Source organism: Adiantum capillus-veneris, chromosome 14 (assembly GCF_014529385.1).
Source record: "Adiantum capillus-veneris isolate H3 chromosome 14, ASM1452938v2, whole genome shotgun sequence".
Taxonomy (NCBI): domain Eukaryota; kingdom Viridiplantae; phylum Streptophyta; class Polypodiopsida; order Polypodiales; family Pteridaceae; genus Adiantum; species Adiantum capillus-veneris.
In genome coordinates, this window is record NC_140944.1 from 28,526,190 (window position 1) to 28,670,368 (window position 144,179).

Consider the following 144,179-nt stretch of genomic DNA (forward strand, 5'->3'; position numbering starts at 1 on the left):
GAATTCCAAAGAGATGATGAAGTTTTGTGTTTTGGAACAAAAGGTCAATGAAGCTATGTGGACAATTAGAAGAACCCCTCTCAGCAGTCATGTGACATGCAGTGAGCTCAGAATTTTGATTTGGGATCATTTCGGCCTCCGTTTCCACTACAGGCAATACTGCACTAGCTATTTCGTCATTTTGTGCAGAATTTCTGTCAGTGCCGTTTTCTGCATAACAGGTGCCTTATAGTCTTCTACGATTTGTGCTATTTAGCACAGGTTGTTCCCGCTCCGTTTCTCCTAGTTTCGGGCAGTTTTCACATCAGGTGCATCATTTACCATGGCTGACAACAACAACACAGATGTGTTCAAGATGTTTGCTGCTGCTGAGGACAGGTTGGATGGGGACAACTACCCCATGTGGGCTTATATGATGCAACATGTTCTTGTGTCAAAGGGTGTCTGTAACATTGTGCAGGGCATTGATGTACGTCCTCGTTCTGAGGATGTTGCAGGTCTTGCTGCAAGGATTGCAGCTGATAGAGTTGTTTTGCCTACGACAGAACAAGCTCGTTGGGATGTTAAGGATGCGCAGGCTCATGCATTGATTGCGTTGTCTGTGAAGCGCACCATTGTTCCTCACATCTGTTCAGCAAAATCTGCAAAACAGGCTTGGGATATTCTAGCAAGTCTTTATGCAAGCCGCAATGAGGCTAAAATTGCTTTGCTACGTAAAGAGCTGGAGTCGAAGATATGCATGAGGAAGATGATATGGACACTTTCCTTGCTAGTGTCAAGGATATCAATGAGCAACTTATTTCTGCAGGTGAAGTTATTTCAGACAGTTTCCTTGTGCAGACTGTTCTTGATGCCTTACCAGATTCTTACCAGACTTTTGCTAGTACTTGGAGACTTATGACCCAAGGAAATCCAGAAGTTGTCAAGTTTGATGCATTATGCACATTGTTGTTGCAAGAGTCACTTTCCAAAAAAAACTGTACTAGACAGCATGAAGTTGAACAGGCTTTTATTGCTTCTCAAAGAAAGGGTGGTAACAGCAATGCAGCCACTTCTTATGGTTCCGCTGCGAGTGGAAAAAATTATGTTTCTAATGCTTCTGCTGGCAGCAATTCGTCTAGAAATTCTGGTGACAAGGGCAAAAAGAAGATGCGTTGCCATTATTGTAAATCTGATGATCACTTGATCAAGTCGTGTCCTAAGTTGAAGGCCAAAGAGGCTAAGAAGAAAGAGGGGGGTTCCACTGCAAATGCTGGTTCCACTACAAATGCAGCCATTGTTGAGTCTTCTATGAAAGGAGACTCTAATGCTGGTGTTGATGCAGAATGGGCTTTTAGCGCAGAGTGCACTTACAATCCTGTTGTCCATGATGCATGCTTATGAGTTGCTACAGATTCACATGTGTGGTATTTCGACAGTGGTTCTACAAAGCACATTACCTCACATCGTGAACTGTTTACCTCTCTCGAGTCTGTCCCTCATGGGAATTTAGTCACTTGTGCCAACAATGCCTCTTATCCAGTTTAGGGAGTTGGAAAGATTGTGCTCCCTGCCGCTAATGGCAGTTCCTTCACACTTGTTGATGCACTTTATGTACCTGGGATCAAGAAGAATCTCTTGTCTGTATCCGCACTTGCTAGACTTGGACTTGTAGTCAAATTTGTGGATAGCAGATGTACAGTTCATCATCTCAGTTTTGGTGATGGAATTTTTGCATCTGGCCTTTTGTGTCGTGGGCTGTATAAGCTCACTTTGTATGACAAGTGTGGACAAAATTTTGTAAATGTTGTTGCAGATTCAAGGGCTATTTCAGATGCAAAACTTTGGCATGCACGTTTTGGTCATCTGAATTTTGCTAGTTTTCTGTGTTTGCAGAAATCTGATATGGTTGCTTCTTTGCCGCCTCTTGAAGCACCTGTCAAACATGTTTGTGAAGGCTGTATTTTGGGTAAGATGCAGCGTTCTAAGTTTCCAAAGGATGGTTCAGTTCGGGCCACATGCAGGTTGCAGCTTGTACATAGTGATGTTTGTGGGCCCATGCAAACTCCATCCTTGGGCAATTACCTGTACTTTGTGACTTTCATTGATGATTACTCCAGGCATGCATGGGTATTTCCGCTTAAAGCGAAGTCCGAAGTTTTTATGTGCTTCAAACAATTTCTGGCTATGGCTGAAAATGTCTCGAAATGTACTATGGGCACCCTCCGTTCCGATCGAGGGGGGGAGTATATGTCTCATGAATTTAATGCATTTCTGGCTAATCGTGGGATAAAACACGAATGTACAGTGCCTTATACACCTCAGCAAAATGGTGTTGCTGAGAGGAAAAACAGGTCACTGACGGAAATGGCACGATGTATGGTCAAAAGTCAAGCTTTTCCACATTCTTTTTGGCTTGAGGCCATCATGTGTGCCACTTATGTACTTAACACTAGAATGGTAACATGACACTTTTATGTCCTTGGACACTTTTGTGTCCTGTTATGTGACCATTTTGCTTGAATTATTTGAAGAGTATGAGAATGGATTTCTAGGTGCTATATATCCACAAAGTTGCCTTATGAGCTGAAAAAAACGTAGAATTTTTTTTGGAGTATCGATCTCACCATTAACCTTACTCTTGCACAACATTTTTGAACCTAAACTGTGTGAAAAAACGGGTCCTGTTTTTGGCTTTTTTTCAATTTTTGGCAACTATACCACTCTAAACTTCATGTTTGTGAGGTTTAGATGGCTAGAGGTTAGGCCTTCATAGTTATCAACATGTTTTGATGCTTTTAGGGAGAGTTAAGTGTTAAAATTGAAAATTATGACCAATTTACAAGAATTGCATAATCCTGTTTTTTGGCCAAAATTAGCACTTTTATGATTTTTTTGGGGGCTTTCTTTATATCCAAATTCAATTTTGATTGTGTAAGTGTAATATGTAACATAAATCGATCTTCCTTGAGTTTTGGGGGACCTCATATGCTATATAGCATAGTATATGATGATTGTTGAGTTTTTTGATTGTTGAAGAATACGATACAGTTTAGAGTAGCAAGTATAACTTTCTCAATATTGCTAGTTTATTAGGCCAATTGTGTGTATTTTGTAGGTAGTAACCATATCTAATCATAGACTACAAACTTAGCTAGATATTGAGTAGTTTCTATGGGTTTCTAGAGGTCATAATGTTAAACCCAGTTTTTTCATGTTTGCTGTATTTAGCACTTTATCATTGCCCCTAAGGTTCCAATTGTAAGAGATCCATTATCCTTTTGACATGCTCCATGGCTCCTTTTGAATCCAAAGGCCCAAAGGTAACTAAGAAAACATGTATATAGTATCTGTATTGAGCGTGACTATAGAAACTTTGATGATAGGTCCGCAGAATTGCAAAAATGCAACTTTTTTGTACCTATTTTTTTTGCCCAAAAAAAATTTAGTGAGGTAAAATCCCCACTCTTATTTATATGCAATCAACCGTAAGAAATTGCTCTTTTGGGAAAAATGCACTGGTCCATCAACTTTGGAGGCTTGTAGTGACCAAGGGATGAGAAAAATTACAAGTTTCTCATTTTTTCCATATGTAGTAGTTATTGAACTATAAGCTCATGAAAGGATTTTTCAAAATGAGTGGATCTAATATGGTTTTGGAAAATTTTCCCAAAATCCTGAAAGGACACTTTTATGTCCTGTTAGGTTACCATTCTAGTGTTAACAGGTGTCCTACGAAAGCTTTGCAGTCTATTACTCCATATGAAGCATGGCATGATAGAAAGCCTTCTATTGAGCACATGCGTGTTTTTGGCTGTTTGGCATATGCTTTGGTGCCACAAACACAACGCAAAAAATTGGATGATAAGGCTGTCAAATGTATTTTTGTTGGTTATAGTGCTGAAAGCAAAGGTTACAGGTTGTATCATCCGCAAACAAAACGTATTCTGGTTTCACGGGATGTAGTGTTTGTGGAAGATTCTGTTCAGCCCTTGCTGTCATGTACTAGAGAGAGTAATGTAAGCTCACAGGACATTTATGACACTTTGTTGCCTCTTTTCAGTGGTGGAAATACGAATGTAAGTTCCAATGAGGCAACTGTACAGCCTATGCGGGTTTCTGAAAATGTTTTAGATCAGCCTATTACTGATGCAGATGTACATGATGTACTTGATGAGGAAAGGGCTGAAAATGAGCAGGCTAGAGGTATGCTCATTCGGTTCCTCGTAATAAGAAATTTGAGGTGTATTATTTGTTCCTGGTGATGCTTCGTAAGGTTGAGCATACCTAATCATGGCCGTATTTTCCTGTGGTAATGGAGGTTGTTGACCCAACACAGGTTGAGGTCTGTCTACTCCTGCTACCATACCCATATGCTTTGAAGTTATCAACAAGATATAACGCTTCCCTTGTAACCTGTTCAAATGTGCTACAGGCTTTCAAGTGAAGGTCCTTTTTCAAGGCTTCGTTTCTAAATCCTTCAATGAAGAGCACAAACAATCTCTTGTCATGCGGTAATTCTCTCCTTGGGCACCTCTCAATGTATTGCTTGAATCTCAAGGATGCTTCCTTCACTTTTTGTTATCCTTTTGTTTAAAAGCATATATCTGTGATACAATATTATGCTTTATACCCCGTTTTGAGAATTCTTCCTGAACTCCCATAATACATGTTCAATATTCGGACAAGTTTCAGGGTTCAAAGGTTGAAACCATGTTAAGGACATCCCTTCCAAGGTCAGCCCGAATCCCTCATATTGAGTATGGAAATCAGTGATCTGCTCTGCTCTTAAGACTTGCTTGAAGAGCAACACATGGGCATATGGATCCCCTGATCCGCTATACTTCTTTGGCATGCACTTCTCTACCTAGGATGGCCTCATCCTTCTATGGTCTGCGACCAATCTCAATGCTCCCGCGTCTCGACTTAATCGTTCTCGTCAATCATGGATATCGTGGGTTGCTCTTGGTGGCTCCTCTGCCACGAATCTACTACTAGGAGGCAAATGTGATGGTGCGGCTGCAAATGTTGGACCTATTGTGGTTTGTGTAGAGATAGGAACCGCACTACCCCGATTCATAGCCATTAATTCTCTGGAACGTAATGTTCCCATGGGGCTTGGCATAGAATATTGAGGTCGACTGAGAGAATCAGCTACATGAGTCCTCTCTCCACCTGTTGCCATCGAGTCTGGCATGACATTTGTAGGTGCTGGTCTAAGTGGGCTTGGAGTGACATAATACTGATGGAGTGGTCCCCCAAAGTACGTATATCCTTCCAACTCCTTTTTATTGATTGTTGTGTATCGTCTTCCATATTTGTTGTATGCGGCGATTTTTGTTTCTGATCCCTCTGTGTAGGTGAAGACATAAAGTCTTTTCCGCTCTGTCAACTCTCCGACGTAGGGTTCCTCGCATCTATAATAGAGGTCTTGCTCTCCATTATTATACTTGTATAACCCCAAGTAGACGTTGTCTGTGTTGACTCTCAAAGTTTCGTTTTATCGCCTTAACCTCGCATTAGGGAAGCTCATTGTTGGTGCTTTCTCCTCAGGTTCCTAATCTACTTTGGCTTTCATGCCCATCAATCCCCACCTGTCCACAATGTTAGGATTCAGGATTACCAAGTACATGATACCTTCGTCATCTAGGTACTTATCTCCGCTATAGCTCACAGGCACTAAGTCCTTGAACTCACTTGGTCTATCTTCTATTTTCACACAGTAGCATTCCATACCATCTTTGTAGATCTTGGCACCTTGCTTGTTGTCATACTGATACTTGATGAACAATAGCTTCATTGTGGCCGAAGGGTTTGATGGTCCTGCTGCCATGTTTTCTCTTTCGTTCAAGTTTAAATGTCCCAAGTGTTGCGTGAAATACTCGTAAGATCTCTCTGAAGAAGTATCAAAAATAATTTCTTCAAGGATCGGCTCTAACGGTCGTACTACACCTTGGTTTACACTCTCCTCCACTGATAAAACACTTACTTGATCCACTAAATTTCGGTGTTGGTTGTTGATTTGTTTTCCCGATCTCATAAACATGAAGAAAGTGGAATTTACCGATTGAATCCAAACCTCTTACCTGGATATGGAGTGATCTTCCAACTCTCACGACTGCATGGATTGTTACTTGATCGGTCACTGCAAATGAATACACTTGATAGCTATGAGATCACTGTATCATTCCAATTGTCAGCAGATTCAACAACTTCAACACAATTTTGCTTGCTGATTATTGACAGTATGTCCAATTTGGGTTTTGACAACTCCTGATATCTTAAATAGTCTAGGTCTATGAACAGGCCACTGAATGAGTCAAATCTGGCATAGAGGTACATCGATCGCGATCGTAGTACAGTGCCCAAATTTGATGAAACTTCACCAGCTTGTTCACTAGGCTATTTTAAGGCTACCCACCAAATACATTTGTATTCAAACCCCAAAAAGTCAAGCTTTTACCAGTTCTTTGTTTGAAGTTCCTCATTTTCCAATTTTATCAGGTTTGATTGATTTTGATGTTTGATTTGGGATTTGAGAGATACCTAGGCTTGTCCTATGCACAGGCTATCCCTCTGCATGGTTTCTTCCCAGTTTTGATGTGTTTTGGTCTACTGAAAGTCAATTTCTATGCCAGTTTAGCAGTTTTTGACTTGGATCTGTATTCAGTGATTTTGACCAGTTTTTGTGGTTTTTGACCCTAGGTCCTTTAGACTTTTATGTTTGTATACCCTTGAAGAGTCTACTCATCAAATCTGGTAAAAATTTGAGGTCTAGGTACATCGATCGCGATCGTAGTTCTGAGCCCAAATTCAACCAAATTTGGCATGCTTGTAGACACTGATGTTTTAAGGCTATCCCCCAAGTCTTTTTGCATTTGGATCACCAAAAGTCAAGATTTTACAGTTTCTAGGTCTGTCATGCTAGTTTTACCCAAGTGGCCTGATTTTTGATGATTTTGGGTGTGGTTGCTCTAGACAAACTTGTTTAGAATCTTATAAGGAAGGCACATGTCAAATCTTGTACAATTCTGACACTGAGGTACACCGATCACGATCATAGTACCAGAGCCAAATCTGATGAAATTTAGTCTGCTCCCTCTGTCAAGTGTTTTACCGTGTTCTGTGCTACCACTTTGTGATTTGAATCAATATCAACCCTGTTTGGTCAGATTTTCTAAATTTCTGAGTCTTATGGCCTTTTTGCCAAAGTTATGGTTTCCTGGATTCTCGACTCTAACTTTTGCCCCAAATCTGACTGGAATGCAAATTACTTATCCTACTCCTAAGTACAAAAATGAAAGAACATAAAGAAAAGAATCAAACAAAACAAACAAGATGGATTTTGGGTGAGATTTCAGTACTCAATCGAATTAGAGAAATTGAAGAGCAAAAATGCTTTGAACCCTCTCACTCACAGCTCCCTAAATCTCCTAAGAGAGGATCTAGCCGGTCCACTGACTCTAGACTCCACTAAACTCTAAACCCTTGTCTAGCAGCCTAACTGAGGTGTAAAATGGATTTGTGGATTGATCTTCTTTTAAGGAAGCTAACTGCGCACTCGATCACTCATCACCTAAGATGCGTTCCCCGGTAGCGGTGCCAATGTTTGTGGGTCGCCGCGACGGATGTCCATAGCATAGCTCTCATGCATCAACATAAAATATCAATACAAGGGAAGCGACCAGGATGAGGCATGGAAACTCACTAGGGTGTCATTCCTAATGAAGTGAATTTTATGAGATGCAACTACTAACTCTGCAAGCAAATCATACGCACTAAATCCAAGCAATCTACCTATGTCCTTCTACATAGCTCTACAATCATCACGCCCGTTTACCATGCAAATCATGTCGGATTCGCATGAAACTTGAAGGGGAGCTACAGGGGACTATTTAGAATCTATCCTATCACTCTCACAGCATTCTGGAGAGGTACAAAGATCACGATCGTTCATCCCAAAGTCAGCAAAAACAGTGAACAGGTGATCCCAAAGGGTCGTTTTAGGGTCCCTGAAGCCTCTCTTAGGGTCAAAACAACATAAAATACGCGTTTAAACACTAAAAACAACGATTTAAAGTCTCAAACTCGTAGTTGAACACCTACACCGAATCTTGAATTATTACACTTGATTGGAAGAGCAAAGTAAGAGGAACACAATGCAATAAACGAATCTAAATTCGGATTACCGTAGCCACAATAGAGAAGATTACAAGTTGGAGCAAGATAGAGCTCTCAAACGTACGCTGTCTTCTTCACATAAAAGAGGATTATGTTGAAACTTACAAAGATGACCTTTATAGTTTAGGTCTTTACAAATGGTTTGTCCGGCCAAAAAGTCCTAAACTTCTAAATGGATTTCCACTACACAAGTTCTCTCGGTAAAATAATCAAAAATTTCTTTACAAGTTCTCGGCTTAGAGAAGCTCTTTTACAAAAGGATGAGATTTCTGCAAAAATGTAGATTCCCTGAAAACTGTGACTCTTTCTCTGGAGACCATTGCTTCGTCCGCCAAACAGCCAAAAACATACATGTGCTCAATAGATGGCTTTCTATCATGCCATGCTTCATATGGAGTCATAGACTGCAACGCTTTTGTAGGACACTTGTTGAGTACATAAGTGGCACACATGACATCCTCAAGCCAAACGAATGTGGTAAAGCTTGACTCTTGACCATACATCGTGCCATTTCCATAAGAGACCTATTTTTCCTCTCAGCAACACCATTTGTTGAGGCATATACGGCAGTTTATATTGGTGTTTTATCCCACGACTAGCCAGAAATGCATTAAGTTCATGAGACATATACTCCCCCCTCAATCGGAATGGAGGGTGCCCATAGTACATTTCGAGACATTTCATCCATAGGAAGAAATTGGTTGAAGCACATAAACACTTTGGGCTTAGCTTTCAATGGATATATCCATGCATGCCTAGAGTACTCATCAATGAAAGTCACGAAGTACAAGTAATTTCCCAAGGATGGAGTTTGCATAGGCCCACAAACATCACTATGCACAAGCTGCAATCTGCATGTAGCACGAACTGACCCATCCTTTGAAAACTTCACACACTGAATTTTACCCAAAATAAATCCTTCACAAACATTTTTGCTAGGTGCTTCAAGAGGCGAAAAAGAAGCAACCATATCATATTTTTGCAAACGTAGCAAACTGACAAAATTCAGATGCCCAAAACGTGCATGCCACAGTTTTGCATCTGAAACAGCCCTTGAATTTGCAAAAAAAAAATCCACACTTGTCTTACAAAGTGACCTTATACAACCCACGACACCAAATTGATATCATGAAATTTATATCTGTCATCCACAAATTCGACTACGAGACCAAGTCTAGCAAGTGCAGATATAGACAAAAGGTTCTGTTTGATCCCAGGTACATACAGTGCATCAACAAGTGTGAAACAATTGCCATTTAAAGTAGTAAGCACAATCTTTCCAACTCCTTGAACGGGATAAGAGGCATTGTTGGCACAAGTCATCGTATTCCCATGAGGGACAGACTCAATAGAGGTAAACAAATCACGATGTGAGGTAATGCGCTTTGTAGCACCACTATCAAAATGCCACACATGTGAATCTACAGCAACTGACATACATGCATCATGGACAATAGGATCATAAGTGCACTCTGCACTAAATGACCATTCTGCATCAACATGAGCATCACAATCTCCTTTGATAGAAGACTATACAATCATTGCACTTGTATTGGACCTTGTAGTATATCTAGCCTCTTTCTTCTTAGCCTCTTTTGCCTTCAATTTTGGACAATGCTTGATCAAGTGATCATTAGCTTTACAATAATGGCAATGCATCTTCTTTTTTCCCTTATCACCAGAATTGCCAGACGAAGTGCTACCAGCAGAAACATTAAGAACGGAAGTTTTTCCATTCACAGCAAAATTGTAAGGACATGGGTCCTATGGGCAAGGCCACCGGCATGGCCGGACAATGTGTACGCTAAGAAGAGGCTATAAGATAGCACGGTTGGGTGGAGACTAGCACACGCATTACCACCGCCCTTTCACTGGTATCCGAGCTATTTTTGGGAGGAGGCTAAAAGAGGCTTGCATGTGCGTGTGACGCCCTGCTTCTCTCCCACACTCTGCAGACAGCGACGCCCCCGCTGTGCAGCAAAAAGAAGACAGGCATAATTTTCTGTGCGAGCAATGCATAGACAAACAGCGACAGTGACAGCCGACCGCGATCGCTCCACCTAGGCCCTCCACAACAGGAGACCAAGGAAAACTCGACCGACAACTCGACAACATCGAGGTTCCGAAGGCTTCCGCTGGCGTCGTTGGCTGCACGCATAGGAAGGCCTGCTTAACCCTTGCATAAAGGAGGGTTGAACCCACCCCATGAGGGTAAGAGGCCAACACTTTACCATCAAGCTATTGATCATTGTTGTGTATAACAAGGAAAGATAGTCTACTTCTGTTGAAAGGAAAACTAGAAGGAAAGGGGAAGCTTCAAACTTCAAGGAAGTAGCTTTACCCTTCCTTTTCACTTCATGGAGGAAGGCAAGTTTTCCTCCAAAAATTCTTTTTTCCTCAAGGAGGTAGCTTCAAAGTGAAGAAAATCCTTCACAAAAACGACGAGTTTTTGTGAAGAATCATCAAAGGTGTTCTTACAAGGAACGACAAGTGAAGCGCTCAAATTTCTACAGGGCGAGGTTCGCATGCAACACAAATCGTGGAGCATACAAAACACAAAGACTTCAATTTCTTAAGGTACAAATTGTCGTTTCTTTTTCTCTCTTTGCATTAGTGTGTGTTTGCCATGGCCAGTGAGGATATCCCACCTACACACACGTTTGATTTTGAGCACGTAGATCAAAATCAGAGCACCATGGGTGCTGCTGACACTATTATGCATGATGATGATGATCTAGGAGATCATGGGCTTGTACATATGGCTTCTTTCAGGACTTTGGAACATTGCCAAAGCGTACTTGAAAGAAACCTCTTTGCACTCAATGCAAATGTTACCAATCTTACAGAGTTACTTGTGAAATTTATGAATTCACAGACAACTCAAGGAGCCACAAGTGGCACGGTTCAAGGGAACCAAGCTCGCATGACTCAAGGAGTCCAAGAGACAAGTGCTGCAGAAGATGCAGAAGGTAGCAATGTACTAGTTAAAAATATCACCATTCCTGAGTCTCACGGGGAAGAGCGTGATCACAACAAGGATGCGGTCAATACGTTCTTACACAAATGGAGTGATATTCATAGATTGAGACACACCCTGGATATAAAGACGTCTGTGGAAACAAGTCTATCTCTTAAAGGCAAGGCCTATAAGTGGTGGATGACATTTCCAATAGATGCTCGTCCTCTGTCTTGGGTTGCGTTTCAAGCTCCATTCTCCAAAGAGTTTTTGGACTGCAATGAAGAAGATAAGAATTGGTTAGCATGGAATGCATGCCGCATGTCTAGACTCTCTCTCACACAGTACCTTTCAAATTATCAGGAAATCATATTAAAACTAGAAGGTCTAGGTGAATTCCAAAAGATACGGGGTTTTAATAGGGGTCTTGACAAAGACTATCGTCTTCATGTCAAGACCCAACATCCAAAAACTTTAGAAGAAGCCATTAGTCATGCACAAAGATATGATGATGACCAAGAGAGGAAAGGAAATGTTCCCTACTCTAAGAATACTTTTGCTAAGAGCAATGTGGCTAAGAGCCAATGGCGAGGTAGATCTCCCACACGTTCCAAGAGGAATAAGAGACAATCTACCTCTCCACGCCCACAAGAGGCTAAGAAGCCTAAGCAATCATGAGATACTCCGCATGGGTCTCTCAGTACTGCTGATTTTGAGCGTGCAAAGAAACACAACTTGTGTTTTAGATGTCTTTCGGACCAACATAACAAGAAAGATTGTCCTCTTTTGCAAGGCAAAGAAAAGGCCATGCACACGGTGCAACACCTCACATTAGATTCATCTCTTAAATATTGCGTTGTAGAGGTTCTTCATATGGAAGAAAAGCACAAGTGTTGTGTGCCTGCTTCAATGTGGCAGTCCACCTTTGGCCCCCATGATTTGATTCGCATGCATGGCACTATTCATGGACAACGTGTTCGTATTTTAGTGAATGATGGTGCAACTCATAACTTCTTGAACTATAATCTAGTCAAGAAATTGAAGCTTACACAGACTCCCTGCTCTCACAAGTATGTAGTGGAGCAGATGTCTGGGAATGATAAAGAAGTATGGGACACGGTAGTTCAAGGGGTTGAGCTTATTGTTCAAGATCATATGATGACCCTTGACTTCCAAGTTATGAACATGGAATGTGTTGATGTAGTTTTAGGACGGGAGTGGCTACATGGTTTAGGAAACACATTGCACACTAGTTATGAACACAACTACTTATCCTTTATGACCAATGGTAAACATGTGCTTTTGCTTGGTGAGAAAAATATACCATCTGCACCTCTTATATGTACAGCCGAGCTTTCTATTTTGCAGAAAGCAAATTTAATAGATGAATTCTTTTTGTGTTACTGTTTGTCTCCAAGTCTTGTGAATTCTCAAGAGCAAAGTGTGGTGAATTCTAGTAATGGTATGCAAAGTGCAATGAATTCTACTGATAAACAAAGTGTTAACAAATCTTATTTGAGTGTCACGATAGTTCAAGTGCTGGTCATCCAGGTATCCGTAAGACGTATGCCTTAGTTCGACGGTAATTTTATTGGCCTGGCTTACATCATGATGTTCAAGAGTACGTACTAAACTGCCAACAGTGCCAAGTTAATAAGGCAGAGCGCCTCAAGGTAGGTGGCCTTTTAATCCTTTAGAGATTCCACAAGGTAAGTGGGAGAATATCTTTATGGATTTTGTAGTAGGACTACCTACTACAAATCGTGGCCATGATGCCATTTGGGTAATTGTAGACCATCTCACAAAGATGGGTCGATTCATTCCCACTAAGACTATGGTTAGGACACCGAAATTAGCATGGCTATTTGTAGAGCATATATATAAACTCTATGGTCTTCTAGCTAGTATCATTAGTGACAGAGATCGAAAGTTCGATAATCACTTCTGGAGAGCTGTGTTCCAAAAGTTGGAAACTTAAACTTAATCTAAGTACGGCTGATCATCCAGAAACGGATGGTCAAAGAGAAAGAGTTAATCAAGTGCTAGAGGATATGCTACGAGCATACGTTAGCAAGAAGCAAACCAATTGGAAAAACTACTTATCCATATTGGAATTTTCTTATAATAGTTCAAACCATGTGACTCCAGGGTTTAGTCCATTTATGCTTTTGTATAGATTTCAACCTAGATCACCCGTTACGGTGGGGTTGGCTAAGAAGAAGATACAACAAGCGAAGGATTTTCTCCAAGATCATTTTGACATGCTTCGAGTTGCTCGACAGAATGTTAAGCAAGCTCAAGATCGATATAATACGTACACAAATGAGCATAGACATCTTGCTACTTTCGAAGAAGGAGACAAGGTTTTCCTCAAAGTTCCAGAGCATTCAGAAAGTCTGAAGACGGGAAAAGTTGCTAAAATTTCACCACGCTATTGTGGACCATTTACCATTCTCAAACGTATAGGTCAAGTGGCCTATAAGTTAGCTCTTCCGGAGCACTCACGAGTTCATCCTGTTTTTCATGTTAGCCGTTTACGAAAACAGCTAGGACAAAATGATAATCTCATTGACACAGGTGTGTTGGTTGACCTTATCGCACCGCCAATAATTTCTCATGAGCCCGAAAAGATTTTGGATTCTCATGAGCTTCGCACCAGACATCATGTCAGACAACAGGTGTTGGTAAAATGGCTAGATAGACCCGAAGAAGGTTCTACATGGGAGAATGTCTCCGCACTTAAGAAACGTTTTCCTACGTTTGTTTTCGAGGACGAAAATGATTCTCAAAGGGGGGGGGGGGTAATGTAAGGACATGGGTCGTATGGGCAAGGCCATCGACACGGCCGGACAGTGTGTACGCTAGCGGGAGGCTATAAGATAGAACGGTTGGGTGGAGACTAGCACACGCATTACCACCGCCCTTTCAAGAACCATAAGAAGTGGTTACATTGTTGTTCCCTCCTTTTCTTTGAGCTACTATAAAAGCCTATTCACATGCACACTACCTAGTCCTATTTTTTCTGGAAAGTGACTCTTGCAACAATAATGTGCATAATGGATAAAACTTGACAACTTCAGGATTTCCTTGGGTCATAATTCTCCAAGTACTAGTAAAAGTCTGGTAAGAATATAGAAAAGCATCAAGAAGAGTCAGCACAAGTGAACTATCAGAAATGACTTCTCCTATAGAAATTAGTTGCTCATTATATCCTTGACACCAACAAGGAAAGTGTCCATTTCTCATGCATAATCTTTTATTCTAGCTCTTTACACAGCAAAGCAATTTTAGCCTCATTACGGCTTGCATAAAGACCTGCTAGAATATCCCAAGCCTGCTTTGTAGATTTTGCTGAACGGGAGTGAGGAGTGATAGAGCGCTTCACAGACAATGCAATCAATGCATGAGCATGCACATCTCTTACATCCCAATGATCCTGCTTAGTCGTAGGACAAACAGCTCTGACAGCAGCAACCTTGGCAGCAAAACCTGGAGCATCCTCAACATCGCCTACATCCACAATACCAGGACATACATCAATGCCCTGCACAATGTTCCAAAATTTCTTTGATACAAGTACATGTTGCATCATGTAAGCCCACATAGGGTAATTGTCCCCATCTAATCTGTCCTCAACAGCAAACATCTTGAACACATCTGTGTTGTTGTCAGCCATAGAAAATGCCTGCACCTGATGTGAAAACTGCCCAAAATGAGTAGAGACTAAGTGAGACCAGCACATTCTATATAGCACAACCCGCAATAGACTATATGGGACCTGTTATACAGTAATTGGCATTGACAAAAATTTTGCACAAAATGATGCAATTGCCTGTGCGGACCTGGCTGTAGCGAAAATAGAGGTCGAAATGAGATTCTTAGCAGACCGAGCTCTATGAGCCGTCCCAAATTTTTTGTCGACATGTTGACACTCGCCAAAGCTTGTTGAAATCTGAGAAAACAAGCAGGGATGCTCTGGCAACATTGGTGACTAAGCCTAGGAGGACGTGACCTACTCTGATACCAATTGTTGGAATTAGGGTTCCAGGGAAATGCACACAGCTTGGAGAAGATGAAGGAAGCTCAAGGCACACAACAGAGATTGTATAACTTAGTGTGCAATAGAAAGATAGATAGCCTTAGTGTGATGGGCGTATATACAATGCACGGGGGGAAAAACTTCCTAAAGAGGGCGAAAATGCCTTGGCGGTCCTAGTGTGTTCACACACATCACTACCACATGTATATGGTAACACTTTTCCTACTCCTTAGTGGGGAGTGGTTTGTATGGGACCTCGACCCTCGTGCTTTCCATATGAATTTGGCTAGCTTGCTCTGATTGAAGGCTTATATCAATGGGGAGGGGCTCCATGTGGATCAAATTGGTAGGCATTGGGTTTGTATTTTTGGTCTTCCTATTGTTGAGTTTCTTGTTGTTTTCCTTGCCTTGCCTACTCCTCTTGCTCATAGATGTAGTCCATCATTTCTATAACAATATCTTCTCATGTTTTATCAAAGCGTTCTTCTTCCATAGTGATTGTAGTGGGTTGTTGGTGATCCATTCTTCTTTTTTTTCTTAATTTTTTGGTGGAGGCACTTAGGTTGATTCTGAGTCTTCATTTGTTTAGGATTCTCCCCTTTTTCTTCTTCTATTGTTGGTATCTTTGATGTTTGGCATGTCTATTCTTTGATCTTGACCCTCATCATGTCTGACAAACTTTGGGCCTTCACTTCTTTTCTAAGACTTTTTGTATCTCTTCTCCTTTGAACCGCTTACCTTTGTTTTTTCTTTCTTCTTCCTCTACCTTAATCTTTCTCTCTTACTCATCCTTGGCCCTCTTCTCTCTTTGCTCCACTCTCTTGGTGTATGCGGATGCTGGCTTTATTTCTTGTGTAGTGGGATATAACTATTGGAGCTCTATCTTTTCTTCATTAGTAATTAATCCTAATGACTAAGAGCTAGTGGCCCCTTCATCCCTAATATACTCTGGTTGTGTTTTTTTCTTTGCTCTTGTGGTCCTTGCTAATGTAGAAGGTGCCACTACCTTCTTTGCCTTGGGTTGATGCACTTTTTCTACCCATTCATTTGAAGTTGGGGCGTCCTCTAGTGAATCTCTTTCTCCGACAAGATAAGTTTCTATCTTTGTCAAAACCTTGGCTCCCCCTAGGTGTGGGATGCCAGACTGCTTTGCCCATTGCTTCTTTATGGTTGCTACTACTAGCCACTCAAATCCTTATTTAGCTAGGTCAACAGGAACGTGTCAGTCTTGTGGTACTAGCTTGTGCAGAGTTGATGCTAAATTTTTTGTTTGGCCTAGTATATCTGGTGTGTCTATCAAAGTATAGATGTTGATGCAAAAATCTCAATAGCTGCTATGTCCTCCTTTCTTTGATGTCATTAGAGCACCTAGATGAGTGGAGATTGAGAGCCTATTTACACCAAGAGGTAGCAAAGAAGCGTCAAAAGAAAAAAGATCAAAGAAGGCTAAAACCTATGAATTTGAGGGTGGGAAATTAGCTCTGTTATATGATGCACATCATGAGTTATTCCCCGGGAAATTGAGCCATGTGTGGTCTGGTCCTTATCTTATTGTGAAGGTCTTTCCTAGGAACAAGTCCCAACTTGCAGAAATGAATGGGACATGGTTTTCCACGAAAACCAATTTTGATAAACTTAAACCTTATTGGATGTGATCTTGTTCCTTGTTGTAGATGATAGTGGCAAGTCTTCTCTTTGGTCTCTCTACTTTGATGGAGCATGTCGCGGCAAGGAGAAGTTTGGAACTTGTGGTATTGTCATATATCCACCAAAAGGGGATGCTATTATATTGGGAATTATTTGGGAGATCATTTGAGTAATAATATTGCAGAGTATCAAGAACTTTTGATTGGTTTGAGAGCACTACTTCTTTTGGGAGTAGCAGATGTTCATATCTAAAGAGATTTACAGCTTGTGGTACACCAGTTTCATGGCCATGCCTGCACCCTTCACCCTTTGATGCACTACTATAGCCTTTTAGCTCGTGACCTCTTCACTCGTTTTATCTCTTCCACCCTTAACTTTTCTCCTTGTCGAGAGAACTGTGTTGCTGATTCCCTTGCTTTGATGACCCTATCTAGATCTTTAACCCAAATTTTTGATAGTTCCTTGGTGACAGCCTCGTCCATCCATGATGACCCTTAGGATATGTTTCAAAATTATAAATGCTTAGGTATCCATGATGACCCTTAGGATACTCTCTCCCTTTCTCAATTTTTAGTAGAGAGAGAGAGAGAGAGAGAGAGAGAGAGAGAGAGAGAGAGAGAGAGAGAGAGAGAGAGAGAGAGAGAGAGAGAGAGAGAAGTTCTCTCAGTGCCGAGTCTAAAAGGAAGAGAGAGAACTTGAGAGAGTGCATTAAAGCAGAAAGTGAGAGTGAGAGAGATAGTGAGGTTGCATTCAAACTGAATGGGATAGAGTGGCTCACCATCAAACAATGAGAGGTGTTCTCCTGCTTGTTCTTAATTTTGCTGATTTCAAGTGTCATTACAAAGACGGACACCAAAGCCGCAAACCGCACAAACGATGGTGTGACGACGATATCAAAGCAAAGATTTCCTACCTCTAGCTATTTGCACACCTCATGCACTATTGCTTTCATATAGCCACTCATAGCAAACTTCCATCAAAATTTGTAATTTATCAAAAATATTGAAGCTTTGTAAAATTCAACCTTCGAGGGTTGTAAGAATCCCTCTGAGCCTCGCCATCAAGTTTTGACTTTTGAGGCAACAGCTTCTTCAAGCTAATTTTTCTCTATCTTGCTACATTTTGATATGAAAACAAAGCAATCATTTGTAAAAGCGACTTGCACTCATATATAATAATGCAAACACAAATTTGTGCCTATTCCCATTGTGCCGGTTCTTAAGCATTCTCTACATCATTTTGTTATCAATCATCACCATATTTGTGCTCGTGCCGTGTTTGTCATTTGCAAGTGTTGTCTATACTCCAACCACTCCAGAGCTACTTGGCTGCAAACATCTAGCATACTATATTTTCTCTAGGTTCCCTCCATCTTTCTCATTGGGCTTTGGGGGTTTCTATTACATTTCCTATACTATCTTTGTTGGGTATCTGGGGTGGTCTTTGGGTCTTTGTCCTCTTTGCCTTGCTCGTCTAGATATTTACCAAACACCTAACCATGCTAGAAGTTTAGATGCGGCTATTGTAGCTACATCAAACTCCTCAATAGGTATTCTTGTTACATCCTTGTAGCTATGGTCTTTTAGGTTTATCTTGGTTGTGGCTTCCATGTTTCTCAGGTATATGTGGTCATACCCCCAGTCATGGACCATTTTTAATTGTATCATGAATGCTCTTTTAAGTATGATGTTATAGTTCTTCATCTCGCCAAAATAGAAAATGGAAAATGTATGTTCATATATAATTCCACAAGAGGTGACAATTACTTTCTGTAGATGCCCTAGGAGTTTCTCCGTATATCCATTTGCAAGCTGGAGTTTCATTCGTATTGCTCTTAAAGGAGGTTTTTGCCATTTTTTCCACGTTTCTTTTGTAGCAATGTCTACATGAGATCCACTATCAAGAATTACCATGGTGGTAACACTTTGAATTCTACAAGAAGAGTCATGTTGCCATCTTTTCCTTCTGTTGGAATTAGGGTTGCAGAGAAACACACACAGCTTGGAGAAGACGAAGGAAGCTCAAGGAACACAATAGAGAGTATATTACTTAGTGTGCAATGGAAATATAGACAGCCCTAGAGTGATGGGCGTATATACAATGCACGGGGGGAAAAACCTCCTAAAGAGGGAAAAAATGCCCTAGCGGTCCTAGTGTACACATCACTACCACATGTATATGGTAACAAATCCCCCCTGGAGTGATGTGGTGAACGAGAGCTGGCACATGAGTAAAGGGAAGTGCCATGCCCTGAGGACATGATAAGTCCACAAAGGGGAGTAAGCCCAAAGCTTTGTGGAAAGCTTCAAGCTTCTCACGAAACAATGCCTTTGTGAAAAGATATGCAAGGTTGTCCTGTGTTAGCACATAAGTCAAGCTGATCTGAGAGCCTCTCCCTGACATAGTGTTAATGCACCTCAATGTGCTTTGTGCGAGCATGAAAAATTGGGTTCCATGCAACTGCCAATGCGCTCTGAGTGTCAGTGTAGATAGTGTTGGCAGTATCATGTCCAACACCCAAATAATCCATAAGGCGCCTGAGCCATACACACTCAACCGTAGCTATGAAGACTGCCCTGTACTCAGCCTCACAACTTGAAGTGGCCATAGTAGGTTGCTTCTTGCTCAACCATGATATACATGAACTCCCAAGCATGAAACAAAGACCACTTGTGGACACTCGCGTGTCAAAACAACCAGCCCAATCTGAGTCCAAAAAAGAATGTAAGTCTGGCGGCAATGATCTCCCCTTGGGATAAAACAAGCCAAGATGTAAAGTGCCACTAAGGTAGCGGAAAATCCTCTTGACAGCCTGCCAATGCTTAGACCCTGGGCATTGAACTTGAACCACAGATGTACGCAGACGAAGCTATCAACCGTGGGGAAATAACGAGGGTATGCCACCACCAACATATGTAGCACAACCTTCGAGGGATCAATATTTGGTGGACGAAAGAATGCTAATGTTCATTGCAAACCAGAACTACAAACCAAGAGGATATCCGAATAGGGCGGGACAACCTATGGGACCACCTCCTCAAAATCGACCACCAATTGGACCGTGCTGTAATTGTGGAAGTTCAGATCATTGGGAGTGTAGTTGTCCTTTTAAAGGCGAAAGAGTGAAAAATTTTGGGTTTTGTGACGGGTGTGGTGTGAATCACATACTGCCAAATTGCCCAAGGAATCCGGACAACAAAGGAAAAGTAACTATGAATATTGTGGGGGTGTTACCAAGGGCAAGTAGTGGATCAGAAACCGAACGCATGATCCAAATCAATGCGGTAACCAGAGCCCAAGCCAAGGACTTAGAGAAAAACCAGCCATTGGAAGAAAAGGTCGAGTTGCCAATACCCACAGAAAACAAGAGTTTATCTGTGAGAACACAGCAAAAATCCTGGAAGGCGAAATGAGACAGAATGAAAACAAGAAGGATAAAAACTCAAATTGCCATGCAAAATGAGTACATGAAAAGAAAGAGCAACTGAAACAAGAGAGAGATAGTAAAACTGCTGAGGACAACAACAAGTCGAGGAAAGCATCCTCGGGGGGATCAGTCTTGGTTGAGAAAGTGCTAGAGCCTTTAGATGCTCTATTACAAGCATATGAAGCAAGGGTAAAAACAAACCAAACCTTAGAGCAGAGATGGTTGACTTATCCTCAACTAGAAGTGGAAACGAAGCGTTTGGAAATGTGTAAACACCTCATTGAAATAGCCCAGGCATTGATGGAACCTAATGCGATTAGAACCCTAGAACAAGAAGTGCTGATTCACAAAGAGCAATAAAAACTGAAGATCGATCGTCATTGGATCACCAAGTGGTGCCGAACACCACTGATGATGCTAAGTCAATGACTATAATGCTAGTTCCAAAAGTGGAAGAACCATGGCCACAACACTTATGGGAAACCATTAGAAACAAAAAGAACGGAAGCGCGACATTACAGTCTGCACCAATTCCTGAGGTTAACATGGACAACGAATTTTATCCGGGAGATATACAATCGCTGTATCGAGATGCAGGAATGAAGGTTTCGATGAAAAGCAAAGCTCAATCCCTGAAAACCCTGCCTTCATTTATAGGCGAACACGAGGCACAATCGGAGATAAGATTAGTTCCATCCCAGAAGAGAGCTATTCCACAAATGATTGACTCAAAAAGTCTTCAAGAGATGCTGTCAACACCTGTAACATGCACAATCACACTGTCAGAACTCTTGAGAGTCAAACCACACTTATGGGAAGACATGGGGAAACATTTGGAGAACAAAGGAATAAAGATTCCTCTTCAGACAAACCCTACAGTAGAAGAAAACAAACGAGAAGGTCAACCCAAATCCCAACTTGTGCCCATAAACAAGGTCGGAGATTACTGTGAAGCTGAGGAAGGTAATACAACCTTACCTGTCGAATATCAGGATATAAAGAAGATAGCTATCCTAGACCGTGGGGCGGGAGTTGTGATTGCTACAAAGCAAATCTGGGAGAAATGGGGCCGTCCAGCTCTCAGAAAGACGAGAATGAAACTGCAACTCGCAGATGGGCATGTAGAGAGACCATTGGGAGTCTTGTACCAAATAGTTGTAACTTCGTGTGGAATTGACTATGAGCACACCTTTGCCGTGGTAGATTTCGGAAAAACGAACAACTTTGACATTATTTTGCTGCGACCTTTTATGCGTCAACTCAAAATGATACAAGATTGGGGGTACGACCAAATTTACCTAAGGCATGAGGAGCTAATAACGAAAATCAACATGAAAGATCATAGCAAAAACACCTGTGAAAGAATTTTATTCAACCACCGTGTGAACGGAAAAGAAATACCTGCATGGTTACAAACGAAAGCACATGTCTGGATGTGTGGAGCATCTGATTGTGGAGACTTAATCAAAGAGGAATGTGTGTTGGAAAGGTCCGTAGAAGACGAGGCTTATCTCCCAGAACCATTCCCTCAACATTTATTTGAACCATTTGGGTGGACTCAAATATTGTCAACCTTGGATGTATGTGTTAACGAATGCACGTCCACAAAATTTTGTGACAATGAAGGATACGACCTAGTAACGTTGCAAATGGATAGTATCATCCTTGAGTCAGGATCAGATAGCGAGGAGCAAGAAGAACCACTACGTGAGACTCAGTGTAAAAGAATAGTTGATGAGATATATGTAGTGGAAGATAGGAATCGAACAGAGGAGGAATACACAGACTCAATAAGCGGTGACCTTCCATCACTGGGTGATGAAATCCAAGTGATAGATATGATGACGAAAGATCAAGTGGATCAGAGACGAATAGGAAGTATATGTCGAGATCGAACAGGTTTTACGAGTTTCCTAACCAAAAACCTAGTCAACAAGAGCGGTATAGATCAAAGAGAACAAGGAAATCAAGAGCAAATAAGCATAAACCCAGGCCTCTTGTCAATGACAAAACGGGATATCTAAGGCTTGTAAAAGCTGACGATTGTGTCAAAGACAAGGTCACTGGCCGGTTTATCAAAACTAAACCATGGGAAAACAACAAGAAGAAGAAGCGCGAAAAGCAAGTGACTGAGAGACATAGGGAGGGGAAAACAGCGTCTAGAATGACCAAAACATAGAGGAAAGCACATTACAATAAGCTCAAACAGACCCTCAAAGACATATGGACAATTGAAATGGAAACAAATGAGGACACAAATTCTGACAAGATGGATGTGCCGTCGCATTATAAGAAGTATACCATACAAGATAGAAAAATCATAGTGCAACAACCGATGAGGGAATTGAAGGAACCCGGTACATCATACGACGGTCTTGAAAACGCCAAACGAATAGATCTAGCAGAGTCAGGAGAAGATCCAAAACCTGCATATATTGCCACAGATCTTACTGAAGAAGAGGAAGATCTTTTGATAGCTGCACTTAAACAGTATAGAGATATGTTTGCATGGTCATATAAAGATCTTAAGGGGGTGGATCCAAGTATCTATCAACACACAATACCCCTTAAGAATGACGCTAAACCAAGTAGACAACGTCCTTATACTTACAATAAGACGTTTGCAAGGAAGATCAAGGAGGAGATAGATAAGCTGAGAGAGACAGAGTTTATTTACAAAATTGAGCACACTGACTGGGTTTCACCGATTGTGGTGGTTTTGAAGAAAAATGGAGGCAGAAGTGGCTGGACAAGAGGCCGCAGGATCTAACACATTACCACAATGCTCCTCAACACATCCAAATAGATCCTACCTTCTGTCCAGTCCCTCAAAGAAGGACATGGAAGGACTTTGCATCATGGAGAGGCTCGAAGAGACAGAGACTGAACTACCCAGTCTTGAAAGCGCAAAATCCTTCTATAGTAGCCTATGTAGTCAACACTCTCAATTCAACAATCACTTTGCTGTGGGATATCCCCGACGTAGCCTGTCAGATACTGGTAAAGATAGCCCGGATGATCGTCACCTGCATCCAGGTGTTCAAAGACACTGAAGGCGACGATCATCCGTGGAATCTGTTCTTAGAAGGGCATCGAGGAATTTGCTGGATTCACCACCGTGACATATCCTGATGGCAATGTACTCCAGACTCATGTACCTGCCGTCACATTACTTGCAGACATTTGAGGAGGCCTTCATCACAGGTTTTTTCGAAATTGACTCAAGAATCTTTCATCCTATGGCGAAGGATCTCAAGGCATGGTACATAGCATACCAGCACACATTAAGTGAAAACCCCTTCAGACAGCATCAAGAAGCCCTAGAGGCTGTACTCCGCACGCGAAGCTTTTCAGCAACTCTTGCCTCCTTGGAGCCCCATCAACGACCAAAGCTCTAAACATGCACGATGACGTGCAATGATAAGGAAGGGGGGAGTGTTTGGCGGATGAATCAATGGTCTCCAGAGAAAGAGTCACAGTTTTCAGGGAATCTAAATTTTTGCGGAAATCTCATCCTTTTGTAAAAGAGCTTCTCTAAGCCGAGAACTTGTAAAGAAATTTTTGATTATTTTTCCGAGAGCACTTGTATAGTGGAAATCCAGTTAGAAGTTTAGAACTTTTTGGCCGGACAAGCCATTTGTAAAGACCTAAACTATAAAGGTCACCTTTGTAAGTTTGAACATAATCCTCTTTTATGCGAAGAAGACAGCGTACGTTTGAGAGCTCTATCTTGCTCCAACTTGTAATCTTCGCTATTGTGGCTACTGTAATCCGAATTCAGATTCGTTTATTGCATTGTGTTCCTTTTACTTTGCTCTTTCATTCAAGTGTAATCATTCAAGATTCGGTGTAGGTGTTCAACTACGAGTTTGAGACCTTAAATCACTGTTTTGAGTGTTTAAACACGTATTTTATGTTTGTTGAAAGGACGCCCTTTCAACAACGTTTCCATAAAGATTCTATTAAAGATTCCTCAAAGATTTTGTAAAGATTCCACATGAAGATGGTGATGAAGTAATGAATATGAAGATGGATGCTGCGACATAAAGATACGAGTTCATGGACGTCATCGAATATCCCGTTATTATTATTTTGAGCCATTACGATCACTTTTGTAATGTTTACGGGAACCTCATATTTTAAATCGGCACTTGTATTTTGGCCGCAGATGCTTGTATAATGAGTAAAGCCAACTCAGTTTCTTGTAATTAAGCTCTGTAGAAGCCTAGGGACAATTCAGGTCATTTGGCCGAACATTAGGTTTGAAGGCTTTGTATATAAGCTGAAACCTAAGGCTTTGTAAGGGACACATTACGTTATCTCAATTAATATACAGTCGTGGGTTCTGCAGCACACGGTAGTGAGCTTCGCGCACACACACCGTCGCGCACACTAATCACATTGCAGATATGAGAGTAGGAGCGTGTTAGCATCGAGGAGCTCTCCGCGTGGACGCAAGCAATGCAAGCCGAGGACCACATCGGGAGCCCCCCTGCTACGAGCTATATTTGGTCATAAGTACCTCAAACGACATCCGATCTGAATGATCAACTAGTCGTTAGAATCAGGGCGAGAAGCTCTTCGTGTTGATGTCTTTGTAGATCAGTTTCCGACACTTTGGAAATTACTATTTTGAGTCTATCGTGATAGCGATTAGAGATCTTACAGTTATGGTTTTCAGGGTTTAGGTGTTTGGCCATATAGGATATGTCCTTGTGAGTCTTGCCCTCCGATTTCGAGTCATTCCGATATGATTTGAGACTGTCGAGCTTGTAGTGTTTCGTAGGATGCGTTGTCTGTTTCTTTGCTTTATGGTAGTGTTGTGGTAGGATTAGTGACTGTAGAGTGTTGTTCCTGTCTAGCTCAGGGTTGACAACCCAGAGATTGCCTCCATGCCCTAGTCGGGTCAGCTATGTCCTCAGATTGACAGTTTGTTGGTCTGTGTTCTCGCTGTGCTCCATCGTCCGTCGCGGCGTACCCGCTAACATTGACGCCATTGCCGGGGACGAAGCGCCTAAACTAGTGTAGACTGCATCACTCATATTTGATAGTATAGCGTTTATCTAGAGTTTTCTAGAGTGTTGTCACCATTTGCCTTCTTAGTGGGAAGTCAGAGAGCGGATCTCTTGACTGAGGGATAGCCAGGGAGCCTACGTTTCACCGAGGTGGTCCACCATGAGGTTGAGGTATGGTTATATATATATATATATTTGTGTTTAGATTAGGTTTTATGGTTTGTATGTTTGGTTGTGACTTATGGTTGTGAAGAACTTGAAAAAGAAAAAAAAACACAAAGAAAAACGCAAAAGGTAAGCAGGAGGCTGTTTGCTTGCTAGAAAGAAAAAACAACCATTTAACCATCCAAAGTAGGACTTTAGGTAGTGTAGGACATCTGATGTTGATCTAGAGCAATTTTGACATGAAAATGTGCTTGAAAACACAAAAGGCGGAATTGTGTTGATTATGATAAAAGTGCTCTAAAATGGTCGTTTGAAAGCTGATTTGAGTGCTTGTTTTTGCATTGGAGACCTTAAGGTAGGGGGAAAACACAGATTTGGTCCAATCCAAAACAAAAAAAAAAACTCTAAGAAACCCAAAAAACAAAAATCTGAAACCAAATTTGCAATTTTCAAAAAAGTTTGACCTCAAGACCTTGTTTTGCATATGCTCTAGAGCTTGTATGTGAAATTTCAAAGCATTTGCATCAGTGCTTGTGCATCTAAGTGGGAATTTGCTTTTTCTGAGTGTAAGGAAGTGAACTGTGAAATGCTTGAATCCAAAGGAAAAGAAGTCCAAATTGAATGAAACTTTGGGGATAGGCTTCTAAGGGCATTGGGAACCAAACTGTCAAAAAACAGAAAAAAAATCACTTCCCAGTGGGTCTCTGCTTAGTCTATCGCGATAGACTGGTGAATTGGAGATAGACTCACAAACAGGTAAAACCCCTCATACCACAGGTAAAACACATCAATACAAGACTGCTCCCAAAAATTGAGTGTACTTGAACACCTGCTTGACCACTAAACCTCAAGTCTGGTGTTTAGAGTCTAAGTTCAGAGACAAATTGGTTAAAGGGACTTGACCAAATTTCCAAACCTTGTGAAAATTGGTATACATGATCTACAAAGGGTAGGGCCCACACATCTGTGAAGAGAAAATTTGAAAAAAATGTCATTTTAGCATACTTGGTGAGTCTATCGCGATAGACTAGAACCCAGTGATAGAAACTGAATTTTTCAAAAACCTGTGTGGCATAGCTTGGAAAGGTGCTATCAAGGACACATAAAAATTTTGAAGTCATTTGGACATCAGAAAGTGGGTCTAAGACCATTTGAGAGGATTCAACTTGTAGAAAACACCAGATCTGGTCTAACTGACAAAGTAAAAATCCAAACTACTTGAAAATTGGCAGGAGGACTAAGGAGAGGTGTTGGAACACAGTGGTATAGTCAAAGTTCAAGTTTGACCTATAAAAGGGGTACTTGCTCAGTCGTGATAGACTCAAAACAGGGCCAAAGAAACTGAATTTTTCAAAACTGAGTTTGGCCAAAGTGGAAATTGATGAGCAAGGTGTACAGAGCATAGGGAACACAGTGGTGAAGAGAAATCTGGGAAATTTGCAAAACTTAAGAATCTACTAAGTCTATCGCGATAGACTGGGGCTTTTTCACAGAAATTGAAATTTTTGAAAACTGGCCTTAGGGCCTTGTTCTACATATTGTTGTGAGCCTATGATTAAAATTTGAGTAAATTTGGACTATTGTAAGTGCATCTAAGAGGATTACTTCATAAGATCAGAAAAGAGACTGTTGTTTGATGCGAGTTACAAAGGAAAAGTATTCCAAATTTCTTGAAACTTGGTGAATAGTATCTCAAGAGAAGGGGAACTCAAATATGTGAAAACAATTGAAAAATTGTATCCCAGTAACACTCTGGTGAGTCTATCACGATAGACTCAGGAATTCACAATAGAAAAATCAAAATTCAAATTTGACTTCATATTTGGGTTCAGAAGGCCCATTATACCCTGTACACAAAGTTTGAGTGCATTTGGACATCTGCAAGGGGTACTTGGTGAGCCTATCGCGATAGACAAGTCAGGAAAAAATTTTGAGAAATTTTTTTGAAACCAAGTATACCACTGGGTTTATCATTGCCTAAGGAGTGCACACGCCAATTTTGAGCTCAAACTGACCACTTGCAAAAACATCAGATAGAGTAACTTTCCAAATTACATCTCACTGTTTTGGTCATAACTTTCACATACGGACTCCGATTCCAAAACTTTTTTTATCAAAACGTAGCTTGAGAGTAGCACTACAGATCTTAGAGTAAATTGACCAAAATGGTTGCCTCAAAATGCATCCGGAAGTCAGGGGTGTCTAAAACCGACAATTTGAGAGAATTGTGAGAAAACGCTCACGGTTTTGGACATAGTTTTGGATTTTCCCTGACCAAAACACTTGAACACACTGAAAGAGGAATTACTACAACAAGCTAGAGCTATTAAGCCTAGAAGTCATGTCTACATCAGAATCAGACTCATCTTATACAAGCACATGGATTGCAGGGATAGATGAGCACCTGCCCAGAATAGATCTTCCAAACCTATAGTACATAAAGACCAATTTTGTGGAGAGAGTTTGGACGTATAACCATGAAAGTGAAGGACTATATAGGTATATTAATGGAAATCAATTCAGCCTTTACAATTGCTTAGAGCCTTACCTAGATGAGCTGACAGAATACAAGCTCTTATATGCCTATACATACGAGGTCGACCGACAATGGATATCTTTATTTGTTGACAAGTATGGACGAGAATATAGAGCTGTAGAAAGCACAAATCCGCAAACCAAATTAGAGATGAGTGGATATTTGGTCAATGAAGGACCTCAGATACATCCACCAAACACAGGAACCTCTAAGAGAATTCCAAAGAGGGGACCACCACCTGGATTTCCTCCTAGAGCGATAACGAGAGATGAAACGATACCAGAGAGGAGTATGGTTCCATACTTTGCACCCCAAAGTATAAGACCATCTCAGCTAAGAAAATGGGTAAATAGAAAGTAAAATGGCATAGGAGACCCATACGCCCATGTCTCAGCTTTCAAGAAAGTCCTACGAGCAGAACGAGTAGAGGACTTCCACATGCAATATGAGGGTTTTGGACTTACATTGGAGGACAATGCACAAGCATGGTTTGAACTATTGAACCGGAGAGAGTTCACAACCATTGAGAAAATGTTGGATGAATTTGTTCAAGAATTCACCAAAAGGGCATAAAACATAACACCCTTCCTAAGATTCAAGAATTTAAACAAGGTGAAACAGAAACATTGCGACATGCAATACTGCGTTTCAAGCAATATGTTGCTAGATGTCCTACCCAAGAGTTACCCACGTCAGAACTTCAGATCCTATGCTTCATCAGAGGGCTTAGGAATGAGAATCTCCAAAAGGACCTATACATGAAAAGATACCAACCTTGGAAGAGGTGACCAAAGCAGCAATTGACCTAGTTGACAATTGCAAATTCTATGACGATGGTCAGAAGAAGATGAATGATGCGAGTGAGAAAAAGAAAACCTTTGATCTTGAGGATCAAAGAGGGAATCTAGGACAAAACCAAGTAAATGTTGAGAAGCAAATCATAGAGAATGTGATGCAACGTATCAACCACTCTGACAGAGTACCAGCCTATAGAGTTCCTCAAAGAGGAAGGTGCATGACATGTGGAGGGGACCATCCGACGCAACATTTTCCTGACTATAGACCTAAGACTCCACCAGGGTTTGAGCATGTTATGTCTCAACCGCCCAGATATCATCCTGTAGCAGAACAAGTGTTCTTAAGTGAAAGACCCATAGCTGCTAGAAATGCATATGTGAGTCATGAGCTTCAAATAGAAAGAAATGTGGTAGATCAAAGGCCACTTCAAGGTCAATATCAAGTATTGCCACAACAACCAAGACGTCCATGTGACAGAGGTGGTAGTAGTGATCACTTGATTAAGGATTTTCCACACCATGATATCATAATAAATGTATATTGTAATGAGTGTGCAGTCACACATATGATTTTGGATTGTCCTAAGAATCCAAGAAAGAAAGGTAAAATGCAACCACATGTTACCTTTCCTTCAACTAGCAATCAGAGAAAGAACGAGCCACAACAAAAGGAGAGACGACAACAACAATAGAGCAAACAATTGCAAAAGAACAGGTGCTTAAACAACAAGAATATGAAAGTAAGCAAGTTGCTCCAGTAAACGTTGTCACAAGAGCACAAGCAAAAGTGCAAGAGCAGAAGCCTACAGATGGAGAGACTAGTAAGAGTGCCAAAAGCCGTAGAAACTCTAGACGAGCAAGAAGGACTAGAATGAAAGCGAGACTAGAAAGGGATAAAGGAGAAGAAAAGGCTGTTACAGCTGAGTTGGAAACAACTCAAGAGAAATAGACACAGCAAAGGGAAGTTGAAACCCTTAAACCAGCTGAAGCACCCAAGAGTGCTAGTTCAGGAGGATCTGTCCTAGTGGACAAAGTGAATGAGCCTTTAGACGCAATTTTACAGCCTTATGAGGCTAGATTGGCAAATAGACAGACCTTAGAACAAAGATGGATGACCCATCCTTATCCTGAACTAGAGAAGCAGAGGCTAGAAATTTGTAAGTAGCTCATTAAAACTGCTCAAGCATTGCTAGAACCACCTCCACCAGAATTGAAGGATAGGATAGTCACCCCAGTGCACAAAGATGAGAGCATTAAAGTAGACGAATTGCCTAGAGAAGAGGTAGATCATAGGGAAGAACCACTGCCAAGGTTACAAGACTCGAGGGTAGTCCAAAATACAACATATGAATCAATGAGGGATTTCCCACCCTATGTTCCTATAGTTGAGGAGCAGTGGCCAGAGGAGTTATGGAAGGCTGTCCGAGATGCCCAAAAAAGAGAGGAGAATGCTGGACCAGCACCATTTCCTGAAATCACATTAGATAGACCACAAATGAGTGTTGATGCGAGGTCATATCATGGTGACGTAGGATCGATAGCCTCTGAAGACAGTAGACGTGCATCGTTAAGAACTTTGCCAGAGTACATGGGAGATTTTGAGGCAAAGTCTGAGATTGTGAGAGTTCCATCACAGAGGCTAGGAGGGACAAACGAATTGGACACAAAAATTTTGAATGACTTGCTATCCACGCCAGTGAGGTGCACAATTACGCTGGAAAAACTTTTGAAGATCAGGCCAAGTATGTGGACGGATATAGGAAGATGCTTGGAAAAAACTGGGATCAAAAGCCCGTTAAGGTTCTTGGAAAAAGAGCTAGATGAGATCGAGAAGCCTAGATCAAATGTAAGACCGGTACCTCTGAACAAAGTAGGAGAGTACTGTGAAGGAGAAGATGGTAATGCCACTTTGCCTGTCGAGTACAATGGGATTGAAACAAAAGCTATACTTGACAGTGGAGCAGGAATTGCCATAGCAACAAAACGAATATGGGAGAAATGGGGTAGGCTCGCCTTTAGAACAACCAGAATAAAATTACAGTTAGTTGATGGGCATGTGGAAAGACCCATGGGATTGCTAGAAGCGATAGTGGTGTCTTCTTGTGGTATAGAGTATGCGCATACTTTTACCATAGTTGACTTTGGCAAGAAAAATAACTATGAAATCATCCTTGGAAGACCATTCATGAGGCAACTCAAGATGGTACAAGATTGGGGTTATGATTATCTATACTTGAGACATGTTGAAACCACAACACGTGTAAATATGCGAAATCATAGTTACCAAGATGTAACTAGAACTCCTGTGGAAGATTTTGATTCTACAACACAAAGTGGATCAATAGACCATCCGTGGATGGGCAAAAAGAAATAAATCTGGATGTGCGGAGCATCGGAGTGTAGTGACTTTGGGAGAAATGAGAATTCCTTAGAGAGGGTCTTCGAAGATGATGCTTACATAAGAGAACCTTTTCCGGAAGAGGCGTTAGAACCGCTAGAGTGGACTCAAATATTGGCTACTTTGGATGTCTGTGTTAATGAGACCACACCAACAAAATTTTGTGATGAGAATGGGTATGACGTATTCCCCTACTACATGCTAAGGGTTATGTGTGAGACAGATGAAGAATCTGAGTATGAGTTCGAAACAGGGTTATCAGCTATGGGGATAGCACAAAACCAGATACCTAGCCCGAATACTATTCATATAGAAATAGGTGCTCTTTGCGATCAGTGTGCGATAACACACTTGATTACAAACTGTCCAACTCGAATGCATAGTACAAAGGAGGAGCCGCAAGTCAACAAAGAAAACTTGCAGGAAGAAGGGCTAAGATCCAAAGAATATGCTTGAGGTCCAGCGCCTACAAACGAGCAATATGAAGACTTGGAATCAATCAAAGAAGAGGTGCAGCAAGTGACAGGAAGTTCAGACACTATTGGTGACATTTCAACAGCTGAAGTCGAGGAAGAAGAGCCTATGACTCTACAGGAACCAAATGCTGGTTTTGTCTCTCCAAAAGACACATCAGAGGAAATGGTGGTCAAGCAGGAGCTAGAACACACAGATGAACTCACAAGTGTGAACAATGAAGAAGAAGACGACAAGGAGTCCAGGCCAAAGATTGCTCAAGTCACTCAAGAGAACACAGGCAATCTAGTACCAAAGAAGATCAACTTTTTGCTAAGTGCACAAGACGGAGTCAAGATGAATTTTATGGAAGAAATTGATACAAATTCCATGACTAATGTCATGTCATATGGCATGTGGTTACTTCTAGGTAAGCGAAAGCTTTATGATATTCAGATAAAGGTAAATCTCTCACCTGAAGTAGATGTTATAAGTATGGGGATTGCAGAAGCTACTCTCCAACTACACTCACAAAATGTCAAAGAAAAATTCTTGGTGGTAGATTCTCGACAAATGGGAACACACTTGATTTTGTCCAATCCATGGGCACAAGTCTTTGAAGACGAGCCTGAATCTTCAACAATGGTCATCACGACAAGCTATCAAGTGGCAACAGAGGTCAAGCCTACAACAGTTCAAAGATTCTTGGCCATTGGAAAAGGCAAAGCTAAAGTAAGCCCACAGTCTCTAGCCCATCCAATGCAAGTGCAAGACAAAGCCTCTACATCAAAAGCCAAACCATCAACAAAACAATGGAAACCCAAGCAAAAAGTCTATCAACCGAAGTTTCCATCTCCCGAAAGTCTCGAAAGGAAGTCAAAACCGGTCAACCAAGTGCTAGTAACCAAAGCACAGATTAAAGTTAATGATCCAATTTGGATACAATCACAGGAAAAACCTCAACAAGCAAAGGTAACAGGATGGATCACATCAAGCGAGTCAATTATTGCCCAAGGCTACAAGAAAGGAAATTTAGATGTTTGGGTCAACAAGCCCAAGATAACAGCCTGGTGATATCCATCCCATGCCAGCCACTCAGTTAGGAATCAACAAAGCCATCAACGTCAATCACATAACTCAAACAAGAGAAAGGACAGGTACAAAAAGCAAAAGAGAAGGTCTTCCACTGGACAAACCATATGACAAGTCTGGGTAATGAAATCAGAATTCTACCAGACTACCCAACAAAGTCAAGTGAAGATCACCTCCAAGCAAGTCCAAAGATTCATTCCAATCGAGTTACTCAAAGCACAAGGATTCTATGAGGGTAACTTTCAAATCTGGTTACCTAAGGTAGTAGATTATCAAGGAATCACCCAGGAAATGCAAGAAACATCAAGAAATCAAGAGCAGCCACCCGATACACCCAAGATTACTACAACCTATAGATGGATCCCTCGTCATCAATTACTACAAGAGCACGGCTTTTACAAAAGTAACAGCCATATTTGGAAATTAAAGGCAAGGTACCATCAAGTCAAAGAAGAAACAAGGCAAGTGGCAAAGGACATCACACGAGGCCCAAGAACAATGTGGTTTCCAAAATCCGCGATTGAGGCTCAACAACAAGAAAGATACACAACTCCTTTACAGCCTCTTAACAACAAAAAGAAAGCAACGGTGAATGCGAAGGTCACAGTTTTGAAGAGCACTATCTGGAAGAAGAAGACTTCATCAACCATTGCTTCAACATCAATACCTGCCTCATCAAGCGACCACAATTTTCTACCAAGGAATGAAGAGCAGATATATGCCAATGTATTGGACAACATGGCATCTCAAACAGAAACTAACGAGAAAGGCCTAAACATCAAAAGCATATGGAATTGGATTTCAGGCCGCGATCAGGTAAGTCCAAGTCGCCATTAAACTTACAAGTCATAAGAGTCTAGAGTCGGGCAGCTAAGCCACTAAATGAGCGAAGTGTCAGACCCAAGCTTCCAGTTAATATTTTTCTGTGGTCTATGAGTCTAGCTAATAGGTATAAGCTCAAGCTGGAGAGTTGAGCATACATAAATTCATGTCACTCATGCTGGAAGAGGTGAGCATGAAAGTCAAATTCCATATAATATATAAGGTGGAGAAGGCAGAGTAGTCCCAAAAAAAAAAAAAAAAACACTCACGCACTTGACACAGTGAGGAAGAGTGGAGAAACCTCGACAGCAAAAATCCTTCTTGTGAGTAGTGAAAGCTTTTGAAGCACTCATGCTATATGTTTTTCTCGCTACACTAACTCCATGAAGAACCCATCAATACTCTTATTTCGCACCGCATCTTGTTTAACATGCATAACTATGTGCAAGCATATAGATGTCCCATCATTGGACATATGCATTAGGCACTCTTTTTTGTTCCACCTATACACTTACACAAACAAATGACGATGACCAAGCGGAAACAGGTTTTATAAGCCTTTGCTCAACAACAATGACTCTGACTTCAAGCTACTAACACTTATCCATGTATATCAAGCCCATACTAGTAGCCATATGGCCATATGTACTTTAACTCAGCATAACTCTATAACATCAGAACCTAAGTACATATAGACTTGCATTTAATGATGACTAAAGACATTTTTTCCCACTGGGTTTTTCCCTTTAGTCTTATCCAGGTATCCAAGACCTTCATTTTGTATATACGCTATATTTTACTTTTACTCTTTTATTTTTTATAACAAAAAAAACAAGAAGAACCAAGATATCCCCACACTACTAATTGCAAATCTACTGACAAGTCAAAAGGGAGAGGCCAAAAAACAGCTTGACAAAGCTTCAAGTCAACTTACAGGTACGACTGCAAGATAACAACCACAGGAAAAGAAAATTAGAGCTACAATGACAACGACCTGTTGCACCAACAAGTTGATACAACCTCATGCAATTCAAGGTACAACAACCAATCGGATGGGGCGGAGTTCCATGCTTCAGATACACTTCAGGTACAAATTAAAGGCATCTTTAACATCACGCAAAGCAACCAACTACAGAAGAGGCTGCCACAACAACATAAATCAACACCAAGACATCAAGAACTCGTCAAGGCCAGCAAAGACATAGGGTCTTGTTGGGGACGACAAGAATTCAGAGGGGGAGAGTGTTGAAAGGACACCCTTTCAACAACGTTTCCATAAAGATTCCATTAAAGATTCCTCAAAGATTCTGTAAAGATTCCACATGAAGATGGTGATGAAGTAATGAAGATGAAGATGGATGATGCAACATAAAGATACGAGTTCATGGACGTCATCGAATATCCCGTTATTATTATTTTGAGCCATTACGGTCACTTTTGTAATGTTTACGGGAACCTCATATTTTAAATTGGTACTTGTATTTTGGCCGCAGATGCTTGTATAATGACTAAAGCCAACTCAGTTTCTTCTAATTAAGCTCTGTAGAAGCCTAGGGACAATTCAGGTCATTTGGCCGGACATTAGGTTTGAAGGCTTTGTATATAAGCTGAAACCTAAGGCTTTGTAAGGGACACATTACGTTATCTCCATTAATATACAGTCGTGAGTTCTGCAGCACACGGTAGTGAGCTTCACGCACACACACCGTCGCGCACACTAATCACATTGCAGATATGAGAGTAGGAGCGTGTTAGCATCGAGGAGCTCTCCGCGTCGACGCAAGCAATGCAAGCCGAGGACCACATCGCGAGCCCGCCTTCTACGAGCTATATTTGGTCGTAAGTACCTCAAACGACATCCGATCTGAATGATCAAGTAGTCGTTAGAATCAGGGCGAGAAGCTCTTCGTGTTGATGTCTTTGTAGATCAGTTTAGGACACTTTGGAAATTAATGTTTTGAGTCTATCGCGATAGCAATTAGAGGTCTATCGCGATAGACTCAAAACATTAATTTCCAAAGTGTCCGAAACTGATCTACAAAGACATCAACACGAAGAGCTTCTTGCCCTGATTCTAACTTCTACTTGATCATTCAGATCGGATGTCGTTTGAGGTACTTACGACCAAATGTAGCTCGTAGCAGGCGGGCTCGCGATGTGGTCCTCAGTTTGCATTGCTTGCGTCGACGCGGAGAGCTCCTCGATGCTAACACGCTCCTACTCTCATATCTGCAATGTGATTAGTGTGCGCGACGGTGTGTGTGCGTGAAGCTCACTACCGTGTGCTGCAGAACTCACGACTGTATATTAATGGAGATAACGTAATGTGTCCCTTACAAAGCCTTAGGTTTCAGCTTATATACAAAGCCTTCAAACCTATTGTCCGGCCAAATGACCTGAATTGTCCCTAGGCTTCTACAGAGCTTAATTAGAAGAAACTGAGTTGGCTTTAGTCATTATACAAGCATCTACGGCCAAAATACAAGTGCCGATTTAAAATATAAGGTTCTCGTAAACATTACAAAAGTGACCGTAATGGCTCAAAATAATAATAACGGGATATTCAATGACGTCCATGAACTCGTATCTTTATGTTGCAGCATCCATCTTCATCTTCATTACTTTATCACCATCTTCATGTGGAATCTTTACAGAATCTTTGAGGAATCTTTAATGGAATCTTTATGGAAAAGATTTTGAAAGGGCGTCCTTTCAACAATGTTGTTTTGACCCTAAGAAAGGCTTCAAGGACCCTAAAACGACCCTTTGGGATCACCTGTTCACTGTTTTTGCTGACTTTGGGATGAACGATCGCGATCTTTGCACCTCTCCAGAATGCTGTTTCAATGATAGGATAGATTCTAAATAGTCCCCTGTAGCTCCCCTTCAAGTTTCGTGCGAATCTGACATGATTTGCATGGTAAACAAGTGTGATGACTGTAGAGCTGTGTAGAAGGACATAGGCAGATTGCTTGGCTTTAGTGAGTATGATTTGCTTGCAGAGTTAGTAGTTGCATCTCATCAAATTCACTTCATTAGGAATGACACCCTAGTGAGTTTCCATGCCTCATCCTGGTCGCTTCCCTTGTATTGATATTTTATGTTGATGCGTGAGAGCTATTCTATGGACGTCCGTCGCGGCGACCCGCAAACATTGGCTGTTTGGCTTATGGTTTAGTGCCACAAGAACGCAACACAAAAATTGGATGATAAGGCTATCAAATATATTTTGCTGGTTATAGTGCTGAAAGCAAAGTTTATAGGTTGTACCATCCGCAAACAAAGCGCATTTTGGTCTCATGTGATGTTGTGTTTGTGGAAGATTTTGTTCAGCCTTTGCTATCATGTACTAGAGATAGTAATGTAAGCTCATAGGACATTTATGATAGTTTATTGCCTCTTTTCAGTGGTGGAAGCTCAAATGTAAATTCAAATGAGGCAAATGTACAGCCTATGGGGGTTTCTAAAAATGTTACAAATCAGCCTATTACTGATGCAGATGTACATGATGTACTTGATGAGGAAACGGCTAAAAATGAGTAGGCTAGAGGTATGTCTAAATGGCTAGTGCACACTTTGCATGATAGTAAATTGGATGCACCTTTGTCTAGGCGTACTCATTCAGGTTCTCGCCATGCCTCTTATGCATCAGATTGTTATGCTTTGGCTGTGTCTAGCTTATGTGATATAGAGGAACCTCTATTATTTATGAAGCACAAAATTCAAAAAATTGGATGGTTGCCATGCAATCAAAATATGATGCACTTGTAGAAAATGACACATGGACTTAATGTGATTCAACTCCTGGAAAAAAGGCCATTGGTACAAAGTGGGTTTACAAGTTGGAACGCAAGCCGGATGGTGAGGTTGATAGCCATAAGGCTTGACTTGTTGCAAAAGGCTATGCGCAACAGAAAGGCATAGATTATGAAGAAACTTTTTCTCCCACTTGTTGTATGACTACTGGTCGTTTTCTATGTGCATTGGCAGCTCAATTTGGTTGGGATGTACATCAATCCGATATTGTTACTGCTTTCTTGAATGGTGACACTTTTGAGGAAGTCTATGTAACGCAGCCTCGCGGTTTTGTCAAGAAAGGACGAGAGGAAAAAGTGTGCAGATGTAAGAAGGCTTTGTATGGCTTGAAGCAATCTCCTCGTTCTTATTATAAATAAGTTGACACTCATTTGGTCAAATGAGGCTTGCATAACAGTCCAACACAAAGCACATTGTATGTCAAGCGTGAGGGCGATGCACTTCTCATTGTTGTTCTTTATGTGGATGATTTGTTGATCACTGGTCCCAATGAGGCACATATTGCTGAATTTAAGGCTGATTTGAATACTTTCAAGATGAAATATTTGGGCTGTTGCATCTTTACTTGGATATACAGTTTAAACAATGTGATGGTGGTATTTCCTTGTGTCAGAAAAGTTACATAGAGACATTGCTATGTAAGTTTGGACTTAAGGTATTGCCACTCCCATGGAAACAGATTTGAAGATGAGTCTACATGATGCTGGTGGTCCTGCTGATGTCACTCTTTACCAAACTGTGGATGCCTCATTTATGTGTGCAACACGAGGACGGATATTCAATTTGTAGTCGCATAGGTCAGCAGATTTATGCATAGCCCAAGGTCTAAGCATTGGCAGGCAATCAAGAGGATTTTTCACTACTTGAGTGGCCCTTTGCATCTTGGCTTGTTTTATCCCAAGGGGGGGTCATTGCCGCAAGATTTACATTCTTTTTCGGACTCAGATTGGGCTGGTTGTTATGACATGCGAGTGTCCACAAGTGGTTTTTGTTTCATGCTTGGCAATTCATGTATTTCATGGTTGAGCAAGAAGCAACCTACTGTGACCACTTCCGGTTGTGAGGCTGAGTACAGGGCAGTCTTCACAGCTACGGTTGAGTGTGTATGGCTCAGATGCCTTATGGCTGATTTGGGTGTTGGATAAGACATTGCCAACATCATCTACACTGACAGTCATAGCGCATTGGCAGTTGTGAGGAACCCATTTTTTCATGCTTGCACAAAGCACATTGAGGTGCATTACCACTATGTGAGGGAGAGGCTCTCAGCAGGAGAGATCAGCTTGGTTTATGTGCCAACACAAGACAACCTTGCATATCTTTTGACAAAGGCATTGTATCATGATAAGTTCGAAGCTTTCCGCAACGCTTTGGGCTTGCTCCCCTTTGTGGACTGATCTTGTCCTCAGGGCACGGCACTTCCCTTTACTCTTTGTACGAGCTCTCATTCACCGCATCACTCCCAGGGGGGATTTGCTACCATATACATGTGGCAGTGATGTGTGTGAACAAAATAGGACAACCGGGGAATTTTTTCCCTCTTTAGGAAGTTTTTTCCTCGTGCATTGTTTATATGCCCATCACTCTAGGGCTATCCATCTTTCTATTGCACACTATGTTATACAGTCTCTATTGGGTGCCTTGAGCTTCCTTCGTCTTCTCCAAGTTGTGTACATTTCCTTGCAACCCTAATTCCAACACAAAGAAGATACTCAAAGATTTGTTAAAAGCTGGCTATAGTCTAGAAGAGGCCCAGGCTGTGGCAGACTTATCTATGTCCTTCATAAAAAGCCTAGCCCAGAGTCAAGGACACCCAAACAGGCTACAAATGATGATCAATCAAAGGGCTTGCAAAAAACACAAGAAAACCCCATGAAGACTGATCAAGAATAGGAAACAAAAAATGAACAGGTACACAAAGGAGTAAATAAGTCTAAAGGCTTGTTAAAAATACAAGAAAATCTTGGGATGGATGGTTTACCCATCTTATCAAAAGTTCAATAGCAACAGATTCTCCATGCAGGCTAAAATCCTTGCCCAGACACTCTCTTAAGGAAGCTCCACATGGACGTGGCCTTATGTAAGACCTTAACACAAGTGAGATAATTCACAATGTGATTTTTGGTTAGGGGATGTTGGAGAAACATGTTTTGCTTTGCAATGTTATGGCCAAAACATATGCCAAATTTGTTGCCCTTACAAAAGCACGTAAAGTTCTTGATGAGCTTCCTATCCAAAATGTCGTCTATTAGAGCACATTGATTGAAGGATATGCCCAACAAGGATTTGCCAAGAAAGTTGTGGGTTGGCTTCACCGTATGCGAAGGTAAATCCTATGCTTGTGCGTTGATTAAGATATGCCCAATAGGGCTTTGGAAAGGCAGTTGTGGGCTGTTTTAACCAGATGCAAATGGAAAGCATTTCTCCAAATGCAATAACCTATGATACACCTTGAAGGCATGTGGCTTTGCAAAAGACCTTTCTCCAAATTCATTCACCTATGCTTGCATCTGGAAGGCATCTAGCCTTATGAAAGACCTTACACATATGAGATAATTCACAACGAGATTGCTAGTCAAGGGCTGTTGGAGAAAGGTGTTGTGCTTTGCAACATTTTGGTCAAATATATACCCAATCTGATGCTCTTATGTAAGCACATAGAAGTTCTTGATGAGCTTCCTATCCAAAAATTTCATCTCTTTGAATTGCATGATATGCACAACATAAACTTGGGAAGGAATTTGTGGGATGCTTTAATCATATGTGAAGGGAAAGCCTTTCTCTAAATGCAACTATGCTTGAACCTTTATTGTAGCCTAGTAGGGATTTGGAAAGGAAGTTGTAGGCTATAATGCAATCACCTATTCTTGCCCCTTGAAGGCATGTGGCCTTGCACCAGAACTTTCTCCAAATGCATTCACCTATCCTTGCACGCGGAAGGCTCGTGCTTTTACCCAGGACCTTCACATGGGTGTGAGAATTCACAATGAGATTGGTCACAAGCTATTCGGAGAAAGATGCCGTGCTTGGAGGTGCTTTGATTAATATGATGGCAATAAAAAATGCACAAAAAGTTCTTGATGGACATCTCTCTGAGACGTCATTCTTGGAGCACATTGGTTCGAGAATGGTTGTAGAAAGGAAGCTTTGGACTATTTGAACCGTATGCAAAGTTGAGTATTTTTTTCTAGAAATAGTCTCTTGTAGTACTCTTACAAACAAATGTGCTAGGACTTTCTTCAAATGCAGTTACCTATTGTTTATATGGAAGGCATGTATGAGATTGTTGGTCACAAGCTGTTAGAAAAAGATGTCATGCTTGGAGGTGCCTTGACTAATGTGTATGCCAATCACAAAAGAACAAAAAAATCTTGATTGGAATCCTCTTTGGGATATCGTGTCTTGGATCATGTTCATTGCAAGATATGCCCAACATGGCTGAGACAAGGAAGCTCTAGGCTGGTTTAACCACATGCAAAGAGAGGGCCATTTTGCAAATGAAATTACCTATGCTTGTACTTGGAAGGCATCGTTCTTGGTGGTGCTATGGTCATTATGTATGTTGAATGTGGTGCCTTCACAAAAGTGTCCCTTTGAGCGTGTTGATTGCAAGATATGACCAACATGGTCGTGTCAAGGAAGCTCTGTGTTGCACCGGTATGTGAAGGAAGGGCCTCTCTCCCAATGCAAGCACCTTGAGGACCTGTGGTTACTCAAGTCAAGCATAGGGAAGAAAAGCATCATGAGGAGTCAATGCAATGAGTTTTAATTTTCTTCCTAGATCACAAGCTCGTGATCAGAAGAAGGATTTGTACCAAGTCAGTAGGATACACATTCAACTACATAATAATGGGTTATTTCAAGAAGATGCATAACTAGGGAGCACATTGTTCAGTGCGTATGACAAATGTGGTCCCCTTGCAAATGCACAAGAAGTTATTGATATGCTTAATCTCTGGAATTTTTTTACTTAGAATGCATTGATTACAGGATATTTCCACTATGGCTATGACAAGAAATCTCTAGGGGTGATTTAACCGTATGCGAAGGGAAGGCCTTTCCTTTCTCCAAATGCATTCACCTATGATTTCCTCTTGAAGGAAACTCACCTTATGCAAGATATTGAATAGGTGAGAGAATTCATGATGAGATTGTTGGTCACATTTGTTGGCAAAAAATGTCATGCTTGGTTGTGATTCGACAAGTCTATATGTATCCTAAATGTAGTGCCATCACAAAAGGTGAAATATTCGTGAGGGGTATCCTCTTTGGGATGTCGTCTCTTAGAGTGCGTTGATTGTAGGAGACGTGCAACATGGCTCTTGAAAGGAAGCTCTGCATTGTTTTAACCAAATGCAAAGTGAGCTTTTTGGCTAGAACAAGTCTCTTGTAGTGCTCCATAGGATAATATTCATAGCAAGGGCAAGCCGAGGAAGCTATTTTTGTGAGCTAAAATAACTATGGCCTTCCTTGCCTTAGCCATGTTGGGAATATCCTGCAATCACCTCTGCTTGCGAGCATTGATTGCAAGGATATACTAAGGTGATTTGGTCCATAAGTATCCTAAATGTAGTGCCGTCACAAAAGATGAAAGATTCTTGATGGGCATCCTCTTTGGGATGCCGTCTCTTAGAGTGTGTTGATTGTAGGAGATGTGCAACATGGCTCTCGAAAAGGAAACTCTGCACTGTTTTAACTGGATGCAAAGTTAGGTTTTTGGCTAGAAGAAGTCTCTTGGAGTGGTCCATAGGAGAATATTCCTAGCAAGGGAAGGCCGAGGAAGATGTTTTCGTGAGCTAAAACATCTATGGCCTTCCTTGCCTTAGCCATGTTGGGCATATCTTGCAATCATCTATGACTGCGAGCATTGATTGCAAGGATATACTAAGAGGAGGAGGCTATGAAGCATGTCACCAAGCTCAATGGGAAAGGTTCAATTTATAACATTTCATTGGTTTCGACAATAAACAAATGAGCGCCAAAATCAAAATTTACGTAAAAGTATTTCAATTCTTTACAGTATGAAAAAACAATGAAAAGAATACACTGAAATATGCATGCTACCATGGGAATGACACATTCCCTCGTATTAATTTTTTTGGGGAGGACGGTAAAAACTCCCTCGTGCAGGGAAACTTGCATGTCTTTCTTTTATTTTAAAAACATAATAAGGAAACAATATATATAATATTTTAAAAAATAATACATAGTATTATTTTACGTAAACTCTAACCTCCGTTAAGGTTCTTTTGCGAGGTATTAAAATCAAAATTGGAGCATCGAGATTGCGAGGGGAAAAATCATTGCATGGAAAAGCATGGCTCTCTCTCTCTCTCTCTCTCTCTCTCTCTCTCTCTCTCTCTCTCTCTCTCTCTCTCTCTCTCTCTGGGCGAGCTTGGGCTATGGACAAGATCTCTTGCAAGGAAGGGGGGAAGGCCATGGACATGGTCCCTTGATTACGTATAGCCGGCGAGGTCAAGGCTCGCAGGAAGCAACCCTTTTAAAGGGTCGACCAAGGGCCAGAGGCGTGCAAGCGATTGCTTACAGGGGAGAAGAAGAACTATAGGACATGCACCCTTTTTCACATTGTTGACATAAAAAAGAAGCACCATGCAGAGCCAACAAGTTTCCTTTCATGAAGGCTGTCGTGCAAAGTCTACAGAGGCTATACCGAAGGTTTTTCTTTATACAACGCCGCTGATCTGCAGCTCGTGATGCCTCCACCAAGCTTGAGTTCATAATTTTTTTTAGAAAAGAGGTTGGGTGCCCTCTTTTGGGCACCCTTCCTTGATAAGGGCTCTGCCTTGTGCAAAAATTGTGTGAAATAAGAAAGCGATAGGAGCCTCAATATCACCTATGATTAGGATGCCGTGCACGGCTTATGTAGAACTACAAAAAATTACAGAGCCATGCAAGGCATGGAAGCAACAACTTTCGAGAAGGACCAATAGGATTGGCAAAGGATCTCAAAACTTTCGAGTTTTGACGTGCACAAGCTTTCATGGCAAAGCAAGGCCATATGGGCTCCTCATGCATGTGAAGTCACGGTCTGGATCTTGGCACTACTTGTGGTGAAGGGCAAAACTTGAAGCTATGGTCAATTGTGGAACTATTGAAAGGATACTAAAGGTTAATTTTGGAACCTTTTATACTTTCATCTTTGAGTGCAAGTGGTTTGAAAATGTGTCTAGACGGCATGAGAATGGCCTCTGCATGGTGGACTCTTATGTGCATCACACACGGAGGTATGACAATTTAGTTTTGCCACACAATTGTGAACAGGTGAGTGACTACTTTCTTTACCCTCTCTTGCTTGTAACATTAATTATACCAATGTTACTCACTTTGAGCTTCTCTTCTCTAGGTCATCTATATCCCAATAACCCACCAACCAAAACTTTGGTTCATAGTTCTCGTAACACCTCGAAGGAGAAGCATTTTTTTCACTATTGAAGTGGAGACCGTATTCGACCCGCTACCACCTACTACTTTGGATGAGGGAGAGAGGAGAGACATCGATGATTCAAGTCCCACGGCCTCAAGTCTTAGCGAGGATGATTGTCATGATTGATGATGATATGATGATGATGATGGAGCATGATGAATTCAAATATGACGAGGCAAACACATCCACAAACGACTCTATTTCTCTCTTTATTGATTTAGGAGCCATGGGCTTAGAATTGGATGACGCTTCTTGTAGAGATATTTTGGAAGATGATTCATAAACATTTAGTATACTTTAAGTTGCGAAAATTTATTTTTGTGCCATCCATTTATCTCTCTCTCTAATTTTGTGAAGAATGCTAAATTAGGTTAATCAAGTAAGAGTGATTAATTTAATTGATAACAAAATATCTATAATTTTTTGAAACAATATTTATTTATGAAAAGAAAAAAATGCTTTGCATTTCTCTAAGAAGCATTGATATTATAAAGCGTTATGGATGCAAGTGGAGCTAGCGTTTTGTATTGTTCACATTGTTGCAAGATAGCGTTTAAAGAAACTAACATAGGTGATACCATATGGTAAAATGTGGGCACACTTCACTCTATCATCTCCACGCCTCGACAAAAGATGTCGTACATGTTTAGATTCTCATTTTGACAATGCTTGCTTTACATGGAGGCGCTGCATAACTTTAGCGCATGAAGAAACTAACATAGGTGCTACCATCTGGTAAAATGTGAGCACGCTTCACTCTAGAAATCCCCATATTTCAACAAAAGATGTCATCCATGTTTGAATTATCATCTCAACTTTAAGATGGAGCAAGATTTCCGTAGTTTCATGCTAGCTATTGTTTATGTTTAAATATTATTTTTCTCATATTATTGAAATTTTATTTAGTGTTCTTAAATTTGTCGTCACAAGAAAAGTACAGGGAAACACTAAACTTTGAATGTTTAAGTGAGTAATCTGGGTTATTGAAATTTTATATTGTGTTCTTTAATTTGTTTTCACAAGCAAAGAAGAGGAAAACACCAAAATTTGAATGTTTAAGCGCCTAATTTGGGTTTATAAGCAATAGACGTGGTAACATAAGAGGATATTATAGCGATAATAGATGCAATAATAAACACAGTAATAAACACAATTATTTGAAATACACCCTGCACCCCCCCCCCCCCCCCCCCCCCCCCCGCCCTCCTCTCTCTTCACTGTCTAGCCCATTTTGGACTCTCTCTCTACAAAACACGATAAAAGGCCATGGTAAACGTATTGAGATTTTCATAGTGATAGCAAGGAAGCTCTAGATACACCTCCTCTATTGGATGTTTTTATTTGCAAGAGATTCCCAACATGGTTGTGGCAAGGAAACAAAGTGCTATGCTCATTGTATTGAAAGTGTTGGCCTCTCTCCACCGGTTGTAGTGGGGCCATTTATGAAAATTGTCATGCATTGCGGCACTTTGATTGATATGTATACCAAATGTGTGGTGACGTCCCAAAAGCATGAGAACTACTTGATGGGCACTATCACATGTAAGAATGAGTTGATTGCAAAATATGTACGGCATGGTTGTGTTGGTCTCTCTCCACCATTTTGCCGGTGAATAATGTCATGAGTTGTAGTACTTTGGTCAATTTGCATGTCAAATGTGGGGCCGTTGTGAAATGACTAAAAGTTTTTGATGGGTATCCTCCCTGAAATGTTGTCACTAGGGACACATTGATTGCAGGCTATGCCCAACATGGCTATGGCAAGGAAGCTCTAGGCTCCTTCACCAATTTCAAAGGGCATGGTCTCTCTCCTGATGCAATCACTTTTGCTTATATCTTGAAGGCCACCTTTCACATGAGAAAGAGAATCCATGGTGAGATTTCTAGTCAAGGAGCATGGAAGAAAGATGTCTTGCATGGCAGTGCTTTGGTCGATATGTATGCCAAATGCTATTGCCCTCACAAAAGCACAAATGCTATTGCCCTCACAAAAGCACAAAAGGTCTTGGTGGGAATATTCTCTCTAATGCTAGATACACCCAGCATGGCAGGGAAAAAGGAAGTTGTGGGCTGTTTTCACCAACTTCAAAGGCAAGGTCTCTCTCCAGATCACTTTTGCTTTCATCTCAAAAGCCTCCTTCACAAGGGTAAGAGAATTCATGATGTTTTCACCTGATACAAAGGCAAAGCCTCCCCTCTCGGATTTAAAAAGTAGCTCCAGGGTCCATGGGTTGCTAAAATATTCTGTAAGTGTCATCGATTTTGAGTCCACATAGAAGTGATTTTTATAGTTACTGTTGGCTGCGAAGGGGAACTCTCCAAATGTAATCATCTACATTGGACTTACACAAGACAATGAAGAAAAAAGGCATGAAATTACCTATGCTTGCATCTTTAAGGCCTATGCCCTTCCACAAGTTGACATGGGTGAGAGTATAAATGCTCGATATATATGCCGAATATGGTGTCCTCACAAAAGCACCTAAGTTCTTGATGGGCTCCCTTTCTCGAATGTCTCTTGGAGCACGTTGATTGCAGGGTGTGCCCAACATGGATGTGGTAAGGAAGCTCTTAGTTCTTTTAGCCAAATGCACAACAAAGACCTCTCTATACATGCAAGCACCTTGAAAGCCTCATCCTTCCTAAGATGTTGACATGATTGAGAGAATTCATAGTGAGATTGCTAGTCATGGGGCTATTGGAGAAAGATGTTGTCTTGACAATGCTTCAGTCAATATGTATGCCAAATGTGGTGCCCTCATGAAAGCACCATAACTTTCTGTTGAGCAATGCGTCCAAAAAATCCAACTCCTGGAACACATTGATTGTAGGATATGCCCAACATGGTTGTGGCAATGAAGCTTGATGTTGTTGTTCACCCATGTCACCGGATGCAATGGAAAGCCCTTACACGAGACGTTGACATGGGTGAGAGAATTCACGATTAAATTACTAGCAAGGGCTGTTGGAGAAAGATGTTGTTCTTGGCAGTGCTTTGCTAAATATATCCAACATAGTTGTGGCAAGGAATCTTTCGACTGTTTTGATGAGTCGCGAAGGCCTCTTGCTCTAGATGCAAGCACCTTGAAAGACTATGCCCTTATGAAGCTGTTGACATGGGTGATAAGGAAATTGCTAGTCAAGGAGCACTATTGGAGAAAGATGTTCTTGGTAGAGCTTTGCTTGATATGTATGCCAAAGATGGTGCCCTTACAAAGTGGATGAGATTGAGTATATATTATGTTTACATTGATTGTGAAGCTATGATTTCTCTCTAGATACGGTTACCTATGCTTGGACTTTAACAAACTACTTATAGGGATGTCATCCTCTACAGGAGTAGAGACAACACGAGAGGTCAAAGGCAAGTCACATGTATCCACGAGGGACATCGGAACATGTGGTGAGTAAGCTCTACCACATGTTTCTCTTGAGCACTAGAATGCAATGAACGAACACACCGAAATTTTCATGCTACCGTGGACATGTTTCCTCATATTAAATAAAATTGGGAAGACATGTGCAAACTCCCCTATGCAAGGAAACTTGCATGTTTTCTTTTTATTTATAGCATAAAAATGGACCAATACATAATAAAAAATAATATAATCAAATATAATTAAAAACATCAAAGTACAAAAATGCTAATCCACTTTAAGATTGAATAAGAATCATTATAATTGCAATGTACCATTGGTAACACAATGATGGTTAGTGCAAGCTCTCTCTCTCTCTCTCTCTCTCTCTCTCTCTCCTTCACTCACCTCATATTGTTGAATAAGAATCATTATAATTGCAATGTACCATTGGTAACACAATGATGGTAAGTGCAAGCTCTCTCTCTCTCCTTCACTCACCTCACATTGTCATCTTTGTATCTACTCCTATGCATTATACACAACAATGCAATTAACGAAGCACTCTTGTTTTTGTGTGTGTGTGTGTGTGTGTGTGTGTGTGTGTGTGGGGGGGGGGGGGGGGGGGGGGGGGGGGGGGGGGGGGGGGGGAGAGAGAGAGAGAGAGAGAGAGAGAGAATGTTAACGTCGCAGGAAAGTATCCTAAGAGTCCTTTACGATCTATCCAACGAGGACATTTGAACTCAACACTTGTTATTCAAGAGGGAAATGGCATAACCAATTTACCACACTTGGGTGATAGAACCATTTTCTTCTTTTTATTAGGATACACACACACACACCCGAGAAAGAAGAGAATTTTAACGTCGTAGGAAACTATCCCAAAAGAGAGAGAGAGAGAGAGAGAGAGAGAGAGAGAGACCTTGAAAGAACATATACCTGCAGCTACGAGGAGCTGAGGAGGAAGATGACAACGGATACAAAGAGGAAGCCAAGGCATGAGTCGAAGGTGATCTGTGCATCGCTGCAGCGGTGGAGGTGCACAAACCCGATGTGGGCTCGCACGACATCGTAATCCACCATCAAATTCTGCTGCTGGAAATTGCCAATCACATTCCTGCCCCCTGTGCCCTCCCCTGCTGTGGCAAACGCCAAACAGTACAGATTCCGGTCCCCCTCTGTCCCCACTTGCAGCCACAAATTTCCGTCCGGCAACCTCACCTCTGTTGCACCCCCGTCAAATTGCAAATACATCTCCGGCACACGTGGCCATCCCTCTCCTCTCCCCACTGTATAGCATGTGTCGAAGCTCGGTAGCTCTGGTATGTCTATGGGTCTCACATCGCCCGATACTTGCGTGCGGATTGTTTCTTTGAAAACCTTGTATGCATGATCAATAAAGGATGTCAAGCTTGTCCCTGTGTCGATGATAGTCCCTCCATCACCTGTGTTTGGGTCGATGTCGAAGACTTGCAGCGGAATGTCGAGTAGCTTTTCGCCTATGCGGACGCCAGTGAGATTGACATAGTATGACTGCGCGTAGAAGTCACTTTTGTTGTTCAGCAAGAGCTTGACATACTGCATTGGAGGCAGGCCATTCTTGTCGATCTCTCTCACAAAAGATGGTTGCGCCTGATCGATTGCCCCTTTTGTGTTCTTTGAAGGAGGGTGGTAGTTTCCAAAAACGACAAATCCAACAGCATCAATATTGTGGCTCCTATCTGGCAGACAGTAAGCAAATTTCTGCATTCCTAGTTGTGAAATGATAGAATGAGTTCCCCTATTCAAGCCCATAAGCCCGGATGCATTGAAATCAGTCTCCACACCGGTATTTACTCTCCCGCATCCAAAAACAAACTTTGGAATCGCCACCGCACGCCCACTTGCCGATGGAATTGTCAGCGTATCAACAGAAAGCTCGCCATAGCTAACGCTGTTGTCTCCGTATGTGGCATTATAGATACATTCAGTTGAGTTCATGAATGAAGAGCTGTCATCTTTGTCTGCCACAGCAGATGAGAAAGCTCTTGACTTGGGGCAACCGATGGTGAGGCCTGACGTGTCATGACACCAGTTGGAATGGCATTGGAGTTTGCGATAGGTCTGGGATCTTGATGGGTTGAAGATGGGGTCCCGTATTTGAGAGCTGCATTCCAGGCAGGGCTCGCATTGGACCCATGTAATCTCGCTGCCGGTGTCGATGATCACAGCGATCTCGGAGGCTGGGGATCCAAGCTCCATAACTGCAAAGTACTGTCCAAAGGGCTCATGCAACGTGATGAGCTCGCTAGCAAAAGGGCCCTTCTCTGTCCCATCGCCAGGAGGCGCCGCCACTGCGAAAGAATATGAGTACGATCCAGGCCTGGATGTGGATGTGGTATTCGAAGACAAGCGTACAGGGATGGGTGTATAAGAGAGCGGAGATTGCGTTTGTCCTGATGTTGAAGGAGTAAATAGAATTGACGCACACGGGGGATGCAGGCTGCGACGGAGAGGTTTGGGGGAGCTATGGTGGACAACACGGGCGATGAGGTAAGGGGGCTGAGGAAGAGCAAGGTGTACAAAGAAGAGGAGGGGAAATAGGGGGAGGAAAAGAGGGGGCAAGCTGCAAATGGAGTGTAGGATGCGGCTGCTGCGAGGGGCGAAAGGGTGGCGCATGTGGGCAGCTAGAGAGGGGGAGGAGAGCAATTGAATGGAAGTGTGTGCCGGGGCTGGAAGGGCAATGCAGCTGCCATGGGCGGCTGCATTGCGTTTGATGATGATGATGATGATGATAATGAAAAAGCAGCGAAGAAGCCGCTTGTTCTGCACTTTCGGACCTTCATGGGACATGCCACGTGAATTGAGAGAGCAAAACCCTTTTAATCTACCTAACCACCTTCACGCCCCTTCAAACCTCAATTACCCTCCTTCAAATATATCCCGGTCTTTTTTCATAGGAAACTTACTTCACGTATCTACTAATCTACTATCTACTAACATAATATGACGGAAGGGAAAGCCTTTTACACGTGTCGCAATCTGCGACGTGAAAGCTAAAATCCAAAACAAAAACAAGCCCCTTTGCACGCGATAAAGAGGGAGAGAGGGAGAGAGAGACAGAGGTCGCCGAAGGCGGCTGATCGTGCTAGTGGAGGCATTGTATTGACGAAAGGACAATTTTCCAAAGGAAAAATGCAAAAGTTTCTTAAGCGTGCTTTCACACACAAGAAGTGCAACGATTTTATGATGTCACCCGTTTTCGATTGCTTCTGCAAAATGATGCTCTTGCAAGCTAACTCTTCCAAGATCACAATGTTGCACTTTCTCAAATGCTTGTTACATTAGCTTAATGAAGGTCCTTGCTTGGTTATTCATTATCCCTTTCCTTCTCTTTGTTACAAGGTCCTTGCTTGGTTACACTTTATTGCCTTTTTTTCTCTTTATTGACTAGTGATGAGGAGTTGTAAGCTTGAAAAGTTGCTAGTTCATCTCTTGGTGCTTCAAATTCATCTCAAGTAACCTTTGAGTCAGCATCACAAGTCCATTACAGTGGCAATTTGATATCTTGGTGCTTCAACTTCTCAAGTGACCTTTGACTGAGCATCACATATCCATTACAATGGCAATTTGATATCTTGGTGCTTCAACTTCTCTCAAGCGTGTCTGCCAAAGTATAGTGAGACATTGTTCTAGAGATTTGTCCTTAAAGACTGCAAGCCTAGTGCTACTTCTATGGTGACAGCTTCAACTTCTCTCAAGCGTGTCTGCCAAAGTATAGTGAGACATTGTTCTAGAGATTTGGCCTTAAAGATTGTAAGCCTAGTGCTACTTCTATGGTCACAGGTTCGAAGCTTAGTCTTCATGATGCTAGAGACTACTTTGGAGTTACTTGCTATCAATAGGCTATTGGTTGCCTAACTTATGTATGCATTACAAGGCGGTCTGTTGCAAATGACCAAATTTATGTGCAACCTAGGGTCTATGCATTTTTGCTACTTGACGTTTAATATGTACTCATTGCAGGTGAGCAAAATTATGCGTAGCCCAGGGTCTATGCATTGGAAGGCAGCTAAGTAGAGATTTTGCTAATTGAGTTGCACTATACATCTTGGGGATGTTTTATCCAAAGTGGGGATTGTTGCAACCAGATTTACAAGCTTTTTTAGACTCAGACTGGACTATTGCTATGACACATAAGTTTTCATTGGTGGTCTTTGTCATGGTCGAAAGATCATGCATATTTTTCTTGAGCAACTAGAAGCATGCTATAGTGGCAACTTCTAGTTGTGAGGCTGAGTATAGGGCTCGTATAGAGAAATTTCCATATCTAGTAAGTAGAGTTGGCTCAAACACATGCTAAGTGTGTTTGGCTCAAACGTACTTTGGCTGTTGGACAATAGTCCTACCGGCATGATCATCACTATTAGTCCGAGTTCTTCTGCAATTGCAAGAATCTCAATGTTCCATGTTCACACAAAGTGATCTCTCCATGTAGTTCCCTATTGGTCTTCTTACAAAGACTCCGTCTCATGAGAAGTTTGATGCTTTTTGCAAGGCTTTGGTATTACTCCCCTTTGGGGATTGATCACATAAGGTCTATAACTTCCATATACCACATCACTCTGTAGGAGGATTTGTTACTATATCATGGTCATGATGTGTGTGAACACCTTTAGGACCACCATGGCACTTTTTTCCCTCACTAGGGGATTTTTTTTTCACTAAGATTTTCTATATGCACATTACTCTAGGGTAATCTTTATCTTTTTATTAGCACACTCAATAATACCACTTCCTGTATTGATTAGTCTTAGTCACACTCATTGATTTCCAATTTCTTTAATTTGAAGAAATTTTAGCAGCATATTGGCATGAAATTGAAACTAGTCAAGTGCATCTATGCGTCCTTGAAGGTTCACGCCTCACTATAGCTAAAAATGGTCTATGTGTTCTTGATCGTCAAAGAGGTTTCGGAACACTCTAGACAAATCTAGGACCAAAATTAATCATATAGTGCCTAGAAATGATGCATCCCTGAATGCCCATGGGACTAAAAACTACCAACATTAGCCAATTATACACGTGTGTGCATGTGCCTCCAAATCCAATCAACTAATATGAAGATTGTAAAAATCAAGATAATGACTATCGAGTATCTTCACCCTCTAAGTGCTGAAAGGGTACATGAATTCTTCGTGAATGCCATTAAGTTTGTGCACACCTTTTTTGATAGTGGGTTTTCAGCACTTCCCCTCTCTTTTGCATTGTTCAAGGCCACTTTCCTCCTTTACCTACGTTTCTCTTCTATCTCGCTTCTTCTCTACCCATTTAGAAGTGATTTGAGATAGCATCCATGAATGGAAACCAAGCAACCTTGCTGTCCTTTTGCAAGGATCAAATCTATAGAAATCTTCAATAGCTTCGATCCGGTCACAAGCAATGACTAGCTTCCTCCATCAACATTAGTAGCTGGGTTCTCTTGCAAACAAGGAAGAGAGAAAAATGAGAATGATTTCCTTCATTGTTCTAAAGTATGCATCTAGAAGTTTCAATAGGCATCAAGGAAGTGCTTATACAACATTCATATATGCATGCATTATAAGCTTTGTCTCTGAAGAACATTAGTAATTTTCTAGCAAACATGCCAAACTATGAGTGCCTCTTGCACCTAATACATGTGCTATATATTGTTGTTTATTTCATTTCTTAGAGATTATCTCTGGCTTATTATATTGGTAGCTATATATCCTTTTGACAATGAAAACTGGCAACTAGTGAATCGCATTATGGGGATTTTTAATACTTTCCATGCCTTCATTGGTGACATTCTCTACAACACAAGTGCTAAGAGAGCACTACCAAAAGGAAAGTCTTCTTCTACCTTAATTATACAACGTCTCCACATTGTGCAAGGGTCGGCAGACTTTGCAATCCCCCCCTTCCCTCCAATGTTATTCCGGAGTGGCTAGTCTTGCCCTCTAAACATGAGTGTTTAAGACTGAAGCTTGAGGATTGGTGTATATTTCTGTTGTTCTTAATACTATCTACTCACAATTGTGAGTTTTGCACAAAAAAAAAAAGATTGAAGCTTTATCAAGGAATTCAAAAGTGTGTGTGGCCAATGTTGCAGTCATCAAGTGAGAGTAATTTTCTTCAAGCCTCTACATGTATTTTTTGACTTCTTTCAAGACAAGGAAGTGAGGAAGAAAATGACATTTGCAAGTCTAAAAATTGCTTGGATTTAGTAGATGAATCTGGGATGTTAGAGATTCTAATGGTCTTCTTTGTAAGATGGAGGCTAGTTTATGGTTTTCATGTGAATGTTAGTGTATTAAAACTTTCAATTCCTTGTACCATATGGGGTGACATTGGCTTAATAGTCAAATGGTAGTTTTTGATTAGGAGTTAGCAGATGATGCCAATACTCCACTCAGTATCCTGAGGTATGCTACAACAACTAGTTAGCTTAGTGTCAAAGGCAATGTCGCTCTCTCATGAGTCCAAGGGAATTTGGAAAATGAAGCCGACCTCAACATGCCCTCAATTTTTTTGTTCCAATGCAACATGCAAAAGGTTGTAAAACTTGAATTGTACCTTTCACTATCGAATTTGTATTTTTCTATTTTCTTCACTATCAACTATATGTTTCTCTCTCATCTATCTTTCCAATTACTTTTGTGGTGTAGATTCCTAGAAAAGGAGAAGAAGGTATTTTGTAGAGCTTCCAAAAATCACCTATAGCATGTGCATTCAAGAGGTATTATTTATAGCCCTCTACACATAGTCTTTACCATGAATCAAATGACCCCTTTTCCTTCACAAACAAACATGTATTGTGTTTTTTTCAAAATTCCATTTTTCAACCCCGATTATAAAAGTAATTCTATAACTATCTGAGCTTAACAAAACCCTCCTAATAAATTCATGTGCTGCACATACACATTTTGAAGTGGACCCATTGAGTATGAGGATGTCAACATTTTGCAACACACACATTAAACTACACAGTAGCACTAGTCTAAACATTTTCCATATCTTTGTATTCATCCCTCTTTTTTGTTGCCCACAAACATTAAAAAAAAGAGAAAAAACAACATTTTTTGAAAAGACAAATCTTGAATCTCAATTTCCATTCAAAATAAAAGTTTGAAACTGGTGGATACATGTCAAATTATGTGCAAAATTATTATGCAATTGAGTCACAAAGTGTTTTACAAAAATTAAGAAGGTGTGCCATGTGAGGGGCCTTTTGATGCTTGTGGGGGAGAGTGTGAGTATATGACAATGAGGGTGCATGATGTGTGGGAAGAGTAAAGAAAAGGGCTTAGCAAAATTACCGATCCATCTCTTTAGGGATTGTTATAATTTATTTATTTTTTATGTTGACTCCAAAGGAGATTGAGTAGAATAAGTACTAGGGACACTCAATCTAAGAAGTGATTACGGGAACAATGCATGAAACTGAACAGAATATAGGCCCAAATGATACATGTTTAATCAAAGAGGAAGCATAGCCAAGGGTAGCCACCTCAATCATGGGACCAAGGGTAGAAATGCAAAAACCACCTACAACAGGGAAATAATGGGTGACACTAGGACAAGGAGAGGTCAGCATGAGTCACATCTACTGAACAGCTGGTTTGAAGGTCTAACAGGAGAAACACCGGCTAGAAGAGAGAGAGCAATTGTTGCGCATAACCGTAGAGTAAGATTAACAGACTTTCAAAAATGTATAAAAAAATATTGCAGATGAGGAGATCCATATGACCATTTAGCGAGCTTCAGATAGGTTTTGAGAGCTGGAGCGCATAACCAACTTCCATGCTCAGTTTGAGGGATTTGGGATGACCTTAGAGGGAAAATCTTTAACCTGGTTTCAGACCATACCTCTTGGGTTGCTAACCGATTTACCAACTTTGGCAATGCAATTTGTTGTTGCCAAACAAAAACAAGGACAAAGTATCAAAGCTAGCGCGAGTCGAATGAGGCACAGATGTCCAGAGTTAGAGAGTCCAACCGAGGAAAGACTTGTCTCACTCTTATCAGAGGGGCTATTGAAAAAAGATAGGAAAGACTTGTCTCACTGTTTTCAGAAGGGCTATCGAAAAAAGATCTGCATGCTATTTTGTATAGCAAAAAACATATGACTTTGAAAGCGTGCAGTCTAGATGTGATCAACTTGAGTGGTAATTGTGAGATCTTCAATGAGGAAAGCAAAGGTAAAGATACACAGAGTGAGAGAACTACATCCATAGTACTAGCACAAGTAGGACCAGCTATTGCAGCTCCTGCCAATGCTATAGAGAACATGCTTAAACGCATGAACAATATGATGACCAACATGCAAAGGATGTTGATGAGAGGCCTGGGATAGGGACCAAATAAGGGACAACAAAGACAACTGAAATGGTGTGCCATCGAAGGAAAATGGACAAATCACGAGACAAATGAGTGCTATTACAAGCTTAAACATGATGGAAATGTCAATTACGTGCCAATGAGGCCACAAGGGCAACTCATGTATAGATACCCTCTAAATGTGGCACCAATGAAAAGATCACCGATGAATATGGAGAGATCACAACAAATATTGGGTCAACAACCACCACTGGGTGAAAGCATGTATAGGTGGCCTGGAAAGTAATGTCAAGGACATTGCTTTTTTGCGCTTAAAAGTGGGTGTTTTAAAAGTGCTTCAAATCTCAAAAAGAATATCACTCTCCTAAGGTACGTCAATTAAGTCTCCTAACATACCACAATTAATGAGACTAAATGTAATTTACTGCTGAACGCTGGATATTGTCCGCCTCTTCTTTCCCGCTACAACCTGTCTGAGCTTTCTCTCTGCTTTGAGTTTTCTTTGTCTCTGAGATCTCTCTTGGAGCTCTATCTAGCTCCTCTCTGTCTCTCTCTCACAGAGATCTTGCTGAGCTTTCTGTATCGCTCAGTCCCCCTCTCTCTCCTTCTTTCTCTCTCTAAGCATGGCTCCTCTTGTGTCTGAGCTCGCGCTCATCTCTCTCTCTCTCTCTCTCAGCACTCTTTTTCTCTCTCTCTCTCTCTCTCTCTCTCTCTCTCTCTCTCTCTCTCTCTCACACACACACACACACACACACACACACACACACACACACACACACACACACACACACAAACTCTATATCTATAGGTTCCTCTTCTACTTGATGATTCCTGAGGTATGTAAACACTTATTATGCTTTGTTAGTATCTTGCTAATTAGTGCAAGAAGTGCCATGTATTAATTAAAAGTATAGCGTGTAGTTATGATTTGTATTGTATTTCTTGTAGAGAAATCCTTTGAAAGTACGGCAACAATGGAGCACAGTGAAGAACTGTCTATCAGCTCATCGTCATTGAGTAGAGAAGCTCAACTTCAGCACAGAAAATTAATGAGGGAATATTGGGCTGCTCAGAAACGAAAGCAACGTAAGGCAACGGTCAACTTTGTGACCGAAAGCAATACGGGGGAGATGAATGAAAGAAAGAAACGAAGGATATGTCAATCTATGGTACAACACTTTGATACATTAACCGTGGGAATGGATGCAAGTGGTAGGAATGAAATCTTTGATGAACTTCTTCGACATCCTTGCTTCCTTACTATGCAGAGTAAATCCAAAGAGTTGGAAGCAATTATGTTGAGAAACATCCGCAACACTTTGAATCATGTGAAGGTCCCAAGATCTTCAGACGAGTTTTTTGTGAAGAAATCAGCAATGTTGATGTTGGTGAATGGTGGAAGCAAGGAGCAAAACACTGACATGAGCATACCGCAAGCTGCCAAGCTTATGGGGATCCACAAAAGAAACTTATATTCATCCAAACATCACTTAATAGTGTCAAGTGAATCTGGTGGTTCGTTCCCTGCATCTGCGTGTCATAGAGATGATGCACGGAGAACTCACATCACTCAAACTGTTAAAGACATACTCTTTCAATTTTGGACGGATGAGACGAGGGTGTCCCCCAACAAGAAAGATGTTTGCAGTAAGAGACTAGCTAGATGTTCATATGTAAAGCATCCAATCCACCTTCTTGAGGAGCCTCAGGTAATTGATATATTTTTTTAGCACTTTTTATTGGTGCTACAACTCATATTCCTGCTACAACATTATGTTTCTATACCACTTTTTATTGGTGCTACAACTCATTACTACCACAACATTATGTTTCTATACTTCTTTTTATTAGTGCTACAGCTTGTGTTGGTGTTTTGCACCACTTTCTAGTGGTGCTGCAACATTAAAAAGTGGTGAAACATTACTATACTGGTCTCTAATTGTATGTGAACCACTTCTAAAATTTGATCAATAGTTCTAAATGTTTTTGAAGCACTTTTACTTGTGTTTCCACACCACTTTTTAGTGTGTTTGAACCAGTTTTTAATGTTTTACAGCAGGTTTTAATGTTTAAGAAACAGTTTTTACTAGAAATGCACCAACGCTTCACCATAAACCCTACAAAGTGGTGTTCACCCACTAAAAAGTCTTGTTTACCCAATGCTAACAGACGTGTTTTACAAACTCGTAGGGGTGTTACAGGTGCAAACGTTTTTGGTGGTGCAGCTCACTTTTTCCAAGTGATGTAGCAGCTTTTAGTCATGGTGCAACAGTTATAGTAGTGCCATAGACTTTTTACTGCAGCTGCACGAATGGTGCCCACCACCTTATGATGGTAACCAAAACCATATTAGTGGAGTTTGAACACATTTTGTTAGTAAACACTTACAAGTGCTGTCACACCACAATGAAGCGGTGCACACAACACTTACACGTATAAAAACCACTTTCACGTGGTGTCTGACCGCATTCAAGTGGTGAGAAGCCACTTTCATGTGCTAAGTCACTACGTCGTCCATCACTCCATGCAAGTGGTGAGGCACCACTCCCAAGTGTTGTGACAGCACTTTAGAGTAGTAACTAAAACCTTGTCACTGCAATCAAGAGGAAAGTTCCCACTTTCGAGTGGCCAGACACCGCATTCAAGTGACCAGAAAACGCGTTAAAGTGGTGACTGCCCACTTTGAACTAGTTTCTCACCACTCTCAAGTGGTCATCAAGTGGTGAGACACCACTTTCATGTGCAAAGTCACTACGTTAGTCATCACTCCATGCAAGTGGTGAGACACCACTTTCAAGTGGCCAAACACCGCATTCCAATGACCAGAATCCGCGTTCAAGTGGTGACTGCCCACTTTGAACTAGTTTCTCACCATTCTCAAGTGGTCATCAAGTGGTGAGATACCACTTTCAAGTGGTAGCTTAAACCTTGTCACTACAATCAAGCGGCAAGATCCCACTTTCAAGTGGCCAAACACCGCATTCAAGTGGTGACTGCCCACTTTGAAGTATTTGCTCACTAATTTCAAGTGGTCGTCAAGTGGTGAGACACCACTTTCATGTGCTAAGTTACTACGTCAGTCATCACTCCATGCAAGTGATGAGGCACCACTCGCAAGTGGAAAGACACCACTTTCAAGTGGTAGCTAAAACCTTGTCACTGCAATCAAGCGGCAAGTTCCCGCTTTCAAGTGTTCGAAAACCGCATTCAAGTGACCAAAATCCGCGTTCAAAGAATCCGCGTTCAAGTGGTGACTGCCCACTTTGAGCTAGTCGCTCACCACTCTCAAGTGGTCATCAAGCACTTTTCACAAGAGCTCCTCCACTTCTAAGTTGTGTTGGACCACTATTTAGTTCTGATGCTAGTCTATCGCCTAGTATTTTGTCCCTCCCAGCTACTTTTTAAGTGCTAGATTTTAATTGGTGACTGGCCACTTTGAACTAGTCGCTCACCACTCTAAAGTGGTCATCAAACACTTTTCACAAGAGCTCCTCCACTTTCAAGTTGTGTTGGACTACTATCTAGTGCTAATGCTGGTTTGTCGCCTAGTATTTTGTCCCTCCCAGCTACTTTTTAACTGCTAGTTCTGAACTTCCCCAGAACTTTCATGTCCTTACTCACCACTTTTTAATCGTTGCCCACCATATTCAAGTAGTGCACACCATTTTTATTGGCGTTTCATCACCGTCAAGTGGTTTGAATTCACTTTTAAGTCGTGCCAAACCACTTTTTAGTTACGCTGAATGCGGTTTCTCACCACTATTAAGTTGTCCTCACACAACCTCTTAATATTCTACCTTTTTGTATGGTTACTAGTTTCTACACTAATTTGTATTTGTGGTGCATTATTTTCACAAGTAAAACAATACTACTGAATGTATCATTACTAGTTTTTAGTGGTGCACACCAGTTTTTAGTGATATAGAATCACTTTTTAATGTTTTGAAACAATTTAACCAGTTTTGAATGCTAAGTTTATTTTTAACATTTGTATACATGTATATTGCAGGTGGAGCTTTATTTAAGATTCAAGACAAAGTATGCAAATATTCAGATTTCGCAACGTTGCTTCGAGTCTATGAAAACGTTCTTTGTCCGAAAATTGAGGGACCGCTACACCTGCTGTTGTATTGTGCATGTACAAATGATTTTCCTTAAAGAGGCAGTAAATCACATGCGGACTCAAAGTTTTGATCTTCATGGTCTTGCTGCATGTGCAGCTGCCCTATATGCCTTCATCATGGTGAAGTTGTCAACCATGGATGTCTTGCATACAAAAATGCAAGTATGAGTACCACTTCGCTGTTGGAGTCTATACTCTGCCCTATACTTGCAGAACATAGTTTCCCTAGCTACCAATGCTTAATGGGAACATGCAATGCATGCGGTGTAGGTAATATTCAGATCTGTCCAAGAGAAGAAGTTGAGCAGAGTAAGCAAGTATCTGTGAGGTTTTTTGAAAATATAGTGGGTGCTACTGGATTAAACAATGAAGCTAGAAAGAGCACTGTGAAAGACATTGTCCACAAGAAAATGCTGCCTAGAGAACTTTTGCGAGTGTACCAAGACCACTTGAAGAAGTATGTCACTCACAATTTTATATTTAGGTGGCAAGCACAACAAGCCACTGCTACCCCGTTTTGTTGTCATTTCCCCTTCCCCCTTCTCTTTCTCCTGCTCTAGTGTCTCTCCTTGGTGCCGGCAGTGTGGATGTGTGTGCCCCCCCCGGACCGACGGTGTTTTGTGTGAGAGAGTGAGATTGAGCAATTGTGTGTGTGTGTAAGGGTGGAGATCAACCGTGGCAGCAGGTGTGCATTGTGTGGTGGACTTTTGGAGTGTGTGAGTAGCCGGTGGTTTGCTAGTGTGAATTGTGTTTTTGAAGGTGTTTTCTGAGAGGATAGGGGTGTTGTGGATACCTTGAGCTATAAAGAGGCCTTTGTGTTTGTGCCGGGTATGTTCCCCCATTCCCCCTCTCCATCTTTTGGTGGCCCCATTAAGGAGCACACTGATTGCTCCCAGTTGATAAAAAGGAAGTGGTTTTTCACGTTGGAAGTCATGGTGTCAAGAAGCTATGGACTGATTTTCACAGGTGAGGAGAGCCTTGACAAGTGGATATCAGATTTCGAGTTGTATATGCTATTGTTGGGTATGCCGAACGAGGATAGCAAAATGCAGACATTTCCCTTGGTGATGCGTGGAAAAGCTAAAGTTTGGTATGAAGCTATGGAAGGTGAGCCAAGACAAGTGTGGCCGGCTCTACGAGCAAGGTTTGTTCACGATTTTTGCAAGGAGGCCTCCCTAGTCAAGATGGATGCGAAGCTAAAGGCGCTTAAACAAGATATAAGTGAAGAGTTCAATTTGTTTTTGGGTCATTTTTAAGAGTGTTAGGCAGAATTAGCGGCAGCCATGCAATTGGCTAATGGAGACTACTTTGAATTGGACAAATTCATGGTGTGTCTGCACCCTAAGGTGAGAGATAAAGTCCATTTTGAAAGCCCAGAAAACTACAATGGTGCGGTAGCAATTGCACGATCAAAGAGTATAAAGATAAAGAAGAAGATAGAGCAGGGCGTGTCGGGCTATGAGACGATGGCCCCCTTTCAATCGTAGAGTCCGAGGTAGGCTATGGCACGAAGAAAATCACGGAAATTGAGGTGTAGCTGTTGTGTAGCAAAATTGGGTACGTACAGTGCAGGATTTGTCATAGCAAATGCAAGAGTTGCAGCTAAGAGTTGCAAGGCCACTACCAGGTAGGTGTTACAACGGTGGAGAAGAGGGGCACTATGCACCTCATTGTCCTCAGCCACCAAGAGAGAGAGGAGGCATTTACCCGCTTTTTGGTAGAGGCCGAGGCCAAGGGCAGTTCAATGGTCCAAGAGAGCAAGCAGTGGAGAATTCTGTGCAGCCAGCTCCGCCAAATGGAGGTGAAGTCCCAAGGGTGAATATTATCAGGGTGGATAAGCAGGATATCAAAGTTTTGGCCAACAAGAGGGCAAGAGCTGAGAGAGAGACAAAAGCAGAGCATGAAACCAGAGCTCAAAAAGGCAAGGAGAAAGTGTACGAAGGTAGAGAGGAGCCTGAGCCTAGCAAAAGAAGGAGACGCTACAAAATCAAGCGAGCGGATTTCCAATTAGGACGTGCTATCCCTAGTACAACCTGGTAAGTGATGTTCAAAATCAAAAAGCAAACATTACTTTTGCTCAGCTGTTAGCTTTAAATCCAAAATTGAGGAGGCAGTGGTCTACGAGTGTTAGCATCAGGCTGACAAGAGCTAAGGGGAATGTGCAAGTGGTGCAGAACATGGCTCTGAGGGTAGGTAGCCCACTGATGTCCTTCCACTGGTGGATGCTGTTATAGAGAAAAGCATGCAGGTACAAGCCTACATAGATGGTGGAGTGCAGGTTTGTGTCTGTTTGAGAACAGATCAAACGGGCGCCCAACTGGCCGGACATTACATTTATAGTTTATTATTTTGCCAAGCTAGTGTAGTAATACTCTATGTAAATCCTGATTCCAGAGTAGTAGTCAATTCTCTGAGTTGTAATTCTGTCAATGACAATTGTAAAGGTACACGTGAACCGGCCACTGGCCATTTAGAAATCCCTAGGTATAAAGGTCAATAATTGTAATGTGAAAGGAGGCTTATCTTTAGAAGAAGAAGGGAGCTCAAAAAACGTAAGCTCAAGCTACGAGCTGCTCCAATTTGTAATCGACGCAACTAATGAATGGGTAATCAATTTTCAAATCCCAAAGTTGCATTGTGTTCCTCTCTCTTTGCTCTTTAATTTAAGTGTAAGCATTGTCAGTTTTGTTGTGGTTCATGACTACTCATCTATGAGCTATAATTACAGATTTGAGTGCTTAAATCACTGTTTTTAGTCGTTTTGACCATAGGAGAGTGTTCTTAACCATAGGACGACAATTCTGGATAGTTCTGTTGCAGTTTTCAGGACCTTTTTCATGATGGATCGTGATTTTGGTACTATGTTGGATTGCGACCAGACTTGCTAGGATAGTGCCCCTAGGTGTCCTAGACCTCCTCCTAATGTTTCATTGCATTTCGAGTCCGTTTAAGTGCCAAAATTGATGACCTAGAGCTGTGAGAAAGGACATAGGCAGATTTCCCTGATCATTGAGTGTTGGTTTTCTTGTAGAGTTGTTGTGTTTACTTGTTAAGGTTCACTTCGTGAGATGACGATCTCATAGAGTCTCCGTGTGTTGGAATTAGGGTTGCAGAGAAACACACACAACTTGGAGAAGACGAAGGAAGCTCAAGGCACACAATAGATAGATAGCCCTAGTGTGATGGGCGTATATACAATGCTCGGGGGAAAACACCTCCTAAAGAGGGAAAAGTGCCCCGGCTGTCCTAGTGTGTTCACACACATCACTACCATATGTATATGGTAAAAAATCCCCCCTGGAGTGATGCGGTGAACGAGAGCTGCGACATGAGTAAAGAGAAGTGCCATGCCCTGAGGACATGATCAGTCCACAAAGGGGAGTAAGCCCAAAGCTTTACAGAAAGCTTCAAGATTCTCCTGAGACAATGCCTTTGTGAAAAGATCTGCAAGGTTGTCATGTGTTGGCACATAAACCAAGTTGATCTCTCCTATTGAGAGCCTCTCCCTGACATAGTGGTAATGCACCTCAATGTGCTTTGTGCGAGCATGAAAAACTAGGTTCCTCACAACTGCCAATGCGCTCTAACTGTCAGTGTAGATAGTGTTGGCAGTGTCCTGTCCAACACCCAAATCAGCCATAAGGCGTCTGAGCCATACACACTCAACCGTACCTGTGAAGACTGCCATGTACTCAGCCTCACAACTCACAGTGGCCACAGTAGGTTTCTTCTTGCTCAACCATGATATACATGAACTACCAAGCATGAAACAAAAACCACTTGTGGACACTGGCGTGTCAAAACAACCAGCCCAATCTGAGTCCGAAAAAGCATGTAAGTCTGGCGGCAATGATCCCCCCTTGGGATAAAACAAGCCAAGATGTAAAGTGCCACTAAGGTAGAAAAAAATCCTCTTGATAGCCTACCAAAGGTTAGACCATGGTCTATGCATAAATCTGCTGACCTGTGAGACTGCAAACTGAATATCCGGCCTCCTGTTGCATACATAAATGAGGCAGCCAACAGCAGTTTGATAAAGAGTAACATCAGCAGGATCGCCAGCATCATGTAGACTCAACTTCAAACTTGTTTCCATGGGAGTGGCAATAGGTTTCCAATCCTCAAGTCCAAACTTACATAGCAATGTCTCTTTGTAAATTTTCTGACACAAGGCAATACCACCATTGCACTACTTAAACTGTATTCCCAAATAACGATGCAACAGCCCCAAATCTTTCATCTTGAAAGTAGCATTCAAATCAGCCTTAAATTCAGCAATATGTCTCTCATTTGGTCCAGTGATCAGATAATCATCGACATAAAGAACCACAATGAGAAGTACATCACCCTCACGCTTTACATACAATTTGCTTTTTGTTGGACTGTTACGAAAGCCTCGTTTGACCAAATGAGTGTCAGCTTTCTCATACCAAGCACGAGGAGATTGCTTCAACCCATACAAAGCCTTCTTACATCTGCACACATTGTCCTCTCGTCCTTTTATGACAAAACCACGAGGTTGCGTTACATAAACTTCCTCAAATATGTCAGCGTTCAAGAAAGCAGTAACAATGTCTGATTGATGTATATCCCAACCAAAATGAGCTGCCAATGCACATAGAAAACGCACAGTAGTCATACGACAAGTGGGAGAAAAAGTCTCTTCATAATCTATGCCTTTTTGTTGTGCAAAACCCTTTGCAACAAGTCGAGCCTTATGGAGATCGATCTCACCATACGGCTTGCGTTTCAACTTGTAAACCCACTTCGTACCAATGGCCTTTTTTCCAAGGGGAAAATCACATAAAGTCCATGTGTCATTTTCTATAAGTGCATCATATTCTAATTGCATGGCAGCCATCCAATTTTATAAATTCTGTGCTTCATCAAAAGACAGAGGCTCCTCAACATCATGTAGGCTAGACACAGCCAAAGCATAACAATCTGATGCATAAGATGCATGGCGAGATCCTGAACGAGTACGGCTAGACAAAGTTGCATCCAATTTACTATCACGCAAAGTGTGCACCAGCCATTTTGGCATACCTCTAGCCTGCTCATTTTTAGCCCTTTTCTCATCAAGTACATCATGTACATCTGCATCAGTAATAGGCTGATCTATAACATTTTTAGAAACCCCCATAGGCTGTACATTTACTTTATTGGAACTTACATTCGTATTTCCACCACCGAAAAGAGGCAACAAAGTGTCATAAATGTCCTGTGAGCTTACATTATTGTCTCTAGTACATGACAGCAAGGGCTGAACAGAATCTTCCACAAACACTACATCCCGTGAAACTAGAATACATTTTGTTTGCGGATGATACAACCTGTAACCTTTTCTTTCATCACTATAACCAACAAAAATACATTTGACAGCCTTATCATCCAATTTTTTGCGTTGTGTTTGTGGCACCAAAGCATATGCCAAACAGCCAAAAACACGCATGTGCTCAATAGAAGGCTTTCTATCATGCCATGCTTCATACAGAGTAATAGACTGCAAAGCTTTCGTAGGACACCTATTTAGTACATAAGTGGCACACATGATGGCCTCAAGCCAAAAAGAATGCGGCAAAGCTTGACTTTTGACCATACATCGTGTCATTTCCGTAAGTGACCTCTTTTTCCTCTCAACAACACCAATTTGTTGAGGTGTATAAGGCACTGTACATTGGTTTTTATCCCATGACTAGCCAAAAATGCATTGAATTCATGAGACATATACTCCCCCCCTCGATCGGAACGGAGGGTGCCCATAGTACATTTTGATACATTTTCAGCCATAGCCAGAAATTGTTTGAAGCACATAAAAACTTCGGACTTTGCTTTAAGCGGAAATACCCATACATGCCTGGAGTATTCATCAATGAAAGTCACGAAGTACAGGTGATTTCCCAACGACGGAGTTTGCATGGGCTCACAAACATCACTATGCACAAGCTGTAACTTGCACGTGTCCCTAACCGAACCATCCTTTGGAAACTTAGAATGGTGCATTTTACCCAAAATACAGCCTTCACAAACATGTTTGATAGGTGTTTCAAGAGGCGGCAAAGAAGCAACCATATCAAATTTCTGCAAACACAGCAGACTGGCAAAATTCAGATGACCAAAACGTGCATGCCAAATTTTTGCATCTGAAATAGCCCTTGAATCTGCAACAGCATTTGCAAAATTTTGTCCACACTTGTCTTACAAAGTGAGATTTTACAGCCCACGGCACAAAATTCCAGATACAACAATTTCATCACCAAAACTGAGATCATGAATTGTACATATGTCATCCACAAATTTGACTACAAGTCCAAGTCTAGCAAGTGCGGATACAGACAAGAGATTCTTCTTGATCCCAGGTATATAAAGTGCATTAACAAGTATGAAAGAACTACCATTAGCAGCAGTAAGCAGAATCTTTCCAACTCCCTGAACCGGATAAGAGGCATTGTTGGCACAAGTGACATAATTCCCATGAGGGACAGACTCGCGAGAGGTGAATAATTCACGATGTGAGGCAATGTGCTTTGTAGCACCACTGTCGAAATACCACACATGTGAATCTGCAGCAACAACTGACAAGCATGCATCATGGACAACAGGATTGTAAGTGCATTCTGTGCTAAAAGCCCATTCTGCATCAACATCAGCATTACAATCTCCTTTTATAGAAGACTCAACAATGGCTGCATTTGTAATGGAACCAACATTTGCAGTGGAACCACCCTCTTTCTTCTTAGCCTCTTTGGCCTTCAACTTAGGACGCGACTTGATCAAGTGATCATTAGCTTTACAATAATGGCAATTCTTTTTGCCCTTATCATCAGAATTGCCAGACGAAGTACTGCCAGCAGAAGCATTGGGAACATAAGTTTTGTCACTCGCAACAGAACCATAAGAAGTGGTTGCATTGTTGTTACTACCCTTTCTTTGAGAATCAATAAAATCCTGTTCAACTGCACGCTGTCTAGTCTTGTTTTCTCTGAAAAGTGACTCTTGCAACAGCAATATGCATAATGCATCAAACTTGACAACTTTTGGATTTCCTTGGGTCATAAGTCTCCAAGTACTAGCAAAAGTCTAGTAAGAATCTGGTAAGGCATCAAGAACAGTCTGCACAAGGGAATTGTCTGAAATGACTTCACCTGCAGAAGTAAGTTTCTCATTGATATCCTTGACACTAGCAAGGAAAGTGTCCATATCATCTTCCTCATGCATAATCTTTGACTCCAGCTCTTTACACAGCAAAGCAATTTTAGCCTCATTGCGGCTTGCATAAAGACTAGCCAATATATCCCAAGCCTGTTTTGCAGATTTTGCTGAACGAATGTGAGGAACAATGGTGCGCTTCACAGACAACGCAATCAATGCATGAGCCTGCGCATCCTTTACATCCCAACGAGATTGATCTGCCGTAGGCAAAACAACTCTAATAGCAGCAATTCTTGCAGCAAGACCTGCAACATCCTCAACATCGCCTGCATCCTTAGAACCAGGACGTACATCAATGCCCTGCACAATATTCTAGACGCCCTTTGACACAAGAACGTGTTGCATCATATAAGCCCAGATAGGGTAATTGTCCCCATCCAACCTGTCCCCATCACCAAACATCTTGAAGACATATGTGTTGTTGTCAGCCATGGTAAATGTTGCACCTGATGTGTTAACTACCCGAAAATAGGAGAAATGGAGCGGGAACAACACGTGCTATATAGCACAATCTGTAGAAGACTGTAAGGCACCTATTATGCAGAAAACAGCACTGACAAAAATTCTGCACAAAATGACGAAATAGCCTGTGCGGTACTGCTCGTCGTGGAAATGGAGGCCGAAATATATTATCGACCTGTGAATGCTCGCCAAATCTCATTGTAATTGGAGAAAGTGAGCAGGTGTGTGCTGAGCAGCTGGCGACTAAGCCCAAGAAGATGAAACCTGCTCTGATACCAATTGTTGGAATTAGGGTTGCAGAGAAACACACACAGCTTGGAGAAGACGAAGGAAGTTCAAGGCACACAATAGAGAGTGTGTTTCTTAGTGTGCCAGAAAGATAGATATCCCTAGACTGATGGGCGTATATACAATGCTCGGGGGGAAAAACCTCCTAAAGAGGGAAAAAATGCCCCTGTGGTCCTAGTGTGTTCACACACATCACTACCACATGTATATGGTAACACAGTGCCCCATTCGAGTCACTTTCCCTGAGTATTGACATTATGTTAGTGCCAGAAAGCTCTGCTGCTGTAGACGTCCGTCGCGGCGACCCGCTAACATTGGCGCCGTTGCCGAGGATACGATCCTTAGATAGTGAGTGACCTAGTGTGTATTTAGAGTGTTCTTTTTCTAAGATTTTCCTTCCATTCCATGTATACCTTAGCAGTGAAGCAGCTAGACATGGGGTTTAGTGCTTGGTAGAGTCTAGAAGTCGAGGACTTGCTAGATCTATTCTTGAGAGGTAAAGAGCATTGTGAGTGAGATAGCCAAAAGCATTTCATTCTTCGATTTTCTCTATGCTTTCAGAGTGCTGTTCCATTTTCCGTTCGACTTTATTTTGTATCGTTCAGTTTGTTTTTATTTCATGATTCATTTCAATACTTAGGAGTAGGGTAAGTTGAAACTACCACCATCAAACTTGGGCTAAAAGATTGAGGGAAAAAAGGGTGAAAACCATATTTTGGCAAAAATGACCATAACTCTGAAATTCTGAAAAGTTGATGATAGAGACCTCAAAATTGATCCAAATTCAAAAATTTGTGGATCAAAGGCATCAACATACTCTCTAGAACAAATCTGGAAAGTCTGGCAAGAATTTGTGGTCAAACATGGATCGCGATCCATGTACCCCAGAGACCATTTTTGGTGAAAAGTGACCAGTTACATTGGGCATTAATGGGGTACTGCTCTGATCAAGTTTGCTTGAAAGAAAAACTCAAAAATCACATTAGAATTGGCTCTTAGGGCAAAAACAGCAAAACAGACATTTTAGACACAAAATTGGGCAAATCTTGAGATTTTGGGAACCAAATTCAAAAAGGGGTGAGATTTGGCTTCTACAAAGCATAGAGAACCTGCATAACAAAATCCATGAAAAAATGCTATCAAACATGGATCACGATCCATGTACCTTTTTGACATTTGGGGCTAATATTTGACAAGTGCATCCCTGATATCATTTGGAACAAATTTGCCAAAAGGGACCATGTCAAAAAATTAAAAAAAGTTGGTCAAAATAGCCAAATACAGAAACTAGTCAAAAACCGCAGGGCAGACGGAAAAACTCACTTTTGATTAGAAAAAAGTTGGCCAAATTCAAAAATATTTGGGGAAGAGTATCACCATAACATGGACTACAAGTTGACCAAGTTTCATGTCAAAAAGTGGTGGAACATGGATCGCGATCCATGTACCTCATGAAAAAATTTTGAAATTTTTTTTGTTGAGATTTGAGTAGTAGGTAGCTAGTACTATTTGGAACAACTTTCCCAAAAGAACCATATGCAAAAAAGGTTGTAAAAAGTGGTCAAAAGAGCCAAAAATAGAACATTGATAAAACTGTCGCAACAGACTGTAGAAGTTAGTTTTGGTTGGGCAAAATTGATCCAAATTCAAAAATTCTTGGTGAGCAGTCTACAAACATCATAAGCTATCAGCACACCAAAAATTCAGATCCAAAAGTGGTGGAACATGGATCGTGATCCATGTACCCTTGAGAAATTTTTGGAAAAAATCTTTTCAAGCCTATAGCAGAGACCATTGTGAACAAAAGTATCCAAAGGAGTTTTGTCAAAAAAGTCCAAAAAAGTCATCAAAAGTTCCATAAACTGTTCAAGGTGAAAACTCTAAAACAGACCTGTGAATTGACTTTTGCCTGACCTAAACAAGTACAAATCACACAAAAACCATATAGCAGGAATCAGGAGACCAAGGACAATCAAGTTGTGTGCCAAGTTTCAGTGCAATCTGACACATAGGTACATGGATCGTGATCCATGTTCCTTTATCACAGACTGATACTATATTTTCACCATAGCTATAGGAGATCACAAGGAGTCTAGTGGTCTTTTCAAAAGTGAATTTGGATACCAAAAGCCCAGAACTGTCAAGCATTCTGACAAAGTGCTAGAACTGAGCTAACTTTCAATCCAAAGGTCCATTTTCAAAAAATTTGATACCATAGGATCTCCTAATCATGCTAAATCTGATGGTACCAAAAAAGGTAATTCGGGCTCCAAACATGGATCGCGATCCATGTACCCAAAGTGACAACTTGAATTGAAACTTTCCAGATCAGTAGTGCATACACAAGGAAACATATCCCCAAGTCTAGTTTTGGAAAAATTTGAGCAAATTTGGGTCAAAAGGGAGCAAAACAGGTGACAAACTGAAAACCGTTGTGCAGACCTAGTATTGGCCATTTGACCTATCAAACCAAGTCCAAATCCAAAAATATTTGAGATTTAGCTTGTGGACATAGTCAAGTACAAACCCCTAAGAGGACAAGTCCAGATGTGGTTGAACATGGATCGCGATCCATGTACCTCAACCTCAGAATTTGCTAAAAATTGCTATATAGCCTACTTATGACCTTGTCTACACACATTAAAAATTTGGAGAAAAAAATTGGACAGAGAACATGGATCGCGATCCATGTACCTCTCAGCATAGTGGGGGTATCTGACTTGGTGATCTTGTAGATATACTTGAGAACATCCCAAATCTCAAGTTTGAGCTAAAAATACCTTCTGAAGACCAAGATACAAGCCAAAGTTCCTGTGCACTGATCCTGGAACTGTTTTGAGTGCTATTTCAAGTGCAGTTCACTAAAAGTGCTCTAACTTTGGATAGACAACTCCAAACTGAGTCATGTACATCTAGGAAGAAAGCTTACGGGTAATAGCACAAAGCTTGGTTTTAGAGCTGCATTTTCCTAGGTTTCCTAAATCCAAACTTTTAGGGTACCCAAAACTAGTTTTCAAAGACCAAAAGAGTCACAAATTCCTGACTTTTGAGAGACCTTACCAGGGGCAAAAAGAGATAAGTTGCACTAAGCCAAGTTGGGCTTGTCAAGTACTATCTTGAGAAATTTGAGTGAGTCTTGACCATGACAAATCATCCACCACCAGGGTTCTCTACTCCACTCGGAGACATGAAAAACGCAAGAAATGCAGCAATGCCTTCAACAGAGGGATTGAGAGAATACATAGAGGAGGGGCATCCTCTGATCAAGAAACCAAACGTGAGATTCCTCAAAGCCAATGAATCTATGAGAGTGCTTACAGATTACACTTATGAAGGCTTGTATAGATTCACAAATGGGGATCCATATATCTTCTACAAGTGTGTAGAGCCCTACGCTAGAGAGTTGACCACCCTTAAGAACCTCTATGCATTCACATATACAGATGCCCATGGAGTGCAAGTTTTGATGGTAGACAAGTATGGAAGTGAGTACAAACTTGTTGATCCAATTGACCTAGAGAGATATACGTACAAGGGTACTCCAACCAAACATGATACCAGAGTACACATCAGAGAGGATTCCACCGGGACTCTCTCCAAGACGAGAGGTGACAGCGAGAGACGTCTTTCCAAGAGACCATGAACTGGTTAGATTGGTGACTGAACCACAACGATTAATACCATATCAAGTGGCTCGATGTGTCAAAACAAAGTACGATGCGACAAGAGACCCATATGCTCATCATGTCTCACTCTTCAAACAAGTTTTGAGAGCTGAACAGATTGCAAATTTTCATACTCATTATGAGGGATTTGGGTTGACATTAGAAGGAACAACCTTGAGTTGGTTCCAACCATTGAATAGAGATGATTTTCCCAACATATACAGGAGTTCTCGAAAAGGGGGATCAAACACAACACAGTGTCCCAAATCTACGCTTTCAAACAAAAAGCAAACGAAAGAGTGAAGGAAGCTTCGCTTTGCTTCACACAATACATCGACAGATGTCCTGTGGAGAGAGCTACCGCAAGATGAGAGATTATCAGTTCTCTTCATAGAGGGCTTAAGGAATGAAACTCTCAAAAAGGACCTACATTTAAAAGGATGCACAACATTTGACGAAGTGACTAGAGAAGCTCTTTATCTAGTTGACAATAGTAAGGCCTACGGAGAGGTGACTGAAGATACAGACAATGCGACTAGTAGTGCCTCATCTCCAAAGAGCAAATCAACAACAAATAGAGATGTTCAAACTCATTGGGAACCAATCATTGATCAAGTGGTCAAGGGAGTGATTAGAAGAATAAACCAAGGCTACGTACAAAACCTAATTGTACGACAACCTCAATTGAGGATATGCAATACTTGCGGAGGGGATCACCCCACTCCATGGTGTAACCCTTAGCCAAATCCACAACGTGTGCTAGGGCAAAAACCACCACTTCGGAATGATGGGAGAGTGATAGTCAACTACGCTCAACCAATGCATATGCCACAACCCGTGAAAAACCAGTACTCCATGAATATGAATACGCTCATGTTCATAGCCAATCATCAGGAGTATGGTTCAAAGAACATCCTCACAAGGCAAGAACAACCATTAGCTAGATCACCAGCTGTGAAACAAGAAGGTCCATGCTATGAGTGTGGAGGTGATCATTGGGCACAAAGTTGTCCAAACAAGGGTCCACAAATTGAATTATTTGTATTCTGTGAACGTTGTGGTATAGACCATCTATGCCAACACTGTGCTAAAAATCTAGACTACAAAGGGAAAGCAACAATGAATGTTGTAGGCGTAATGCCTTCTTCAAGCGGATCCGAGGTAGAACCCACCATTCCTTTAAACGTGATGACTTGAGCTCAAGCTCAAGAAGCTGCCAAAAAAAAATCAACCGAAAAATCCACATTGCTTGTTCAAACAGAATTTGAGAACAAATCGGTGAGAACCTTTGGAAGAAGATCATGGAAAGGCAGATGAGACAAAATGAAATTGAAGAGACTGAAGGAGAAAGCAGCTTTGGAAACTGAATTGAATCAAACAAGAGAGCAGCTTAGACAAGAGCAAGAAAGGAACAAAAACACAAAGGGACCTAAAGAGTCAAAGACTAACTCGGAAGGTTCAGTCTTAGTAGAAGAAGTCTTTGAACCTTTAGATGCAATTTTGAAGGCCTGTGAAGCTAGGCTAGAACCAAACCAAACCCAGGAGGATAGATGGTTGACATATCCTCATCTAGGGTATGAAAAAGAGAGGTTGCAAATGTGAAAGGAGCTCATCCAGAAGGCCCAAGCTCTTATGGAACCACATGTTTCAGATGCTCCAAAAAAAGAGGTGCTAATCCACGATAAAGTCCAAGAATTGGAGAGCCAGGGTATTGTAAACAGAGACCAGGAAGATCCGGGAGTTGAGGCACCTTTAGATACGAGAGAAGTAACCAATACCACAGATGGGGTGGGTTCACAAGCAGTAATGCCAATTCCGGAGGTAGAAGAACCGTGGCCACAATCCTTGTGGGAATCAATCAGAAACCAAAAAGATGGTAGTGCTACTTTACAGTCAGCACCTATCCCTGAGATAAACATGGATCATGAATTTTTCCCAAGAGATATACGATCTCTATACGGGGATGTCAGGTCTGTCGCTTCTGAAGAGAGTAAACCACGCTCTCTAAAGACTTTGCCATCTTTCATAGGAGAACTCGAAACAAAATCGGAGGTTAAAATGGTACCTTCTCAGTGGAAAGCCACACCAAAAATGATGGATACCAAGAGCTTGCATGAATTGATGTCTTCTCCTATACAATGTACACTTTATCTCTCAGAGCTACTAAAAATTAGGCCGCATCTATGGGGCCAAATGGGCAAACACCTGGAAAACATGGGGCTGAAAATCCCTTCACATGACCAACTTGCATATGAAAACATGGATGACACCTTGCCTAAGAAACCACAGACAAACCCAGTACCAGTAAAAAAGGTGGGTGACTACGGTGAAGGAGAAGAAGGAAACACCACCTTACCACTTGAGTACAAAGGCGTAAAGACGGTTGCTATATTAGATAGTGGGGCAAGATTTGCCATTGCAACCAAAGAAATATGAAAAAAAGGGGGAAAGCCTGCTCTTAGGAAAACTCAAATGAAACTGCAATTAGCGGATGGGTACACGGAGAACCAATTGGAATATTAGAACAAATCATTGTATCCTCGTGTGGTATCGAGTATGAGCACACCTTTGCCATAATGAATTTTGATAAGAGCAGCAACTTTGCTATCATATTGGGCAGACCATTCATGCATCATCTCAAAATGGTACAAGACTAGGGCTATGACTATATCTACTTGAGACACGAAGAGGTCATAACAAAAATGAGTGTCAAAGATCATAGTTATAGAGATGTGGTGCGAACCCCGGGGGAGGACTTAAACTCCACAACTGATTTGGAAAGCAAAGCACATATTTGGATGTACAGAGCTCCTGAGAGTGGAAGTCTTAGAAATTAAGATTGCATCCTAGAGCGTTCAGTAGAAGATGAGGCATATGTACCAAAACCATTTCCAGAGGAGTTATTTGAACCCTTTGGATTGGATCAAATACTGGCCACTCTTGATGTCTGCGTGAATGAGGTGACCTCGACTAAATTTTGCGATGAAGATGGATATAATATAACTCCCTTATTTGTAATAAAGGTGTTGAAGGAAGCTAATGAGGTTTGTGAGTGTGGAAGCAAAAAAATTGAGACAGATAGCTACATCATGGACCATGATGCCAAAGTGCAAACGAAGGAAGGAGAGCAACCACGAGAATATGTCATCATTGATATACCTGAAGAATCAATAAAAGCTGTTTCAAGGAAGTCGACTCCTAAAAAAGAGCAAATGAAAGCAGAATAAGGAAGAAAATTTACAGGCTCAACATTGAATGTTTAGAAAATGCAAGATCAAAAGAAGGACAAGGACAAAGAAGAAGATTGACTGTCTCCTACAACGATCAAATTCAGCATACGCAAAGAAACATGACTCAAAACCACATGTTCAGTTGTGATAGATCCAAAAGCGACAAAAAATCTAATGACTTATGGAACGTGGATCATGATGGGAAAGCCTCCAATCACTGAGATAGAGGAGATAGTAAACACAAGTTCAAAAATATTGACTCCTAGCTTTGGCATGGCAGAAGCCGTACTTAATTTGAGTACTGGGGAGTAAAAGGATACTTTCCACATAATAGACTCCCATCACATCAAGGAGAGTCTACTCTTGACAGAAAGCTGGAGGAACGTCTTCTTTCGACAACAATCAAAAGCCGCAACAACAATACCATTAAAAGCCCCAAAAGCACCTCAAGTCAATACAAAAAAAGAGCAACCAAACATATTAGAAAAAGGTAAAGCAAAGGTAAACACTGAAGTATATCAACCTCACAAGATGACTTTACCTTCAACGAGCTTCCATCAAATTTCCCATGAAGCCTCTACATCAAAAGCCACATCACCAACAATTCAATGGAAACCAAAGCAAAAAGTCTATCAACCAAAGTTTCCATCACAAAAAAGCATCCAAAAGAAGCCAAAGAATGTCACCCAGGTGTTGGTATCCAAAGAGCACATTAAAGTCAAAGACCCAGTTTGGATACATGAAGCACAAGTTCAGCCTCAACAACAAAAGGTGACAGGGTGGGTAGCATCAAACGAGTCAATCACTACTCAAGGCTACTTTGAAGGAAACATTAATGTTTGGGCCAAAAAGCCTAAACTAACAGCCTGGATGTTCTCACCTCAAGAAAGAAGTTCTATAAGATGCGAGCCAAGATATCAACGGAATACAAAAAACTCAAGCAAGCGAAAGAACAACAACAAAAGGCAGACAAAAAGACCTTCCAAGTGGACAACGCGAAAAGTATGGGCGCCTAAGTCAGACCTTAGCGAAGCTACGCAACACAAACATGTGAATCAGTGAATGATTTCAGTTAAGATACTCGAAGCACAAGGATTTTATAAAGATAACACTCAAATATGGTTACCAAAAAGTGTAGCTCAATCTGGAACAACCAAGAGAAATCATGCAGCACAAGCTTCTACCCAAAGGCAAGCAATGATAACCAATAGCCAACAAAAGCCAATTGCAAGCAAGACTGCTGCAATCTACAGATGGATACCTTGTCATCATCTACAGAATCAAGGCTTCTACAAAGGAAACAATCAGTTATGGCTACCGAAGTCTAGTGTCCATCAAGTCATCGAGCAAAAGGAGAAAATTCCCAAGACGGTCACACAAGGACTCAAAACAAGATGGGTTCCGAAATCGCTCGTCAAAACTCAATCTCAAAGAACCCACATACAAATTCAATCGCTTCTCATGGAAATTAACACAAAGGCTACATCAAGCCCTATCAGAGCTGAAGGACTTGTTCCTCAAAGCAGTGTGAACATACAACAAGCAAGTCAAGATCAATACAATGGAAAAGGCCTAAAATTTACAAAACTTATGGAATTGGGTTTCTGGCCTTGAACAGGTAAGTCCAAATCGCCATTAAAAATACATGGCATAAAAGTCAGAGTTGGGCAGTTGAGCCACTAAATGAGCAAGGCGTTAGTCCCAAACCTTCATGTAATATTCTCTGTGGTCTAAGCGTCTTAGTTATTCTATGTACTGCTCAAGCTGGAAGAGTTGATCATCATTATGTTGTGTCGCTCATGCTAGTATAGGTGAGCATAAGAGTCAAAGTCATTGTAGTATAGTGGTAAGTGAAGGCAGAAGTCCAAAAGACACTCACGCACTCAAAACAGTGAGGAATGAGTGGACAAGTTTCTACCTCGAAAACCCTTCTCGGAAACGTGGAAGCTATTGAGACATCCTTTGATGTCACATGTGCTACATTTGTTCCTTGAAGCACCCATCAACTCCATCTCTTACACTACATTCTTTTGTTTGACAAATTTTCATATGCATATAGAATGTCCCATAATTGACACTTGCATTAGGCACTCTTCCTTTGTTTCTCCCAAGCACTCACCTTGCATGACAGGTACTTCAAGTCCAAATGCTCAACTTCAATAAGAGCGTATATCAAAGGCACTTTATTCCCGCCTGGTTTTTTTCCTTTGGTCATCTAGGTTTTAAGACCCTAATTGAGACCGCATCATCGACTTGTTGTATATATTCCTTCTACATCAACAATAAGGAAATGGCTACCCAAATCAATCGACAATGACTTGGAGTGAAAATTGTAGTTCTTCGTATGCTTATCAAGAGCATCTTTAATCTTCAAGGGCGACAACAAAGCTCCATCAAAAAATGGCAAGTCAAAGAATGGCCTACAACGACAATCAATGACAAATTCCACAAAAGAGTCATCAACAACCATACGTAGCTCACATAGTGCTTAAACATTAGTGAACTATTGCAAACAACTCAAATAACAATGGACCTTGAAATAAAATCCATCATAAAGTCCACGCCACAAAGAGGATCAGTTCTACAAGATCAGACACATCAATATCCATCTTCACGGTGGCTAAGATTGGCAACAAAGAGAAGAATGCACAACAAGAAGAAAAGTTGCCTCAACAATCAAGCTCAAATCACGAATCAACAACACAACAGCTATGAATCACTCTAGGAAGGGGAGAGTGTCATCAACGATAAAGCACTTCCCACGTTGAAGACCAACCTTCAAGACAAAGTTGGCTGAAGACCAAGCTTCAAGACAAAGCTGAAGACAACCCTATGACAAGACTGCACAAGGTTGTGTCAAGGGATGACACAAATTAGGAAGGGGGGAATGTTTGAGGACAGATCAAACGAGCGCCCATTTGGGCGGACACCACATTTATAGTTTATTATTTTGCCGAGCTACTGGAGGAATCCCAATCCTCGAGTGAGTATTTCCGAGCGGACAAGAAACCGAGCGAGCATAAGCAAAGAAAAAGATTAGATCAAGATCTCAATAGTTACTCTATTGAGTATAGTGTAGCAAAGTAGCCATGTTGCATCTTAAATAGTGTCAAACAAAAGAGCCATACTCTTCCTTTAATGTGTTCACACACATTAAAATAGTCTCAAACAAAAGAGCCATACTCTTCCTTTAATGTGTTCACACACACATTGATACACAATCATATCTTGCTTCTGTACCATCTTGTTGAGCACATTCCAAAACTCTATTTGTGCAAACTTATTCTCCATGGTAAATTCACATGTTGCAATTGTCATAAGTTCGTGCACAAAAAGATCAAAAGATGGTAACTCAGATGCCACATGTCCATCATAATGTGTAGGTAGCTCTTGAACTTGAATGATATCGTTTGCTTTCTTGAATGCCATGTGTACATTGTGAAGGCATTGCATGTAGTATAACTACTTTGGAGGGACCATCGGACTATTACTAGTGTGTCCTTCATTCCAATGCCTTGTGTGCTTTCAATAGCAATGTGAACCTTCTAGAATTGACATTGGCCATGATTGAAAAGGAAGATTTGTTCCCCACTAGCAAGTTCAGTAGCCTTTATCTTCACCTACTCTCCCATTAGAGTTAATGGATGCAAATTGAATGCATTAGTTATTTCATAATGTTGTATCACAAAAGAGATAGAAAGTACATAGATGCTATCGTCAAACATAAGAACAATCTTGTGGCCACATTGTCATCCATAAATGGTAGCAGAGAGGGAGTCACAAAACCTTTTGCTGATTTGATACAAGTAAGAGAAAAGGAATCAAAACGGTGTGTGTGCATGTGTGTGTATGTGTGTGTGTGTGTGTGTGTGTGTGTGTGTGTGAGAGAGAGAGAGAGAGAGAGAGAGAGAGAGAGAGAGAGAGACAGAAACAATTGATACTGCAACATGAGCCCCTCTCCTGGATTGCTTGCTTCCTCTTTGTCATGGATCTCTCTCTCTCTCTCTCTCTCTCTCTCTCTCTCTCTCTCTCTCTCTCTCTCTCTCTCTCTCTCTCTCGCATTCAAGCCAGACTTCATTATCTTTATTAACTAGGAGAGATGAAGGGATCAAATGAGAGGAATTTGGTTAGAGAGAAGTGGAAAACTTTTGATGTAAATAACAACCAGAATAGGCATGTTTTGTAATCAAAACTGACTCATATCCTCAAGGTAATGCAATGAAACATGATACAAGTAAATCGACAAAACAGTAGCAGGCACAGCTTACACGACAAAATAGGACCTTCCAACCAAATAAAATATTTTTACGAACTTCTCAATTGGCACACAAAGGAAGTGAGTTTCAATATCTGCTCCAAGTGATGGAGGTACAACGATCATTGCTCACTTGGTCAAGAAAGCCGAGAAAACAATGTTGTGACCAGGGTCGGAAAGATGGGCGGTAAGGTTGTCAATGGGGCTAATTCCCTTAACTATGGAATTGCTCGGCTTCAATGATAGTCTAACAGATCATGCGGGAGCAAGATGATGACCTTTTGAATCATGTAGGGACAGTGACAAGCACAAAAAACATTGCCTTGGCTGTAAATGAAACGCTGGATTTGCACACAAAGCTTTTGGATAATTTAGATGATGACACAAACAGAACAAATACACAACTGAACGCTATGCAGAGGAGGCTAGGCGTACTGGGGCAGAAGACAAGCAGTGGGTGTTCAGTGATGTCCCTCATCTTGATGGTTCTTCTGATTGTGATACTAGCCCTTGTCATAATTGCGTTGATCCGATATTTGTGACGTATGCTAGCCCTCATCATAATTGTGTTGATCGGGTACTGTGTGAGGTGTCTTTGTGCGAGAGGTTTCAATATGTGGCTCTTTGGAATTCACAAGCTGTTGCTGACTTCTAAAGTGACTGCTAGAAAAAAAAAAGGTTTGACAAATAAGTAATGCATGTAATCATCATGTCTCATGATTCTATCAAAGCCGCCTCAACATTGACCATGGTCGGTGATTCAAAAGGAAGCTGTAACATAGCGTGTGTGTATACTATGGGTAATTTCTTGTTTGGAGGACCACCTTTTATCAAGGTTGAACTACTTTTTCCCTTCTGTGTAAGCAAAGATTGGTATCTAGTTTGTTAATACTGAATACCCATCAAGACATGAGACGTCTTATTTTGTGATGTTTGTCTTGAATTTGAGTAATGGATTACTTTTTCTTAAAAGTAAACTTTGATGTTTTGGAATTTAGGAGGTAGTCTATTCATCGATAATCCTTTTTGTTGTGGTGCATGAATATATAACAAATGATAAATAATTTATTGACGATTAAATTTACTATATCGTGTCCAAACACTTGCTCGGTTTTGTCCTTGCTCGGAAAAAATCGCTCGGTGCATGGTAACACTTGAGCTAGTGTAGTAATACTCTGTGTAAATCCTGATTCCATAGTAGTAGTCAATTCCCTGAGTTGTAATTCTGTCAATGACAATTGTAAAGGTACATGTGAACTAGCCACTGGCCATTTAGAAAGCCCTAGGTATAAAGGTCAATAATTGTAATGTGAAAGGAGGCTTATCTTTAGAAGAAGAAGGGAGCTCAAAAAACGTACGCTCAAGCTACGAGCTGCTCCAATTTGTAATCGATGCAACTAATGAATGGGTAATCAGTTTTCAAATCCAAAAGTTGCATTATGTTCCTCTCTCTTTGCTCTTTAATTTAAGTTTAAGCATTGTTAGTTTTGTTGTGGTTTGAGACTACGCATCAGTGAGCTATAATTGCAGACTTGAGTGCTTAAATCGATGTTTTTAGTCGTTTTGACCATAGGAGAGTGTTCTTAGACCATAGGACAACAGTTTTGGATAGTTCTATTGCAGTTTTCAGGACCTTTTTCATGATGGATCGTGATTTTGGTACCTTGTTGGATTGTGACCAGACTTGCTAGGATAGTGCCCCTAGGTGTCCTAGACCTCCTCCTAAAGTTTCATTGCATTTCGAGTCCGTTCAAGTGGTGAAATGGCGTAGGCAAATTTCCCTGATCATTGAGTGTTGGTTTGCTTGTATAGTTGTTGCGTTTGCTTGCTAAGGTTCACTTCGTGAGATTGAAGATCTCATAGAGTCTCCGTGCCCCATCCGAGTCACTTTCTCTGAGCATTGACATTACGTTAGTGCCAGAAAGCTATTCTACAGACGTCCGTCGTGGTGACCCGCTAATAGTGTCATGAGGGAGGAGGCCATGAAAGAGACGGGCTTTGAGGCGATAGTAAAGTCGAATGTGCACATGAGGATGGCCAACCATACTAAAGCTAGGTGTCTGAGTGTGGCTCAGGGTGTAAAGGTGAAGGTGATGGGCATAGAGTGCCTGATAGACTTTTTTGTGATGAAGGCAGGAGATAATGCTTATCCAATCATTTTGGGTAGGCCTTGGCTTTTGGCAATAGGTGCTAAGCAATATTGGGAGAGTAGGGTGTTCACTTTGCTTGACAAAGAGAAAGGGAGACAATTTGTGCTAGATTTGAAGACTAAGGAGAGCAGTTCTTGTCCTATGGCAGCTAAAGATGAAGGCGACACGACGAGCTACGAGTACGAGATAGAGACAGCCTATGATGAAGGCTACACTAGCACAGAGGAAGAGGAAATCGAGGAGGATTTGTTAAACATTAATACAAATCTGTTTGCAGTCACTATAGAGGATTTGGGTGCAGATGAGGAAAGCAATGCTGACCTTGATGAAGACAAAGTGTGGAGTGTATTTTTTTCTTGCTTGCCTGATGATGTGAATGTAGAGCAGGTGTTAGAAGGGAAAATGGAGTTAGATTGTGAAAGTGAGGTGGAAATTCCAAAGCTGGGAGATGCTCAACTTGGCCCAGTCTATGGTGAACAGGTTGAAGACTTGGCAGAGCAGGTTCTTGAAGCTAAAGAGTAGGGTGTGGATCCAGTCGTGGAACCAGTGAGAGAGTCTTCAAATACCAGTTTACAGAAAGAGCTATGCTTAGACATGCGGTTGGTGGGTCTAGATGACCAGGTGCAGGAGCTTGATGTTGTACTATTGGTAAGTATGCTATTGAAGGTTGCTTTGGAGATATCTTTACATCGACCACAAGGCCTTCCTGGTGTGGGTCATGCTACAAAGTCTTTTTTGCCAGGCAGCTAGAATATGTTTGATGAAGAACCATGCTATGGAGGGATTCATGAGATACTCATTCCATGGTCTATAGATGAGGTTAAAATGCATATGCATGTTTTGCAGCTAGGTGGAAAGAAAGCGGAGAATCATGCTATCAAGCAACAGGAGGAGCAAAATGGGGAAGGCCAAGCCAAGTTTGCCGGGTAGGGAGATGCAAAAAGGGAGTTGGGTGATGAAGTGTGAGAATTTCAAGTCTAAGAAGAAGTGGATGGGTCCATACAAAGTACAGAAATCCTTTTCAAACGAGACCTATCAGCTGTGGTAAGGGCAAATGGTAAGCTTCTTAGGAACAAGGTGAACGGTGTGCGGCTCAAGTTTTATTTTGAGAGGGATCTAGTGCCCGAGGTGCATCAGATTCTAGCCAAGGGGGTGGGCAACCCACCTAAAACATGCAGTGTACGAAGAAGATGAAGCTTTTGTACATAGCCTGTACATAGGGCTGTGGTTTTGCGAATGCTTTGAGTTGTCAGTTTGGTGTGCCGTTTTTAAAGTTCTATAAATATGGTTTTGGTCGAACATAAATGTTCGATGACGGGGCTGGGCAATGATGGTGCAGCCAAAGCTGGTGTATGCAAGAAAGCGGTCTATGCCAGGCAAAGGTTGCGGGCGGATGCAATGTAGAAGGCTAGAGCAGTTATGGAGTCCCTAGGAAGACTAGTGGTAGCCCAAATGTATGCTTAATGTGGAATTTTAGGCCAAAAGGGCTAAAGGATGGTCTAGATGGGATAGAAAGGAAAGGTGCCCAAAGTGCCGAGTCAGTGCTCTAGCATGTAGTGTTCACTGTGCTCTAGAAGCCGATCCAGATGGCTCATCAAACGGAGCCCCGATGCTCAAGATATTGCAGTGCAAAGTTAGAAGGTTTAGCAGATCCCCAACTACGAGGGGCAACTAGGGACAGATGGCCCAAGAAAATGTCAGCAGATAGATGTGTAGATCTTAAATTATGGAGCATGCATGTCTTCTTGGATTGCTTATTGGAGCTCTGGTTTGCAAGTTATGGCCAATTGAAGTTGTGTCGGGGGCCGGGTTTGAGCCCACTTGACCGCATTGGAAATCGTGCCATCTAGCATATTTTTGGCTTTGACAAGGCTTTGGAAGTGGTGGACATCATTTGAAGATAGCACAAGTCGACAGTTCATCCATTGGATGCTCCGTCAGTCAGATACTGCGAGTCAAAATTGGCGGCAGGTACTAGGGAGGGCGATGCAGGTAGTTTTCTTGATTTTTGGCGACCTCGGATAGCGAGCTCAGAGAGATTGGAAGGCGGTGAGGTTTGCATGGCTGGTAGCCAACATGGGGGAGACCTGGCCGGGTACCATGGCTTGCCAGTTAAGTTAAAAGCAGAGAAGGTCAAATTCCTAAAGACAAAGGAAAAAAAGAGCTTCAATCTTACATGTTTGGGAGGTTTTTCCAACCCAAGGGGGGAAAAATCACTAGCATGCGCCATGTGGTGGACGATTTACCCCATAGGCAAAGTTAAGGGTGTGACGCATGGAGTATTTGAGGCAGAGTGTGACCCTCCCACTAGCACCAAAGAGGGGAGAAGCTCCGGGGGAGCTTAGCGATGGCGAGTCTCGTAACATACTGTGGAGGCGCTACAGTGGCAGTGCCGGTAGCGCGAAAAGTGTCATAATAATCAATATCTAATTCTCCTAAATGATTTTCTCATGTTAAACTGATCATTTAATATGGGGAAGTGCCAGGGGAGAAAAATCTAGAATATTGGTTAAGCTAGCAGACCGGCCACAGTAGGGATCCAAAGGAGGGAAAATAGGGATCCAAAGGGGGGCCATCTACAAAAGAGCCATGTGCAACAATGGGCAAAAAAGACCTAAGGTTCAGCCCATTAAGACTTCCAAAATGCTAAGGTTCCAAAATTCAAAGGTTGTGTCCAAAGGTCAACCATGGAGGGAATTGGATGCTTTGTGTGTGACCCAAAAAGTCTTTACAAATCCCTACATAGGAGGGGGCGAGCCTTGGGAGTAGGAGATGAGAGAGAAAGTCACACACACACACACAAGCTCCCTTTACACAAAGGGAATGAGGGACACATGTCAGCTCCCTAGCCTAAATGCCCAAAAGGTGTACCCAATTCCTATTGGATGGCCTTAGAGGTGGACCAATGAGAATTAGACTAGAGTAAATCTAGTTTAATTAATTTAAAAACACTTAATAAAAGAACCAATGAAAATTAAGTCCTCTAGAAGACTATTGGACAGTCTCCCAAGGGGTCCAATGAGCATTCAGCAGCCCAATGGCTTGCCTGATTCCTATTGGCCAGGAGGCAAAGGGGTCCAATGAGAGTTTAGTTGAATTATTAAATTACATAAAGCTCTCACAAAAGGGAAAAGGGGGACACATGTCAGAAGGCTATCACGTATGCTGCTTAATTTTCGTTGGCTAGCTCTAGGGAGGTCCAATGGGAGGACAGCAAGAGCAAATAGCAAGGGGGCTCGCCCAAGTGAGAGAGGGGGCTGATTTTTGCAAGGCATTAACACACACACACTCACACAATCTCATGTGTGAAGTAAAGAAGACTCTCTCTCCTTCTCAATCTTTAATGGAAAGCTTACCACCTACTCCAAGCTTGTGAGAAGGGAGGCCTACACCAACAACTCTTGGCTTTGTGATGCAAATCCAACCAAGAGCCAAGCTTCAATGCATGCTCATCTCCTCTACCATGCTAATTACTAAGCTAATCTATGCTAATATGAGTGATTATGTAAGGAGATGTACATCTTTCTCGTAAGATACTCCTTCTTCCTCTCAATCTACTCTCATACCTTGCTAGCGATCACCATCTTCGAATGTGTGTGAGGTCTTGGGTCTGAGAATGGGGATAATTAATGTTGTGTTTGCTAAGTGTTTTGCTTAGTGCATGAAGCTTTCATCTTCATTGCACTAGCTAGTCTTGAAGGAACACAAAGAATTGTATTGTACAATGTCTCTCTTGATGGGAGAAACCATAATACAAAGCCTTTTGGAGGGGGGACCGTCTCCATGAAAATCCGGTCCTCAACTGTTGTCAATAGCTTAATTTCTCTCTCTTTTGAAAGTATTGTTCATGCTATCTAACTAGGTGTTATGCTTTTTGTTGCTCTCTCCACTAAAGCACTCTTGTAATTCTCATTAGGAATCTATTCTAATGAAATGCCCACTATGTTCATGCTAATTTCCTCTACACACAAGTTTTTAGTCTGTTAAAAGTTACATTGGTATCAGAGCACAAGGTTTCTCTTTTCTTGCTCAAGAAGGGAGGTCCTCAAGCTAGCTATAAATGGTTGGTATTATTAATTGCTTGTGAGTAAGTAGAATAGGGATTTTTCAGCCTTGCAGTGCGCCTGCCTTCGTGCAGTTAACGGGGCATCACCGTCAAGAGCTATGGTCTTAATAGTGGAGTCCTACGGGGCTTGCCTACGGTTTAACCACTATTGAGCTACTAGAAGCTTGATAGGAGCCGGTGCTGTTTTGGTGTTGAAAGACCCTCTCTTCTATTCCTTGCAATTAATGGTATTCGAGCCATGGGTATAGTAGCTTGAGTGCTTTTTCTAAAGGGGTAAGGAGGAGTAGCAACTAGGGATTGAAGTGCCAAAGTACACCTAAAAAGTTTACACCTAAAAGTTGTTAGAATGGCTGACAATAGTAAAGAGAGTGAAATTAATGTTGATAACTTTGATTTTGTTAATGAGCAAGCTACTAATGATGCTCCGATGCTTGTTAACTATCTTGTTTCTAGGCTTCAACAAGCCATGGGCAATCCATCTCTCCAAAGTGAAGTGCAACGGCAGCTCCATGCTCACGGGATTCTCCAAGCTCATCACCATGACGAGAGAACACCTAGGAAGCCTCCTTGTGAGACTCCCAAAAGAGGTCTCTCTCCGATTCGGGAAGAAGAAGAGAATCCATACGAAGGGCTCAAGAATTTACTTCTTGATGATGCATCTCCTTCCCAAAGGAGAACTCAATAGCCTCCACCGAAGGAACGAGAAAGAAGTGAGTCTCCCGCCACCTCGGCGGAGATGGCTCCACGAAGACGGCGGGCTAAACGCTCTCCATCACCACCAAAGCGGAGAAGACCATCACACTCTTCTCCACACCATAGTTCAAAGAGGGATGATAAAAAACAAGAGAAGAAAAAGGCGAGAAAGAGGACACCCTGTTCTCCATCTTCTTCATCCTCTTCCTCTTACGAAAGTGATGTTGAAGACGACGAACATCAAGACAAGAAAAAGGAGAGAAAGAGGTCACCCTCTTCTCCACCTTCTTCAAATTCTTCACCTTCTGAAGAAAGTGATGGTGCAACTTTTGTACCATCAAAAAGAAGAGGCCATAGGAAATCCTATTGATAGCCATTTTTTCGGCTCTTTGTAATTGCCACAATGAGTTACCTCACCCTACCAAAATCACCCAAACACTGTGGCTATCCCTACCATTTCACTGTACATAGGAGTGCGTGAGTCACGGGACTTTTCCCATATCTTCTTAAAAACCTCAGCTAGCTAGTCACTGGGCTAGGTGAGCCAAAAAAAATAAAAAAAATAAAAAAATAAAAGTATATTATGGCCTCTTTGTGTGTAAATATTTCATTGTATATATGGCCTAAATATAGGGATTTTTTATAATTATTTTGGTATTTTATTTAAATATTTCTACTTAGGTGTGTGTTTTATTAATCCTATGTACACCTTCTTTCATCCTCTTACACCATAATTTTATTTTTTGCCAATATGTACATACTCTAACCTCATATTTTTCCTTTATACAAATCACTCCCACATTTTCACCCTCACCCTCGTGAAAACAAAAAATTGATTTCTACTCATTGGTTACTTTTATTATATTATTTACTTGCATACATTTTCCTCTTTCACCCAAAATAATTCAAGGAGGGACCATATCATATGATTCCAATATCTTTCCATATCCATAACTCCTCCATATTTTTATTATTATTTTTACTCATTATTCTAACACCATGTGCTCATTGAGCTAAAGTCCATGAATAGTCCATACACTAGTCCCACCATGTATATATTTCTTATTTCACCAATAATCCTCCTCCATGCATGGGTCAAGGGCAACTTGAATGCTTTGTATTATAATATGACAAAGGAGGGGCTCACTCTTGGATGCATTGTACAAATTCAACAAAGGAGGGGACCACTAAAAGACTTTTGCAGGCCTAAAAAACAGGCTTTTTGGTGAGAATTTTGGCACCTATCTCCACTCCGAATTTGGAGCGGTGGTCAAAAGAGAAAATGTAGCCCACACTCTGAATAATCACCCCAAATGTTTTCATGATTTTTGGAGCTACCAGCTGTGAGCTATGATTTTTTTAGTGGACCCCAGTTTTCCCATGCTATGCAGCCACACTCTCTCTTCCACTTTATCATTTTCCTCTTTCACACACACTTCTCCACTCATCATCCCCATCTCTCTCACCACTCCTCTTTGCACACTACTCACCTTCTCCTCAACCTTGAAGAATAAGAGAAACCATGGTGAACTCATACCTCCCACACACAATTCCATTCCAAAATTGACCACCTAGTCTCATTTTTCCTCCTCCAAATTACCCATATCTATCAAAAAACCACAAAATTCAGCCTCTTCTCTTAAAAGACAGCATCATGGTGGTGGATTACTCAGCTTCAATTACCTTGTCTCCCAAGGAAGGCCAAGAGTGGAGAAAAAATGTACCGTCAAAGCTAGTGGACCGTCAACAAGCGTCAAAATTGGCCCTACTCAAGACACTTGGAGCATCAACCTTGTAAGAAATCCACCTTTTCTTACCTCTTAAGAGTTTTTCTTCCTTATTTGTATCCTACATGGATACTCCCATTGTAAATATTCAATTCCATTTGTAAATTAATACTAACTCTACTAACACTAACCCACTATGAAAAGTCCTATCACCTCCATTTCTCTCCTCTCTCTTTCCCCACCAACTTCTTGATAATTCCAAGCAAAAGAAATTAGATAAATTGCTGAAAATCTAACCCAACCATGGTTAGAGGAGTAACCCTAGCCTTCAAAATTGCTATAAAAGGAGGGTGTAGCTAGCATAAAAGGGGGGAAGCCATAAGCAAGAGCACTATGCTATAGCTTGAGAAGCCAAGCTCAACCTCTCTAGAAGGAGCTCTTGAGTGGAAGCTCATTGTCTTATGCATGTGCATGTGTTGTAATAGGGGATTAGCAAGGGAAATCTATGCCATTGTAAGAGAGAGAGTGATCATTCAATTGAGAGTAGGAAATCCATCATTTCTCCTACTAGTGTAAGCCCAACATTCGCTGAATCAAGGAGGGTGGATTTGGACTAATCTTGGATATTTTGTCTCCCTTCCAACGTGAAGTAATGGACAACAATGATGCGTAAGTGTCTTGGTTTTTTTTTAAGTTCTTGATAGCTTGTCTCTGGTGTTGTCATCAATCTAGCCATAAATCCCACATACTGTAAGAGGGCGACAGGGTGGAGAGGACTCCCCTGGCCTTAAGACAGTGATTGGGGTGGCTTTTCTAGTGATGTGTTGTGGTGAAATTTATGCAAGCTATGTTGAACAAGTACTAATCTCACTTTGATTTGTCATGACAGATTTGTAAGAAGGTATTAATGCAACAAGCACCCCCTCCCCCTTTCTCTCTCTTTCTTAAATATATAGTTGTGTTTGCTTGATCATCGCCGATACGTTTCAAAGCAGCCCGAGCACTATCTCTCTCTCTCTCTCTATCTCTCTCTCTCTCGTGTTTTAGTGTGTGAGAGTATTCCACTGGTGTTAGGGTTAGTGTAATTCCTTGCTTGTTTGTGGGTTGCTCTAACGATTCTCCTCTTTTGCGTCCTAGTTCGCTCTTAAACTAGGTGGTGCCCCTTGTGTAGTTGGGATTTGGCGGTGGGTTTGTGTTTTGGTTTGTGTTGTGTTGTGTCCCAGCCCCATTGAGCAGCACGGGAGCCTTGAAGGGTGTCTAGAGGCCACTCTTCTTGTTGCCCGCCCCGGACCGCCTCAAATTGGTGCCCCCACTGAGGAACGGCTTGTGTATTTTTGTGTAGAATCAACCTTTAGCATAGTCAAGTAGTTTGCATGAATCAGGAAGCTTTGTATGATCCCTTCATTCCCATTGCACGGCAAAAGGTACACATAATTGTTAGTACTAAGTTGCAATTTCAACGTGTCATTCGTAGAATTTTAGGTCCTCTTAGGTTGGCCGAGATAAACGCTTCAGTAAATCCTTTTATTTTGCCTCTCATTAGGTACGACCTTAGTTTGGACGTCTATATTTTTGTTTTGTTTTAAGCATTAGGACATGCATAGGCCATGGATAATGGCCCAGGAATAGAGGTTTTTCCCTTTCATTTTACTCCACACATTAGAATAAACGTTGCAATTAGTAGAAAAAACCATTTTCAACAACGAATGGTGTTCATGTTTGGTGCCCAAAGAGCAGGAGAAATTCTTGCATCACCAAACCCTGTCATTCTACCTCTCATCAACTACCACACTTCCTTTGATGTACATGTGTTCATTTTATTTTAAAATGAAATGCAGCCCGGCAAAGTAGTGTGTATGTTTGTTTTTTCTTTGTCCAAGTTGTTACAAGAAACAAAAAAACGATCATTTATTCTAACTGGGAATGTGTGTGCAGTGAAAGTTCAATCCTTAGAGATCTAGCTCTATTACCAATTGAGTTGCAGGAGCAAGTAGTAAGGCGTCTCCCTCATAACAAGAGGGTGGTGAAGTTAAGACGGAAGGTCCTACGCGTGGATTCCATTTTCCTCTTGTTGTTGGGCACTAAGGAAGACCGCGCATTCATCCAACTAGTGTGTGCCCTAAGATTGGTAAATAGAGTGAAATTTGGCGTTTGGCGAGTGCATTTCACCATTGAGGAAGACTGTTCAGGAAACTTGCGGCCAGAGTTCATGCTTCATAGACTCACATTTGGTGAATTTTTCCCTCATTTGCGTCTTATTAATAGTCTTCCTTTCACTTTCAACAAAGGAGATAGGGAGCTATTCAGAGCTTGTCTTAATAAAGAGAGCATAGAGAAGATTGCAAATTTGTATAAATTCTCATCCTTCTCTACTTTCTATGACACTTTGTTCATAGAGACATTGTAAATCTCTTTATGCTTTTGAATGATTTAACCATAATCCTAAGGAGTTTTTGTCCAGGAATTTTGTAGCACAAGTGGAGTCTTTAAATCTTGCAAACTTGATCGGACTTGATGAGGATGTTCTTTATGAAATTGTGAGAAGGTTGCCTCACTCCGACTGTGTGGAACTCGAAGGAAAGGAGCTCCTAGTCAATTGCTACTTTCTCACGGCCTTCGACGAGCATGAAGATCTAGTTTTTATACAAACCGCTTGTGCATTGGGAATTGTAGAGCAAGTGCAATTTATCACTTGGGACGTGGTTGCTTTTTTGGATCCAGAAAATGAAGTTCTAGAGATTTCTGTTTATCGCCTTAGCTTTGAAGAATTTCAACCCTTCTTAGAGCTCATCAATAGTCTACCCTTTTGTTTTGATCAAACAAATCGAGACCTTATTGAAGCTTGGATAGCTGAAGAAGAAAACCTAGAGTGGTATTTTCTCACTTCTTCATTTGCAGGCGAGTGGTTCTAGATCTCTATTGTATCCCTTATTGTAACTCGTGTTGTAATCTTTCATAATAATGGAGAGCCAACGCCAAATGTCTAGATATCCTCTTTTCTTTGGAGAGCCTGGAGAGGATGCACAATTATTTTTAGCAAATTTCAAGATGTCTTGCCGTATCAAGAGGATAGTAACCGATCAAGAACGTGTAGAAATGTTTGAGGTGGTCCTTAGGAAAGATGCTAGTACTTGGTTTGACTCTTTGCCTGAGGAAGTTAAGGGGAATTACACAGAAGTTTTGAATCGTTTTAAGAGATACTTCTTTGATCCCCAAAACACTCAAAAACTATGGCAAGACATTGTTTCTCATAAGCAAAAAGACTTAGATGACTACTACTTGTACAAGCAAGAGTTTCTACGTCTTTGGGCTCTATGGATACGAAATGTTGCTAACCCTGGTGATGGTGCAGAATTTTTAAAGAAGGAGAGATTCATAGCCGGACTCTTTCCTGACCTTAAGGTAAAAGTTGAGGCGGGTGCACCTGCTACTTTTGATGCAGCTGAAACTAGGGCTGCTGAGAAGTATAGGAAACTCAAGTGCTTAAGGGGAGAGGTTCCAATAGAAGGTCTTAGACCCAAAGGTAAGTCACAAGCATCAACATCGAGGGAGCTTCCTGAGGTAACGGCGGAAGTAATTGAGAAGTTAAACGAATCTTTAAGCAGCCTGTCAATTCACCTTGCACAAGCTGTAGGTCCAAAGGGACAAGCAAACAAGTCTGAAGAGCGAGATCCACGACCTAGGAGAGTCTTGCAATGTTGGAATTGCGGAGAGTCTGGACATGGGATGTATAATTGTCCTTGGCCCCGTGGGGAGCCAGGGAGGCCTAACTTGAATTACCCAGTGATGAATGCAGGTGAAGGAACTGGTCAACAACCAAGGCTTCTACAAAGGCCAAATGGACCAAGACCACCTCCACAAGGGGTAGAAGGAGTTCCACCTTTGCCAGATCCAAATGTGCATGTGGTAGAGGTGACAAATTCAAATGAGGTTGACATGGAAGCCAATGGAATTAAGCGTGGCCGAGGAAAAGGTAAAGAGAAAGAAGGAGTCACATCACAGAGTGACCATGGACAAGGCAAGAAGGCAAAGGAAACCAAGGAAACCAAGAGGACTCGACGTCGTATCAACCTCCAAGACTTCCCTCTTGGACATGGTATGGCTCCGTACAACTTGTTGGAAGACATGAGAGGTAAGGGTCCTGATATTTCATGGCCTCAATTTCTTGCATTATGTCCACAAGTTAGGAGGGATTTAACAAGGGCAGTTAGCACTAGGAGAAAGGTAAAAGAGAGTGTGCCTGTTGTAAAAATTGCACAAGCTGAAATGAATGAGGACATTACACCGGTGCTAGACTGTTACATAAAAGGGAGATTGGTTAGGAAAGGTCTAGTGGATGGGGGTGCACAAATTTGCATCATGACAGAGGGAATCATGCAAAAACTAGGCATGCACATCCATGAGACACCTGAAATTAGGGTCAAGATGGCAAACAATAGCAAGGCTAGGTGCGTAGGCATTTGTAAAAATGTTTTTGTGGAGGCCTTTGGCATTAAGAAGGCAGTGGATTTCTATGTCATGTCTACCAAGGGAAATGGTTACCCATTTATCCTAGGAAGACCATGGCTAATGAAAATGCGAGCTTTGCAGGATTGGGAGAGTGGAAAGCTAATTTGCAGGAATGACAATCACAAGAAGGTTGTCTTTGACATGAAGGAGCAACGCCAAGAGGAGCTCCATGAAGAATCATCTCAAAGTGAGACGGAAGAAGGTTGGACCGATAGCACTTCAGAAGAAGAAAGTAGCGGCAGCATTACTGAAGAGGAGTCTTCCATCGAAGTCATGGGGGTAAGGTTTAAGCCAAGCAACCAAGAGACCTCTTGTCAAGGCTTGGAGGAGGTAGGTCCTCAAGAGAACGAAGGTGATCAAGATGAAGGGATGCTGGAAGGTATGCTATCAACAACACTTACAAAGGATGAAAGAGAGGAGTTCAAATGTGTGCTAAGGAAGTTTCCTAGGCTTTTTGCTAAAGACTACACCGATGTGCGTGGAGTAGATGCTGTTCAACACAAAATTGAGTTGAAGCCAGAGGCCACACCTAAGGCTCAGAAGCTACGAAGGCTAGGAGTCATCAAGGAGCAGGCTTTACTCAAGGAGGTAAGAAAGCTTCTAGCAGCAGGGTTCATTTATCCAGTGGAGAATTCAGAGTGGGTCTCTCCTGTTGTTGTCACTCCTAAGAAGAACGGCAAGTGGAGGGTGTGTGTGGATTACCGTCCCCTCAATGAGGCAACAAAGAGAGATCACTTTCCCCTCCCATTCCAGGATGAGATACTAAATGAGGTAGCTGGTCATGAGAAGTACACTGTGTGCGATGGTTACTCAGGTTACTTTCAAATAGGGATTGCACTGGAGGATCAATTGAAAACAACCTTTATCACTCCTTGGGGTTGTTATGCTTTTAGAGTCATGCCATTTGGTCTAACAAATGCTCCTGCAACATTCCAACGTTTCATGAATATGGTGTTTCAAGCATTCTTTGGAAAGTCAATTAGGGTGTTCATTGATGATTTCTGTATTTATAGCTCAAAATCATTGCATCTACAAAGGGTAGAAGAAGGTTTAAAGAAGCTCTACGACATGGGAGGTCAACTCAACCCCGACAAGTGCCATATAGGTGAGGATGAAGTAATCTTGCTTGGTCATAAAGTTTCTTACAAAGGCATTGAAGTGGATCCTTCGAAGGCAAAGGCTCTTATTGAGCTACCATCACCCAAGAGTCTTAAGGAGGTCATCTCATTCATTCAAAAGGTGAAGTATATGTCACGCTTCATTCACTTAGCCTCGGAGTTACTTCACCCTTTGCAAAAGTTGACACAACAAGTAGAATTTGCATGGTCTGATGAGCTTGAAGAGTACTTTTGTAACATTAAAGTCATTTTGTCAGAGCTACCAACACTCATGCCTCCTTGTTGGGAGTACACATTCTTTGTTAGCTCTAGTGCTGGGAAAGAAACAATTGGTGCTGTGTTGCTACAACAAGATCCCCACAGTACAAGGATGCGACCCATCTACTTTGCTAGTAGGGTCATGAATGCTTTGGAGAGAGACTACACAGAAGCAGAACTCATGATGCTTTCTCTCATGTTTGCGGTGAGAAAGTTTAGATCCTACCTGCTACCAAAACCTTTTGTAATTCTCACTGCAGAAAATTTGTTCCCTTGGGTGTCATCTCAAATGAATCTTAGTACTAGGATCTCAAAGTGGATTATGGAGTTGCAAGAGTTTCAATACTCTTTCAAGGTAGAAGATAGTGTGCGTGCACAATTGGCAGGGATTCTCACTTATAGGGTGCACGAAAAGGAGATTAAGGTGCCTGAAGTAAAGACCCTACCATTGCCACCACCAAAAAGTATTCCTAATGCTTTTACTTTGTTCTTTGATGGAGCTTTTCGTCGAGCCACACGAAAAGCAGGGGGAGGGCTAGTGTTGCTCAACCCAAGTGGAGAGGTGGTCATGAAAGAGAAGTTCAATCTACCAAGTTCAGCTAGCAACAATGAAGCAGAATATGACACTCTACTTCAAGGTTTGAAGATGTGCATTGGCCAAGGGATACAACGCCTCATGGTAAAGGGAGATGCACTTCTCATTGTTAAACAGATTTTAGGCATTTGGGCATGCAAGAATGAGAGCTTACGGACAAAAGTTCATGCCATTCGTAGATTGTTTAATCAATTTGAAGAAGTGCAACTATATCATATTCCTAGGAAACAGAATGAAGATGCTGATTTACTTGCACAACAAGCCGTTGCATGTGTAAAGAAAGAAGTGCAGGTCATCATGGTGGCGGCTGCTGTGAAGCAACCGAGGTACCAGGGATTGGAGTCATTGGCTCCCATCATTGGCTACATTTTGGAGGGTGAGTTTCCACCAGACTTCACAAAATCTCAGAAGAGGAGACTCATGAAGAAGGCAAGCGTATATCTCTTCCTAGAAGGCTCCCTCTATCAAAGAGGGAAGGATCAAGTGTGCAGACGAGTACCAACTATCAAGGAAATTCCAGCCATTCTAAAAGGTTTGCATGAAGAGGCATGTGGTGGTCATTTTGCCCAAGAATTAACTGTGAAGAAGATTTTGTTTTCGGGGTATGTTTGGCCAAGTTTGCATGTGGATGTTCAACATTGGTGTAAAAGCTGTCACACTTGTCAGATAAATGGAAATAGAAGGTTGGTGCATGGCCCGAGGCAAATAGTGCTTGCAAATGGACCCTTTGAAAAGTGGGGCATTGATGCTATGGGTCCGCTGCCTAGGACAAAAAATGGTAAACTCTACATTCTAGTGGCTGTAGACTATATGACTAGGTGGGTGGAAGCACAAAGTGTGGCAAAGGTAAATGAGAAGACAGTGAGCAAATTCGTCTACACTCACATTTGTTGTAGATTTGGCACACCTTTGGAGATTGTTTCTGATAATGGTCCAGGGTTTAGAAAAGGATTGCTCACAGAAGTTTGTGAAGAGCTTCACATTCTACATCGTCATAGCACACCATACTACCCACAGTCAAATGGTTTGGTGGAGAAGGCTAATGGTGTCATTGCAGGAATCATTAGAAAGATGGTGCAAAACAAGACAAAATTATGGGATGACTTCTTGGATGGTGCCTTGTGGGCATATCGAACCACATATAGGGAAGCCACGGAGTTCACACCATTTCACTTGGTCTATGGTCAAGAGGCTTTGCAGCCTATCGAGCTCAACATTCCAACAATGCGACTTCATGGCAAAGGAGCACAAGATGATCAAGAGGTATGGATGGATCGACTTCTTACGTTAGTGGAGCTTGAGTGGAAAAGAGAAGCAGCATATGAGTGCTACAAGAGGAAAGCCACACAAGCGAAAGAAACGCACGACAAGAAACTGAAGGACAAAGGCATCAAGGAAGGAGAGCTTGTGCTAAGGTATGACAATCGACTTGACAATCGTTTTGATGCCAAGTTTGAAACAAGATGGCAAGGGCCATACATAGTTAAGAAGGCTTTCAATTCAAGTTACTATCAGCTTATGGACTTGAATGGTAAAGAGCACTCCAGGAAAGTAAACGGGTATCGCTTGAAGCCCTATTTGAGTCGCCTTCTACCAAAGGATCTACCAAAGATCTGTCCAAAGGCCGCTGTTTTATGTAAATATTGTTACATGAAGCATGAGTGTAACTCCAGCCAAAATTCTGAGGGGCTAAACAATGAAGATCTCGTCAAGGACTCTGAAGCACTCGTTTTGGAAAAGATGCTCTATGATGGTACATGAATATACCATCATCCAGGGGGAGGGCTAATGATAGCCGTTTTTTCGGCTCTTTGTAATTGCCATAGTGAGTTACCTCACCCTACCAAAATCACCCAAACACTGTGGCTATCCCTACCATTTCACTGTACATAGGCGTGCGTGAGTCACGGGACTTTTCCCATATCTTCTTAAAAACCTCAGCTAGCTAGTCACTGGGCTAGGTGAGCCAAAAAAAATAAAAAAAATAAAAAAATAAAAGTATATTATGGCCTCTTTGTGTGTAAATATTTCATTGTATATATGGCCTAAATATAGGGATTTTTTATAATTATTTTGGTATTTTATTTAAATATTTCTACTTAGGTGTGTGTTTTATTAAACCTATGTACACCTTCTTTCATCCTCTTACACCATAATTTTATTTTTTGCCAATATGTACATACTCTAACCTCATATTTTTCCTTTATACAAATCACTCCCACATTTTCACCCTCACCCTCGTGAAAACAAAAAATTGATTTCTACTCATTGGTTACTTTTATTATATTATTTACTTGCATACATTTTCCTCTTTCACCCAAAATAATTCAAGGAGGGACCATATCATATGATTCCAATATCTTTCCATATCCATAACTCCTCCATATTTTTATTATTATTTTTACTCATTATTCTAACACCATGTGCTCATTGAGCTAAAGTCCATGAATAGTCCATACACTAGTCCCACCATGTATATATTTCTTATTTCACCAATAATCCTCCTCCATGCATGGGTCAAGGGCAACTTGAATGCTTTGTATTATAATATGACAAAGGAGGGGCTCACTCTTGGATGCATTGTACAAATTCAACAAAGGAGGGGACCACTAAAAGACTTTTGCAGGCCTAAAAAATAGGCTTTTTGGTGAGAATTTTGGCACCTATCTCCACTCCGAATTTGGAGCGGTGGTCAAAAGAGAAAATGTAGCCCACACTCTGAATAATCACCCCAAATGTTTTCATGATTTTTGGAGCTACCAGCTGTGAGCTATGATTTTTTTAGTGGACCCCAGTTTTCCCATGCTATGCAGCCACACTCTCTCTTCCACTTTATCATTTTCCTCTTTCACACACACTTCTCCACTCATCATCCCCATCTCTCTCACCACTCCTCTCTGCACACTACTCACCTTCTCCTCAACCTTGAAGAATAAGAGAAACCATGGTGAACTCATACCTCCCACACACAATTCCATTCCAAAATTGACCACCTAGTCTCATTTTTCCTCCTCCAAATTACCCATATCTATCAAAAAACCACAAAATTCAGCCTCTTCTCTTAAAAGACAGCATCATGGTGGTGGATTACTCAGCTTCAATTACCTTGTCTCCCAAGGAAGGCCAAGAGTGGAGAAAAAATGTACCGTCAAAGCTAGTGGACCGTCAACAAGCGTCAAAATTGGCCCTACTCAAGACACTTGGAGCATCAACCTTGTAAGAAATCCACCTTTTCTTACCTCTTAAGAGTTTTTCTTCCTTATTTGTATCCTACATGGATACTCCCATTGTAAATATTCAATTCCATTTGTAAATTAATACTAACTCTACTAACACTAACCCACTATGAAAAGTCCTATCACCTCCATTTCTCTCCTCTCTCTTTCCCCACCAACTTCTTGATAATTCCAAGCAAAAGAAATTAGATAAATTGCTGAAAATCTAACCCAACCATGGTTAGAGGAGTAACCCTAGCCTTCAAAATTGCTATAAAAGGAGGGTGTAGCTAGCATAAAAGGGGGGAAGCCATAAGCAAGAGCACTATGCTATAGCTTGAGAAGCCAAGCTCAACCTCTCTAGAAGGAGCTCTTGAGTGGAAGCTCATTGTCTTATGCATGTGCATGTGTTGTAATAGGGGATTAGCAAGGGAAATCTATGCCATTGTAAGAGAGAGAGTGATCATTCAATTGAGAGTAGGAAATCCATCATTTCTCCTACTAGTGTAAGCCCAACATTCGCTGAATCAAGGAGGGTGGATTTGGACTAATCTTGGATATTTTGTCTCCCTTCCAACGTGAAGTAATGGACAACAATGATGCGTAAGTGTCTTGGTTTTTTTTTAAGTTCTTGATAGCTTGTCTCTGGTGTTGTCATCAATCTAGCCATAAATCCCACATACTGTAAGAGGGCGACAGGGTGGAGAGGACTCCCCTGGCCTTAAGACAGTGATTGGGGTGGCTTTTCTAGTGATGTGTTGTGGTGAAATTTATGCAAGCTATGTTGAACAAGTACTAATCTCACTTTGATTTGTCATGACAGATTTGTAAGAAGGTATTAATGCAACAAGCACCCCCTCCCCCTTTCTCTCTCTTTCTTAAATATATAGTTGTGTTTGCTTGATCATCGCCGATACGTTTCAAAGCAGCCCGAGCACTATCTCTCTCTCTCTCTCTATCTCTCTCTCTCTCGTGTTTTAGTGTGTGAGAGTATTCCACTGGTGTTAGGGTTAGTGTAATTCCTTGCTTGTTTGTGGGTTGCTCTAACGATTCTCCTCTTTTGCGTCCTAGTTCGCTCTTAAACTAGGTGGTGCCCCTTGTGTAGTTGGGATTTGGCGGTGGGTTTGTGTTTTGGTTTGTGTTGTGTTGTGTCCCAGCCCCATTGAGCAGCACGGGAGCCTTGAAGGGTGTCTAGAGGCCACTCTTCTTGTTGCCCGCCCCGGACCGCCTCACTATGCCGCATGAAAGAGGTCATCCAAGCTGAAGAAGTTCAAAGAGGGAGGGAAGAGCATCTCTTTCCTTACCTATGATGGCACCTTTGGTGCTACGGACAAAGTCTTGCCCTTTATCCACCAACAATTTGATGCGGCGTTTGGAGATGAGGGCTTCACGGAGTCCTCTAAGCTACGCCATGTAGCTATGCACTTTCAAAAGTCCTCCAGGCAATGGTGGTCTAGCCTACGAGCCAACGGTGAATCTCCACGATCATGGAAAGCTTTAAGAGCTTCCATTATGAAGCAGTTTTTGGCCACCGATGCCAAAGACAAAGTACTCACCGAATGGTGAAGCTTAAAGCTCTCTCCCTATGAATCCATCCACAAATATGTAGACAAGTTTTGGGACCTACAACTCAAATCCATTGTCTTCAAAAAGTTAGATTTTGGAGAGCAAAAGCAACAATTTTGTGCGGGCTTAACCGAAGAAATGGCAGAGTATGTCAACTCCCAAAGGCCACATACCATATGAGCAGTAATACACCATACTATGGTGGCCTCTCGAATCAATTTCCAAACGGGGGCTAAAAGAAATAATAAGCCCACGGAAAAAAGGGGTTCCAACGAGCCTAAGGGGAAGGACAATGTCCAAAAGTCTCCTAAGGGCAACTCCAACAAAGCTAAAGAGAAGGGAGTTTACAAAGGTAAGAACAAACTCTCTCCTGAAGAGCTTGAGCGTTATCGTAAGGATAACCGGTGTTTCAAGTGCGGCGAACAAGGGCATGCGTACCGCGCTTGTCCCCAAAAGAACGACCGCCAAGATCCTCCTAGAGCTTCCTTGGTTGAAATCCAAGAGGAGGAGACTCACCAAACTCACCACAAAGGATCTCCTCTATGCCATGCTTGGGGAAAGGTAAGAGAACATGATGCTTTTATTCTCTTTGACCCTGGTTCTACTCACAATTTTATATCTATAGAGTTGGCCACCAAGCTAGGCATACAAGCTTACGAGATGGGAGATGTCCTACCCGCAGACAGTGCCTTCAAGGGGCAAGAAGCTTCAGTCACTCCCTTAATCGGGAAATTGAGGCTTCATGTCCAAGGCTATGTGGACAAAGAGGACTTATTTATCTCTCCTCTCAAGCATGAGGATGTAATCCTAGGGGCACCATGGTTTGACCGCCTGGCTGCCAATGTTAAATTTCCTGAAAGGAGAATCTCCTTTAAGTTCAGGGAAAAAGACATGTATATAGATGCTAAGGAAATGGGTAACACTATCCCCATTGTACATACACCAGCTTTCAACAAGTCAATAAAGAGCTCTATTTCAGTGTACATGATTTATGTTAAAGATTCTCAAAATGAACCTAATGCTTTAGCAAAAGAAAATAAAAGCAACCAAAAGGAATTAGAGTTATCCAATTTTCTCAAGGGGTTTCAAGATGTTTTTATTGACAACATCCCTTGTGAGCTACCTCCTAAACGAGGTAATGATGACCATGCAATTGAACTTCTTCCAGGAAGTTCATCGCCTAACAAACCTCCTTATAGAGTTTCTCAAGCTCAACAAGAGGAGATTATGCGGCAAGTGCATGAGTTAGTTGATAAGGGCATGGTTAGGCCTAGCTCATCGCCATTTTGCTCACCTGTGCTATTAGTGCGAAAGAAAGACGGCACATATCGTATGCGTGTCGACTATAGAGCACTAAATAGGATCACTATCAAGACTAGGTTTCCCGTTCCACGGGTAGAAGACCTATTTGATAAGCTACAAGGATCGACCTACTTCAGTAGGATTGACCTAAAAAGTGGCTATCATCAAATAAGGATAGTTGATCAAGACATTGTAAAGACCGCATTTCGCACCACATTTGGTCTTTACAAATACATTGCCATGCCTTTTGGCTTGACCAATGCACCAGCCACATTCAACCGCTTGATGGAGAAGTTGTTTAGGCCTCATCGAACCTTCACTGGAGTGTTCTTTGATGATATTATCATCTACTCTAATTCATTAGACGAACACAAGCAACACCTCCAGGTAATAGTTCAAGTTTTAAGAGAGAATAAACTTTATGTTAATCGAAAGAAAAGTGAATGTTTCTTGAAAGAGATTCAGTATTTAGGTCACATTATCTCTCAAGATGGCATCCAAATGGATCCATCCAAGTTAGAGGTAATAAAAGGATGGCCTAAACCAAGGAATTTTCATGAACTAAGAAGCTTTATAGGCATGTGTGCATACTATAGACGCTTCATAGAAAAGTTCTCACAAATTGCGAGACCATTACATGACCTAACAAAGAAAAGCGTTAGGTATACATGGTCTGCTAAGGAGAACAATGCTTTTGAAAAGCTTAAATAAAAGCTTATCTCTCAACCTGTGCTTACACTACCGGATCTCTCAAAACCATTTGAGGTCCAATGTGATGCTTGTGGTGATTGCCTTGGAGTTGTTTTGCTCCAAGAAGGGCACACCATAGGCTATGAGAGTCGAAGGCTCGACCCTGTTGAGCAAGCTCTAGGCATATATGAAAAGGAACTCCTTGCAGTTCTACATGCCTTAGACTCATGGAAGCACTATTTATTGGGGACTCCTTTCATTCTGCGAACGGATCACCAAAGTCTTAAGTACTTCATGACGCAGACCAAGCTCCCCGACAAACAAATGAGGTGGGCAAATTTCCTTTCGCAATTTCATTTTCATATTGCTCACATTGCTCGCAAGCATAATCAAGTAGCTGATGCACTCTCAAGACGACCGAGAGTGAATGCGATTTCCATAGCAACTCACAGTGATCTATCTTCAATGATAGATGAGTATGCTATTGATCCCGATTTTAGAGATGTGATTTCAGCCCTTGCATTAGGGAAGAAAGAAGAACCATTTACTTTACAAGATGGTTATCTTCTCTATGGCAATAGACTATGTGTTACTAACTCACTACGTGAGAAAGTAATGTATGAATCTCATGATCCACCTTATGCGGGGCATAGAGGGATTCAGTCTACCTTAAAGGGAATTGAAACATATTTCTATTGGCCTACCATGAAAGTGAACATACAAGAGTATGTTTCTAAATGTGTGGTATGCCAAAAGACAAAATTTGATAGAGGGAAGCAACTTGGATTGCTTCAATCCTTGCCAATCCCTAATTCACCATGGGAGAGCATATCCATGGGTTTTATCTTTGGATTGCCTAAGTCTATCCATGGGAATACAGAATATGGACGATAGTAGACAGGTTCAGTAAACAAGCTCATTTTATACCTGTCAAAAATACTATCAAAGCCCATCAAATGGAAACCCTCTTCATTTCACAAATTTTCAAGTACCATGGCTTGCCAATGTCCATAGTGTCGGATAGAGATCCTAGAACGACCAGTAATTTCTGGAAGGGTCTCTTTGAGAATTTAGGGACAAGGCTAAACTTCTCTTCGGCCTATCATCCACAAACGGATGGCCAAAGTGAAATAGCTAACCTAACCATTCTCGATCTACTAAAAGCCTATGTAACGGAAGTAGATCAAAGATCCCAATGGGAGAAGTACTTACCCTTAGTGGAGTTTCTTACAATAACACTGTACATACTTCCACGGGAAAAGCACCTTTTGAGGTAATTGAGGGAAGATCAAAAAGTCCCCTACTACTTAAGGTACATGGGAAGATCTTCGCCTACAGATGAGTATAGCCAAGACCTACAAGAATATTTTCAAAAGATTAAGGATGTTATCTCTATCTCACAGCAAAGGCAAAAGGCTACTGCTGACAAGCACAGAAGAGCCCAAGCCTTTAAAGAAAATGATTGGGTCTTATTAAAGTTTCCCAAGGCTCGATTAAGGCACACAACGGGAAAGAATCCTACGGACACCAAAAGTACTATGTTAAACTAGCAAAAAGGTAATATGGTCCCTTCCAGATTCTTAGGCCAATCAATGAGACGGCCTATCAACTCAAGTTGCCCAATCATTGGCTCATACACAATGCTTTCCATGTGAGCCTATTAAAGCCTTACAAAGGAGATCCAACTCAAGAACCAACTATTGAAGACCCACCAGAGATCGAGGACCAAGAAGAGGTGTTGCAGCCCGAGTCCATTCTCCGACATGAAGACAAGGTACTAAGAGGCGGTAAGACTATCCGACGATATCTTATTAAGTTTAAGAATTATCCTTTTGAAGATGCTAGATGGATGCAAGGCATACAATTAAAGGATAACCTAAACCTTGTCAATGCTTACGATGCTTCCAAAGAGTAAGCAACTGTACAAAATGTTAAAAATGAACAAAGTTTTTTTTGTCTTATAAGACTCTCTTTTTCTTTATTGTGCACAAAAATGAAGTAGTATGCATGCTTAGATATGGTTTGCGGAGACGACGTCTCCCAAACACCAAGTAGAGCTTGTCCCTCTACTATGGAAGATTGATAGGACTAATGTGCAGGCATGCTTGCGGCAGCCTCAGGCTCTCAAGCACGAAATGGACTAGTCATCCATTGTGGAATGATGTCGTAGGGTAACATAGGGATCCTCTACCCGCTAAGAAAAAGACTCATGAATATGCTTTATCTTCTCTACACCATAGACGAGGATGACTATGATTTCCAGAGAGAGGTAATGTCATAATAATCAATATCTAATTCTCCTAAATGATTTTCTCATGTTAAACATATCATTTAATATGGGGAAGTGCCAAGGGAGAAAAAGCTAGAATATTGGATAAGCTAGCAAACTGGCCACAGTAGGGATCCAAAGGAGGGAAAATAGGGATCCAAAGGGGGGGGCATCTGCAAAAGATCCATGTGCAACAATGGGCAAAAAAGACCTTAAGGTTCAGCCCATTCAGACTTCCAAAATGCTAAGGTTCCAAAATTCAAAGGTTGTGTCCAAAGGTCAACCATGGGGGGAATTGGATGCTTTGTGTGTGACCCAAAAAGTCTTTACAAATCCCTACATAGGAGGGGGCGAGCCTTGGGAGTAGGAGATGAGAGAGAAAGTCACACACACACACACACAAGCTCCCTTTACACAAAGGGAATGAGGGACACATGTCAGCTCCCTAGCCCAGATGCCCACAAGGTGTACCCAATTCCTATTGGATGGCCTTGGAGGTGGACCAATGAGAATTAGACTAGAGTAAATCTAGTTTAATTAATTTAAAAACACTTAATAAAAGAACCAATGAAAATTAAGTCCTCTAGAAGACTATTGGACAGTCTCCCAAGGGGTCCAATGAGCATTCAGCAGCCCAATGGCTTGCCTGATTCCTATTGGCCAGGAGGCAAAGGGGTCCAATGAGAGTTTAGTTGAATTATTAAATTACCTAAAGCTCTCACAAAAGGGGAAAGGGGGACACATGTCAGAAGGCTATCACCTATGCTGCTTAATTGTCATTGGCTAGCTCTAGGGAGGTCCAATGGGAGGACAGCAAGAGCAAATAGCAAGGGGGCTCGCCCAAGTGAGAGAGGGGGCTGATTTTTGCAAGGCATTAACACACACACACACTCACACAATCTCATGTGTGAAGTAAAGAATACTCTCTCTCCTTCTCAAGCTTTAATGGAAAGCTTACCACCTACTCCAAGCTTGTGAGAAGGGAGGCCTACACCAACAAATCTTGGCTTTGTGATGCAAATCCAACCAAGAGCCAAGCTTCAATGCATGCTCATCTCCTCTACCATGCTAATTACTAAGCTAATCTATGCTAATATGAGTGATTATGTGAGGAGATGTACATCTTTCTCGTAAGATACTCCTTCTTCCTCTCAATCTACTCTCATACCCTGCTAGCGCTCACCATCTTCGAAGGTGTGTGAGGTCTTGGGTCTGAGAACGGGGAAAATTAATGTTTTGTTTGCTAAGTGTTTTGCTTAGTGCATGAAGCTTTCATCTTCATTGCACTAGCTAGTCTTGAAGGAACACAAAGAATTGTATTGTACAATGTCTCTCTTGATGGGAGAAACCATAATACAAAGCCTTTTGGAGGGGGGACCGGCTCCATGCAAATCCGGTCCTCAACTGTTGTCAATAGCTTAATTTCTCTCTCTTTTGAAAGTATTGTTCATGCTATCTAACTAGGTGTTATGCTTTTTGTTGCTCTCTCCACTAAAGCACTCTTGTAATTCTCATTAGGAATCTATTCTAATGAAATGCCCACTATGTTCATGCTAATTTCCTCCACAGACAAGTTTTTAGGCCATTAAAAGTTACACAATGGTGCGAGGCGATTAAACTGGACGCTTTTGGTAGCGACGGCCGGTGTGGGGTAGCGCCAACGACGGGCGCCCGCATGCGAGAGGTCGAAGCAACTGATGATGTGGCATGGCACCCGTTGCGGGCTGGTTCACAAGCCACCAGGTATTTTCAAGAAAAAGGGCTCGGCACCACTAGCGACATCGCTAGTGGTCCTGTGCATAGATGGGGGGCAGTCCCATGGGAGGATATATATATATATATAGAGAGAGAGAGAGAGGGAGAGAGAGAGAGAGAGAGAGAGAGAGAGAGAGAGAGAGAGAGAGAGAGAGAGAGGGAAAGTGCGGTCAGGCAGAGCAACTCGACCCGAGGGTCGAATGCAAGGGGGGTTCCCATGTGAGCAAAGGGGTAGAGATGGCAGTTCAAGGCAAAGGGAAGGGCAAGGACGAGATGACCGGGCACGGGAGGACTAAGATGGAGGGTGAGGAAAAAGTGAGAGAAGAAGTCTAGTGGGGGATGGATCAAGCAAGAAGTCGGTCAAAGGGTCAAAACGAGGAGTCAAAGGAGCAGTGCAAGGTTGGGTAGTCCAAAGGGTAAGAAATAAGGAAAAAGGAACAAAAATGCTTAGGGGCACTAGCGACACCCCCCTCAAATGCAAAAGAAGAGATTTAGAGAGCAAATAAAATGAGGCGGCCCCCCCCTTTGAAAAGATGCTTAATTGGGATGCCAGATGGGCCAATGAGAGATCAGATTCTAAAGTTGAAGACCCCATTATAAAGGTCATTTTTTTAATGAAATAGGGGATTTTTTGTGCCGTTTGAAACCTGCAAAGTGGAGCTCTTTGGCAGAGGAGTGTACCTATCAAATCCCTTTGTATTTTCTCATGAAATCGGCCATGGTGATGGAATTTCAAGCCCTTGTACATGCCTTTTGAAGTGTAGTCAAGCCATTGTTGCCCCGTTTTGCTGTCGTTTCCCCTTCCCCCCTTCTCTTTCTCTTGCTCTGGTGTCTCTCCTTGGTGCCGGCAGTGTGGATGTGTGTGCCCCCCCGGACCGACGGTGTTTTGTGTGAGAGAGTGAGATTGAGTGGCTGTATGCATGTGTAAGGGTAGAGATCGATCGTAGCAGTACGTGTGTGTTGTGTGGTGGACTTGTGGAGTGAGTGAGTATTGGGAAAAGAGCAGGTGGTGGTTTGAGTGGCTGTATGCATGTGTAAGGGTAGAGATCGATCGTAGCAGTACATGTGTGTTGTGTGGTGGACTTGTGGAGTGCGTGAGTATTGGGAAAAGAGCAGGTGGTGGTTTGAGTGGCTGTATGCATGTGTAAGGGTAGAGATCGATCGTAGCAGTACATGTGTGTTGTGTGGTGGACTTGTGGAGTGCGTGAGTATTGGGAAAAGAGCAGATGGTGGTTTGCTAATGTGAAGTGTGTTTTTGAAGGTGTTTTCTGAGAGGAAAGGGGTGTTGTGGATACCCTGAGCTATAGAGAGGCCTTTGTGTTTGTGCCCGGTGTGTTCCCCCAATCCCCCTCTCCAAGGTGTCCATTTTGACTAAGGTTTGGAAAGTAAGTTCATCAAAAGTCCACCACTCGGCCATTATAACCAAGGCTTGAAATGTGGATCCAATTGTTTCTCCTAGATCCACCACCTTGAAATTTCAAATAAAGTATGTGAAATACGTAGATCTTAGATTCCCCAATGGGCCATTCTAACCAAGCCTTGGAGGGTGAGTGCATCCAAGATCCAACACCTGGCCATTCTAGCCAAGTTTTGGGAAGTAGGAGCAATTGTTTGTGTCTCCTTAATCCTCTAATTTACAATGTTCAACAAAGTGTGTAAGAAAGGTGGACCTTAGATCCACCACCTAGCCATTCTAACCAATTCTTGCAAGTGGTTGAATCCAAAATCCACCACTTGGCCATTGTAACTAGGTTTTGCAAGGTGTATGCAATGGTTGGTTTCTCTTACATCCACCAACCTCCTATTCTAAACAAAGTGTGTGCAATATGTAGATCTTAGATCCACCATATGTCCATTCTAGCCAAGTTTTGAAGGTGGATGTAAATTAAGATCCACCACTTGGCCATTCTAACCAAACTTGCAAGGTAGATGCAATGGTTGGTTTCTCTTACATCCATCAACTTCCCATTTTAAACAAAGTGTGTGTAATATGAACACCTTTTATCCACCACTTGGCCATTCTAACCAACTACTGGTAGGTGGATGCATCCATGATCCACCACTTGGCCAATCTAACCATGTCTTAAAGTTAAGTGCATTCAACACTCGGCCATCACAACACTTGTAATTCTGCACAAAGTTTGTGGGATGAGTAGACTCTAGATCTACCACATGACCATTCTAACTAAGATTTGGAAAGTCGGTGCATCAAAGATCCACCACTTGGCCATTATATCCAAGGCTTGAAACATGGATCCAATTGTTGGTGTCTCCTAGATCCACCACCTTGCAATTTCAAATAAAGTGTGTGAAATAGGTAGACCTTAGATTCCCCAATGCACCGTCCCCAAACCCCCACCAAAGGCACTGCACCCAAACCCCTTCGAGGATATTCGCTTATGACCTTGATCAAGGATTTTTTCCTAAACCCCCATTGGGCCCATCATTGTGGGTGATGTATATAAAGAGTTGAACTATTTGATCTATGATAAGTCGTAGGATGGGTGCTACTATGTTGAAGCTAAGTCACATTTAGGTTTCAAAATGCACCACTTGGCCACATGCGCAATACAGATTCAATTGAATCCTAGAGATAAGAAATATCCTAGGATAGGTTTCAATATGAAACATAGAAAGATGCAAGGTCCACCATTTGTGCAAGCTAGTCATATGGAGTTGATGAAACAAAGTTAGAAACACTTTATGCCCACAAGCTCCTATCTATTCTCCAATCCACCATCTCTACTATCATAGATTTATTGCTTTCAAGATCTTCCACATGCCCATCCTATAGTCCATGCCACAATGTCCCACGTTTAAGTTATGCATGACAATTGATGAAAGGTCAAAAAGCTAATCTCAAATGAAGTAGATAAAGCCACAAGGTCCATTATTGAAGCAACATCCACCTCTTGTCTAAGTTAAGCTCTTTTAAATCATATAGGATCATCGTCCATCACTAGTCCAATGCTCTATTGGAGCATATAGAGCCATAAGGTGAACCATTTGTCCAAGATATGATCCATTCAAGCATAGAGAACCATAAGGTCCACCACTTGTCCAATAATAACTTAATTATAGCAAAAAGAGCCACAACATCCACCACTTGTCTAAGCTAAGCTCTTTTGAATCATAGAGGGCCATAAGGCTGACCATTGGTCCAATGTATACTTGATCAAAACATAGAGAGCCATCAGGTCCACCATGTGAATTAAAACTATGTTTGATTCAAGGATATAGGACCATAAGGTCCACTAATCATCCAAGCTATGCTCCATTCAACCATAGAGGACCATAGGGTCCACCACTTGTTCAATCTATGCTCAATTTAAGCATAGGGATCCATAATATCCACCAAACTATGCTCCATTCAAGCATAGAGAGCAAAAAGGTCCACCACTTTTCCAAGCTAAGTTCCATTCCACCATAGATATCCACAAGGTCCATCACTTGTCTGATCTATGCTTTGTTGAAGCATAGAGAGTTATAGCACCCACCGCTTGTCCAATCTATGCTCCATTCAAGCATAGAGAACCACCATAAGGTCCACCACCTATTGAAGAATAGAGAATCATAATTTCCACGAGCTGCCTCCATTAAAGCATTGATAGACAAGGTCCACCACTTGTCCAATGTATGCTCATTTGAAGCATAGTGATCCATAAGGTCCACCAATTTTCCTAGATATGCTCCATTCAAGCATACAAGTCCACAAGGTCCACTACTTGTCCAAACTATGCTCTATTGAATCATAGAGGCCCATAAGGTTCACCACTTGTCCAAGCTATGCTCCATTCAAACATAGATATCCATAAGGTCCACCACTTGTTGAAGTTGAGCTCCATTTAAGCATAGATAGCCACAAGGTCCACCACTTGTCCAAGCTAAGCTCCATTGAATCATAGAGGGTCATAGCATCTGTTGCCCACTACTTATACATGTTATTCTCCATTGAAGCATAAAGAGTCATAAGGTCCACCACTTGTCCAAACTAAGCTATATTCAAGCACACAAATAGAGATAGATACATTTTATAGCCATCATATCTTCAATATATCATCTTTAATATCAAACATTCATTGCTCTCAAGCTCCATTATATGCCCAACCATAAGTATCATGGATTATTTGTCCAACCATTGCATGCCCAACCACACCACTTCTCCAACATAAAATATCATGGATTATTTGGTCGTAATTGCCACCACTTGTCTAACCTATAGTGCATTATAATACATAAATTGTGGTTTTAGACTTTGAGTTTTTTAACATTCTTCGGTATGTAATTTTGACATAATTTCTACTTGATTTTGCAATCAACAATTTTATCTTTTCATTTGCAGGATGGATTTCCAATCTGGGGAGAAATTGCACATGATATTGGACAATAAAATTGTTGGTGTTGGTTGTGTGTGTAGAACCAATGAAGATTCCACTTGTGGTGGTATAAAGATAGTCCAAGGAGGTGTATCCATACTAGTGGAGGAATGCTTGAAGAATGCGGTCCTTCCTTTTCCTACAATGGATACTACTTCCCTCCAAGGCTCACTTTCTAGTGCCTTTCGGTGGCCAAAGGTTCAAATATAATCTAGTGAATGCCAACTTACTTGGACCAATGCAAAACTGCAATAATGTTGAGGAATAGGATCATGTGGATGCACAAGCTACAATTGTGATGAAGAAGAGGATAATGTGGATGCACAAGCTACAAATGCAGTACCAATAACAAGCCCAGAGTTTGAAACATCGATATGAGAATCTTGGAAAATCAAAAGATTCGTTTAAAGGATGAGACAATGATGCACAGTGTCAATGATGAGGAAACCATTTTATATGTATTTTCACATGATTATGTCAATTTCCATGAACTTGGTCTTGATTGTGTGGGTGTGGCCATTAAAAGAGAAAATGCATGCAATGAGAATGTGGTTGAAGTGGGTAGCATTATGTTAGTGAAATGGTCTATCAAACAGACAACAATGTTGGATGGGAGCCCATTTCAATGCTTTGTTCTCATTGATGGAATGCAACTTGATGTGAAGTTGTATTTGTTGATGAAGACAATGCTCAAATAAGGCATGAGGGTAATAATGTTCAATGTTCAAGGAAGAGAAAATAAACTTTCATCAATAGGATGCAAAAAGAAAAAGCACAACCAACTTCTAGGTTCTATCTATGAATGAATCGGTTCAAAGGGTTTCATGTATTGATTGTTGTGCACAAAAATGTTGTTAGTATGCAGATCATGATTGATGTTGAGGTTGTGAAAGGAATTTTGGAGAGAATCTCAGAAGACACGAACAAACTATGTTTATGATGTTCTCTCCCTATGCTACCAAAAAAATGAGAAGGTGTGGTACCAGTTCAAGATAAATGGGACTATTGTTTGTTGTAGGGCATGGTATGAGCTACATGGAATACCAAAGACATTGTTTTACCGCTAGAAGGAAAACTATGAGAATGGTGTGCGTCAACATGTACATGGAAATACATGTACACGGAGAAGAGGACTTTAGTATACTAGCTTAGCAAGAGCATTTCTCAATGAATTTGTGGATAACAACTCTGAGAAAATGCCACATAGAAGTAGAACAATGTTGCATGGTTCAAGGAAGACCCAATTGGTAATTCCACCAACATACAAACAAGTGGATATTTTAAGTGAAATCAACACGACACTTGAACAATTGGGGTATAAGAAGAAGCTTTCCCAGTCTTCTTTCGGTAGAATCTGGAACAAAGAGTACCCACATGTAGTCTTAACAAAGACAAATGAGTTCTCTAAGTGCAATATTTTTAGTTCAATCAAAGCAAGATTGGAAGCCAAGCCTAACCTTGAAGAAAGAGCTCTCCTCTTGAGGGAGAGAGAAGTTCACATGGCACAACATAAGAGTTGCAGAAGCCTATACTATGCATGGCACACATTTTTAAAACCTCAACCAGATAAATATGTATGCACAATTCATGATGAGATGGATCAAAAGAAGAAAACAATTCCAAGACTATGCGGTGTTCCCAAGGGTGTGGATTTAGCTTACAATTTGCAGGTGGCACTATTTGGCATGATCACTCATGGACATGGAGAAAGTCATTATGGACACTTTGTTTTGAATGGTCTGTGGCCAGCTAATCCAAACCTTACAGTTGGCTCAATTGCTAATTTTTTACACAACTTAGAAAGGATGGATAAGCATCCACTTGGTGATCTGGTAAAAAATGGGCTTCCAAGAAGCAATATTTTACTACTACATGCTTTGAACACAAGGGATGCTTTAGACTACGACAACATGAGTGACGGCAAAGAGCCTATTGTTCAATCACCTAAAATTGTAGAAGAGGATTTGCGGTCAACATTTTTCAAGTTGCCAAAGAACTTATTGCTACAACTAGATAATTGTGTTGGGGAGAATAAAAACCGATTTTTCTTACTTGTCATTGCTTGTTGAAAGGGGGATTTTCAAAACCATCGAGGTAGGATTTTTATTGATTGGACATACACATGAGGACATAGATGCTATGTTTTGTAGGTTTTTAGAGAAGTTGAGAGTTACAAAAACTTATACTTTGACACATTTGATGGATACATTAAGAACTAGATCATATTCATCTCAAGCTCCATTATTGCTCCACTAAGGTTCCTGATTTCAAGAAATATTGTGATGGCTATCTTAGTGATGGACAGGACATGCTCGTTCAATTTAGGCTCTTTATGCAAAAGCAAACACCAGTGATGTAATATAAGGCACATGTAGGTGTTTCAAATGGATTGGAAGTATTTGTCTTTGGAAAATAGACTGTGAAGGGAATCCAATGTTACCACAAGGAAATCCTCCTTTGGTACCAATGGTGCAATATATTAAGGCCCATGAGGAAGTGATTCTAGGACTAAATAATTACATAAGTTTTTGGCAAAATTTAGAGGGTGGTATAAGTGTGCGAAGGTACTACAGACCCGTGATAGATTACTGGAGTGAGGTGATCGAAGAGACTAGGAAAAAAAAAAAAAAACCAGAAGCATTGTTGTATGAACATTTTTTGCCAAAACCTCGGGAACATCATCAATTACAAAGCAATGTGATGAATTTTCAACCAGGGACAAAAAGGTTCTTAGGCTTGGAAGAGTTGAATGATCATTTTTGTGGACCTCAACGAGATAGACCAAGGGAAGAATCTGACCCCATGATTTTTGTACAATAGGGTGACTTTGTAATGCTACTGCCAATTGATATATAAATATATCATGTTTGACTTGCCATGTCTTTGTCAGCAAACATTGACAAAGAGCCTACATCACACAAATATAGAAATATTTTGATTCAATATTGGGCACCTTGTGCTAGAAAGAATGATAGGACTGATGCTCAAGCTTACACCAATTGTTGGAAGGGTTTTTGGGCTATAAACTACAAGGACCCACAAGTGTAGGAAAGTGTTGATGCAGTTTATTGGTCTTGGAGACCAAACAAACAAGGGACATTTTCTAGAATTAAAATTCTTGAAAGGCATGCTCTAAAAGCCAAAGCAAGATTGACCCGTGCAAATCAACCATGTTTGACTCGAAGGATTGATATGGGATCAAATGAGGAATAAATATATAGGACTTTACATTGTCATTGTACTACTCAATTTTATAAACAAGATTGGTGGTTCTATCTTTTCTTCTTTAATTTAGTCATGGTTTTCTTCCAATTCCTTCGTATCTATTCTCTTAAGTTTTGGTGTTTATCAACACCACAATTTACAAGATTATCATTTATAGCTACCTGTCGTAGATGAATATAGCTACTTAATCTTTTTCCACTTTTAAGTTGAAAATTCCTAAACTACATGATTATGCTTGATTTGAAGATTCCCATAATGCGAGATTTTTACCATAATAGCTAATATGGTCTTTGAAGTTACTCGAAGCACAAGTATTTTATAAAGGTAGCACTCAAATATGGTTACCCAAAGTTTTAGATCAACCTAGAACAACAAAGGTCAGTCAGGGAACAGAGGCTCCACCCAAAGGGAAAAAGTCAAAACTAAGTGCCAACAAAAGCCTATCAAAAATGATGATGATACAACCTCTAGATGGATACCTCGTCTTCAACTACAAAAGCAAGGCTTTTGCAATTGAAATAATTTGATAATCCTAGTGTCCATCAAGTCATCAAGCAAAAGAAGAAAATGCAAAAGAGAGTAACAGAGAGACCAAAGACAAAGTGGGTTCTAAAATCGCTAGTGGGAACTCAAACACAAAAAACCCACACACATCGAGAACCTCTTCTCATGGGATATAAAGCAAAGGCTACATCAGCCCCTACAATAGCCAAAGAATATGTTTCACCAAGCAAGATCCACATTCAACAAATAAGTCAAGAGGAGCCAAAATATGCCAACCTACTGGAAAAAGTGGTGGCATCCATATACCAACACAATGGAAGAGGCCTAAATTTCCAAGAACTTATGGAATTGAGTTTCTGGCCTTAAACAAGTACGTCCAAGTCACCTTGAACTTATGGATCCTCTCAACAAACAAGTCAAGAGGAGTCAAAATATGCCAACCTACTGGAAAAAATGGTGGCATTCATATACCAACACAATGAAAGAGACCTAAATTTCCAAGAGCTTATGGAATTGAGTTTCTGGCCTTGAACAAGTACGTCCAAGTCACCATTAAAAATACAAGGTATAAGAGTTACTAAATGAGAAATGTGTTAGTCCCAAAGCTTCAAGTAATGTCTTCTATGATTTAAGCGTCTTTGCTATTCTAGATTCTGCTCAAGCTGGAAGAGTTGAGCATATTTACATTGTGTCATTCATGCTGGTATAGGTGAGCATAAGAGTCAAAGTCTATGTATTCTAAGTCTGGTGAAGTGAAGAAGGAAGTCCAAAAGACACTCATGCATCGAGCATAGTGAGGTATGAGTGGAGAATCTTCTACATCAAAAACCTTTCTTGGAAACATGGAAGCTATTGAGACGTCCTTTGAGGTCACATGTGCTACATTTGTTCCTTGAAGCACCCATCCACTCCATTTTTCACACTACATGCTTATATTTGAAAAAGTTCCTATATGCATACACAATGTCCCATGATTGGCACTTGCATGTTTCTCTCAAGCACTCACCTTGCATGACAGGTACTTCAAGTCCAACTACTCAACTCCAATAAGAGCGTATACCAAAGGAACTTTTTTCCACCAGGTTTTTTTCCTTTGATCATCCAAGTTTTAAACCCTAATCTAGAAACCCTCATCATTATCTTCCTATACATTTCTCTTCTGCATCAGCAATAAGGAAATGGCTATCCAAATCAATCAACGACTTGGAGATACAGGTACAGATCCCATACTCATCAAAGTGTCAATGCAAGGAACTTGCCATACACTGTGTGCGAGCCACAAATGGCTCCAAGCACACAACAAGCCTAAGCTAGTAAGCTCAAAGATGGCGATGGTGTGTCACTCACGGCTCTACGCTTGCTGTCGTGGAGGATTCCTCGCCACAAAGAAGAGGGAGACGCCACTACGCCGCGCTCAGTCACTTCGCCGCCGCCATGTCATCGTTGCTATGCTCGATCACTCTCTCGCTCTCTCTCTCTCTCTCTCTCTCTCTCTCTCTCTCTCTCACACACACACACACACACACACACACACACACACACACACAAGGAGATGAAGAAGAAGAAGATGGAGATGGAGCAAGAGCACTCTTCAATTGCACAGCTGAGAAAATGAGTGAATTTTAGGTTCAGTTGACTTTTATATGAGCTCGTCCCATTTACATTTGGATGCCCATGCTTAGCCAACTAATCCCTCGAATGTTCCAGTTAGAGTGCGCCTCTCATCGGCGATCACTCTTACCGTTTTTCTATTGGATCGACAAGCCCGGTACCTGACTCTACCAAATAAATAATACGGCGTCTGTCTTAGGTGATAGGAATGTGCGTGAGGGTTAACATACCCCCCTTCCTGATGTAGATTCTGTCCTCAGAAGCTATTGAGTTGAAGCTCGTTCGTCGAGGTGGAAGAGCATTTGAGATGAATGTCCTTAGCCTTCTTCAGTCACTGCAAAATCAAACAACATTGGCACAGTGATTGCATTCTCATATACAATTAAAAAGCATATGCAATTGTAGGCAGACAATTTGATTGGTAACAGAATTTTAAACCATTTGTCAGCAATAACATTAAATTGCAATATAATCAAATGCATAAACATTTGTAAAGGTAAAAAATTAAACAAGTCTGGGGTTGCTAATTTAACGGTCGAAAGGCACTAAAGATCGACTATTAATACCATGGGCAAGCTTCTCAATTTTCTCTGGTCCATTAAGTTGTTTAATCGCAAGAGCCAAGTATTTCATGTCCGAGGACTGACTAGAGGCTATACCTAGAAGACCTTGTAGTTAAGCTACGATAAAAGGAATTTCTCATGAAATCATCACCTGACTGATTACCTTTTCTTTGACCCCCCAAAGTCTTTTCACAGTGATTCAATTTTGATGTGTGTGCTTATTTTGTATGCCTTGGGTTTTTTTCTTTTCAAGAAAAAGCGCCCACACTGGGAATCTCTAGGGCTCTAGTACCATAGACGATGCATGTGAGTGGAGTACCAAATCAAGCTGAGGTTTCTCTTCCAACTTAAGATTTTACATTGTGGAACTTTGATTTTTTGTTTGTTCGTTTTCAGCATTTTAATTTTGTAACTTTGGGGGGTCATATAACACTATTACCCTCCCCAGGCTCATCACACTAGTAAACTCCCCTTATAATACTTAATCTAAAGGTCAACAAGGACTAAGCCCACTAGAGAGCCCTAGTACATTTCACACAATGCTTCCTAAATCGGATTAAGAACCTAAGTAACCATTAATTATTAGGAAGGCATTCCCCATGGTATTAAGAGAAGATCTCTAACACCTACCTTGGTCAAACTAGCTTAGTCGGACTGCTTGATTTTTAAACCTAGACAAGTGATTGTGACAAAAAATTACATTGAATTTAATGTTTGATACTAAGCAAATGCACTGAATAATATGCTAACAATCACAATCAAAGAAAACATGGATGCAAAAAGATAAGGGACGCTGCTAATGGACAAGAAACACATGTTTGTGTTGATGATGGCGCTTGATTCGAAGAGTGAACGAGAGAAAGATCCCATGAAGGTCCAAATCCTAACAACAGCAACACGTTCCTGTACACACTAGGAAACACAAAGAATACCTCTAGGAGGCACATCAGTGGGAATAAAGAACTTTGCTAATCACTAAACTCTAAAACAGAAACACTCCTATTGTATTAGTCCTAACTACCCTCCATCACTTGAGTGATGAGGATCAAAGGTGTTTTATGAAATAGGTTTCTTTTCAGTGTACCGGATGTGAATGTGTAGGTCTGGGTCAATGTTTTGACTTTTATTGTGCATACTCGTTTGCTAATTGCTCTTGCTCTTTATTATTTTTGTTTTTTGTGAGTATAAGGCTTTATATATACATTCCGTAAGATTGGGAGATTGAGAGGTCAGGGAGGAAGGTTGAGAGTTGGAGTGAGTGAATGTTGACTGTCAGCAAACACTCCCCCCTTCCTTGGGTAGATCATACTGTTTGAAATGTGCTCGTCACCCTTTGAAAACAATTGTTCCAGTTGGTAATAGGTGAGGATTTTTTCTAGTAGTTTTCTATTACCTTAGGTGCCTCATCGAGTTGCAAGGGTGGTAAGGTACTCTCCCAGGATCAAACTTGAAGTGGTTCATCATGTGATTCTTGAACACTGGGAGGTGTGGGTTCCTTTGTATCTTCATGGAGGTCCACTATATTAGGCGGAGGCTGTGGAGAAGCTTTTACCTCTATGGATGCATTACATGAGGAGCTAGAAGCTTCATGAGACTCCCCCCTTCCTGAGCTAGGTGGAACAAATTGTTCTTTCTTCCGTACCCAAACTATCTCTGGAGCGGGTGTGTAGCATTCAGTGATTTTTTTCTTTCTACGATCGTCAATTCATTTTGGATCTATAGGATTGGGCGCACATGGGTCAGGTGACAGGTAAGAATGCAATTTACGTTTTGGCACCCAAATTTGATCATTTCCTTGATAGTAGTTTTAGGCTTCCAATAGTCGTTTAGGAATCCACCGCCACGTTTTTTTACATTTCTTGGAGCGAGTGGGACGTTTCTTACAAGGCCCTTTTTTTTAGCACTAGCTATGGTCGCTAAAGAAGATTTAGGGACCCACTTGTATGTTTTCTTTGTCATATTGGGATGAGTCTTGTCAAAAGTTATATGCATTGCTTGTAGCATATTTAAGGGTACGGGCATTTCATCCCCCTCAGGTGTTACCCAGGTCGTCCCCCTGTTTCCCCAAGTGTCTATGGTTGCTGCTAGGTGGACCCAATCCACAATGTCCGACTCAGTCATCCGAGATAGTACATCCATATAAGGAGAATCTTCTCCAACATCAGTGTCCGCTTTACACGTGTAACAATATTGCAATGGGGCCGAGTGAACTGTGGTGCCAGATCTATGATCAATTATGACCCTATTTCCTAGAGGATGTGCTCGACTAGTTACAAGATCCACTCGAATGACAGAATCTTGGAACTGTAAGTAGACATGGTTTTTAGACCAGTCATGCACCGTTTTTGCTTCCCTCATGAAAGGACGTCCTAAGATCATCTCTGATGCCATAGTGTGTTTGGAGAAATCCATAACAATGAAGGAAATTATTATTTTATGTCCAAAGACCTTGATCTTGAGATCTTCTAGCATCCCAATAGGTTTAACAATAGACCCATTGGCCATCTTCACTACTATGGTTGTGGTCGCAAGGTGGGGTCTTCCCATAGTTTTCCAGCAATTTTTAGTCACAATGCTAACCCCAATGCCAGTACCATCAAGGATTCCCTTCATAGTTAATCCCTTAGTAGTGATTGGTATGGTCGCATTGGATTCATCACCCTCAAAGTATTGTCCCAACTTGTTAACATGTATTTCTATAACAAGGTTCTCATCTAGGTTGGGTTGTGGATCTAAGTGTTCCTCCTCTATTGCCATCTCCCCATCTCCGTCCTTCTGTGCAAATTGTGGTAGCCCAAACTTTAGTTCTCCATTGAGAAAGGCTCGAAGAGCTGAGACTAGCTCAGGGTCTTTATATAGTTTGGACATGATGGTGGTTCTAAATTCTAAAGACATGAAATCCATCAATTTGGAAATGTTTGACAGCACCTTTTGAAGTCCCTTGATGTGGAGAAGATGGGATCTCCATTTCTTCGATAGGATGAGGTAGTCCCTCTGTAAACATTCTTTCCATCAAGAAGTGAGTACGCCCACTTTCCCATGACTTTAAGTCACTTTCTTCTTGGATGACACTAGGTATGGCTAAGGGTCTATGGACTTGGTGAGGTTGTTGTTGCGTAGGGAACACGGTGTCTGTAATCTGGATCTGCCTAGGTGCTGGTTCTAGATCCCTTTGGGTATCTTCTACCAAACTCCTTAATTGCTTGACTCGCTCAATCTCCTCTGTAGGGTTTGTATAAGTTCCTATCTTCTTCTTGGATCCTGGCCATTGTGGATCATGAAGATCTTCCTTGTTGGTTTCTATCTTAGTGGTTGTTTTGGTCTCCATGGTTTCACCTGAATCAGAATCCTCTTTAGCGTCGTTCATATATATGGGGTCATCACCAGTCCCTATGTTGGTCTTTGAACTGGGGTCTGACTTTGCTGCTTTTTGCAATCTCTTCCTTCGTGTTTTCTTCTTTTTTTGAGATTGGGAAATTGATGCCGTGTCTCTTTCCTCAAGGATATAGTTTTGTTACTGTTGCAGGCATTGAACTACCATGTAGCGGTGCTTTACTAACAAATGAGGTCCATGGCATGTTTCTTGGCATTCCCAACATTGGGGTAGGCATGATAGCCGTGGTGTCATCAAGAGAAAGATGAGCTAGACTTGGAAAAGTAAAGCTATCACTTGTGGGCTCAGATTGCACTGAGACCCCTGGAGAAACAACATATGGAGGATCCATTGGACTTACCGAGGGAGTCTCCATTTGCAATAAGGTCGGTTTTTTATCCTTCTCTGTATCCAAGAATCTCATGAGACCCGTTGAAGGAATGTTGATCCCCTTGTTCAGTCTCTCTAACTCGATAACCCTATGGATGACCTCACAAACTCTTTGTTGTTGATCCTCCACCCTAGTAGCACCCATTGTGGATTGTAGGATATCTAACCAACCCACGTGATAGGTGTGACCTGTGTATAGGTCGGGTAGAGTTTTCGTTTGTAGTTCGTACTCCCAGTTATCATTTAGGAACGCTCCATCTAGGGTTGAGGTGCTAGCGGTGTCCTTTGAGCTAGATTCAATGTTGCTTTTTAGGGGTTGGCCCTTAGCGGTTTCTAAGTCAGGAGCACTCGATTGCTCTCCTAGCAAAGATATTGACATAGGACCTTTCAATTTTAACTCTCTTCGTTGCTCCGCCTCTGCCTTGCGTAAGCTCTCAATTTCCTTTTCCCTTGCTGCAAGGATATACCGCTCAACCTCTTGCACTTTGGCAAGGCCTCTACCACCGGGTAATATGACCTCGGAGGGGAATAGCTCTGAAGAGTCAGGAGGTGCAGTGAATGAAGTATTTAGGTGCACCCTCTCTAAGGGCATAGGGTCTATGTTGGTCATGAATGGAGAATTTACTTCCCCACCCCCCTCATTTACATCATTAACTCCATGTTCGGAGCGAGTGGCTCCACTAAAGGTTTCCTTCAAGCGACTAAGCACGCTCGGCCCGGAGTGCGGGTCCATGGCATGCATGTCTTGGCTTGAGCTATCGGGATTAGGCATTGGGAAACCCTCCATAATTTCGTAGTCAGAGGAAGAGTCACTAGCCGCTATGTTCGGGTCTTGGTTTGTACTACCGTGGGTCCCCGTTGAGGGCCCGGAACCTAAGGTAGGTGGATAATGAGAACTCATGTAAGTCAAAATTCTCTCTAGTTGCTCAGTCTCTAGCACACGACCAGAGCGCAGATGCATGTGCCTTTGGCCCCCTACAAGCGTCGGCGAATAACCTCGAAGGTTAACCGCTTACTATTTTAGGCGTCCGTTTTCACTCGTTTTTTTATGTTTTTTAATGATCAATTTTTTTATTAAAGTGTGTGATAGCTCAAAACGAGCATATCACTTAGAGGGTCGCGGTGTGCTTTACAGCACAACATTCGGTCACCTGAAGCTTCGTTACTCCTCAAAAAAGTCGATGTTTAGCTACGTGTAAAGCTAAAATACGTAATTTTAAAGGGCGACTGAGGCCTGAGCCTGAGCGTGAGCTTGGGCTTGGGTCTGGGAGATATTCCTGATCTCGGTCCTACCTTTAAAAAAAAATTGTAAAAAATTATTTATTTATTATTTTTGTTTTCTAAAATTTTTATTTTTTGGGATAAGGTCACCACGGCCTACGCGCGAGCACACACACACTCTACCTATCTACTTACAACTAATACACCTACACACTAACACACTTCATTAGCTCTCACAGATCTACTTCCTACTTTCTGTACTTTGCATTACACAGAACTAACAACCTTAATACTAAGACCTTATCACAGAGAAAACACAGTAACCTTCCAAAACTTCATTAACAAAGAAATACACAGTAGCAACACAAAATTCTTCTTCTCAACACACACACCTTCCTTCCCTACCCTTCCTACAATTGAAATTGCAGCACAAAAGAAGCACAGAGTGCCATTGGCATTCCCCGGCAACGGCGCCCAAATGTGCACGTCTGTCGCACATGTCAATGCAAGGAACTTGTCAATACACTGTGTGCGAGCCACAAATGGCTCCAAGCACACAACAAGCCTAAACTAGTAAGCTCAAAGATGGCGATGGTGTGTCACTCACCACTCTACACTTGCTATCGTGGAGGATTCCTCGCCGCGAATAAGAGGGAGACGCCGCTACGCCACGCTCAACCGCTTCGCCACCGCCGTGCCGTCATCGCAATGCTTGATCGCACTCTCTCTCTCTCTCTCTCTCTCTCTCTCTCTCTCTCTCTCTCTCTCTCTCTCTCTCTCTCTCTCTCTCTCTACTCTTCAATTGCACAAATGAGAGAATGAATGAATTTTAGGTTGAGTTGATTTTTATATGAGCTCGCCCCATTCACACTTGGGCGCCCAATGCTTAGCCAAATAATCCCTTGAATGTTCCAGTTAGAGTGCGCCTCTCATCGGCGATCACTCTTACCCTTTTCCTATTGGACCGACAAGCCCGGTACCTGACTCTACCAAACAAATAATACGGCGTCCATCTTAGGTGATAGGAATGTGCGTGAGGGTTAACACAAGGACATCAACCAAGCAAGTCATAGAAAAAATATGACAATGTAGATTGCAGTGACATGATAGACATGAGAGATGGTAGAAAAGATGAAGCGACCGTGTGACAAAGAAGATAAATACAAGGGGATAATAGTCATGGGGAGGTATCACATAGAAGATTACGAGTGGGACATTCAGGCTTGTAAAGTCATATGCATAATGTCACAAAGCATCCGCTCTATGGCTTCTAGCTGGATTTCCATGATGAAAACACTAACTAGTGGCATGACTTGAATTTGTTCACACGATTTGCATCTACTAATCATGAATTTCTATTGTATCCATGCATGTTTGAATTGCACCAATAAATTGCTTCTCGATGTTCCATGCTTGAATTGCAATGGTGAAAGTGTAAGTGAAATGCACATCATTATCATGTAGGGAAATGATAATTATTTATAATGCTTTTTTGTTCTTTCCATGAGCTTCTCCACTTTGTGCTCTATTTTGAGTGCCCTCATTAGTGATGATTCATTGGATGGCTAGGCTTGACAATGGACCACAGTTTCTTTTTCATAATATTCCCTCATAGCTTGGTTTGTTGCCAAGTGTGGAGCCCCTCACCATTATACTTCTCAAACCTTTTGACCCATTGTGCAATTAGAGGGGTCTTAACACTTGCAGGTTTTCCAAGGACAGTGTCTACCTCTTTACAATTGCACAAAAATTATTTCATCTCCAGAAAAGAAAAAAAGTCCATACATTTTAGAGTGTTTTTTTTGCATGCAAGAATTTGTACTTTGAGTATGTTGGACGGGAGAGACTCACACACCCATGAAGTGCATGCAAACACTACCTAGATCAACATAATGTCAATCGAGGACACATATGACACGATAGGCACACGGAGGAAATCTCTTTAGCTTGTCAGGCTGAGACCATCCTACACATACAACATTATGGAAGGCCAACTAAACCACAATCAAGAACCTCACTGCTCTCAACTACACCACCTAGCCACATACACACATACGGAAGGTAACTCACCGAATCATGCGAGATTCGTACGAAACTTAACTCACAATTCTCGCAAATTGTCGCTTTCAGACACCCCTGACTTCCGGATGCATTTTGAGGCCTTAAACGATGTATTTTTTTTTAAGTTGAACTAAATGGTTGCCGTAGGCATACAATTAGTTCAAGTTTTTCTCTAAGATCTATAGAGCCGCTCTCAGGCTATGGATATAAAAACTTTTCCGATCCGATACCGTTTGTTAAAGTTATGGCCAAAATAGTGAAATGCAGTTTAGACTGGTCAAAATGAGTCCAAATTCAATTTTTAAAAAACATTTGGGATCTCTATGACACTGTGAACACTTCTGTATGGTCAAAATTACAGTTGGACCCTAAAACTAGCCTAGAGACATCCTACGCGTAGGATGTCTATATGCTCAGAATTTAACAAAATTTGGTCCAGAGACTCCCTTTAAGTCCATCAACACAATGGTATGCTCAGAATTTCATTTGGACCTAAAAATGGCCTTGAGACATCCTACACGTAGGATGTCTTTTTGCTCAGAATGACTTGAAATTTTCACCCGAGCTTCTCCTTGATGTGTTGATCACAGTGGTGTGCTCATAGTTTGGGTTGGAGTCCTAAATCAAGCTGGAGACATCCTACGCATAGGATGTCTAACTGCTCAGATTTTGTCCAAACTTGCACTGTAGCTTCCCCTTGATGTGCTAAACTCACAGCTATTTTTACTTTTTGATTCTGACACCTATAGGTTAGTCAAATGATCAAGAATCTGTTCCAAAAGCCTGATGTCTGTTCTGATGAATTCCCAAGTCAAATCAACTCCAAATTGGACCAAAATTGACTAGGAGGCTTGCCTAAGGCTATACAACACCCTGCTATGTCCAGAGTTTGAATTTGGCCTCTAAATCATGGCTCAGAATTGCCCCAAATTTGAACTGCAGACTCTCCTTAAGGTGTTGATCACTGTGGTATGCTCAAAAATGTGTTTAGAGTCTTAAATCACACAGAAGACATCCTACGCGTAGGATGTCTATTTGGCCTGTTTGACCGCAGACTTGTCCCACAGCTTCCCCTTGATGTCAGCAACCCAGTGGTATGCTTAGAATTTGGTTTGGATTTCAAAAGTCCCAAATTTTAGCTGTTCTTGCCTTTTTCAGTCAAAAATACTAAAGTCTGTTCAATCTTCACTTTCTATGACCCAAATGAGATGAAATTTATCACATGCACTCAATACAACATGTATAACATGCACATTAAGTCACCCTATGGTTTGGTCTCAAAAATTATGCCTTGGGCACAATTTGGATAGAATGTCTGTCACTTCTTGTCTTTTGGCTTTGATCTGTCAAAATTTGGTCAAATTTCCACTTTCCATGTGAAAATAGGGTAAAACCTACCTTCTGAACACACTGGTCAACTCAGAATTTCAAAATTTCCACCAGATCACCCTATAGACATCCTACGCGTAGGATGTCCACTGCTGATTTTTTTGAGACTAAAGTGTCCATGATGCTTCCTTATGCTCTCAGCAAGTACAAGTATGCTTTACAATTTCAAAAACATGTAAAAATCACTCAATTAAGCCTTTGCTAAAATTTTACGTTTTCTGACTCCGCCTTTTGGCTTTTGGTAAACAAAAATAGGGAAAAACACCCAAGTCAATATATTACTAGGGTAAAACCTACCCTCTGAACCCACTGGTGCAGTCAGAATTTTCAAATTTGGTCTCCAGAACCCCCTTGAGACATCCTACGCGTAGGATGTCTATGTTTACAGAATTGCAAGTTTTCTTCACAGAACCCTAGCAAATGCTCTTTTATATGCACAACATCAATCAGTCATACAAAAATATCCACAAAAGCTTATTTAATATATTTTTACCCTCAAAAGCACACTTTTCCGTGATTTCAAATGCAATCAAGCACTTTAGCAAATAATTCAATGTTGAATAGCTCTAGATCAGAATCGGATCACTTACCTAAAGCTACTCCTACAAATCATATGGGGTTTTGCATCTATGAGTAGAAAAACGCTTCACTGCCACACACGGACTAGTAAACGCTTTTATCACCTCACAAATCACTTGACCACCAACAACTACTCTAATCCACAGATCCTAACTAAACCTATCTAGTCGCAGACCCTCGGCAAGACACACGCTTCCTGGCTATCCACTTGATCGCGGAATATCCTCTTCCGGATCCACTTAAGAAAAACGCTTTCTTTAGCCGAAACTAAATCAAGAAACCATCACACGAGTGTTAGTAGGAAACCTACTTAGGTCCTTGTGTCCCCGGCAACGGCGCCAATGTTGGATGGGAGAGACTCACACACCCATGAAGTGCATGCAAACACTACCTAGATCAACATAATGTCAATCGAGGACACAGATGACACGATAGGCACACGGAGGAAATCTCTTTAGCTTGTTAGGCTGAGACCATCCTACACATACAACACTCTGGAAGGCCAACTAAACCACAATCAAGAACCTCACTGCTCTCAACTACACCACCTAGCCACATACACACATACGGAAGGTAACTCACCTAATCATGCCAGATTCGTACGAAACTTAAGGAACACCATCCCCTCACTAGGATACACCTGTCCCTAAGCTTCTACACTCAAAACCTTCACTCTAAACCCGTCTGCGGAAAACGCGTAGGATGACAGAGCAAAATTTTGAAAGTGCCCGAAACTGAAATTTATGAGTACCTATGAGTAGCTTATGTCGCCACGATTCTATAGACTACTAGCACGCAAAAAACAGACATCGTTTGATACAGTTACGGCCACAAATAGCTCGTAGATGCATCGGCGTGTGCGCTTCGTCTCGCGTGGAATGCTTGGCGTCGTAGGGTAGCCCTCCTCGAGACTACAACAATGGTGCAGTCGGATCTCCAATGTGTTGAGCGAGCCGGGCGTAGCAAGAGGATGAAGCTCACGCTCACTCTCTTTCTCTCTCACACACAGTAGATGGCAGCGCTAAAAGTTTGATTATGATTAAAGTCCTCCTTTACAAAATGACCTAGGTACCTTATATACCTAGGCTACCTTAGGTTTAACCAAAAATGGGGTTGAAAGGGTCAAATGGCTTTGTATTTACAATCTGGAAGTGCCATTGCACCCCGGCTTCTGAAACTAGAATAACTACTCATTACAAATGATGTTTATAGCCATAATCCGCAGCATTTCATAACTCGCAAAAGATAAGACTTTGGTACGAAACTTGAGTTATGTTGTGTTGTTAACCCAGCGGTCAACAGAGTATCAAGCAAAGAGAGAGAGAGAGAGAGAGAGAGAGAGAGAGAGAGAGAGAGAGAGAGAGAGAGAGAGAGAGAGAGACCTTGAATTGCCCTTTTAACAGTTTCTACTGAAGCATTGGTAGGCTTTAGTGAGCCTTTGGTGATTGAATTGATGAAACTTTTTGCCCAAAAAATTTTGTGAACGTTTGCTCTTGGGCACAAGAGTATCTTGGCTTGCACCTCCTGGAAAAAGTCCCTCTGCTGGAGATCTAGCCTTATGATATGGGGGCCTCTTCTAGTTCCTTGTGGAGAGCCTCCCCTATGGAGGAGGGAGAACCTTGAGTTGTCTAAGGGAGGGAATTGGCATGAGAATGCTGGTTGGTAGACCCATAGGCTAGAGTGATTTCTCGGGTAGCATCTGCAAGCTAGGCAAACTTGGCCACCAATGGAAATGCCCGCTACCAAACTTGGCGGCCCATGAGTGCAAATAAAGGTGTTTTGAAGTCCACCCATGAATCCAATATTGATATTTAAGCCCTCAACCTTGGGCCCTAACACCCTAGATGGGGTGCCTTCGCCATGCGGGCCAACATGCTTCATTGCGGGGTTATTTAAAAATAGAAGCTTTGACCTCGGCTTAGTAGGGCTTTTCCCACACACACACACACACACACACACACACACACACACACACACGCGCCTAATTAAAGTAATTTTTTGAAGCTTGAGGTTAGAGGGGCTAATGAGACTCAAAATGTAGGCTTGTGGAGCTCCCTAGAAAGCTTTAAGGGAGCACTAATCGCACACACAAATAGTGTATTGAGATGAGGAAAATGACATCATTTACACAAAAAGATAAGTGTTGATAACCTAACAATGCAACCAATTAATCAATCCACTAACTCATCCCTTTGGAGGGATCCATTGAGGACTAATTTAAGAGATTAATCAAGGCAACTCTATTGGAAAATTGAAAACATGCAAAATTTCTACTAGCTAGAGAGATTAGGTTCTCTTAATTAAGTACTAATTAGACATGGAGGGTAGCGGCTCACTTGGGTCTTCCAAGAATATGTCCTCACATGATTAATCAGGTACTTAGTTAGTGAAAATGGCAAGTAATTAGAATGCTACAAGCATAAGATGCTTACTACTTCTCCTGGCTATGATACCATTTGAAAGGATTATGGTGGGTTGATAAGTGCAACATTCATAATGATAATTATGCAATGATCAATGGTACAGTACACAAGGAATAGAATTTGAAAATCAACTTGATTATTGATCATAAACTCACTTTAAATGTGTGTACAATATGAGTTACTTAAGTAAAAATAGGTACTGTAGTACAATGTAGTAGTAGGTCAATGAATCTGGCTCTATTAGGTACCAACAAGCACCCCAAATCAGCCCTGCAAATGTGAGAACAACCCGAGGTGGTTTTGACTTGTGTACAAAGAAGCACCCCAAATCAGCCCTACAAATGTGAGAACAACCCATGAGGCTAGGGAGGTGGTTTGGACTCATGTACACCTCATTTGGATGCTAGTATACCTCATAAAATTCTCATGGAAGACACATGACAAGATACCACATAGGTTAGTTACTAGACTAGGGAAGGTCCACATTATATATTGGTGCACATTGCCAAAGGCCATATACCCAACATATTTAGGTTTGCCTTCTTAGTAGGCCAAGACTTGCAAACGACCATTCAGAAGGAACACATTCCATGCTCTTTTCCATATATTGATAGTTAAATTCAACTTGAATCCATCTTTAAGATCTTTGGACTACTATTTCACCAAACAAGAATGCATCCTCCTTCAACATTGAAGCTTTCATGAAGGATTTGGTCTTCTGTCAATATTGTGCACAATAGTGTGCACCCTATGGGTGGAAAGCTACTCTAAGCTCTTTTTAATAATAGGGTAGTAGGAATGTTTGAAGTTAAGATATCAATCAAGAAACGTTGTGACTTGTCCCGTTACTCTTTGCTATTGGGTCATATCCACTAATGTCCTCACTCAAGGATAGTGCCACAAAAGGGCATATACAAGGACACTCATTTCTACGGGACAAAAAATTGCATGCAAAATTGTTTGCACACGATTCTCTGCTCTTCATAAGAGCCAACTCCCATATGTTAAGAACAAAGGACACTCAAGATTGTCCAAATATTTGCAACTGCATTCAGCTCTAAGTGCAACATCAAAAAAGCAAGATTAATTTCAGTCTCACTGAAAATGATTTTTTTGACCTGGTCAAATGGTCAAGAGAGGTAATTTTAAAAGGAAAAGTGTTTAGACACCTTGATGCACCACACGGGGGGGGGGGGCATCTTAGATAACGGCTGGGTCTAAACAAAATTAATAGAAAAATGAAAAGGTGGAAGTACACACTCCTCCCTTTCCACAACAAAGTGGTTGTGATCAACTCCTTCATGGTTCCGTACATTTCATTGTTTTTCCAATTTTGAAAATGGACAAATGCAATTGGGAAAAAAAATTCAAACCCATCAAATGGTTCCTAGGAAAAAAATAACACAATGGACACAACAGGAAACGGGAATGGGTGGAATGTCACAAGGACCAAGGCTGCATTGGAATCTTGGACACTGCAATGCATGCAAAACCCATGTGATTTTCTCACAAGAGGCTAAGGTGGAAGAAAAAATTCTAGCTCCGAGTTGGATTTCTTTGAATCTTGGAGGCTGTAGATGAGAGTTTCTACGAAAGTGCACCAAAGTGACATCATCTCTAGAATGGGGGGAGACCTTCATGTACCTTATGTGCTCCATCCTAAACTAGTACCCTTGGCTCTCCAAGCTGGGAGGAGCATCCTTGACTACATTTGGGAGAGGAATTTCCCAAAAGGTGAGTAACAAATGGATCTCCAAGCTGGCACATTTGTGGGACACCAACAACTTTTGCTAGAAGGATGTAGACCAATTAGCAATGCACTATAATTTGAATCTAAATGAGAAGCTCTTGATAAATAGGGTCTCAATAGTAATGTGCAATTCTCAAATGCCTGTCAGCCTAAGGTGGAAGTACACACTCCTCCCGTTCCACAACAGAGTGGTTGTGATCAACTCCTTCATGGTTCCTTACATTTCATTTGTTTTTCCTTTTTTGAGAATGGACAAATGCAATTGGGGAAAAAAATTTGGAACCCATCAAATGGTTCCTATGGCAGTGGGGACATGGGAATGGGTGGCGTGTCACAAGGACCAAGTTTGCATTGGAATCTTGGACCCTACAATGTGTTTGGAGGCGATAACAACATACAAGTGCCCACCTAGCCAAGGCGCCCGTTGGGTCAACCGGCCAAAGTTTTGATGTGGTCACATTATTTTTCCGATGTTTAATACATCAAACCCTGTAAAAGTCTAATGGCAATCGTCTATGTCAAGTCTGAGTCAAAGATATAATTTTTCCAATGATGTATGTAAAGGTCCATGAGAAGTTGGCCGCCACCCACTTTAGAAAGCCCTAGGTATATAATACACTAAGGTTAGTGGGAAAGGGAGATCATTTTTTGAAGATAAGGGACTACTGCGTTACGTACAGAGAGCTACCTCTTTGCTCCAACTTGTAATCATCGCTTCTGGGGCTACGGTAATCCAAATTCAGTTTTGTTTCTTGCATTGTGTTCCTCTTACACTGCTCTTTCATTCAAGATTCGGTGAAGGTTTCAAACGCATCCGTTTAAGTCTTAAATCGTTGTTTTGAGTGTTTATATGCGTATTTTATGTTGTTTTGACCCTAGGAGAGGCTTTAGGGACCCAAAAACGACCCTTTAGGATCATCCGTTTACTGTTTTTGCGTACTGTGGGACGAACGATCGCGATCGTTGTACCTCTCCAGAACGCTGTGATAGTGATATGATATGTTCCTAATAGTCCCCTGTAGCTTCCCTTCAAGTTTCGTGCGATTCCAATATGATTTGCATGGTGAACGGGCGTGGTGACTGTAGAGCTGTGTAGAAGGACATGGGTAGATTACTTGGCTTTAGTGCGATTGATTTGCTTGTAGAGTTAGTAGTTGCATCTCTTCGAGTTCACTTCATTAGGATTGACACCCTAGTGAGTTTCCATGCCTCATCCGAGTCGCTTCCCCTGTATCGATAATTTTATGTTGATGCTTGAGAGCTATGCTATGGACGTCCGTCGCGGCGACCCGCAAACATTGGCGCCATTGCCGGGGAATGAATCTTAGGTGATGAGTGACCGAGTGCGTATTCAGATTTTTCTTATTGTTCCAAAAGATAATTTCCATTCCATTTACATTTCAGTGAAGCGTCTAGACAGGGGTTTAGTGCTTAGTGGAGTCTAGGGTCGGTGGACTGGCTAGATCTACTCTTGAGAGATATAGGGAGTTGGGAGTGAGGTTGCTTTAAGCAATTTTTCTCTTCAAATTTCTTTGTATTGATTGAGTACTAATCCATCATCCGTTTTTTATCCTATTTGTTTTGTTTGATTCATTTTCTTATGTTCTTTCATTTCTGAAATTAGGAGTAGGATAAGTAAATCACATTCCAGTCAGATTTGGGGCAAAAGTCAGACCCAAAAAACTAGAAAAACCATAACTTTGGCAAAAGGGCCATAAGACTCTGAAATTAGAAAATCTGACCAAACAGAGCTGAAATTAATTCAAATCACAAAGTGGTAGCACTAAACACTGGGAAATACTTGTCAGAGAGAGCCTGTAAAATTTCATCTAATTTGGGCTCAGAACTACGATCGCAATCGGTGTACCTCAGTCCTAGATTTTGACCAAATTTCATCTGTGGGATCCTCAGGTGTATACAAATATAAAAGTCTAAAGGACCTAGGGTCAAAAACCACAAAAAACAGGTCAAAACCACTGAATACAGATCCGAGTAAAAAACTGCTAAATTGGCATAGAAATTGACTTTCAGTAGACCAAAACACATCAAAACTGAGAAGAAAGCATACAGAGAGATAGCCTGTACACGGGACAATCCCAAATAGCTTTCATTTCCCAAAACAAACATCAAGATCAAGTCAAACTGATAAAATTGGGAAAACAGGCACTTCCAACCAGGAAATGGTAGAAACTTGACTTTTTTGAGTCCAAATTCAAAACGATTTGGCAGGTAGTCTTAAAATAGCCTAGTGAACAAGCTGGTGAAGTTTCACCTAATTTGGGCTCAGAACTACGATCGCGATCGGTGTACCTCAGTGCTAGATTTTGACCAGACTTTACCCACACATACACCTATGTTATATAAGATACCAGGAGTTTTCAAAATTCAAAAAATTTCAAAAAAAATCACCAAAATAGCCAAAAACAACAGACATTCAGGAAACAACTGCACCAGACCAAGATCTGGTGAAAACATGAATTTTTCTTGTCCAAATTCAAAAAGATTTGGGGAGTAGACTATACACATCATTGTCTACCATATCCACAAGTTTCATCCAATTTGGGCTCAATAGTACGATCGCGATCGGTGTACCATACTGACATTTTGAGTTGAGACTTGGTGAGTAGGTAGCTGATGACTAGACAAACAACTTTCTCAAAAGAACCAGGGTCAAAAAACCAAAAGACAGTTGTCAAATAGGGCAAACACTGATCACTGATCCTTCAGACCAAAATTTTGAGAAAATTCAAGTTTTGTGATCCAAATGCAAAGTGGGTTTGGGAATAGACTAATCATACCCATGTCTATCAACTCCTAAAATTTCATGCAAAAAGGAGCTGGAACTACGATTGCGATCGGTGTACCTCAGTGACATTTTGGATTGAAAATTTATGAGTAGGTAGCTGACATCTAGTGCAACATATTTTCCAAAAGGAGCAAGGTCAAAAAAGCAAAAGAAAGTGGTCAAAAGTCCCAGTTACACAATGAGTCCAATAACCGCAGAACCACCTAGGATTTGGGTTTTCATTGGTTAAAACATCTCCAAATTCAAAAATACAAAGACACTTGGTATCAAAACATCAAGGGCTAGCTACTGTGCAAAAATCTTCCAAACCTGTGACATGGGGTCAATGATCGCGATCGGTGTACCTCTACATAGTGGGGGTATCTGACTTCATAAGTTTGTAGATCTACTTGAGTACATCCCAAATCTCAAGTTTGAGTGAAAAATACCCTCTGGAAGCCAAGATACAAGCCAAAGTTCCTGTGTGCTGGTCTTGAAACTGTTTTGAGTGTTGTTTCAAGTGCAGTTCACTAAAATTGCTCTAACTTTTGATAGACAACTCCAAATTGAGTCAGGTATAGCTAGGAAGAAAGCTTGGTTTTAGAGCTGAATTTTTCTAGGTTTCCTAATTCCAAAATTTTAGGGTACCCAGAACCAATTTCCAGAGACCAAAAAAGTCACAAATTCCTAACTTTTGAGAAACTTGACCATGGGCAAAAAGGCATTATGTGCACTAAGCCAAGGTGTTCTTATCAAGGACCATCTTGAGAGTATTGAGTGAGGCTTAAACATGACAAATCATCCATCATTAGGGTTTCCCACTCAACTCCCAGCTATGCCACCTACACAAACAGCCAAAAATACTGCAATACCTATAACAAGAGGGTTGAGACAAGACCATGAGGCTTATCAATCATATCAAGCCAAACCTCAAGGCATGGATCATGGATATTTGTCAAGTGATGATGTAGCTCACTGGAAGCCAAACCAATCAACTAAAATGCGGGAGTTTGGAAGAGCAAAAGTGGAAATTGCTGGAGACTTAGAGGAGAAGCATCCTCTAATCAACAAACCCAACGTGAGGCTCATCAAAACCAATGAAGCCACGAGAGTTCTAACGGATTACACTTATGATGGCCTTTATAGGTTACCTCTTGGGGATCAAAAAAACTTATATAGATGTTTAAATTCCATCATTGAAGAGTTGACAGACTACAAGAACCTCTATGCCTTCACATACACAGATGACCAGGGAGTGCAAGTTCTAATGGTAGATAAGTATGGACGAGAGTACAAACTTATCAGCCCAATTGAGCTAGAAAGATATACATACATGGGTACTCCAATCTCTGCTTACTACTTTCAACCGAGTGTAAGCATACCAGGGTTTTTTGAGACTGATTTGCAAGAAGCGAACATTGAAACTATGGAATCAAATGGACCTCAAACATCCAAAATAGCTATTCACAGGAGTGTAGCTCCTACCTCGTTGAGTGGAACCAAGAGACCACCAATTAGACTTACAAATCCATCAACATTTCTAAAACATGTCTCAAAGGGGATCCCACCAGGATTTTCTCCAAGAAGAGAAGAAGGAACGAGGGATGTCTTCGTGAGAGACCCCAACACGCTAAGATACATGGTTGAACTAGAACCAATGAGACCATATCAATTGGCCAAATGTGTCAAGAAGAAGTATGATTGGTTAAGGGATCCATACGTACATGCATCCTTGTTCAAACAAGTGTTAAGAGCCGAACAAGTATTTTATTTTCATACACAGTATGAGGGATTTGGCTTAACCTTGGAAGGGATAGCATTGAATTGGTTCCAACCGTTGGACAAAAATGCCTTCTCAAATATTGAACAATTGTTGCAAGAATTCGTTGTGGAGTTCTCTAAAAGGGGAATCAAGCATAACACAGTGTCCCAAATCTATGCATTCAAGCAAAAAGAAGATGAGAAAGTGAAGGAAGCATCGCTACGCTTCAAACAATATATAGAGAGATGTCTGGAACACGAGTTACCACAGGATGAAAGATTATCAATTCTCTTCATAGAGGTTTTGAATAATGAAACTCTCAAGAAAGATTTGCACTTAAAAGGATGTACTTCCTTTGAACAAGTCACGAGAGAAGCATTATACCTAGTTGACAATTGTAAAGCCTATGGCGAAGACATTGGTGATACAAAGATCACTATGGATAATGCTCCTTTAGCATCTAGTGAAACCAACACAAGGAAAGTGGTTATGTCTAAATTAATGACCAGCCTAGATGAGCTAGCAGTGCAAGTAGCACAACGAATAAAATGGTGTGCCATTGAGCAAAAATGGACCAATCATGAGATGAGTGAGTGCTACTATAATCAAACCTACACGAGGGGGATACTATTTGGATATCAAATAGAAAAACAAATGCCATTACCAAATCATCCATTATTTCAAAATAGGGTTGTATCAAGAGCTTTACAAAGAGCTGAGGTATCACAACCTAGGCTAGGGCAAGAACCTATGAGAAAACTCTATTCATTGAATGAGGATACTCTGATGTTCATAGCCAATCAAGAGCGTAGACCAGAGACCATTCTGGCTAAGCAAGAACAACCATCAATGGTGCCGCCAGTGACTCAACAAGATGGACCATGCTACAAGTGTGGAGGTAATCATTGGGCCAAGAATTGTTCTCGTGTAGAGATAATTGGATATTGTTTGGAGTGTGCCATTACACACGTTGTTCCAAATTGTCCAAAACACCCAAACAAACAGGGGAAAACAACAATGAATGTTGTGGGAGTGTTACCTTCTCCAAGTGGATCAGAGGGAGAACCCAAAATTCATGTGAAGGTAGTGACTAGAGCCCAAGCAAAAGAAAATGCTGAGGACCAAGCTAATGAGGAGAGAGATCAACAACCCAAACAAGGGGAAACAACTAGTGTGTCAGTGAGGACTGGGAGAAAATCCTAGAAAGCCAAAAGAGACAGAATTAAAGCAAAAACAATTACAAATCAAACTACGCTACAAACAGAATTAAAGAAAAACAATTACAAATCAAACTGCACTACAAACAGAATTACAAGAGACAAAGGAGCAGTTAAAACAAGAACGGGAAAACAAAACGGTGATGAGCGATAAGAAACCAAGGAAGGCGTCTTCCGGAGGATCTGTGTTGGTAGACAAAGTCCTAGAGCCATTAGATGCTGCACTGGAAGCATATGAGGCTAGATTGAAACCCAACCAAACCCTAGAGCAACGAGCCATGAAATATCCTCATGCTGAGGTAGAGACTGAGAGGTTGAAAATGTGTAAGGAATTGGTAAAAACTGCACAGGCAATGATGGAGCCTGAACCACCAATTCCACCTCTAGAAACAAAACCAAAAAGTGTTGGATTTTAAATGCCTAAGGAAAAGGTTGTTGAAACATTAACTCAAAGAAACATTGAGCTAGAATCACAAAAGGATATCCAAGCAAAGACTGCAACACAAGAAACCAACAACCTAGAAATTCAACTAGATGATCAAGTAGTGGCCAACACCACTAATGATGCAAGGTCAAGATCACAATTTATGGCACCTATCCCAGAGATAGATGAGCCATAGCCAAATGAATTGTGGGAAGCAATTAGAAGTGCAAGAGATGGAAGTGCGACTTTCCAATCTACACCCATAACTGAGGTCAATACGGGGCATGAAGTCTATCAGGGAGACATTCAATCTCTAAATGGGGATGCAGGGATGGAAGTTTCAATTGAAAGCAAACCAGAGTCCTTGAGACCTTACCCTCATACATAGGAGAACATGAGGCAGACTCAGAGACTAGAGTGGTGCCATCTCAGAGGAAAGCCATATCCAAGATGATGGATACAAAGAGTATGCAAGAGTTGATGTCAGCTCTAATACAGTGCACCATTCCTCTATCTGAACTTCTTAAGATTAGACCACATGTATGGGATGAAGTAGGCAACAATTTGGGGAAGATGGGATTAAAGATACCTCTTCAAGATCTACCCTCAAATGAACAATCAAACAAAACTCAACAAGAAAGTGCAAACGCTAAACCTGTGCCAATAAACAAGGTGGGGGAATATTGCGAAGGAGAAGAAGGAAACACCACCTTACCTATGGAATACAAAGGAGTTAAAGCATTGGCTATATATACTTGATAGTGGGGCTGGAGTAGCCATAGCCACAAAAGACATTTGGGAAAAATGGGGTAGACCAGCGCTGAGGAAAACTAGAATGAAACTGCAACTTGCAGATGGATACATGGAAAAAACTATGGGTATCTTAGAGCAAATTATTGTGACTTCTTGTGGAATTGAATATGAACATACATTTGCAATAGTAGATTTTGGAAAAGGGAACAATTTTGATATCATTTTAGAAAGACCTTTCATGCGTCAACTTAAGATGGTTCAAGATTGGGGCTATGACTATATCTACTTGAGACATAAAAAGATCACCACAAAAATAAGCATAAAAGACCATAGCTATAGAGATGTGAATAGAACTCCTTTAGAAGAAATTGACTCTACTATAGTCAATGGGAAAGAGATAACTACGTGGCTACAAACCAAACAAGAACTTTGGATGTGTGGTGCTTCGAAGTGTGGAAGCTCAGTGAAGGAGCATTGCATCCTAAAAAGATCAATGGACAATGAAGCTTACATACCGGAACCCTTTCTAGAGGAGTTATTTGAGCCATTTGGATGGATTCAAATATTGGCAACCTTGGATGTGTGTGTGAATGAGGTGACCCCGACTATATTTTGTGATGAGGAAGGGTATGATATAACTCCCGTATTTACGATAAAGGTGTTGAAGGAAGCTAACGAGATTTGTGAGTGTGAAGGCAGAAAAGGTGAAACAAATAGCTACGTCATGGAGCATGATGCCAAACTGCACATGAAGAAAGCAGAGCAACAACAAGAATATGTCATTATTGACATACCTGAAGAAACAACAAAAGTTGTTTCAAAGAAGCCGACTCCAGAAAAAGTGCAAATGAAAGTATATGAAAGAGAAAAGCTTCCAAGTTCAACGTCAAATCTTCAACAAACGCAAGATCAAAAGAAGAACATGGACAAGGAAGAAGATGGACTATCTCCTACGATGATCAAATTCAATTTATGCGAACAAACAGAGCTCAAGGTTACATGTTCGGCCGCAATTGATCCTTATGCTACTAAGAATCTAATGACTTATGGAACGTGGATCATGATGGGAAATCCACCAATCAATGAGTTAGAAGAAACAGTTTACACAAGTTCAAAAATGCCAATTCCTAGCTTTGGAGTGGCAGAAGCTGTACTCAAATTGAGTACCAGGGAGTATAAAGATACTTTCCACATAATCAACTCCCATCATATCAAAGAGAGTCTAGTCCTGACAGAAAGCTGGAGGAATATCTTCTTTCGACAACAATCAAAAGCTTCAACAACAACAACGATAAGACTCCATGAAGGTTCTCAAATCCATGCAGAGAAGAAATCACCAATCATAAACTGTCTTAAACTATGTAGGAAAAAAGGACTTGTAAAAGTTTCTGTATTCCATCCCAAAGTACCTTATAGGTAGTCCTCAGGTGGTTCTATACATAACAATTTGTTAAGTTTTTGTATACCAACCCAAAGTACCTTACAGGCAGTCCACAGGTGGTTTCTGTAGGAAACTCTCTTAAACTCGAAAACAATAACAAAATTAGAAAACTAACACTTCAATGCTAGGAAACTTCAACAGTCTTAAACTACTTGAATCAGAATAATAACACTTCAATGTTGGGACACAAAGACAATGCATCCAACCAAAAGGAATATATCACATCTTCATCAATTTGACATCAAGTCATTACATGAGTTACAATGGCAATCAAAATGAAGCCAAAGAATTGGTTTCCACATGGAAAGTAGCATTAAAATTACAAGGTTTTGCCCCGGGTTTAGTTTAGTTACAAAAGGCACATAAAGGATCTGTCATCCAAAAAAAAGCAAGGGACGTCATCGTCGCTTGCACTATGTGGGCATGAGCTGCGGCCCACATAAGTACGCATCATACGATGTCTTTTTAAACCCTTTTGCAATTGTTGTGAATACATACTTGTCATCATCAGTAGGTTTTGATTTGCTGAATGTGCCTGTCAAGGCACGGCGATCTATAGCATGCTGCACCCTTCCAACCGGGCCTTTAGATCTTTTGACAAGTATTGGTTGGAGCGGTGCTCAATACCAGGTACTATGATCTAAGTACCACGGGGATTATAATGACATTTATAGGAACTATTGTCAATTAAAAGGACACTGCAGGTATCATACCGCTGCAACTTCGCCAAAAAATTCTACAATACCTTGAAAAATGCTGCTCTTTCACCACCAAAATAGTAACTACCCACATCACATAATTGTTGTCCAGCCCATCCACTAATATAGCTGTGAGCTTGGAAAAAAACATCTTCAAATTCTTGAGCCCACTTTGCTGAGCATTGCAGTGCTCCATATGTAGACATTTGCACATGTCACAGCCCATGCAATAAAATCTTGTGCATCTTTTGGAACAAACAGGTACCTGCCATCCACCTCCTCATGCTTGACAAATGACGTAGCCTCAATATCGGGGACAGACAAAGGGTCATACTGATCAGGTGTACATGTAAGACAAAGTACACCATTAAGATATAATATGAGGGCTGGTCAGGTTGAATCATCTATGGCAAGGAGGAGATAGCTGGGGGAATGTACTTTGGGGGATCTCTGATGATGATGATTTCCTCTACGGGCAGCTTGAGGGCCCCCTTTTTCTTTGGACGCTCTATAAAAGATAGCATTCAACATTGAAACATAAACACGAGGCAATATTTGACATGAAAGCGACAGAAACATAGAGGCCTACAAAAACATAGAGGCCGACAAAAAAGTTTATTTTGCATTCAAAATCAAGAATCAGAGATTCTTGTATTACAATTGAAGAGTCACAATTTCTTGCAAACTCAAGGCTTGAGGTGGTGGGAAACATTAGAAGGATTGGGGAGGGGAGTACTCTTTCTGGGAGTCTTCTTCACGGCAAGAGGTGATCTGGGTGCTTCCCTCTCTCCCATATCTCCATCTGCATGCTGAGCACGCTGCTTTGAACGTGTGGACTCTGAATATCTATTCTTTTTGGAAGGTCCACCTATGTCATAAAACAACACATCAGCCCCATGCAGACATTGCCTAGAAGTTGAGAAGTCCAATACCATCACCACTTACCATCACTGTTTTCTTGTGCTTCTTTGACACCTTCACCATGTCACTCAAAAAGATGGGAGGATCTGGATTCTTATCACCAGCTATCATGCGTTGTACTGCATCCACTCCCTCTTGCACTATTGCCTCCGCATCATCAACCATTGCGTGCACCACCCTAGAAGTGGTCAAAAATAGAATGTGGGGATGTGGAAAACTGCTTTGGGTATCAAGGATCAAGGATACAAAATTTGGTGAATTTTGGAGTCCGTTTGGGGTTTTTCTCGCGAAAAATGCCCGCCGGAGGTCAAAACTGGCCAAAACTAGATCAAAAAATGACCAAAAATGGTGTGAAAAGGCTTCAATTTTCCACATTAGTAATGCTTCCAGGCGTGCTTGGGCAAAGGAATCATTTTGGAAGTTAATTCTTGGCACTTTCACCTCTCTATGTGGGGAAGGAAGCAGGGTTCCTACAGGTGGTCTAGTGCAGTCCCGTAGCGTTCGCGTCCTGTTTTCGAGTGTGTCGAGGAGTGAATGAGAGCTTTCTCTCTTCAATTTTGCACTTGGGAGAGTCTATGGAAGTTCCAAGTTTCCATGGATGTGTGTGTGCGAGGAATTGAGGGACGAAGGTGTAGCTTTCTGCAAGACTATGTGACCCTGTATCGGTGCCATTAGGGTTGGCTCTACTCCAAAGAGTCCAACAAAGTGGAGTTTGGTGGAGCTTTTACAATGGTTTGAAAGAGGTATTTTGTGGCTGGAGTTTTTGAGTTTTTGATGGTTTTTCTTGTATATTTTGGTCAACATCAAGTGTGATTTCAATTGTTGATCAACTCGACTCACCTTGTAATGTCTGCTTGCGGGCAGGCAAGGGCTTAGTAGGTCGAGGCGTTTGGAGTTTGAATCAAGCTTGTGGGTAGTGTTTTTATTGAGCTCTTGAGAGTTGGTGTGTGTGGTTTTTAATTTCAGAAAATTCCTTGTGGTGTGTTGAGTTGTCTGGGTGTGTGAGTGTGCGCACGGCGTCTTTTGCTCCATCATCCTTTGGCGATCCCGCTGGGGAGAGAAAACTTGCCGGTTGTGCACCGAGGTGAAGTGGTTTTGCTGTGAAGTTTGAGCTTCATTGAAGAAAAGTGGTGGTTTGGTTGAGGTACAAGACTTCAACTTTTGTGGAGTTACTCACGGAAGGGAGAGCCGACTCTGAAGAAATGGCTTATAGTCGGCCAATGTTCACAGGGAAGGAGGATGTGAAGGACTGGATTGCGAACTTCGAGTGGCATACGCTTGGTATGCACATTGTGAATGACGAAAGCAAAGCTTCATGTATTTCCTCTTGAACTCAAAGGAGAAGCTCGGGAGTGGTTTGAAGGTTTAGAGGAAGATAAAAAGAAAACATGGGAGCAGGTGAAGCTCGCAATTTTTGATAGGTTTGGGAAGAAACTAACTGCAACAGAAGCGACGACAAAATTGAGAGGTTTGCAGCAAGATGTTCATGCTAATTTTAAAGAGTTCTTGCAACACTTAAAAGGACTTTGGATTCAATTAGAGGCGTCATCCCAAGTACCTCCAGGGGATTTCTTTAAAGTGCGTCAGTTTATGGATTGTCTCTATCCAAGTGTAAGGGCGAAGGTCGATTAAGATGAGCCTACTACATTCGAAAGAGCTGTGGAAATTTCCGAGGCCAAGAGCAAGAAGATCAAGAGAAGGTGGGAGCAAGGCATGACACAAGCTGAGCCAATTGTGGTGCAACCAATGGTCCGTGTGGCGACGGATGATATAGTGGAGTGAGTGGTTCAAGGTCCAGATCCCGTTACGGCCCGGGTTTTGCATAATCTTGCCGGTCAGTTGCAAGAATTAAGAATTAACATAATGAATAGGAACCAAAGAGAAGAGCGGCCAACTGGGAGAGGTAGGGGACGAAGGCTACAAGGTAGATGCTACAATTTTGATGAAGAGGGTCACTACACCCCTCATCATTACCCTTGAGCATCAAGATGTGTATGTTTTGGCCAATAAGAGAGCTAGGCATGATAGAAAGAAAGAGACAGAAGAAGAGAGGGAAACAAGAGCAAGGAAAGGAAAGGCTAAGGTAGAATAAAAACCACAAAGTAGCAAGAGGTGGCACGAAGGAAAATTGGTCGAAAGGACTACCTCCTTGGCCAAGGTGTTGAAGACTATGATATTGTTGACGACATACGAAATCAAAAGGCAAATATATCTTTTGTTCAATTGGTGGCTTCTAACGCTAGATTCAGGAGGCAGTGGACCAAGTGTGTGAGTATGCGACTTCCTTCAAAGAAGGAAAAGCATCAAAGCATGGTGTGATCCTTGAGGGTTGGTCACCTAGTGGATATGGTGCCAATAGTTGAAGCTATGCTGGGAAAGAGCAAAGGTCAAGGAGGAGAAGGTTAGTCCAAAAGAAGTTGTAGAGCCTGCCAAAGTGAATGCAAGGAGCATGCTAGGAGAGGACTTGACAGAGAAAGAAAAAAAGGAGTATGAAGACATGTTCAAGGAATTTCCAAAACTATTCGCCACTGAATATACAGAGCTGCAAGGAGCTAAATGAGTTGAGCATAGAATCGATCTAAAAGAAGGTGCCAAGCCAAAGGTTCAAAAGCTTAGGAGGTTGGGGGTCATTCATGAGAAGGCACTTGATGAAGAGGTGACAAAGCTTTTGGAAGCAAATTTCATCTTTCGAGTAGAGGAGTCTGAATGGGACTCTCGAGTTGTTATTGTGCCCAAGAAGAACAGAAGATTTGGGATATGTGTTGATTTCAAACCTTTGAATGCTGCCACAAAAAGAAATCATTATCCACTACCCTTCCTAGATGAAATCCTCAATCAGGTTGGAGGTCATGAACGTTACTCAATCATGGATGGATTTTTTGGCTACTTTCAGATCTTGGTAGCAATTGAAGATCGATTGAAGACGACCTTCATTACTCCTTGGGATTGTTTTGCCTACAAAAGAATGCCTTTTGGGCTGGTTAATGCATATGCTACCTTCCAAGGATGGATGAATAGCGTGTTTGGTCCCTAATTGGGTAAGTTCATTCGTGTTTTCATGGATGACATTGGGTGTTATAGCTCCAGGGTCACACATTTGGAGAAGCTGAGGTTGAGTTTTGAAAGGCTTCAACAAGAGGGTGGGCACCTCAACCCAAAGAAGTGTAAATTTTCCCATGCGAGAGTCCATTTTCTAAGACATGTGGTTTCCCAAAATGGAATAGAAGCTGACTCAGAAAAAGTTAAGTCTACAAAGGAATTCCTTTTGGGCTAGTTAATGCATATGCTACCTTCCAAGGATGGATGAATAGAGTGTTTGGTCCCTAATTGGGTAAGTTCATTCGTGTTTTCATGGATGACATTGGGTGTTATAGCTCCAGGGTCACACATTTGGAGAAGCTGCGGTTGAGTTTTGAAAGGCTTCAACAAGAGGGTGAGCAACTCAACCCAAAGAAGTTTAAATTTGCCCATGAGTCCATTTTCTAGGACATGTGGTTTCCCAAAATGGAATAGAAGCTGACCCAGAAACAGTTAAGTCTTTATTGCTTATGGATCCACCCAGCAACACAAAGGATTTGGCATCATTTGTGCATAAGCTCAACTACTTGTCACGTTTTTTTGGGATGCTATGTCAGTATGTGTATCCTCTCCAAAAATTGAGTCAAAGAGTTCAAGGGTTTGAATGGAATGAAGACATGCAACAGGCTTTTGATGGTATCAAGGAGGTATTGTGTGCTTTACCAATAGTGAGTCCTCCCGACTTCAAATCAATTTTCTATGTATTTATTAGTGTGGGGTCAGTAGCTTTTGGGTCGGTTCTCTTACAAAACCAAGGAAGGAACTTCAAGCCAGTTTCCTTTGAGAGCAAGATGAAGAATGTAAGCGAGTTCTCCTACACGGAAATGGAACAGTGGGTATTCGCCTTGGTTCTTTCTTGTCGAAGGTTCAAAACCTATCTGTTGCCCCAAAAATTTTATGTGCTCACCACATCAAATCTTTTGCCAGATGTAGTACAACATTTGAAGCCTAGCAAGCGCATCTTAAAGTGGACTTTGGAGCTTCAAGAGTATGAGTTTTAGTTTAAAGTGGATTATTATGTTAAAGCTCACTTGGCAGACATAGTGGTACATAAGGGTGGGGAGCTTCCATCTTACCCAAGGGTTGACAAGGATGATCATGAAGAGGAAGTAGATATTACAGATGCGTATACAATGATGTTTGATGGTGCATACAACAAAGTTCTTCAATAGGCAAGTGGTGGGGTAGTCATTAAGAACGCAAAAGGCGATGTAATCTTTTCTAGAGCTTACGATCTTGATGAAGCTGAAAGTAACAATGAGGCCGAGTATCTCACGCTTTTCCTCGGGTTGAAGCAGTGTGTTGAGTTTGGATTGAAGAGGGTCATTGAAAAAGGGAATACATTGCTAGTCATGAATCAGTTGCTTGGTTTGTGGAATGTTAAGAAAGACAATTTGAAGAAGTGGTTCTATGGCATCAAGAAGCTTTTGCATGAGTTTCAAAAGATACATTTTAAGCATATTCCTCATGAGCAGAATAAAGAAGCTGATGAGTTGGCTAGGCTAGGGACAACTTGGATGACTTGGTAGCTCCTTTAAAGGTCAAGGAAGCCTTGTATGCAGGAAGGGAATCATTGCAAGATGTAGAAGTATTTCTTGGTAAAGGGCAATGTCCAGAGGGCATGTCAAAGGTTCGGCGTAAGAGAATAGTTGCAAAAGCAAGAAACTACACATTGGTAGGTGAGGATCTCATGCTTTTTGGCAAGGATAACATTTTGAAAAAAGTGCCGTACAAAGAAGAGATAGGCTTGATTTTGAAGCATTGCCATGAAAAAACAGGCCATCAAGGCAAGGATCAGGTTGTCTTTTGTGTTTTGAGAGCACGTTACTGTTGACCCTCTATGATGAGAGATGCTTATTGTTGGTGCGAGTCATGCCATGAATGCCAAGTGTTTGCAAATCGAAAGCTTTTGGCTGAGCTTCAAAAAGCCATAATGTCTTTTGATGCATTTGCAAAATAGGGAGTAGATGCTGTAAGTCCAATGCCAAAGACCAACCATGGCAAAAGGTATATCCTTGTGGCTGTGGACTATTTGAATAAATGGGTGGAGGCAAGAGCAGTAAAAGATGTAACAGCAGGAAGAGTGGCCTATTTTTTATATGAACAAGTGTGTTGCAGGTTTGGACCTCCTATGGTTATCATTTCTGATCGTGGATCGGGGTTTAGGGGAAAACTTGTTGCTGCTCTCATGGAGAAATTGAAAATTCAGCATAGGCATTCTTCTCCTTACTACCCACAATGCAATGGGTTGGTTGAGAACTCCAATGGTCAAATTGTGAAGATGCTATCAAAGTATGCTAGAGAGCATCCTAAAGAGAGTGGGACTTGGACTTGAAAAAGTGTTTGTGGGCTTATAGAACTGCGTATAAAGCATCAACACAGTTTACACCATATGAGCTTGTTTATGGAAAGGAAGCTCTTATGCCCATACAAGTGCAGTTGGATGCCTTGAAGAAGTTGTGCAGAATGCAAGGTGAGCATAATGACAAGCTGCAAGAAAGAATTCTTTCTCTAGAGTTGTTGCAAATGAATAGAGAGAAAACCAGTGATTATTATCTTCAACAAGCAGAGGCAAGGATGGAGAAAATGAATAAGAGGCTGCCAGAGAAAGAGATCAAAGAGGGAGATCTAGTGATGAAGTATGATTCTCGCTTCGATTTTACTTTTCAAAAGAAGTTGAGGGACAAATGGTTGGGTCCCTACAAAGTGAAGCATGTATTTTCTAATGGCACATATGAGTTGGAAAAATTGTTTGGTGGATGTTTGGGCTACAGAATAAATGGTTATAAATTAAAGAAATATTTTGCGAGGGATGTGGTTCCAGATGCAAATAGTCTCTTGGTTGAGCATAAATGCTCTACCTAGAGGGTGGTCAATGATGATAGACCGCTTTTGGCGTGTACAAAGTAGCGTTTATATGCATGGTCATATGTACAAAAATATGTAAATACATGCATTTGGGAGCTTAGAAAAGTGGTTTCAAGTGTGAAAAAAGATGCAACGTGTACACATTGTGAATCGGC

At 41.4% G+C, this 144,179-nt stretch overlaps 1 protein-coding gene across 1 annotated transcript; it reads right to left on the bottom strand.

Moving 5' to 3' along the window:
* Positions 1-47,817: 47,817 nt before the first annotated feature.
* On the bottom strand, positions 47,818-49,956 carry LOC147442145 (aspartic proteinase nepenthesin-1-like). The gene has a single exon (XM_086529334.1). It carries the CDS (start codon positions 49,954-49,956, stop codon positions 48,070-48,072), a length of 1,887 nt encoding a protein of 628 aa, XP_086385460.1. The 3' UTR covers positions 47,818-48,069.
* Between the last annotated feature and the right edge of the window lie 94,223 nt (positions 49,957-144,179).

Excerpts from the sequence above, each read along its gene's own strand:
- LOC147442145 (XM_086529334.1), bottom strand. The coding sequence starts at position 49,956 with ATGTCCCATGAAGGTCCGAAAGTGCAGAACAAGCGGCTTCTTCGCTGC.